Source organism: Styela clava, chromosome 14 (genome assembly GCF_964204865.1).
Source record: "Styela clava chromosome 14, kaStyClav1.hap1.2, whole genome shotgun sequence".
Classification (NCBI taxonomy): Eukaryota; Metazoa; Chordata; class Ascidiacea; order Stolidobranchia; family Styelidae; genus Styela; species Styela clava.
In genome coordinates this window covers 17,025,252-17,154,876 of record NC_135263.1, presented here as the reverse complement: position 1 = coordinate 17,154,876, position 129,625 = coordinate 17,025,252, and the positions used below count along the sequence as shown (strand labels likewise).

Here is a 129,625-nt window from a genome sequence, read left to right as displayed (position 1 = left end):
GAAAAGTTGGAAAATTTTATAAAAGTGACCAGTAGCTGAAAATATGAGAGTGATAACTACGTTTTCTCGCCAACAAACTGAAATGATATATTGAACGCTCGCTTTTATGCATACAATACGGCTTCATATCAAGGGTAAACCATTTTAATGACGTACGAACGAATGACGCACCAACATATACAATGCTTTGTGTAACTGATATTCTTCAATTCATTCATACGCATGCTATTTCGCGTATGTGAAAACTTAAATTATTTTCATTAATTTCAATGTTATTTCCCTCGAACTTTCAATCACCAAGTTCAATAAAACTACCTCTCAAACTAGCAATATAATACACAATCGCATTAACATTGCAATAAAAGCCTATACTCTTTCGGAATTGACTCTTCAATCTGAAAAACAACTTCTCAGTTGGTTTCACTAGACACTAAACTTATTTAAGTAAATGATAAAGTCTATTTTAATTGTGGCGGCACGATAATAATTCATGAAACAGACGATAACGAAGCTGTTTCAGTATTAGGTTAGCGACAGCTTTGCAATTAGCTGCGATGCCCTGAAATGGCTTTGTTTAAGTCATATAAAAGGCCATATGAAGGTCATTATGAGTCAGTGTGTTGCCGATCACTTAGTTAAAGTTGACAACAGAACAAAATGACTTAAAATGAACGAGTGTGCAACTGCAGGCATGATTTAAATTGTTATTTATAAAGTCTTTCACACGAACTCGAACCATTCCATCTGCAAGACATTTATTACATGTATGAATCATTTAAAGCTCCCTACATAACAAACTAACCTCAAATTACAGATTGTAGGTATGTTTTGCATTGTTAATTAAAGCTGTTGACATGAACCCAAACCGTTTCAGTGCTGGCTACGCATGATAATTTTCTAGCGTACATGGCAACTTTGCAAATCATTACTGTTGATCAGGCTCAATGCGGATTGTTGAAATACGGACCATATTCTTGGCTCTTTCGAGATTCTACCTAATATAAATTTCACTTTTTTTCTTGAGTCACGTTTGCTAAAGTACGTTATATTTAACTGATTGTTTCACCTCTTTCCTGACGCAATGTAAGATGAAGATGTTACAATTTGACACTTAATAACAATTTAAGAGCATTTCTCTCCTTCTTCCCAGAATGTTACTTATCAGCGTTACAATTTTCTAGCGTGCATAGAATCTTTGCAAATCATTGATGTCAGTCAGGATCAAGGCGGGTTGTTGACATATCGACCATATTCTTGGCTCTTTCTCGAGCTTTGACCTAATATAAATTTGATTTTTTTCCTTGAATCATGTTTGCTAAATTACGTTATATTTAAATGAGTGTGTCACCTCCTTCCTGACGCAATGTTAGATGAAGATATTACAATTTGACACTTCATAATAATATAAGCGCATTTCTCTTTTTCTTCCTAGAATGTTACTTTGTAAACATAGAGTGGTTACAGAAACATGTCGAGGTATGGTACATGTAATAGCAATAACATACTTTCTAGCATGACTTCATACATGTTACCATTTCTTCATAAATTTTATTTCAACGTCCTTGCCGTCGCCGGTTATTCAGTCCATTTCAGCAGTAGCCAAACACCTTTGCATTTTTAATAAAACGCAGCATTGTGAACTATTTATAATTCCCTGCAGCGAACACTAATACAAACGATATATCAAATACATTCGTGGTCTATGTCCTGCTGTTGCGTGGCTGCCAATAAACATCCATTCCCGACATGTCAATCTTAATTGGAAATTGCGGTCGCAGCAAATTACAAAATTAAGTTTCATATCTATGTGAGGTAAATATCAATGTGTGGCACTAAAAATGTTTATTACTTACCATATAGGCAACATACCAAACGAAATTAAACTATTGTGGGCTTCAGTGACAACTCTTTATATCAGTTCCACTAACTAAAAACGTTGCAGCGCAATAGCATTTTTTATGCCGAATCGACACTCGCAATCATAAACTTTTCACATTACGACTATAACAAGATGTTACATTTTCTTCGTGTTGGTTGTTAATTGTAAGTAATTCAAAGTGTTACTAAAGTTTATAAAAATTTCTCAAATACATTTCATTTGTAAATACACTGACCTTTCTTATATATTTCATTAGCCAGTGCAGTTGTGTTGAGAATAACGGGAGAGCGCTAAATATTCAATTTCAACTTATCCTAACTGAAATGTATTGGCCGATTTCTTGATTTATGTTTTAAAAAAGTTTATGTTTTACAACTGCTGGCCATTTAACTAATGACCCGCTCCTTCAGGTCAATTCAAATCAGATAGTTCACCAGTATAAATCACAATGTTGGATAATACTAACGACGATCTAATCTAAATCATTTTTATAAGTGACATCACACATTTAGTGCTCGCTTGTAAACATTATATAATAAACGTCAATATGACAGGAAAATTGTACATGTGAAATACGTAATGTATTATTTGAAATGTACGTTTGATCAAATTCATACTGCCCGAAGACTACCGGAAGTCGATTACAACTTATCCGTTAAAATTGTTAAACAATCAATCGTTACATGAACAATGTACATCCTCTAAATGACTACAGACGATTTAAATTATCACCAATATTCTGGGACTCTGTTGTCTACATTTAACCCATGTTGTTTATTTTGAAAAGGTCTTTGGTGGGAGCCAGTCAACTGCAATTTTCCCGCAAAAGTCGTCAAGCAATCAATAGTTTACTTGAACAATAGACATCCTCTACATAGTTACGGACCCTTTAAATTACTCCCCAGACACATGTGACGACTTCACCTAGATTTCACTATTTTCCATTGTTATTCCTCCCATTCTTCTAAATATCCTACTGTTTCATTGATTTAATAATTAACAAGCTATACCCTTATATAACTTTTTGAATTTCATTTTATTCAGACAACGAGGCCGCATACGTTCAGAGCGTAAACATAGGTATTGTTTAGAAAGCCTTCAATATCTGACAATCTAAGGGGATGTAAGTTTTTGCAATTTACTATTTAACCATGGTTATCATTACGTAGTGCCTTTTAACTACCTAATAATAATATGTATATGTTAAGCTTTAGCTGTTGGATAGCTACAGCTTAAATTGAAAGTTGACCAGCTTATTTATCATGTCATTTCGATTGTGCGCTATGTCTACTTTTACGTTGTTCTGGATGAGCAGTATTAAATATAGGTTCTTGAATCAGATCGTGGCAATATTTAAATGAGATTTTTCTTCCATATATATAACATTCTTTCGTAATAGCATATATTAAGTTGAAATCAATGAATACCTTATTCAGGTAACCTAAGGAAATGCTGGTATGTTCATATCTCTGTCATTTTTTTCGTCATACATTAGTTTCTTTTAACCGCCACATCATATTATTTATTTATTAAGCTTTCGATAACTTTAACATATTAAATTGAAACGGGTGCTTAGACCTCATTGAGGCTAGTGCATGGCATTTCGTATCGAATAGTAAATTATTCCGATCTGTCATTTTACTGCGCATGCATATTTTAAGGCTGAGCAGAGTCCAAACTAAATTGCAAAGTGCTTGAAATATTACAATATTACATTACAAGAATGCAAACAAATTACACATTCAATTCAATTAGCTTTTTGAAATGCGTCACCGGCCAGCGTTAGCGTTGTATAATCGGCTAAAAGTAGTCTGTTTATAATGATTCCAAAGGAATCTATGTACTTGGACTTAACAGACAGTGTTTGACACCAAAATGAACAGTGGCCAGCACATCACATGTGAAATATGCAACGGGCATTAAAGCTTGGCATTAGAAAATGTTCTTCGGAGCCACGCTATGAAAATGTAATGTCGCAAGTGCGCAAGATTGATATTTAACTGCGCGAATGGTTTGATGGCACTGCGCTATGACGCTCTTGTGCACCTTACATGGAACCTTGCTCCCGAGCATTCGAGATCAGATTCGATTGCAAAAAAATACTCGATTCCATTCTGCAGTCATTCAAAAATGACCAGCTCTAATTGTGGCAATCTGCCAATGAGAATCATCATTACTTACTATTATGACACTTTTCAATGTAATAGCTTGATAACAGTCGGTATTTCGAACTGTTCAATCCTTCATTTAAAAATAGATGATCTTTTTTATAACTATACGTGTAAAATAAGTCGAATAAATAATCAGCATTCCAAAACATTCATTAGGGCATCCTTCATAAGATTTAATACATTTTTAAATTATCGCCTATATTCCTGTGATGTCCCACATTACATTCCACGAACGTTGTTTCTTTTAAATATTTTCCTTTGCGCTATCGATATCTTATCAGCTTTTGACATGAATAAATTCGAAATTTAACATGAAACTCACGCTTGACATCAAACGATACGGGAAGTTGATTGCCATATTTTTAGCATGAGTTATCAAATAATCAATTCTTAACACGAACAATACATATACTTTATATCGTTGCAGACTTTTATTAGATTTATCTTTGATTGTTTTATTTTAAAACGATCTTTTGCGCGCACTCCATCTGTTATCGAGAATTCTATTATTTTCGCTATACACTATTTCATATATTTCCGCCTAACGTTTGAAACATTCCTTATATACGGAGAAGTTTTTAATCGGAATGTTTCGCGCCGATTGAATCGTTCATGCGGTACAAAACACATATTGAGCTGAGGCCATATATTATGACATTCAAATCAGGAACCACTGGAATGTGGTATTTGCAATTTACTATATTCCTCATCTTTTATATTTCGTTATATTTTTACAGTTGATCAGTATTTCGCACGCTTTCCCTGTTAGTTAGTCCTTGAAGATCATAATAAATTTAGCATACTATATAATTTAAAATTCGTTTTCATGTTATCTTAGACGTCCCTACCACTTGTATTGTTAAATAGATTCAGCTCATTTTTTTTAATATTTAAATGAAATTTTTAGCCAATAATTATATTCAATGGGGTTCTGCTGCTCGTGGTGCATTATGTGTTTACTCATATCTTTTAGGCTAAATTTGACTTTGTATTTTGCACGAGTGTTCTCTAACTTTACTTAAAACAAATAATATAACTTTCATACGTGGTTTATGGATGTGTGTATGAAGTGTTTTTACTGTAATATTTGAAATGTTTTGATTACTTGTATTGTTTGCTACGTACCACAATTATTTTACATTTGTTCTTCGATTTCATTTCAATTTATCATTTCAAATCGGCTTATTTTTTCAGATGGCATCGCGAACATTCATACATGTAAATATAGATAATAAATTGAAATTTCAAACTCCTGGCCACATTAACACATTCCACTTCTTACCAGCAATCCAAGACAGTTGGTTTACCATTATAATGTACAATCTTAGATACTGCGCACGATTGACTTTGAATTTTGAATTGTATTGTGTTATTGATATTTTAAAGATAGTTAATTTGTTTCAGATCGTCTTTTTCTGAGATGAAAACGCACCTAGAACCGCTGTAATTTGAAATTTAAGTTGTGGGACATGGCATTCAATTTCGCCGGTAATACTGAATAACTGAACTATAACAGGCATACTTTACATGGCAAATACGTAATAGTTCATTCAAATTTTAAGTTAAATTGAATGTATACTGGGTGACAAAGACTACCGGAAGTCGATTGCAACTTTTCCGCTAAAGTTGTCTAACAATCAGTTAATCCTGTACATGGTTACATATTACTTTACTTTTTCTTTTATATCCCCGTGGCGTCATTTCACCCATTTTGTTTATTTTAAATACTTCTTTTGTGCGCGCTCGATATGTTATCAAGTATTTCATTGTTTTATCTTTCTTCTTAACGCTATCCGAATGTCTTATATATTTCATAATTGACAAGACATAGCCATATATAACCTTCAAAATTTACGATTTTCATAATAGTTAGGCAATGAAGGTGTGAGCCATCAAAAATGATATCGAGATCAAAACCGATCAGGTTATAGGTATTTGCAATTTACTTGTTACCTTTTTGGTCACTCTACAGTATCTTTTTATCGCTGTTCAATATTATATATTCGTTAGGCCTTTGTTGTTACACAGCTATTGTATGATCAATTATGTATAATTGTATTTCTCTTCTAATTTTTCTTTTACGTATGTGCGATTGCGTTTGGCTGTTATATTGAAAACAGGTGCTTATATCAGGCCATAGCGATATTTAGATGAGATTCATGACAATTACCTTACTATATTACCTTATATTTAATGACTACTCAACTTTTTCTTAAAAATGTCAAAGCAATAGTGAGCGACGTCGCTACAAAATAATTTCACACAGTCATGTCCGGGTTTTTTTTAAACAGTGAACTAAGAGTATTGCACATTGAGCAAAATCAATGAATTGTTAGCATGTGGTGTGTATCTTTCTAAAAATACAAATTTAAATAAAAGAATCTGGCCTTGATAGATTTAGTTTCATCATTTTTAGAATCCGCAATCTTATACTTGTCCTTGCATTTAAAGCTGTATGATTTTGCAAAGCAGATTCTCATGACACAATTATTTTGATTGATTGATTTCGAGCTACCAATTGAATTTACTTATTCTTTGACAAATCGTAACTTCATGTAGTTGTACAGGTTAATTACAAGATTGCGGATTCTGAAAATGATGAAACTAAACCTATCAAGGCCATCTTCACTCATTTCACTTTGTATTTTGAGAAAGATACTCACAACATACTAACAATTCATTATATTTGCGCAATTCTTTAAATTTGAAAAATGCTTATATATATTGTTACTTACTATCTTAACATCATTTTACAGAATAATATCGTAATATCAGTAAATCTATTGAGCTGTTTAAGCAAATATTTAAACTTAAACATTACGTTTCACTACTTTACGTATTTATAACTGATAATCCAGAACCAAGTTCAAGTTAGTCCGCTTCCCAGTAAATTCATACTCGTGTTCCTACAATTCCAAGATCAGCTGCGATATAAGGTTGGTACAAACAATATCATCCGGATTAGACTTTGTTATGTTACGTCAATAACTATTAACATACAACATTTATCAGGTATCGTGCATAATGGTTGGACGAAAACGAGCTAGACGTTCATGTTCATACTGCAACGCTCGAAATCACAACGTGAGAACATGTGGCGTGAAAGCATTGGCTGAAGAGACTGGTGAAAGGAAATTGCTTCAATGGTTGGCAACTTCCAATGAAGGCCATTCTACTGAACCTACTTTCGAGAACGTAGAGGAAACTGGATTTTCTACGGAGTATAACTCAACACGACAAGAAGGGACTCGTTATCAGGTTTTTGGAGCAACAGTTCGGGATTTACTGCCGACAAACGCTGCTTCGCCTTGCACTGACGGACTTCGCGACGGGTCCTTTCAAAATTCAGGTGGTATGGTATGGCTTCAACAGGTCTGTATCTTAAACAATTTTTATTTGTTGAACAATACTGGAGGTGGCGACTGCGCTTACATTTCAATTCTAGATGGTATGGGGTCTTTGGGCTTATCTAATAAACCGGCTAATGTCGTGCAATTCAGGTCAATCGTAGCAGATGAACTAGGCAGTCGTCCTCATATCTATAGGGATTTATTGGAAACCGATTCTGATGATCGCGATTCGGAATTTATAAACTTTGTTTCTTTAACACGAAGTACTCGTGAATGGGCCCAGACATGTTGTTTTTATGCAATAGCGGCCTTATTTCCCATAACAATTCGTTTATGGGACGATAGGACAAAACATTTTGGTTCGTTTGGCACTTTTTCTCAAGTGGTTAATATTGGTTATTTATCTAATGACTTACATTACGTAGCTCTTCTCCCGTCTTTAAGATCGGCAGACAATGCACGCGCTAATGATATAACAAGTTGTTGTTTAGGAAAGGAACAGCCAGTCAAAAGAAGAAAAATCAGTTCAAGTCCAATCTCATTAGACCCAGACGGAAGCATTCAACATCACATTCAGAACTTGCTACAAGCCCCATTAAAAGCAGAGTCGAACACGCAAGCGGCCACTGATTTATTACGAACTTCAACTTTCCAAATGACTTCAACCAGTCGCATACCTCAGCGGACAGAAAGGCCACATAAACCGATTTATCCTTTGAGTCTTCAAGGAAATTTACATGAAACAAGGAAATGTGCCAATTGCTGCAGAAACAATACAGCTAAGTATAATATTAATTTACGTATCAGATCTCAAGTATCGGGTAAAAAATATGGGTCTATTAAACCTAAATCAACTGCGCTACACGTACTACTGTGCGATCTCTGCTATAAGTACTTGACTTCAACTTTTAATACTACTCGTAACTCCTGGTTTTGTTCTTGGCCGAGTGTTCTTTGGTCTATATTATCATTCACCGGCCACGATCGCTCCATCTCTCATAAAGTTTGGTCAGCCTTACCAAACACAATTAGGGACATGTGGCTTGGAATGGAGTTAGATAACACATCATGTCGGTTCCTTGATCGTACTCACGACATCCATACATTTAACTCTCTTATTGTAACTTATGACATAGGATACATTAAAGAGGCTTTCAATGCATTTCCTGTTGCTGACGTCATATGTCCTTTGGGTTGCTGGGAATTTCTAGAAGATTGCGACTACATTCCATTCTTGCATTATTTGTCAGGTATCACAGATCTCAAATTATCAGGAGCTGATCCAGACACATTCAGAGGAGCACGTCCTGATTGGCCGCCTTTGCCAACAAAATATTTAGAAACATATGTCTGCGCAGCTGGAATGTGTGTATCAGATGATCACGGAATATGCATTTTATGGTGCAAGAATAAGCACGATTCTCTCAAACGTCCAACACTTCATCCACCAACCAATCCCGTTCTTCGACCAAATGCTGAACAAGGATGCGACTTCCTAGCTCCCTGCACACTTATTCCACATTTCAAACGTTTAGGAAAGATTAAACAATGGAATTCTTCAGGACATGTAATAGACGTTCGCGGCGGGCATTTTGGCATGTCCTCGTGCTCACTAAACCCTATGCCATCTAAAATGACTATTTCTCGTGACCAGCACATAGTCAATTCTCTAATAGTGGGACAACGTAACGATATTAGAAAAAGACTTTTTAGAGATCATACTAGATGTCGCGATGCAGAATCTTATCTATTTGCATACGATGTACATCGCCGGGAAAAGTCAGGTGTTTATGACGAAGATATTATTGAGAAGCATCAATCTTCGGGAACGTTCGTATCGGAAGTTGATGCTTATTATATGTGGCGAGCTCAAAAAGCAAGGCAAGTACAGAATTCTAACCAGTCTGACGCTGGCTTGATTGAGCCACATAAACTGTTTATAGTCATAGTACATCCTGCTGACTCATTCGGTTCCAGACCATTCATATGCAAACTGAGTGCTAACTTTAGTAATGACACCAATCTTTACGTTTTTGATAGTAGCAAAGCCCCATGGTCGCCAGCAGGACTAATATGTTTCATACTTATACATTGCAGACAATTATACAATAATGCTTTAATGCAAGCTGTTGAACATTTAGACCAATACAGTGCTTCAATTTTATCCACAGTTGCTTTTATTGAACAATTTCAAAGTCGCACTAAACTAAGTATGACGAAGATTGTTTTTCAGAACACTTTGACTAATACAATTATCTCTCATCAACAACAAGTCGGAAATTCACAGGCACAACATTTAGCTTTTCTTTTGTCAATTATTGTTCGGAAATGCGTGACTCACGTTACAGACGATTTCAGTCATCCACCTTCTTTACTGCTAAACGATGAACAAATTCTGTTGCTTGTCAAGCCTCACTCTTCCCGAAACCGACATTCCTCACCTCCGCATCTCTTCATGGACAGGCATCTTCTCATGATATTGTCTTCCAAGCATGGGCATGCTTTCAGGTGGGATCAGTAGCTTTGTATTATTTTGTTTTAAATTCAAAACTTTACAATTACTTAAATACTGCAATACCATTTCAGATGGAATCACACAATGCGTTGGTGGTTGGTTGATGGAAAACTGGTTCGTAAGTATGATCTTCTTCCACATCTTCCCTCGTGGCAACTAGCTATATACGGCGCAACTTCTAACGCGGTTGATGAGGCACTCCTTTCGAGATCATTAGACGGACAAAGACATTTCAAGTGTGGAAATCCGTCACATGGAGACTTTCTACTTAAGGAGCATCGTTACACTAATAAGCAATGTTTTAAAAGAACATGCTCCAATAAAGCTGTTTGGGGATGTCACTGGAGCTTTTTGGGTAATCAATGCAATGTCGGAATATGTCGCAGTCATTTCATGTCTGAGATGACTAACGGTGAGATTGTTGAAATACAAGACGAGTGTGATTCCGATTTGGTAGCTGAAACCGTAAGTATGAATGAAGGTAATGAAATTGATTCTGATATTATTGATAATTCACCTGCAGATTCTGATAACTCGAGTAACGATGACGATAATGATGTTCAAATTTTATTACACCACTCCAATTTGGACTTTCTTGACGATGGCCCCATTACTGCTCCATTACATACTCTTTCAACGAATATTCCCACGTTCAATACAAACAACAGTTTTTTTCCTTTGCATTTTCTATTAAATGACACTTTTCAGGTTTTAAAGAGAAGCGTACGCCGGAGAAAAAATGCAAGATCTCAGAACTTACTTCAACACTTTGCCGGAAACAACGACTCCACCTCTGTGTCTTTACTTTTTCCTGAAGCACAGATTCTTCCAACAACTTTTTGGGCGATGAAAGATAATTCTCCTGTTGGCGCCATGCATCAATCTCTTTTCTGCCATTCGAAGATTTCTCGCACAAACAGATCCGTGCGATCCAAGCACGATATGATCCGCATTCGAATGCGGGATCATCACCTACCATCGAGTCAACAACATTCACATCTTCATTTTTATTTTGATTTAAAACTTAACGATAAATTAAACACTAATTCATCCGCACTTGTTTTCAGACGAGGACTTGAACATATCGCCGAGAACAAATCGTTGCATTGTTTAGCGCAAGACAGCCCTATTCCTTACGACGAATCCGACAGCAACGTTAAAATTCGTGAATTGACGGCGCTCACAACCAAATATCCATGGAAATACTGGATGACAATGACATGCAACGAAGTTAGAACTCCGGGTATCAGTATGATTATTAAGAGCTTTAAAAATATGTGCGAGCATTCATCCGATTATTCTAGAATTTATCATGCTAACTTAGGAATGATTAATAGAATGTGGCTTCGTTTTATTGACGTTTTTCTCAAGTATCTCGTTAACAGCCCTGATCAGCCTGCGGGTCCTATTAAGCACATGTTTGCTCGTTTGGAATTTCAATCTACAGGTTCACCTGGCAACAAAGCACACGTTCACATTGGTGCAGCTTTATTTGATGAAGATGAGGAAACAACTTTGAATCGAATATCTTGCAATCCTGAAACCGTGTTTAATGATGAAAGCTTTGGGGTCACACGTCATCAACTCCTCAAAAAAGGAATCGTTGAAAATTCTTCTGAATTCGATGACCTTAGAAAATTATATCTTAAAGTGTCAACGCATGACTGTGCGAGGGCCGGCGAGAGGTGTATGAAACGAATAAATGACAAAGGGGAGGTAGTATGTAGAGTTCCTAGACACCCAACAAGTTCTAAGTACTTTTTCCAGGAAAAACCTGACCTTTATTGTGCTGACATGACGGAACGAATGCGACGTATCGGATTTGCCGACAACACCGACTGCCGACAGCTTGATGGTTCTATTACCAGCAGACTGACAATGATTGATCCAAGGCTACGCGGCGGAAGATATCACTACCCAACGAAAGGCCCGCCAACTTATCTGCCGACCATACCTTTGTTGCAATGCGCTTTGGGATCGAGTTTCAACTGTACTGCTTGCGATCGTCGGTTCGCAACATCGTATTTGATAAAGTATCACGTAGGTAAAGAGAGCCACAGTGGAAGTAAGTATTTGAAAGGAGTCGAAAAAGGTAATATGAAAGTTTTTGATGGTAGTTTAGAACATGTTAAAATATCTGGTCAGCAATTACTTAACAAAACTGAAACTAGTAGAAATCGCTCAAAGGGTTTATCCGTAACTGAAATAGGATATTACGAGATGAATACCTTTATTAACGATGCTAGTTACACAACATCAACTGCTGATTTTATTCATGTCAATACAAATCCTCCAGAGTATCGCGTTTGGCGAGTCAAATCAAAGAATGCTACCGCACACCAGCGCAACTATGGAGTAACTTGTGGTCGGTCATCATTCATTGATTGTAGACTTGTCGAAACCGTTCCTCATTGGAGGCGTTTCACTGTTAACCAACAGCTTCATGCTCGAGAATATGCCGAATCTGAGTATACCTATTCCAATACGGAGAAGTTCAATATTCGACCTCCAGAACTTTTGTCAGTTAATAAATTACTACTATACCATGAAATATTTGTTTATACGGGTAATCGAGCTTCCTCTAAATTACAAATATCTTTAGATCCAATGAATGATGCACTTTATGATGCGCGCGGGTACGAGGTGAAGATAAGAAGATCCGGGCTCAACAAGTTACAATACTTCTTGCAGAATAATGATTTCACGTCCTCAAGTCAAACATATCACATTGCGTCCAGTATGAACTTTCTCGTTAAGCTGGTTGAACGCCTTTCATCGGAAATCGAATCTGATGCCCAACACTCTTCTAAAATCTTCATTGACGAGAAAGCTGTGAAAGAAACTGTTGCAGTGAGCTCTTACGTTTACCCCACTAAGAAGATAAATTTTCTTTATCATTTGGTTCTTACTCTCGGTTCCTACGAGACAGAGTTCGATTTATTCACTCGCACAACTTCCTTCCGTGACGTCTTCACACGAGCTGGGCTTCTTCCGAGAAAATCTGCGTACAACGAACAGGATGCAAACCAACTTTTCAAACTCTATATGGACGTAGAAGGTCTTCATCTCCCCATTACGAGAAGGAAATTGGAGAGGTATACCAAATTGGCTGACGAACTTATAACACAAATTATTTGTCTTTCCGGAGAAATAAGTTCAAATATCCCTCCTATTTCCGAATTATCTATAAGAACGACCGCTGAAGAACACATAGAAATTATAGAGAGATTCAGAAGACAAATCTTGGTGGAGTCACTACGAAACGCCTTAGTCAACGCCGGAGTAAGAAATCTACCAACGACTGAAGACGTTTTCAATGCCAACTTATCTAAACCGCTTCATCATTGGATTCCATTTTTTTCTGAATGTGAAATGTCAAAGCAATAGTGAGCGACGTCGCTACAAAATAATTTCACACAGTCATGTCCGGGTTTTTTTTAAACAGTGAACTAAGAGTATTGCACATTGAGCAAAATCAATGAATTGTTAGCATGTGGTGTGTATCTTTCTAAAAATACAAATTTAAATAAAAGAATCTGGCCTTGATAGATTTAGTTTCATCATTTTTAGAATCCGCAATCTTATACTTGTCCTTGCATTTAAAGCTGTATGATTTTGCAAAGCAGATTCTCATGACACAATTATTTTGATTGATTGATTTCGAGCTACCAATTGAATTTACTTATTCTTTGACAAATCGTAACTTCATGTAGTTGTACAGGTTAATTACAAGATTGCGGATTCTGAAAATGATGAAACTAAACCTATCAAGGCCATCTTCACTCATTTCACTTTGTATTTTGAGAAAGATACTCACAACATACTAACAATTCATTATATTTGCGCAATTCTTTAAATTTGAAAAATGCTTATATATATTGTTACTTACTATCTTAACATCATTTTACAGAATAATATCGTAATATCAGTAAATCTATTGAGCTGTTTAAGCAAATATTTAAACTTAAACATTACGTTTCACTACTTTACGTATTTATAACTGATAATCCAGAACCAAGTTCAAGTTAGTCCGCTTCCCAGTAAATTCATACTCGTGTTCCTACAATTCCAAGATCAGCTGCGATATAAGGTTGGTACAAACAATATCATCCGGATTAGACTTTGTTATGTTACGTCAATAACTATTAACATACAACATTTATCAGGTATCGTGCATAATGGTTGGACGAAAACGAGCTAGACGTTCATGTTCATACTGCAACGCTCGAAATCACAACGTGAGAACATGTGGCGTGAAAGCATTGGCTGAAGAGACTGGTGAAAGGAAATTGCTTCAATGGTTGGCAACTTCCAATGAAGGCCATTCTACTGAACCTACTTTCGAGAACGTAGAGGAAACTGGATTTTCTACGGAGTATAACTCAACACGACAAGAAGGGACTCGTTATCAGGTTTTTGGAGCAACAGTTCGGGATTTACTGCCGACAAACGCTGCTTCGCCTTGCACTGACGGACTTCGCGACGGGTCCTTTCAAAATTCAGGTGGTATGGTATGGCTTCAACAGGTCTGTATCTTAAACAATTTTTATTTGTTGAACAATACTGGAGGTGGCGACTGCGCTTACATTTCAATTCTAGATGGTATGGGGTCTTTGGGCTTATCTAATAAACCGGCTAATGTCGTGCAATTCAGGTCAATCGTAGCAGATGAACTAGGCAGTCGTCCTCATATCTATAGGGATTTATTGGAAACCGATTCTGATGATCGCGATTCGGAATTTATAAACTTTGTTTCTTTAACACGAAGTACTCGTGAATGGGCCCAGACATGTTGTTTTTATGCAATAGCGGCCTTATTTCCCATAACAATTCGTTTATGGGACGATAGGACAAAACATTTTGGTTCGTTTGGCACTTTTTCTCAAGTGGTTAATATTGGTTATTTATCTAATGACTTACATTACGTAGCTCTTCTCCCGTCTTTAAGATCGGCAGACAATGCACGCGCTAATGATATAACAAGTTGTTGTTTAGGAAAGGAACAGCCAGTCAAAAGAAGAAAAATCAGTTCAAGTCCAATCTCATTAGACCCAGACGGAAGCATTCAACATCACATTCAGAACTTGCTACAAGCCCCATTAAAAGCAGAGTCGAACACGCAAGCGGCCACTGATTTATTACGAACTTCAACTTTCCAAATGACTTCAACCAGTCGCATACCTCAGCGGACAGAAAGGCCACATAAACCGATTTATCCTTTGAGTCTTCAAGGAAATTTACATGAAACAAGGAAATGTGCCAATTGCTGCAGAAACAATACAGCTAAGTATAATATTAATTTACGTATCAGATCTCAAGTATCGGGTAAAAAATATGGGTCTATTAAACCTAAATCAACTGCGCTACACGTACTACTGTGCGATCTCTGCTATAAGTACTTGACTTCAACTTTTAATACTACTCGTAACTCCTGGTTTTGTTCTTGGCCGAGTGTTCTTTGGTCTATATTATCATTCACCGGCCACGATCGCTCCATCTCTCATAAAGTTTGGTCAGCCTTACCAAACACAATTAGGGACATGTGGCTTGGAATGGAGTTAGATAACACATCATGTCGGTTCCTTGATCGTACTCACGACATCCATACATTTAACTCTCTTATTGTAACTTATGACATAGGATACATTAAAGAGGCTTTCAATGCATTTCCTGTTGCTGACGTCATATGTCCTTTGGGTTGCTGGGAATTTCTAGAAGATTGCGACTACATTCCATTCTTGCATTATTTGTCAGGTATCACAGATCTCAAATTATCAGGAGCTGATCCAGACACATTCAGAGGAGCACGTCCTGATTGGCCGCCTTTGCCAACAAAATATTTAGAAACATATGTCTGCGCAGCTGGAATGTGTGTATCAGATGATCACGGAATATGCATTTTATGGTGCAAGAATAAGCACGATTCTCTCAAACGTCCAACACTTCATCCACCAACCAATCCCGTTCTTCGACCAAATGCTGAACAAGGATGCGACTTCCTAGCTCCCTGCACACTTATTCCACATTTCAAACGTTTAGGAAAGATTAAACAATGGAATTCTTCAGGACATGTAATAGACGTTCGCGGCGGGCATTTTGGCATGTCCTCGTGCTCACTAAACCCTATGCCATCTAAAATGACTATTTCTCGTGACCAGCACATAGTCAATTCTCTAATAGTGGGACAACGTAACGATATTAGAAAAAGACTTTTTAGAGATCATACTAGATGTCGCGATGCAGAATCTTATCTATTTGCATACGATGTACATCGCCGGGAAAAGTCAGGTGTTTATGACGAAGATATTATTGAGAAGCATCAATCTTCGGGAACGTTCGTATCGGAAGTTGATGCTTATTATATGTGGCGAGCTCAAAAAGCAAGGCAAGTACAGAATTCTAACCAGTCTGACGCTGGCTTGATTGAGCCACATAAACTGTTTATAGTCATAGTACATCCTGCTGACTCATTCGGTTCCAGACCATTCATATGCAAACTGAGTGCTAACTTTAGTAATGACACCAATCTTTACGTTTTTGATAGTAGCAAAGCCCCATGGTCGCCAGCAGGACTAATATGTTTCATACTTATACATTGCAGACAATTATACAATAATGCTTTAATGCAAGCTGTTGAACATTTAGACCAATACAGTGCTTCAATTTTATCCACAGTTGCTTTTATTGAACAATTTCAAAGTCGCACTAAACTAAGTATGACGAAGATTGTTTTTCAGAACACTTTGACTAATACAATTATCTCTCATCAACAACAAGTCGGAAATTCACAGGCACAACATTTAGCTTTTCTTTTGTCAATTATTGTTCGGAAATGCGTGACTCACGTTACAGACGATTTCAGTCATCCACCTTCTTTACTGCTAAACGATGAACAAATTCTGTTGCTTGTCAAGCCTCACTCTTCCCGAAACCGACATTCCTCACCTCCGCATCTCTTCATGGACAGGCATCTTCTCATGATATTGTCTTCCAAGCATGGGCATGCTTTCAGGTGGGATCAGTAGCTTTGTATTATTTTGTTTTAAATTCAAAACTTTACAATTACTTAAATACTGCAATACCATTTCAGATGGAATCACACAATGCGTTGGTGGTTGGTTGATGGAAAACTGGTTCGTAAGTATGATCTTCTTCCACATCTTCCCTCGTGGCAACTAGCTATATACGGCGCAACTTCTAACGCGGTTGATGAGGCACTCCTTTCGAGATCATTAGACGGACAAAGACATTTCAAGTGTGGAAATCCGTCACATGGAGACTTTCTACTTAAGGAGCATCGTTACACTAATAAGCAATGTTTTAAAAGAACATGCTCCAATAAAGCTGTTTGGGGATGTCACTGGAGCTTTTTGGGTAATCAATGCAATGTCGGAATATGTCGCAGTCATTTCATGTCTGAGATGACTAACGGTGAGATTGTTGAAATACAAGACGAGTGTGATTCCGATTTGGTAGCTGAAACCGTAAGTATGAATGAAGGTAATGAAATTGATTCTGATATTATTGATAATTCACCTGCAGATTCTGATAACTCGAGTAACGATGACGATAATGATGTTCAAATTTTATTACACCACTCCAATTTGGACTTTCTTGACGATGGCCCCATTACTGCTCCATTACATACTCTTTCAACGAATATTCCCACGTTCAATACAAACAACAGTTTTTTTCCTTTGCATTTTCTATTAAATGACACTTTTCAGGTTTTAAAGAGAAGCGTACGCCGGAGAAAAAATGCAAGATCTCAGAACTTACTTCAACACTTTGCCGGAAACAACGACTCCACCTCTGTGTCTTTACTTTTTCCTGAAGCACAGATTCTTCCAACAACTTTTTGGGCGATGAAAGATAATTCTCCTGTTGGCGCCATGCATCAATCTCTTTTCTGCCATTCGAAGATTTCTCGCACAAACAGATCCGTGCGATCCAAGCACGATATGATCCGCATTCGAATGCGGGATCATCACCTACCATCGAGTCAACAACATTCACATCTTCATTTTTATTTTGATTTAAAACTTAACGATAAATTAAACACTAATTCATCCGCACTTGTTTTCAGACGAGGACTTGAACATATCGCCGAGAACAAATCGTTGCATTGTTTAGCGCAAGACAGCCCTATTCCTTACGACGAATCCGACAGCAACGTTAAAATTCGTGAATTGACGGCGCTCACAACCAAATATCCATGGAAATACTGGATGACAATGACATGCAACGAAGTTAGAACTCCGGGTATCAGTATGATTATTAAGAGCTTTAAAAATATGTGCGAGCATTCATCCGATTATTCTAGAATTTATCATGCTAACTTAGGAATGATTAATAGAATGTGGCTTCGTTTTATTGACGTTTTTCTCAAGTATCTCGTTAACAGCCCTGATCAGCCTGCGGGTCCTATTAAGCACATGTTTGCTCGTTTGGAATTTCAATCTACAGGTTCACCTGGCAACAAAGCACACGTTCACATTGGTGCAGCTTTATTTGATGAAGATGAGGAAACAACTTTGAATCGAATATCTTGCAATCCTGAAACCGTGTTTAATGATGAAAGCTTTGGGGTCACACGTCATCAACTCCTCAAAAAAGGAATCGTTGAAAATTCTTCTGAATTCGATGACCTTAGAAAATTATATCTTAAAGTGTCAACGCATGACTGTGCGAGGGCCGGCGAGAGGTGTATGAAACGAATAAATGACAAAGGGGAGGTAGTATGTAGAGTTCCTAGACACCCAACAAGTTCTAAGTACTTTTTCCAGGAAAAACCTGACCTTTATTGTGCTGACATGACGGAACGAATGCGACGTATCGGATTTGCCGACAACACCGACTGCCGACAGCTTGATGGTTCTATTACCAGCAGACTGACAATGATTGATCCAAGGCTACGCGGCGGAAGATATCACTACCCAACGAAAGGCCCGCCAACTTATCTGCCGACCATACCTTTGTTGCAATGCGCTTTGGGATCGAGTTTCAACTGTACTGCTTGCGATCGTCGGTTCGCAACATCGTATTTGATAAAGTATCACGTAGGTAAAGAGAGCCACAGTGGAAGTAAGTATTTGAAAGGAGTCGAAAAAGGTAATATGAAAGTTTTTGATGGTAGTTTAGAACATGTTAAAATATCTGGTCAGCAATTACTTAACAAAACTGAAACTAGTAGAAATCGCTCAAAGGGTTTATCCGTAACTGAAATAGGATATTACGAGATGAATACCTTTATTAACGATGCTAGTTACACAACATCAACTGCTGATTTTATTCATGTCAATACAAATCCTCCAGAGTATCGCGTTTGGCGAGTCAAATCAAAGAATGCTACCGCACACCAGCGCAACTATGGAGTAACTTGTGGTCGGTCATCATTCATTGATTGTAGACTTGTCGAAACCGTTCCTCATTGGAGGCGTTTCACTGTTAACCAACAGCTTCATGCTCGAGAATATGCCGAATCTGAGTATACCTATTCCAATACGGAGAAGTTCAATATTCGACCTCCAGAACTTTTGTCAGTTAATAAATTACTACTATACCATGAAATATTTGTTTATACGGGTAATCGAGCTTCCTCTAAATTACAAATATCTTTAGATCCAATGAATGATGCACTTTATGATGCGCGCGGGTACGAGGTGAAGATAAGAAGATCCGGGCTCAACAAGTTACAATACTTCTTGCAGAATAATGATTTCACGTCCTCAAGTCAAACATATCACATTGCGTCCAGTATGAACTTTCTCGTTAAGCTGGTTGAACGCCTTTCATCGGAAATCGAATCTGATGCCCAACACTCTTCTAAAATCTTCATTGACGAGAAAGCTGTGAAAGAAACTGTTGCAGTGAGCTCTTACGTTTACCCCACTAAGAAGATAAATTTTCTTTATCATTTGGTTCTTACTCTCGGTTCCTACGAGACAGAGTTCGATTTATTCACTCGCACAACTTCCTTCCGTGACGTCTTCACACGAGCTGGGCTTCTTCCGAGAAAATCTGCGTACAACGAACAGGATGCAAACCAACTTTTCAAACTCTATATGGACGTAGAAGGTCTTCATCTCCCCATTACGAGAAGGAAATTGGAGAGGTATACCAAATTGGCTGACGAACTTATAACACAAATTATTTGTCTTTCCGGAGAAATAAGTTCAAATATCCCTCCTATTTCCGAATTATCTATAAGAACGACCGCTGAAGAACACATAGAAATTATAGAGAGATTCAGAAGACAAATCTTGGTGGAGTCACTACGAAACGCCTTAGTCAACGCCGGAGTAAGAAATCTACCAACGACTGAAGACGTTTTCAATGCCAACTTATCTAAACCGCTTCATCATTGGATTCCATTTTTTTCTGAATGTGAAACTACGTCTCTAATACCAAGATCCTATCATCAATCTGACGAAAGTTATTCGGAACAAGTTACGACTTTCAACATGGCATTAAATGCATTAAAAGATTACATGAACCCCGAACCGACTACATCATGCGGTAGATTTCCTTGCATTATTGGACCACCAGGATCGGGCAAAACATTTCTGATCCAACTTGTTACTTTCGTCGCCTTAAGCCTCGGATTTCGTGTATTGCTTCTTTCTCTGACTTCTGAAAGAGCAAGGTCATTGGGTGGCATACACATTCACCAAGCTTTCCCACTACCTGTTACTGATAACCACAACAAATTGCCAGACAGATCATACTCTTGTTTGATGCAAAGCTTAAGTAAGTCTGGAACGAAAATGGTATTACTGCAAAGAACTGACATTTTCATTTTTGAAGAAATTGGACTTATTTCATCTGAAACATACGCTATCTTGGACAGATGCATGAGAGATATCATGTCTTCTAATGAGTCTTTTGGTCACAAGTTTATCATTGCCAATGGAGATCCTTGGCAGCTTACACCTCCACGGGGCTCCCCTTTTTGGATATCGATGAACTTTATGGCTTACTTCAACGTATTACATCTAAAACATTTCGTTAGATCGGCTAGTGACCAAAACCTACAAAAAATAATAAGATTGATTCGACAGCCTTCATTGCAAGAAGATCAAATTAACGACATCGTTAATATTTTGGATAAATCGTGCAATTTTGTGGAATATTGGAGTACTGTTCCTGACGAAGCAATGAGAATTGTATCAACGCGGAAAGCCGAACAAATGGTGATTGATGAATTTTTGAAAGGTAAACTGGAAGATCCTGATGTTAAATTGCAAAGGTTCAGTGCAGTGGATGAGGTATACGACGGAATGACTTGGGGGAAAGCTTCTACAACTCAAACTCGCCAAATAACTCGACAAGTTTTAGAGCCCGAAGAAATTATGTTATTCAAAGGTTCTGTACTTAGACTAACATATAACAACAATTCCGGAAACACAAAGTTCTCGCAGGGACAACTCTGCGTTGTTCAGGACATTTTTGAAACGAATGTGTTGCAATCAGAACTTGCAATTCGAGTCAAACTAGTACCACCCGGGGAACGCTCTTTCGCTACAACAAACTCTGACTGGCCAGGTCTAATTTTAAGACCACGTTATACCGCTGATGTCCTTATAAACGGAATGACTCATGCAAGAAGGCTTCAGCTACCTGTGAGATTTTATAAAGCTAACACCATTCATAGAATCATGGGAGAAACGTGTCGGCTAGTCGCTACCGAAATAAATAATCAAGATCAAAGCAAACGCCATTTACGTCTTTGGGAAAAGTCACAACTTCTCGTCCTTCTCTCAAGAGTGCCATCCTTGTCCTGCTTGTTTTTTGTTGGAAAACGTTCAGTAACGACATGTACTATTGCAGAAATGTTACGTACCGATGACTTCTGGACGTCGCATATATCCGACAGATTACTGGCGAATTCCTTTCGTCAATGTCGTTACTTACCCAATTCCGAATATCCATATTCATTCAGTTCTAGAGAAATTCCCACTTTCAAATCAGGCGTTGTTTATCTACTCATTTCCCTTCCGTTCCCAAATGTTTCATATTTAGGACAAACAGGCCGCAACATTAAACGCAGAATTTCGGAACACAATTCCGGTAATGGTACTACCTTTACCAGCCAAGGACATTACATGCCTTGGGCTCCCCTAGCCATTATCTACGGCTTCTCTGACCATATTTCTGGAAATAAAGCGGAAAAACAACGAAGGCAAGTAGAACGGACAATTCATGATCACCTACAAACGAATTTCTCACCTGAAACAGTCTTATCTGTTATGGTTAACGTTATATCAGGAACTATTTCTTTTCCGGATAGAATGGATTATTATGATAATCTCATTGTTGAAAGATTGGGAAGACTTCGCGTCAACAACAATGACGGATTTATTGGAACTGAAAACACGGAACTATGATACTATTTTATATGTATATTTATATATTTTGTCTTTACAATACTGAAATTATTAATGTGAATAACTGATACTACGATATCAAAACATATTTTTCCTACCTACGGTACTGTTGCCTTGACGTGGCAGGTAGGCTTTAGCCTCTTGATGAACCTATGATCTTTCCTGGCTTGCGTCTCAACTCCTGTAAAGTTCACCCATGCCAGATAGTTCCTGGGGGAAAGAGCAAACTAAAACAGTCCACCAACCTACATTCATATTTTTAAAACCTAATACACTTGAAAATGTGTCTTCCATTACAATATTTAATATTATTCATCTTATTTTGTTGTTTTGTTCAATATTACGTGAACTTTAAATGGACAGAAGGGTTATAAAGTCATTCCAAAATAAAATAATACTTGAGAATGACTTCACCTTATTTCAGGGAAAACCCGAATATATCCTTTATTTTCGCAAGCAAGTTCTTTAAATATATAAGACGAATATGTTAATTAGTTTATATACATTACTTTAAATAATTCATTTTTATATAATACTATTTCCTCAAGTGAGTTCTATTACATTTTCATTGCTTCATAATATAAAAATATTATAAAAACTTACGTCTAACAATTTATCTTGATGGAAATTTCATACCAACCCATAACTGCTTGCAGTGTTTAAAAATAAATATATTTTTTCTCCTATGTAACGAGTAAATATAACAATTCTCCAGAGAATGATTTTAAAATAATTCTCAAGCATTCTTGTTTCCTTCATTTCCTAATAACTTCTTACTGAGGCATTAAACATGGAATAATCAGATTCTCCACAAATTATAAATTAAATGTATATTGCTTTACATCATAGACGACGAACTGCTGACCCATGACCATGAGACACGAATTTTCCCACAGAGTTTTGCCGCTGACCAATAGGTCTCGAATTATTGCTATAAACATACTGAAATGCAAATCATGTTTTGGGATATCCGTGACAGATAACAGATGTTGTCTCGACCAGTTGGCCATAGACACATTATGGTTATTGAAAAGTGTATTTTCATTTTTGTCATTATAGCCAATTTTTTATTGTAATTTCAATTAATAATAGTGCTGCTTTTCATTCCAATCAATAAAGTTCAAGTATTTATTTCTGCTAAAATAGTCTTGATTTTCTTATAGTTTTTTCCTTACGTGAGAAAGTTAGTGAGCCACAGAATTTCTATTCAAAGAAAGTTGCCCACGAAAGAAAACAGTTTGAAATCCACTGGTCTAAGCCCTATTTTGGACACTATAAATCACACGCATTGCTCTTATTTACCACCATCGTACGGACTCAAGATGAGAATGCTAACTCCCGGATTCCGTATCATTTCCAAATGGAATCTATTTATTATAATGAATGTTCAAACAGTCTCCTACTTTACCTCAATTACGGTAATTGCATTTCTTAGGATTGAAGTTGTAATAAAATGGTACAAATGTTTTCAATAGTATGGCATTGTAAAAGTTCTTTTCTGCTTCGGATCGTCTAGTTACCAGAGCAATAAAATTATCAGCAGCTGAAACCGTTAACTCCTTTACCGAGTATCGTTATAGCGTTGTTTGACTGTGAGGTTGGAGGAAAAATGTTTGACTTGCAAATGATTTAATTAATTTTTCTACTCATGACCATGCCTATAGAATCTTAATAACACCTCTCAATGGCCTGCGATACGCCAAAATCACTGTAGCGTGGCTGAAGGGTGGGAGAATAATAATTCCACCCTAAACTGAACCTAACAATTTTTCTAGTCATACCCATGCATTTAGATTCATTTTAAGACTTTCCGGAGGCCCGCAGTCAGCCAAAATCACTGAAACATGACTGGGGGATTGGTTTCAGGCCCCGTATTCGAAGTTAAGAGGCCTCTGCGTACCAAAATCACTCTAGCGTTGCTTGATTTAAAGCTCGATTTCTTGCAACCTTCCATGGTTCCACTAAAACCGCGTTTTGGCCCACTTCCAATGGATAACTCGTCCTAAACTGATCACTCTTAATGGATGTCGATTTCCACCAATTTTAGGGTCTGTGTTCACTCAACCGTGACGAAAATTTTTTGTCATGAACTTCACTTCAATTAACTTACTTAGACCAAATCTGACATCTCTATCTATTACCATTCTCGAGATATGACCTAAAACCACTGGAGCGTGACTGAGATGTGAGAGAAAAGATATTCCACCTAAAACTGATTCAAATAATTTTTCTAGTCATTCCCATGCCTTTAGATTCTTCATAAGACCTTTCAGAGGCCCACAATAGGCCAAAATCACTGGACCTTGACTGGGGGGTACTAGAAGAAAAATTCCGATCGGACGTGATTCGAATAATTTTTCTGATCATGCCCATGCCCTTGGATTCTTGACAGGACCTCTCAAAAGCCGGCAAAAGGCCAAAATCACTAGACCGTGACTGAGCGATGGGAGAAAAAAAATTTCTTCAAAAAAGCATTAAACTAAATTTTCCCAACATACCTATCTATTTTATTTCTCGATAGCTTCATTTTTATGTGCGCAAGATTCTTACGCAACTGGAGGGCGATTGGGAGGGGGAATTCCCTAAATTCAGGTGGTGAAATATTCTATATATTAGTCCCTTTGAGATTTAAGCATCACTTTGCCCAAAAACCAATTCCAAGTGCTCCTAATAGCCCAAAAACCATATTACCTAAGTGGGCGTGGCTTTCCACACGTTTCCTCACCACTGGGGGGGCGGTGGCAGTGCCCCCACCCCCAATTGCACTTGGAAAAAATCCCAATACTCGGCCAAACGCTTTTTGGCCCCGGAAACGCAGCTAAACGGCTTCTAAGCCCCAAAATCACTCTTGCGTTACTTGATTGACAGCCTGCAATAATTAATGTCACGCAACCTTAAATTTGGGCCACCAAAAGCCCGTTTTGGCCCACTTCCTTTGGCCCGATCGTTCTGAAAAATTTTCTTTGTTAGTTTGGTAACTGCCCCCTACTACATGCCAAGTTTCGTCCCGATCGGCCCGCCAGTTTCCTGGGAAATGGTAACTCGATGGGTCTCAGCCAAGAGACTTCGTCACATTATTTTTGCCCTACGTGCAAAGTTCCCTGACCATTACTGTGCATACGCACTTTCAGTGCTACAAGTTTGCCTGACCATCTAGTAGTTTACCTCAGGGCGGTTTAAAGTTGCTATATATAGGTTGGAGGATCGCAAAAACTTTTGAGGTCTCGCGGGCCGCATGTCGGAGAAAACCCAAAGTGATCGAAATAGGGCGAGTTTACTTACTTTCAATTTAGTAAACAACGAGAGTTTACCGTTCTAATCAGACTATTATTTTGTTGCATAGATGGCGTTCTTTTAAAAAAGATATATATAGCCCTCAGTTATTTTAAAATTAATTAATTCCCGAGAATTACCGTTGTATTTTCCGCATCTCGCGTTTAATGTCGCTACAAATTATATTCTTCCGTGACAGATTTTACTTGAAATCAAACCAGACACTGTGTGATGGGCAAGAAAATACGTTTCCGCCGTGTTTTCCTTATGTCACTCATTTTATTACGAATTGTTATATTTGAGTAATTTAAAAACTTGCAGCGTGAACAAGCTTAGTGCCATCGTCAAATAACAACCAAGTCCGTCTAAGTTGGTATTTCGGGACGTAGCTAAAAAAAACTGGATTGTGCGGCGTTAAGTCGATTCTGCGTTTTGTCACTCCTGTCACATGGCCCACGCTTGAGAACAGATAAGTGTTTTTACTAAAATAAAGGCACAAAGCGTTAGAAAAAAGGGTTTGAATCTAGGGATCCCAACCCCAGTTTCAATAGCTAAAAAAAGTCAAAAGCGTTCTGCTATTAGATACAAATATACGCTAAAATTGTTCTGTGAACAGCACGGAATGTGTCAGCATCACATGGTTTGGACCACCCTGGTCTGCCTTAACAAAAATTTCCGGACTTCGCTGACCACTAACTAAATCGTTGAAATGCGATCGTGAAACCGCCACATAGTGCAAATAGTTCTTTGGTCCAATTGTTGAAGAAAAAAGATTTTTTTTTTTAAACAAAAATGCAGCAATGCACAAATCAGACAGAGCGCCGGCAACACACAAGAAGGAAGTCGGATACCACAGGTAATTATAACCTTCAAGGACGGCATCCAGTCGGGGTTAGTGGCAGAAACCAGACAGAGGAGAGTCACCAGGGTATAAAAATAAATGAAATGAAGAAGTCAGGACATATAAAACTTAAATTGTATGTTTGCCTTGTGGCTGATTCTTCACCGATCCCCGGAACTAGTAAGAATGCAATTTTATTAATAAAAAGAAGTCAGGACATGTTAACAACTTAAATTGTAGTCAGGGTAAGCTGGTTGCTCTGTTGCTGTGCCCGTCAGATTAATAATTCTTCACAGATCCCCGAGATTAGTAAGAATGCAATTTTAATAATAAAAAGGCACCGATTGCAAACAATTTCTCCGCCTGGAATACAATATACATTTTGCATTTATATGTCGAAGACTGATATTTTTCTCTACCAACGTATGTAAGCTATTTTTCGTTTCACTTCTCACGTAGTTCAAAAGATCACACTTTAACGAGCTAGCAAAATATTCATGATCGTGCTTTCAAATCTTATGGAAACTCTCATTGGATCTTTATTACGAAGCCTCCGCCACTGATACACAAAATGTAAGATTTGATAGAAACAATCCTGCCATGTTTTAAATAAAAATTTATTAATTATCCAGTTGGTTCGGAATGAATAAAGATTGTCATGTTCGGCGCAATATGCAGCATTCTTAATTGAATAATTATTAATTTTCTCATTTTAAGCAATGGTGGAAGCTTTGTACAAAACATCCCTTTTATAGCATGTCTGTTGCTTATGCTTAGTTTCTACAATAAATAAAGGTTTGAACTTTTTCCATTTTTATTCTCAAATTTGAAATCCCAATCCTATACTTCCAAGTATCGATAAGAATTGATGTTTCCGTAATAATCGACTTCTTTATTTACATCTGTAAGGGCGTAGCCAGCGCAAAATTTGGCAACCCATTTTTTTTTTTTTGGTATGACGTATTACCGATTTCGCTACGAACAAGGCAAGATATAGGCAGCACTGATATCTAATGTTACGTTAAAATCCTCTTTATAGACTGACTTCACCGCCGAGTTCTCCAGGCTATACAATCGCGCATTTTGCCAAATCGGATTATTAACTTGGAGTATGAACTGATAGTAAGCCCTAAAACGGCCAATTATCAGTGAATCGCTCTTCAATAGAGCAAAATAGTGTTGAAAACGACGCCCTTACAACTTTGTATCTTACTTTAAATGCCATGAAATTGTTAGTTTTAAAATTTTGGATCTTGCCTAAAGCAAGGGCAATAAATAAATACCCTCGCCACCGCTCAAAATTAAAAAAGAAGATTGAAAAGAAAGAAAATATTCCAATTTTCAAATCATTCCTAACACTTACTAGATAAATATTAATTTTAAAACAATGCGGACCGTTTGCGCGTAATGCGAACGTGATGACTACTACACTATAGAGATGTACCGATGTATCGGTATCGGTATCGGCAATATTGGCTAATTTTTCGGTATCGGTATTGTATCGGTATCGGCTAAGTGAAGACCGATATTTCCGATATGTTTATCTTTTTGATATGATCCTGATTGTTTTAAAAATAAGTTGGAATACTGATGTTTGAATTATTTTTTGCTCGGAGGAATCGTGGACTATGAGCCATGCACGTCCACGAGGAGAAACGGGAATAGGATTCTGACCTGTTCTTAGTTATTTATCAGCCAAACGCTCAACTAATTTGGCTATTTTCACTGCCAAATTTTTATATTAACGTAATATTACATAGTTATTATGAAGAAATATATCAATCGAATATTATTAAATTTTCCAATATGTAAAATACAAAATATGTCGTTATTTTGGAATCAAATCTTGCGCACGTAACTCAATATGTCAATTTAATAGGATAACTGGGCAAAATATTCATTTATTTTACCACTGTTGTAGCCAAACCTTGTGAGCAGGGATGGCCATACCCATCGACTATTTCGAATACATTCTAAAAAATATTTTCGATACTGAAATTCCGAATCCCCCACATAAATACTATTCACTTTTCTAAAAATCCAGGGACATAGAAATTAGGCTTTGATAATGTTATCATTGGAAAGCAGTCATAAGGCATGTGTGATATAAATGAAATTGTGATTTTCTTGCTTCTAAGAAAAGAGACTTAATAAGCATTACAGTATTTATATATATAAATTGTGGTGTTAACTGAAAACCACAGAAATAAGAGCAACTAGACGCCCAGTTTTAAATCATAGAGTATAATTGAAGTCTAGCATACGACGTATGCCATACGTACGTTTTGGGACAGTTGTAAAATCTTACAGTTTATCGTCAAGCGCTAGTGTCATTTAGTCCATCAACATCTTTAAGCTAAATTCCGACTCATTTATCTCTCTACACATGTATTAAATATTGTGATTCCATTAATTTCAATTTTGTTTAACTCCACAATTTCCTCATAGATTTATTGCCGTGGCCGCCCAGACTATCTCGAAATATACGATAATATTTGTAATATATTATAAAATAATTAAATCAGAAACATCCTCCACGTGTTATAGGTATTTCTAGCCAGCGCTGATTGAAATTCTTCCATGTCGGCTGTAATTTATTGTTGCCATGCACAATTACGACAAAACACAAAACAAAATATATGTGAAATGTTTTTAATTGGAACGTGGACGGCGGCGCTACGAGCCTACGACGTGTGGGCGATATCCGATATTCTTATAAACACGAAAAACAATGTTCGAAGGTCGCGGTATTAATATTAAATCTGAATTGGACATACCTGCCTATAAGTTTTCTAATTGAACACCGAGATTACTAGCTTCAGTACACAATGCATCTAAACTAATTAACACAACGTATCCCAAACATCAATTTCTTATGATGAATTATATCCCTTTTTCAATCTGAAATATTATGCACCATGAATAATGCTCAAAGACTAGTGTTTTAAACCGTCAGTCCCTCACACTTGGGGTAATATTTACATAGTATCGGAATATCGGTATCGGAATATTGGCAATATCGGCCGTTTGTAATATCGGCGTATCGGTATCGGCATTTTCAGTTGGTATCGGTATCGGCGACAAAAGTGGTATCGATACATCTCTACTACACTATAGGAACGCATACGCCGGTGGGTCATATTATAATGAACAATACTCTTGGGAGACTTAACAATAATCTTTCGCGTGTTAGGCGAACGTGATGACTTCTACATGGGAAACGCATACATCCGTGGTTCGTCGAATCGGCTTGAAACCGACCCTGATGTCTTTCCGTAGTGTAGTGGTCATCGCGTTTGCAAACGGTCCCCATAAAGTGGTTCGGGCCCAGGCAGAAACATGTTTTCATGTCAACATTTCGCTCTAGCCTAAAATCTTTAACGGATCTCGTTCATCGCCGTAAAAAATAGTGCATATTATAGACTTAGGTATTCTTTCTGAGGTATGATTTAACCCTTCGTGGAAGATTTTTACTTTCTCTTAATATCTTAGAATAATTTTGAGATGAAATAAATTTTTGCTCAAACAATCGATAATACCCGAATGTATTTCTATCATAATTATCACACATTTCAGAAAAATGGGTTAAAATGCTGAAATGAATTAGTTGTTAACACATCTACAAATACAATGAGTAATTAAGGTGTAACTTTAGTTGAAAGTATGTCTGCGGTAAACTTAAAAAAAATCAAAATTGTTGTCCAATCACCGACTTTTTTTTAGCTTGATTCACGTTGAACCTTTATTCCCGTTGATGCTCGGGCCGTCAGTCAAATGTACACCGTTTAGAACTTGCGGACAGTAGCCTATTAGATTTCATGGTGATATTGCAGTATGGCAGTTTTAGATTTTTTTACAATCTATGTTTAGAACTTATCGCGTTTATTGAAGTTTTAAATCAACTTTGTTATTTGAAAGGTATACAAAGTTCTTGCAAATTTGTAAAAGGTATAACACGGTAAAAAAGGTTGAAGAACAATGATCTAGTCCGTTAGGGCTTGATATCAAACTTTTAGGTGTTTACTTTTTCTTGTCATTCATTTTGCCGTCGTATCCATTGTGCATAGCTGCATTCTGTATTATTGGACACGTTAGTGGACATAACGATCGTTTTGTTATTATGTTGTTGTTGTTCTTTGTAACAGAAAAAATCGCCTTTCTCTTTGATCACTGGACCAATCGCTTTGAAATTGTCAGTGCTCAAAGAATAAATTTTTCGCTAAAAAGCTATTACTTTTATTTATTTCAAATATTCCAGTGAGCTGTATGGGATTCGTTTCTTTGTGTGATATGACGTCATCACAATTTTGCCACTATTTGGCGCTACGTGCCCATATATTTGAACATAGATCTCTTGTTTATCTCCATTTGATTGTTCACAGAGTACCCACTGTCTGATGAACACAATTGCTACGACACCGTCACTCCCTCCACTTCAAGGCAAACCATATGCATATCCTGTCTCATATTCTTTTGAACGTTGTATAGGACTGAAACAAGTGCAGAAACGAAACATTTCGTAAATTTGCAAATAGCTGTGAAGATTATATCTCATATTCGGTAAACAAAGTTTTAGAATTCGAAGTTTTGTTAATATTTTCATATTCAGCAAACGAATAATTCGAATTTTACATTCGTGATAAATTTTGTATTCAACAAACAAACATTTCAAAATCTAAGTTTTGTGATGAAGTTTTTATTCGTGTTGCAGTCCTAACGAATAACAATTCTTATTTCTAGGCCATGATTATTTAAAGCAGCGTTTCCCAAACTTTTTCGGCCACGGAACACTTAGACTTCTTATCTCGCCTCACGGAACACCAAAAAATGGAAAGCTAAAATTGATAAAAAAAAACGGTGTAGGCTAATGTAGCGGTTCCCAATGGGTTCGCCGTGACGAGTTGCCAAATGCGCCGCGAAAACTAGCAGAATTGTGTTAAACCGTAAATATATGCTACTACGGTTAAACATACCTGAAATATGATTGAATATTTTACATATTGCATTTATTATAAATGTTTTATTGTTTCCTAATTTAAATGCTGTGTATATGAATCAATAAACTCACCAATTCACAATTTTTTACCTGTCTATGTCGTTTACTTTTCATCACGTAGTGTTTGCCTCCAATGTCACCTCTGATGGAGATAAAAGTAGCCTACTTGCTGCAATTTCGCGAGCTGCAGTTTATTTATCTGCTGAATTGAATTTAGCGAACATGAGTAATTTTTCAGCATTTCATAGTAAAACCAGGCAGAGGCGGAGGAAGAAGAGTTGACCTTTTGCCTTTATTTTTTAGACCTACTTGTTTGCTTATAACAAAACCAAAAGGATTGCTGTAAACTTGGGGTTACCATATTTTTGTGACCTCAAAGCGGGACGCCTCCAAAGACCATAGCTGTGTTTTTTTCAATATTAAATTTACCGATTTTACATTAGGCACACATTTAAAACCATCCCGGCTGTCTTCTCTTCAGTGACTATATTGTCATCGAGAGTGCATGTGGTGTCTGTCTGAAAATCGGTTTCAATTCAATAAATATAAAGGACTTTACGTTAAGCGCCCTTTTGGCGTATGGGGCTTACACGTAACAAATTGTAGCAATTAACCGCTAATAATGTCAGCGGAAAACGACGAAACAAACAAAACCACGCATCCACCTTCAGTAATAATGCTACCACCGGTACGCCACACAGCAACAACAGTATCGAGAACATGCTAATTGGTAATGTTCATGTATCATGCTGACTGGGTGAACGCCAAAGCGGGACTTTTGGCTGACCGGTCGGGACGCCTGGACAAAACGTTAAAAAGTGGGACTGTCCCGCCTAAAACGGGACGTATGGTAAGTCTATGTAAACTTAACAGTCAAAAAGCTACGCCGACGGTCACGAAAATGCCACAACTCTACCTCAGTTAGTCCGCTTTAGGCCGACGATAACGCGATATTGAACGGTCAGTTTGGCGACAACCTCACGATCCCTAGATCATAATGGCGATATTTTTGATTCCTTCTCCACGGAACACTCGGAAGACGCTCGCGGAACACTAGTGTTCCGCGGAACACAGTTTGGGAAACGCTGATTTAAAGGATCAGTAGTACTCTCAACTTCATTTGCCTTCTGTAACTTTGCTCAGATATTATTGTTCTATATTTTTGATTGATGCACGTAACCTTGCTTTCAGTAAATATGCTCATACAAACACTCACTCTTTGCTCTGACTGCATATAGAAGGAATGCACAAACTTCATGTGCGGCGAGCACCCTAATAATTTTATGGGCTTCCACGAGTAACAGACGTAACATAAACTCTTCGCTACATTTATCTCGGAAACTGAATGCCAAGCCCTGTATTATCCCAAAGATCACCAACTGAATAAAAAAAATATGTCTATGTGCTGGTCTATATTCTTCGAGTAAAGTTGTAAATTGATGATGTTTTAGATTTTCTTGATATAATTCGTACACTTTACCACAATTTTATATATACCACATTATATGAATTTGGAATACAATATATTGGAATGGTCATGATCACAAATGTACTGATTGACTCGACATGGTTCGCAATACGGTAATCATTGTTATTAGATTTCCTCTTTCCAGAGGTAAATAGTATCTTATGCTACTAATTTTGCGATCCTGAGAGAATCCATGTGCACTGCAATTAATACTTCAGCCTTTTCTTCTTATGAAATTAGTTTGAAACGAGCACGCCAAAACCGAATGGCAATGATAGTACGTGGTGGCTCAGTATTCTAAATTACCGAAATTATGTTAAAGCCAATGCACCCATTGAATATATTTATAACGGTCGGTTGTAAAATGGCAAATATGCAATTTATATATATATATATATATTATATTTTGTAAAAGGTATTTCAAACTATTTGCTAATTTCTTCGTTAGGATTTTTGTAATCAGTATTTATTAACGATATCGGGCCACATTCTTTCATTTTATCCAGTTCACCTTTTTATGGATCAAAGAGAGATTCCGTAACAAGAGAGCAAGGCTCAAATAAATTATATAAGAATATGGCTCAATTAAAATACACTACATTGCTGACTAACATAACAAAGAACATTACAAGTTCCTACATATCGTGCCCAGCAGCAAGCCGTTGACTACAAAACTATTGTTTTATAAGAATATACCCAACAAGTCGTTCACGCAGTTTATGATGTTTACACCAGTCAGCTAACAACACGGCACAATTGTCTTAATATGACACGACTACTCGGCTATGGAAAAGATTTTGCATGTGACTAGAGGGTTAGGTCAAAAAGATTATTATTTTCATTTATCCGAAGAATTAAATACATTTATACCGATTCGTTGACTAGTACTAGAGATTCGTTCAAATAGAATTGTTTTAAATCAAGTTTTTTTTTAATTTTTTTAATTAAATAAGTTAAAGAAAAATGGATTTTTAAAACTTGCCAGACACTTCGTATTTGCAATAAACCCTTCGAAATGCCACAAATATCGATGACTTGCCCATATACGACTTCTCAGGCTATAGTTGAATGCGTCCGCAAACGTGATTGGCGCAGGAAGACGCAACCGATAAGCCATTTGTAAACCACCTTGCGACGAAACCGCCCTGTGAACCACCTGGCGAAAATGTAAATACGGTAAATAAATGAGTTTGTATAACTTTGAAAAACTCTATCCCTTTAACCTTGAAAATAAAGTATGCTAATTTAAATTAACCGAACAGTATTAACAAAAATAATGACTTAAGTTGTATGGAAAAAGTGCTAATAAATAAACTCGAAATATCTATCATGACATTATAACAGATTAGTTGTGACGCCATTGTATCAAAGAGGTATTACAATAAACATAGCCTAGGTCAGTGTGTCTCATCGTCTAACTAAATTACAATAAGCATAGTCTAGGTCAGTGTGTCTCATCGTCTAACTAAATTCGCAGGATGCCGACTAAGAATATTCTTCATTATCGCAACACACTTGTTGTCGAAGGCTGCCTTTATCTAATTACTTTTGGATTGAAGTAAGCTTGTGAGATATGTTTCTTGATTTTTCTTGCACAAAACGTCCCTCTGATATCTCCGATAAACATTCCTGTTAAAATCTTATGACTTTGGTGTAGGTACAAACTTGGCGATAAATGTACGCGATAATAGTGAAAGTCAAAGCAAGAATTTTTACTTACATTACACAAGATGTTTTTTCAGAATTGAAAAAAAAAACTAATTAGTAGCTTGAAAAGAGTCAAAAATTTTATAAATTTTAATTTGAATACATTGTGATAAAAGAGGTTCAAAAATCGTCAAGAATTATTCCATCTATTTTATTGCCTTTGACAATTTCTCACTTGCGCTGCTAAATCAAATCATATCCACAGGACAGATTGATTTGAATCAATTTATCAGTGAATTCCACCATTGTGCGCATGTCGTGTCGATTTAGCGTCATTGGGATAGGTACGTCGTTTCAATCAAAATCACTAACATATTTTTGAAATTGTTCCGATTCGATTCCAATAGAATTTGATTCAAAATTCTGAAACTCACATCTCTACGTGTGACCCAAACTGGCTTTAACGTCTTGTAATAACATCTGCCTAACATACATTCCTTTACAAATTGAGGGCTATTAAATTGTCAAACTTTGACCTTGCGTCATCGTTGCTTGAAATAAGGATGTCCAACACAGCAGATTAAATATTTTACTGAAAGCAAATAAAGTAGACAGAGGATAATTTACTTCACTAAACATACTTTTACAAGCAAAATGAAATTTCAGATTTCCGTTTATTGTAAGACATTCATATTATATATAGCTGAATTCGGTGATACTCTTATAATTGTAGCTATATTATCACGGTGATACCAAGAAATAGGTATCTTGCATTTGACAATGGAGAAGATCCTATTACGAGTGACTTGGAATGCAAAACAGCTCTAAACATGAAGTTAACGAAAACTGGATTCAAGTTTACCGCAAAATATTTTTCGAACGGTTAAATATTTATATTTTATCATGTTCAAGTTTATTATTATTCGAGAAAAATGGAATACCAGGTGTATATGATATCACGTCAGTAGAAATAATGAATAATTTGCCTAATTGGGTCCTCGGATCGGGTTGTAATCGTAAATTTAGGTTTGTAACTAAAATCACAACTTTTGATGAATATAGAAATTTCTAGGTCATTTTTTAAAAACTAAACATATTTGACAGAAAAATATTGCCATATTTCATATTTTAGAAAAAAAGAGGACAAAGTGGAAGTAACCAAATATCTTCAACCCAATGGAAACTACAATAATCGTCTTCCAAAAGGTTTGCTTATCTCAATTATTTTTCTTTCTTCATATTTTAATCATATTTCATGCATGCCAAAGCGGTAATACTAATGCTATTTGAAGCAGTTTAACATTATTACTTCTTAGGCATATTTTGTATTTTATTTAGGAAAATATGTTTACAATCGTAATGGGAAATTGAACAATAAAGCTGTTATCGAAGGTTGGATTTTCATTGAAATCTTATATTTGAAACGAATATGAACGTAGTTTTAAAAGTCAAAACATAGCGTATCGTAAATGATATTATTTTGTGTTTATAATAATATAACGCTTGTGTGATTAATCTTAATCAGTTTGGTGCAACAAATAAAAGCCATATAAGTTATGTATTTTAGTTTGGTCACTTTTTCAAGAACAGGCAACACACTGAAGCTAGCTAAATGTACAAAACATATATAATAGTAGTAATATAGTTCAAGAAGTTCGGGTATGCCTAAGCTTAATCTTCCCATTCAAGAAATTAATTCATTTATTTCATTTGTTTATACACCGTATAGCAAATCAACTGAACAGTCGCGAAGGCGAGACATTTCACTTGACGGACAATGAGTCTTACTACTTTCACATTAGCTGTGATGAAAAAGGTAAGGCATTAGTTATTAGTAATTTGAAGAGTGCGTGCATGGGAATTTTTACATGTCTTATTTTTAGTTGGATACACGTAGCAAAATTAACTTACCACCAGGTTCAAAATTGTCGTATGCATGTAGTTAGTATCTTATGTTGCTCTTGATAATTTCTTAAGTCAGACATAATGGCTTTTGCAACATTGATTTATGTGGACTACTGTCTTGAATATGTTTTTACAGTATGAAGCGATTCGATAAAACATACAGCTGGGAAAATGCACCTCACCTCTTCACAATAGGTATTTCATCTTTGCTATTTAGAATAAACGATACAGTAACAAAAGCGGAAATGAAAAAAATATTTATTACTTGTAGCAAATTAATAACAAATTTGCTATTTTAGATGGTTACATCATATGGGCTTTCACTGTGACTCCTAATGCAGATGTTCTAACCATTATCAGAGCTATTAACGCTCTCAGCGATTTTGGAATTCGACCGAAATTCAAGCTTTCGGGATGTTCCGACAAGTCGATTGATTTTACAAAATAAGATAAAAATTGACATGACAAACTTTGAATAAATATGCAGACTTATTGCAACATCTCTATATATTATAAGGAATTGTTAGCATGTTCAGTGGGAGTACTTTGTACATTTGCAAGCATATTGCACGAACTAAAATACAAATGTATACACGACATTGCAAGTATGTTCCTCTGGTTACTGACCCAGAAAATGTTTGATATGTTACTTCTGTAGGTAGTTTAGACAAAATGTTGTCAAGCGGGATGTAACTGAAGTGAAGAATGAAGTGCACGTTTTCTAGGTAGAATTGGGGTTATAAAATGTAGTGTGGGACTATTAAGGTGTTCCGGAATGGTTTAACACAAAGTTGGCAACCCTACTTATAATGACATTGGGATTTTGCAAACGGTGATATCCTAAAAATAGCTTAAACCAAAATTCAGATTGTAGTATTTCAGAATAGTGAAATTTTCATTTATTGTAACTCGGCGCAACGGCGATTCACGTTAAAAATAATTGAATTAATATCGCGAGACAATTTTAATGCTCGTATCGGCCATGAACTGAATATTTTACGCAACAGAAAATCATCATCGGTGACAAAGTCGGCAATTTTAATGAATGTCGTAAGCGCGACGACTCGTTTCCCCTATAAATGTACTGAAAATATAGTAACCGCAAGTCATCTGGCATTTTTGACGAAGTAAAATTGTTGATTCTTTTATTTCTAACATCATATTTGATGGTAGAAAAGGGTCACATCAAATAATGATGATTTTATATTGTACCTGACTAAAATTCCTCCATCTTATTAACAACATCAGGTACCATGCTATTTCTTAATTGATTCGCAATAAATTTGTTTGTGACTTGATGTTTTGTTGTAGTTTTTGGGGGCGATGATAACGTTAAAAGTACAGTATGGGGCGAAAAAAATTTGAGAACCTTTGGTCTAGTACATGATTTACAGTACTTAATTATTCTGTCTGTACTCATGACATTTTCAATGTTCTTTCAACGCTAATATTTCAACGTTATTTACTATGTCCCCTGCTGCAAATACCTAATGCTTTACATCACTTAAACGCGATTAGTGAAACGGGAAGGCGATTGACTAATGACTGATAGACTTGCGAGTTGCGAATTTGCAAATAAACCGTTTTTGATCATATTGAGTTTTGATCATCCGGCCCAGTAATCCAGACTATTATACGCATCCGGCCCACTCAGAAAAGTAATTGCCCATCCCTGGGTTAGAGTTAGTATGGGTTCAAATATCCGTAAAAAAAAACCATAGGTGCAATAGTATGCAAGTGCAAATGTCGTGGGTTCAAATGTAATGGAACCATTTGAAAGCTAAGAAATATACAAAGATTCTGTTATTAATTGAAAGAAAGTAATTTGAGGGAGTGCAGTTCAATTGGTTTGACACGACTACTCGGGTATGAAAAAATCAGCTAACCCTAATGATAGCTGTATGTAAGCAGATGCGTTGAAATTAGTACGAATAGAGAGAACTCCGCATTTGAGATTTTGCAAGTGACAATAAGATCATAGTTAAAAGAATTATCATTTTAATTTATCCAAATAATTAGATTAACCACTGTAAATTTCAAAGCAATTGGTAGAGTAATCAGGGAGAAAGGCGATTTTTCATAACGATAGGAATAATAATAATAACATGACAAAGAACCACAACAACATAATTTAAACAAAACGATCCATAGATCCACTACGTGTTCAACAACAACATAGTAACAAAGCGATCCATAGCCCATGGATATATATAGGTCCACTACGGGTGTCTCCAAAATGTCGTGTACCACTCTAGTACCCCGCATCCCACTTGTACCACGCGTCCTACTTGTTCCACTTGACAAGTGGGACACGGGGTAAAAGTGAGACACGTGGGGCAAGTGTGATACGTGGGAGAAGTGGGACACGACATTTTGGAGACACCGGAGACCAGTCCACTACCGCGTTTCCCCGAAAATAAGACCTACCATTGAAATAATACCCAGCCTAAATTGTAAAAATGATTTTACTATAAGCCTTAGTCAATAAGCGAATTCATTTTTGTTGATTTATTGAGTTAAGTCTATAGCACGTTTTAAATGATCTACAATCTATGTCTTGCATTTATTTTGAATAAAAACGTGTTATTAATAAGTAAAGGGAATTCCGTTTGTCATATTTTCTATATCGGAAAATCTCGTAATTCTCTACTTTGTAATTTTTTTTTCGATAAATAAAAATATAAGACATCCCCTGAAAATAAGTTCTAGCGTTATTTTTCGTAGGAAAATTGACTCAGTCTTATTCCCGGGGAGCCAACGGAGTCCATCCGTCGCTTTGTGTCACGGCTCAGTGCATGTCGCCTTGGAGATAGCGTTTGTAAACATTGAAAGGTAATTGGTTGTCCAACGTGGGAGCTTCACGAAATAGATACAGAGATATGTTGAAAGTATGGTTTTATTCAGGTTTTCATGCGTGTTGTCTTGCTTTCTGCATACTTATGTTAGTGGTATAATGTATAAATAAACTCCATGCTTCTTACCAGAGATTGTGAAACCAACTCACCAATCTATTAGGTGTGCTTTCCAATATCTGAATAATCTCTGGAAGTTGGGTTCAACTTACAGACTCAGCCTATGGCTGCATGGAGAAGTGACACTTGAGACCGGTATCGACAGACATAACGATTAAATAAACTACTTATTCTAACTGAATATGCAGCTAGCAATTGCAATGCTAGCTTAACATTGATTGTGCGATTCATCACAAATAGGTTTAGGCTGTGGATTAATTATTAGCCTACATTATAGCAAAGACTACGGTACCGGTACAAATGCAATACCTCATTGAGATGCGCTATATGCTTCTACATATAGACATAAGGTATTTCATGCACACCTGTGACCCAATTGATATTTGGGGCAAGCAAATAATATCTAGTGTAGCCTATGTCACAATGAGATTTACTTTATTGGACAAAAATACCAGACACTTGCACGAAAAAACACCAGTGCAAGAAATGTAACAATAGGTGTCAATGGTCAAAGTTCTTGAATATATGTAGTCTATATCTTGCTTGATTCTAAAAGATTCACCACAATTAATGACAGTATTTTGTTGTTATTTTTCATATTATTTGGCAGTTTATGGACTTCAGTTAGTTTTCGCATTTGACTCTTTGCATAATCATCAACAAAAGCCAGTATGAGTATGACAACAGCACTACGGTTTGAATCTGGAAATTTAGGTCAAACTTTACAAAAGTCCTTGGAAAGGGAACATCAACGCATTCTGGTAAGTGTATAAGCCCACCATGTTGTAGATTGTTTTTTGAAATTTTTTCAGCAATGTTTGGTTACTAGACTAAATTGTGATTAGAGCGTGAAACCATGACCCATATTTAACAATGGGCAAGATGCTTCATAATGTATATTTATTTCAGAAAGATGAACAACAAGCACAACGTGTGAAAGATATTAATCTGTGAGTATGACAAATTAAGAATTCTCTGGAGAAATTTCAATATGTATACTTATCTGTAGTAAAATTTTATTGTTATTATTGTGCCCTGTGTATTTGATAGCAAACCTATTTGTTTGCATTTGTAAGAGCTACTTTTCTATAAATGTCTAAGCTGATGATTCAGAGAAAATTTAACCGCTCGATTATATATGACATTGTCCCATATTTGGTTTTGCACAAACAACAAAGATTACAGACTAATCAAAGATGTTCTTCCGCAACCAACGTTCATTTGATAATCCTTGCACACAAAATAGCCATGACATTATTCATCGAACCAAATGAAAGAGGTCATAAAATTAGTCTTCATTTTTAGTGATGTTGATTCTAATCTAAAAGCTGAATGGGCAGAAAATTTGGAGGAAGCCAGTATGAAAAAAATGTACAAAATTAATCTTGACAAAATCAAGCATGAATTAGACTATGGGAAAAAATCATTTGTTATGGTAAGTGAAAATTACTCCCATAAGAATTCTACGTACTTAAAGTTAATTGAAATATATTGAACGTTTTGAAAATTACTTTGCTTCATAGAGTAAATAAAGTAATAAATAGGATTATCAAGTTCAATAGGCCTGTCCGAAAGTTGGCACATTGGTGTTAGACATTAGGAACATCGCACCACTGATTACCCCATGTGGGTCCACAGGTTTGGATTCTGTGACACGTATAGATCATTTTTTGATATATATCTTACATGGCAGGTTAGACGAGCTGCCCTACAGGAACTCCTTGAGAAGGAACATAAGCAGTATGAAATGGAGTTACGTAACATGGAAAAAGCATTTTATGTGAAAAGAACATGATGCTGTGTCCAAATATATTTTAGTATAAAATTGGGAGAGGCTGATTATGAATTTATCATGTTTATTTTTCTATTCCTTTATTCTTTTTATCAATGCAATCTGTGTATCAAGAAAAATATGACATTTAAAACGAGAACATCCTTCTTTCTTCATCACAACTGAGAAGATTTGAGACGCCTATCTTAACAGCAAAAGTTACCTGAGTTGCTTTCTACTGTATGTCTCTACTGAGCAAGGAATAGGCCGCGAGCCGAGGCCATTTATCTTTCAGTTTCGTAGCGCACATCAGGTAACTACCTGAAAATGATTTTAAAATGTTCCTTAGAAATTTAGTAACAAATATTGCCTTGTTCCCACTTCCAAAAGTTGCACGTTTTACAGAAAAGACGCTTTTACTACAATAAATATGTGTTACCATCTGTCCTATTTTCTCTGCTTTTCCGGTATCATGGGCCAATGAACGCAGACTTCTGCACGACGTAACAGTCAAGTTAGTCAGCTGTAGGTGGATCCCCAGTGGTCGGATGAATATCAGATGTACTCAACTGCTCGCTTTTGCGTTGAGTAGCCTTTCCATAGTTTTTTTCAGTTACCGGTAATATTAGTCCAGTTATTCTAAGGAGGTGTTGAAAAGTATAGGTAAGATATTAAACACTTGTATATCCTTGCCATAAGTAGCAATTTTAGTTGAGCACTAGCTCATAAGACGTTGTTAAATAGGTACGGTGCGGTAACTCCAAGGAAGGCTAGACCTAGAATAATACCGTATGTCACAAACAACGATATTTTCTGGCTTGCATGAAATGTTTATGATTAATTTAATGACTCTTCTTGACTATTCAGCAGACTTATACTACTATATAGGCCACAGCATATTTGGAAATAGAAATGAATGGCTGTTTCTGTAATGCACGGTTGTGTGAAAAAGAAGAAATTAATCAATTTTACTAATGTCGGTTGGTCTAAATCTAAATTCATAGAGTCGACAAGAACCTGGGAAGCAATGATAAGTTATGCCGGAGTGGAAAGAAAGGTACGGTAGCATTGGAAATGATTGAGAGGTGAGAAATGAAGTTGTAGACAAACAGTTGATGTTTCAAAATATAGTCTATAGTCCATACTCATACTGCTGTACTGTCATAGGACATTTCAGACTGTGATATATCAAAATTTAGTGTAGATATAGTCTAGTAATGGTATGCAAACACTGCTGGACTGTAGAACATGCAATGAGCATATATACGCTCATTTAGTACATCAGATAAAATGCAACATGTATTCAAGGTATTAGTTAGTATTTAGGGGTATTTTTAAAATCATGCTGCTCCAAATATTATTTTCTTCCTTATTTTAGATACTGTACTACAAAAGAAAACGGCAATGTTCCACCAATCCGACCTAACGCAGGCTCTGATCCCTGCTGCTATCAGTGCTATAAAATGGATTAAACAAGAAGTCTTGAAGCTTAAAGGTATATGAGAATCATAATAGTTGCAAACAGCTTAGATGGGCTATTCATATTGAAATACTTTAGCACTTTTCTGCAATTGGAACTGCCCATCAAATTCATGTTGGAGACTTCATTGAGATTTTCAATTCATTTTTTTCCCTCGACTATGAAGATCTTTTGAGGTTAACGAGGTATTAATAAATAAAGCTGAGGAATTTGAAGAGGATATGAAGAATGTAAATGATACCAGGGCACGTCTATTTAACACTGTCAAACATAAGGATTATACTCTCCACCCAACAATGATTCACTGAAGAAGCATGTGGCCCTCAAATCAGTTCTTGAGTTGGCAAACTGCAAAGAAAAATAGTCAAAATAATTTATGAAAGTGTGCCAAAATCAACTTAAATTGCACAGATTTTTGTTTTTGTATTGACTGCAGAAATCACAGTACACCTATAGAGGAAAAGTCGATTTTTGAGATAGTGGATTTCGAAAACAATTCAGAAGAAAGTGAATTAGATATTACAGTTGATTTAATAAGTATCATACATTTGTTTTTTTTTTCGAACATTTGTTAGTGTCGTAGTCCTGTTTCTAGAAATATTATTGCCTTTGTTCAAATACATAACCCCATAAACTAAAAAAAGATTAATTGTAAATTGTAATATTTCTGTTCACTATGTTATGTACATATTGTACATTCATTTAATTTTCTTGACTTTTGCGGTAAATTTCTAAGTGAGAAATAACTGATTTATTTGTGTTTTCGTGCTCACGATGTTAATTTGTGACTTCATTGCTTAAAAATAAATACGTTTGATACTTGATAGCTTCTATAAAATGGATGTAGCTTTTTATGCTGTTCTTGTTGTAAACTGCTTGTGGTTATTACATAAAATTTATTCTCAAATGTGAATCAGCGTTGTTGGTGTCGCTGCTTTCGAGGTCACTCCCGACTCTTGTCACACAATTAAAGTATTTTTTGTTGTTGGTTACATGTATGCCATATTTTTCGTAATCTACCTAATAAATTATGATTGACTGAGGAAGTCCGATTTTGGTCAGGCAAAACATTACAGGAATACATTTGTGTTAGTGTGCTGTAGGGCTCTCGAATTGTATAGTTCTTATGTATGCGTTGTAAACTTATGGTTATTGAATTTCCGGGAACCTCTTATATTCGATTTCGCACCAGGATTGTGGAACAAGCTGTAATGCGTTCATTATGTTCGTTTTCACACAAAACTGAAGAATTTATTTAGTTACCAGATGTGCGCTACGAAACTCATTTTCTGGGCGTTTTCATGGTTTCGTCTCACGGCCCATATCCGTGGTAAGGATCTACAAGTGTTTAATAATTTACTTATACATTTTTCAACAACGTCTTAGCATAACTTAACTAATAATAACTAAACAGGGCTATGGAAAGCCTGCCCAACTCAGCGCAAGGTCGAGCAGAAATAACTAATATTCATCCGCTCGCTAACAGCTGGTTTAATTCAATTGTTACGTCATGCAGAAGTCATTGTTCAGTGCCGAAAATGTAGAGAATATAGGACAGATCGTAGCACATATTTCTTGTAGTAAAAGCGTCTTTTCCGTAAAACGTGCAACTTTTGGAAGTGGGAACAAGGCAATATTTGTTACTAAATTTTTAAGGAACATTTTAAAATCATTTTCAGGTAGTTACCTGATGTGCGCTACGAAACTCACTTTCTAGGCGTTTTTCAGGGCTTCGGCTCGCGGCCTAGAAGTGATATTACACTCTTCAGATATATTGATTTGTGGGTGACACTGTTATATTGCAAACATCAAATACAATTTAGCTGACAGTGAAATAGTACAGTAAATGAATGCATCTTTTTACCAATTTCCTAGTTTATGAAACCCAGTCGTGGAAAAATTTACATTTGGGATGAAACAATAGTTCATAACACTTGATAGGAGAACATAAACGTGCGACTGCTGCCTGTATTATGTGTTTAAACCTTGGACTGTAATTCCAGTTTTTCTTGTCCATGCTTGGAGTCTTGAATGTAACCTGACAGCTAAATTTAGCCCAGTCTATAGGGCATTTTGGAACTAATCTTTGTCACTGCAAATATACTAAAATTCCCCTGAAGGCGAAACAACAATTGAGTTAGATTTATTGGACACGTTTAGTGGCCATAACGATCGTTTCAATATTATGTTGTTGTTCTTTGACACGTTTTTAAAAAATCGCTTTTCTCTTCGAATACTGGACCAATTGCTTTGAAATTTTCAGTGGTTAAAGATCAATTTTTTCGCTAGAAGGCTATTACTTTTATTTATTTTAAAATTTTGCGTGAATTCTATGAAATTTGATATTTCGTCTAAAATTTTGCTGTATTTTTTTTTATCCATGGGAACACGGATTTTAGTCAGTGTCATGACTGGCTGTACGTTTTGATTCTGCAAAATTCTTGCTACTGGAAATTCAGATCTTTTTTGAGGGTACCGGTAGCGTCAAAGGTACCGGTAAAGACTGATTCGCTCTGGTCTAACGTGTCCATATATTTGTGCGTAGCTCTCTTGTTTTATATGATATCTAAATTCTGAAAGCCCAACAAAACCTTGGCCAGAAAGACCACGAAAATGAGCTAAAGTAGGGTGACCATACTTCCTCCTTTTGGAGGATTTGTCCTCCTTTTTCGTTAAAAGTTTTATGTCCTGCGAGGACGCTCTAAAACAGTGGTTCTTAAACTGGGGTCGGGGGCGCGAGATGCTCACAGGGGGGGGGGGGCTTGAGCGAGAGGTCACAAGATGGAATCGGAAATTTACATGTAACGACTCCTGAAACGGTCTCCGCGTTCGTTAAAAATGCCGGCTTTTTCGTGTTATAAATAATAAATTCTTCTGTCTCGTAATAACTACAATAATTCAAAATGTCTCTCCATTTCAATTCATTGGTGTTCAAGGTAACTCGCGGTTGCGGCGACTCACGACAAAATAAACTCATCACCTATCTAAAATACCACGCCAATCCGCGGACATAATAATGTGTGATCATCTACCCGATTATATTTAGTTTTTATATATATTGCACTCATGCGAATTCGTTGTCGTCATTAGAAAGATCTGGTATAATATCTCAGAAAGTATATTTAATGTAGTACGATTAAAATACATGTAAAGTATATTAGTAGATGAAAAATACATATTCATCGAAACGAAATCCCCGCGGTACGGCTTATGAGTCAGTCCTCGAGATTACGCCAGTCGTTAAAAGAGCCGACTTTTTCAACGGATATATATGTAATGGTTTTTCTGTTGAATAAAATATTCAATCCATGATTGATATACTTATTTAAAATGGTTGCTTTATTCATTTAATTGTGATAAATTAAATCTGCGATTGCGTCGATAAAATAAAAGCACCAGTATATACTCCAAAATAACACGGTAATCCGCAACCATAAAAATGTCGATTACATTTTGTTTGATTTGTATTCTTGCCAATTTCACCAATATGAGCTGTCCCTGCAACTCTTACTCCGCTCTATCGCAATGCCGCCACTCGATTAATTTCAAGATATCACTGTTACAGATATTTCTAAGTCTGCGATCCCACGGAGTAAAATTTATATCAAGTCTGTAGTTTTAGAACACTACTGGTGTGCCGCACGCACAAGGAATTTATGAGATTTTCAAAAAAGTGTTTTTAATCTGTCGCGGTCCACCCCAAAACAAAACTCATGGCGTTTTCCGTTTTATTTTTAGTATTTTAAAATGCCACTTTTACGATAAAGGAATTTTTAGTTACGGATTCACTTCTTTATTCTATCTTTAGCATCTCGTCGCTGATGATTATAATAAAAACTAACTCGTTTTTCTCAGAGGTGTCATGGTTCCAATCGAGAACAAAAAAGGTAATTATAATCGTCTTCGCGGCACAAGAATTTGTCGAGGAAAATTTCGGATTTAGGAAGAATAAACACCAAAATCAAGATTTTTAGGGCATAAATAACACGCCACGCTGACGTGAACAATGGAGATTTGAAACAAAATGCAATCGCAAACGCCTTAGCGACAACAATTGATTGAAATTTTACGTGTCTCGTGTAAACGTTTAAGCAGAAAATACATTGAAGCATAGGTTTATTGCTTGTTTAGTTTTACTCAATAATTAGTTTGACTTTGCCAAGTATTGCAAACTGAGCGGAAAAACGAGAATGTATGATGACCACTATTTGGCTTTATACAAACGACAGTGAATGGCGAAGTTGTACTCCGAAGCGTTTTATGCCTAAACAATCTGAGCAATGACGCTATGAGACCAACACTCAGTTATAGCGCCATCTTAATATATAACAACTTGTCCATCACAAAAGCATTTTTTCAAAGCAAAACGAGGGGGGGGGGGCGCGAAGTTTGTAAAATTTCTCAAAGGGGGGCGCGGCTCAAAAAGTTTAAGAACCACTGTTCTAAAAGGTCAAAATGTCCTCCTTTTCCGAGGGATTGAATATTTAAAATTCTTTTATGACATATTCAACATTGTTTGATGGGTTGAGAAAATTTAAAAGTAAGTAATGCATTGAGATACCATATATACATATATATATATTATATGTCGATAAATACCTTAATAAACCAAAATGCCAAACTTTGGGGTTTTAGGTTATTGCGTGCGCAACACCTCATTTCTAATGAAAAATTCAGAAATTGTAGCTCAGTTTTACGAACTGGTTGAATGTAGGAAATAAGTGTATATAAATTGATATAGGATCAAGGGGTTTTTAGTTCAAATAAGTTATACATTTGTGGCAACAAACATTTCATTAGAGCTTTGCTAATTTATCATCCGTTCTGGACGGCCTCAAAATAACGCTAAGCCATGAGGTAGACTATGTTAATTCCGGCAAAAATCTATGAAAAAACGCTTTAGTCCTCATTCGAATGCAGTTTGAAGTTTGAGAAATGACTGAGCTACCAACATTTTTGAGGTATCATAACATCTTCCCGATCTCAAAAGTGCAATTTATATACGACCAAAGTTTATTGCTGTCAGCATCATTGTGACACAAGTAGTGACTATTTCCACACTGCATATTGATATCTAAGGTTACACCACAATGATCATTTTCTATAACCATTCACAAAATTAAGTTCTCCATTGTGAAGTTCTAATTGCGCTCCTAATTCAGTATTTAAACCGTTGAATGGGGTTCAACTGGAGCTAGCACAATAGCGTTTGGGGTTTGGCGGACACGCAGAAGTTTAGAACCACTGCTCTAGGTTAAATGCATACTTGTTTATCACATAAAAACCGTGTTGTTCTGCAATTATCTTCGCGTCATTTCATCTTGTTTTCAGCAATTTCGATTTTAGCAGTAAATTATGTCAGTAGACCCAGTAAATTATGCCGGAAAGAAAAACCTTTTTTACTCAGGAACTAAAGCAAAAATATCCATGCTTTAGATCTAGAAAAGATATATTTGATAGTGAAGCGGAGTGCATTATATTTGTGGCTACAGTTGCTCGTTGACAAGACAAGAATGCATTATTGCATTGTCGTCACCTCGTCTAATGTTACTTCTATTTTTAATCCTAAAGAATCTAGCAGATATTTGATGTATATGTCAGGCACATGTGAAATATTGTTCTGTCAAACGATGTGTCCTCCTTTTCGGGTTTGAAAATATGGTTAACCTAGCTAAAGTTATTACACATCTCAAAAATCTGTCTGGTTGAAGAAGTGTTTACAGCTGTTAACATTTCAATTGTTACGCCGCTGTTGACCGTTTGTGATTAGCCAATGCACTGAAAGTAACAAGAAAATCGGAACTATAGAACTGGTCGGCAAACTGAGCCTGTATAATTTTTTGCGGTCCCCGAACTACTTCACTCGATGCATAACACAATAATTGTTTCTAATTTATTATCGTTTGCCCACGGATTTATTTCGTGGCAATGGCTGCTGTGCGGTGGTTGTTTTGTAATAAATAGTTTACTTGCCATTATATAATGGCCCTGATAAAATCACACGCATGGTCATTAGAAAAACGGTGAAAGTTTATTTTGACTTCACAGTGAGCATGAAAAATAAATGAGCATAATAAAATAGAATAAGGAGAGTGAACCAAATCTTAATAGCCTAGTTTAAGATTTTAGATTGAAAGGTGTTGCCAAAAAAGTGGTACGTGTTCGCTCACCCAAAATTAATAAAACATACACACATACATACAATCATACATACAAAAAAAAAAAGGAGAAGATATATTGCTTAGTGAAAAGAAAAAAATACGAATACATAAAAAATTTCGCCTCACCATATTAATTATTTTGTAATAGGGATTGCCTAATTAAATATCAAATTAGTTAACAAAAGTGAAATGTATAGTAAAATATTTCTAATAGGATATTGCCAAGCTGATTATAGCTCCCAATGCCAAATTTCCCAATCGGAATTGCCAAATTGGGTGCATGAAGAGGTGGGCTAGGCTAGATCACGCTTTGGGCTAGAGCAGGGGTTGTCAACTTTTTTGTTTTTTGGCCCATTTTCTTTGCACCAAAATTCTGCAGCACAATAAGTTACAAGTTGGGCAAAAAACGATGTTCGCAAAAATAGACACTTGGACTTCAATAATTAGAATGAAAATTATCCTTCAGTAACAAAAAACAGCATTATCATTCATTCATTCATTCACTACGGCTAATATTATACATAGTGGTCCAAACAAAACTGAATTTATTAATCTAGCAATTTTTAATAGGTTTGTGGCCAACCTGGAAGTGTTGCTGTGGCCCATTGCCCACTGGTTGAGAACCGATGAGCAAGAGTGACTAGACCCATACACTCATCAAAGACAGAACTAGCCAAATTAGAGTCCAGATTATATCAAATATAATCAATCAGTTTAAGCGTAAATATATACTACTACGTTTAAGTAAATATAATTTACCATAATTAAGACAGTATGGTACTGAGTGAGAGAGATTTATTATTTGTCAACCAGAAAAAACATAAATACAATGATAACAAGAGAGTTACGCACAAATATATGGACACGTTAGACCAGGGCGAATCAGTCCTTACCGGTACTTTTGACGCCACCGGTACCCTCAAAAAAGTTCTGAATTTCCAGTAGCAAGAATTTTGCAGAATCAAAACGTACAGCCAGTCATGACACTGACTAAAATCCGTGTTCCCATGGATAAAAAATAATACAGCAAAATTTTAGACGAAATATCAAATTTCATAGAATTCACGCAAAATTTTGAAATAATTAAAAGTAATAGCCTTCTAGCGAAAAAATTAATCTTTAACCACTGAAAATATCAAAGCAATTAGTCCAGTATTCGAAGAGAAAAGCGATTTTTTAAAAATGTAGACGAAGACAAATAACAATAACAACAAAATTTTGAAACAATCGTTATGGCCACTAAACGTGTCCAATAAAGCAATAGGAATAACGTTTCTTCGGTATGGACTGGAGGGAGCGATACGACCATGCGGTCATCAGAGTCAGCTCCCACCATGTTCACACCAATTGAAATAAGTTCACAGTTAAAATACTTATCATTATAAAGCGGTTATAAATTCTAGAATTTTGTGTCTTTGGGGAAAAAAAGGAAACTCGACCAAGGGTTTTGTCTGTTCTTAAACGACAAATAGTTATTTGGAGTTCGAGTAATATTTGCCCAAATTTTATAGATTTGGGTGTTAATTAATAAAAACATTTATATTCATACGGATAGGGAAGTGACAAGCCATGAATAGGAAATATTTGGCCCTATCAGGACATTACATTTAATCCTATTGACCATTTCCCATGTACTATAAGGTGAAAATATAAGATTTTATGGGCATCTCTCAATGCCACATTTGGACTATAGTTTGCATAGCCAAGTGACTATAAAATAGTGATTATGAGAATGACTGTTATGAATGATGATTTGAGTTGTATAGACAAAAATAAGAAATTCAATCCAATATGAACAATTGTGACACTTGAACGATTATCACAAATATGCAGATTTGGGAACATAGAGTCATAGACTGAAATATGAAAAGTGAGGCGGGAATAAAGTCATAATCTCCTCCAAGAAAATTTAGAAGCTTGGATGACTATTTTATAGTCCCCTTACAATTGAGCTTTAAATACACCTTAATACAACAACTCCTCGTTGAGTTGCCCAATATAACTAAATTTAGGAACTAGATTTGGGAACATAGAGTCATAGACTGAAATATGAAAAGTGAGGCGGGAATAAAGTCATAATCTCCTCCAAGAAAATTTAGGAGCTAGGATGACTATTTTATAGTCCCCTTACATAACTAATATATCATAAGTAATAAATTAAAAAAAACTATCAAGCTCATGAATTAGCTAAGCACAGGTTTGAAATACATATTTATTGGGAATGAATAGCCACTTATTAATTTAGTTGGAGACAGTCACATGTATTTTCTATAAGGTAGGAGAAAAATATTTTGGAGTACTGTATTTGGAGGTTGAGCTCAATTTCAGTTTTCAAATGTCAATTCAAAACAGCAGCGTATTACGACTTTCATGCGAAATAAAAAATTTTAATGCAGCTGCAGCTAACGCATCAGAGTATGGAAATGAAAAATTATTACGAATCACATTCAAAAATACGGCCTCGATAGCATCAAGCCGTGTCTCATTTTGCCCGTTTGACCTTTGCACAAAAAGTCGTTGAAACTCGTCTTCTCGTGCTTTGCTCTTGTTTGGTGGCTGCGTGATTTAGCGATGGCAATGGTTGTTTTTGGTGGTAGGCCTACAATATACTGATATACAGGCTGATATAACGTACCGGTACGGTATCAAAAGACATGCGTACAGTATTAACCTTTTAAAGATGAAAGTTTTCGATTTGATGAATAGAAATGAGCTATTCGGCAGAATGCATTGCATACTTTTTATAACTTGTTTCTGTGTTTACAGGCTCGGCGGTGTAGCTCAACGGGCTAAGCGTTAGGAATACGCTCGCCACCGCACCTCTAATTAGTCTGCGTGGGGTTCGCAGGTTCGAATCCCATGCGGGATGTATATGTGCGAGAGGATTGCTGGACTCCTCGACGCCGTAGGGTGGTTCACGTAACCGCTGGTCGATTACGGCTTCCTCCACCATCAAGTCCATGCTTCCGAAAAAATAAAACTAACTCATCCCATACCCGACATGGAATGGTAACCGGAAGAGAGGCCGTGGTTCGCCATATGGATAAGCCGTCTTATCGGCTTTCCTCTCCCCCGGGATAAATATGTAAATCCTATCGCGCGGCGGTGTGGCTCAACGGCTGAACGGGCTAAGCGTTAGGAATACGCTCGCCACCGCACCTCTAATTACTCTGCGTGGGTTCGCAGGTTCGAATCCCATGCAGGGTTGGTTATGTGCGAGAGGATTGCTGGACTCCTCGCCGTCGTTGGGTGGTTCACGTAACCGCTGGTCGGTTACGGCTTCCTCCACCACCAAGTCCATGCTTCCGAAAACAAACAATACAGTAAAAATCTAATCCCATACTTGACTTGGAACTGTGGAATGGTAACCGGACGAGAGGCCGTTGTTCGCCATATGGATAAGCCGTCTTATCGGCTTTCCTCTCCCCCGGGATAAATATGTAAATCCTATCCTATCCGATCCTACAAGCGGGTAACAAGTCGTCATTCTCAGCTCAGATGCCAGGAGACTGAGAAATGCAAATCTTACTTAAAAACTAGTAATTACAAAATTATGAATTCTATTTAGTTCGTTGGGGTCTTATTTTGAATCTTAATTTTATCTTAATTCTGTTTTTGCGGAGGTTCGGCAAAGCAGTACGGTAGCGGTACCGGTACCTGTACCGTAACACAGTACGGTACCGTAGCAGTCATGACAGCATGAAGGAATGCAATACAGTACATTCAGATATCAGTAGAGTGTCATTTCCGGATCTGGTATAGTTTAGTACCACAAGTACTTCCGGTGGGCGTAGCATAACGAATTTTGCATATGCTATTCCTAACCCCCACCTGACTATGCCATCCAAAAATTACATCACTACGACGTCACCACACGTCATACAGTCATAGGGATTGCCAAAGTATAATTACGATCGCCCGAAATGTCATCTGCGCCGCCGATAACGAACTTGCTAAAGCCGGCGATCTCTCTCCTATCGTGATCGTTGTGACGAGAAAACGAGAGAAATTGCTTGCTCGGTTTCGGGTGATCGTCTCGCGTTTTGGACGACTATCCGCATACTTCGGTGGGCCTTATGACGCCACTGTGACGTCGAAATGACGTAATTTTTCGGTGACGTAGTCAGGTGGGGGTTAGGATTGACATATGCAAAAATTGTTGAGCCAGGTCAACTAGAAGTACATGTGGTAGGCTACTAAACTATACCAGACCCTCATTTCCAACCCCCCAGACTGGAATTCCATAGCAGGTGCATGCTCGAGGATGCTAGCGCTCCGCAAAAATGCACGCGAGCGAATTCAATTTTGCACGCCGAAATGTAACACCAATGTAAATCGGTTTAAATGGTTTTTAAATCAATAATCCAGTAAAAGAAAGATGCCAAAGAACTATAACTCCACAATTGTCGACTAATACTAGCTTGCACGATTTGGCCTGATCGAAAAATGCAAAGCAAAAAAGACCATATCGTGGTGAATGATAGGAATCACATGAGAATAGTTATGGGCGAAAAGATCGCATCCTCACCGACGCTGGCCAGTTACGGCTCTGATTCAGCGTATTTTCATACAATAATTTTACACGGATGTACTGAACAGTACCAGTATTTAAAGTCGCACAAACACTCTCAAAATTAGTGACAAAGTATAAAAATAATGTTTGGGGTCAAAGGTCAAACGTCCATTTTTTCTCTGATTTGACGTATTTTTCATCCATTAATTCTATGTAAAAACACTCCCAAAATTAATGACAAAGTATGTCCATTTTGCTCTGTTTCAATGTATTTTTTATCCAATAATTTTACGCGGATGTACTGAACGATACCGGTATCCAAAGTCGCACAAACACTCTCAAAATTAGCGACAAACTGTAAAAATAAAGTTTGGGGGTCAAAGGTCAAACGTCCATTTTTGCTATGATTCAACCTATTTTTTATCCAATTCCGCTAAATTTACGCGGAAGTATTGAGAGATATCTAATATATTGCACACAGGAAATTCTTATTTGCACGCGGGAATTTCTGATTGCACGCAGGGATGGCCAATACCGAATAGTTCACTACTTCGAATACATTCGAAATTATTTTTTTCGAATATGAAATTTGGAATACTTCGAAAATAAAATCCACTAATTGGAGCTTATCTAAATGTACGTAGGAATTTCCATACAATAAGCAATGGAATAACTGTTATCTACAAGTTACAACCTAGCTATATTACCAGGCATTTCATATTTGCAGATTATCGCAGTATATATTTTATATACCATGAGTCATGTTAACAGAATTAAATTAATACGGCAATAGTGGTATCGATGATGGATTTGAATATTTGCGCAACACAAAATCATCCTAGTAAAACGCCCATACTTTCAAATACCAACCATTATCCAAATTATTTGCCAAAAAGCGGGATAAAGTATGAGTTATTTTTCCAACTTGTGACAATTTTTTCGTGAGTACAAAAATACGAATCAATAATTAATTATATTCGGGAACTTTACCACGCATTTTGGGTCCGCAGATTGCCATTGTATGCTTGAGTAATAATACTTTTATTATTTTGAAAATAGGAATCAAAAACTATTTATAATCGGGTAGTTTACCACACATTCCAAGTCCACATATCGCCGTTGTATTTTGTAGATACGAAAATAGGAATCAAAAATTAATATTAATCGCGAGTTTGCCATACAATTTATGTCCACAGATTGTCGTGCTATTGTGCCGATATATAATTAGTTTTTGATTCTTATTTTCGTACTCACGAAAAATATGTCACAAGTCGGAAAAATAATTTATACTTTATCCCGCTTTTTGGGAACTAATTTGGATAATGGTTGCCATTGGTTTGTATTTAAAAGTATGGACTTTTTACTAGGATGATTTTGTGCTGCGCAAAATATTCGAATCCATGACCGATATCACTATTTAAAATGCCTTAAATCGACTTGTTTTTCCGACTTTGCCAATTTATTGGATATTGTATCAATGACGGCTATAAATACCGTATTTCCCGGCTAATAAGTCCACATGGCAAATAGGACGATATCTATTTTTAGCTCTCAAAGGTTTTTTTTCCATATAGGCCTCCAATAAGACGGGTAGAAAAATTGTGTCCCTGTTGTTCAGTTATGCTGATATGCGCTAATAATTTTATATGTTTAGAACCAGATCATGTTAGTTTTGTAGAATCATACGCACAGAATTAACTATTTTTAACAATAAAGCGGTAAATTTAAGTTGTAAAGCGGCAATCATTTTGGACAACCTATTAACCCGAATGTTGAAATAATTTTGGAATTTGATAAGAACTACACTGTACGTGCACAGGTTATTTCGCAGCTGTGTTTTCCTGTCCCTGTCGTGTTCTGCTGAATCGGCAAAACGAAAGGGTCGCAAATCACTTTATCTCGGTGGCCGTGTTTCTCCGTAAAGTAACGATAACCGGCCTGCGATTAAATATCATGATTGATATAATAATAAGCAGGCCACATAGGAATAAAATTGACATACTTTCCTAAATGTGCAAATGTGTCGCAACTCGCAACACTATGCGACGTACGGTCGCACAGAATATAAACAATCAAAGTGCCGATTCTATTTCATCGTCATTACAATGCGTGAGACAGCGTAAAAAGTCGCTTGAAGATTCCCGTAAAACCAAACACCACGTTTACGGCGAAAAGTGGCTAGTGACGCCACTGTGACGTCGAAATGACGTAATTTTTCGGTGACGTAGTCAGGTGGGGGTTAGGATTGACATATGCAAAAATTGTTGAGCCAGGTCAACTAGAAGTACATGTGGTAGGCTACTAAACTATACCAGACCCTCATTTCCAACCCCCCAGACTGGAATTCCATAGCAGGTGCATGCTCGAGGATGCTAGCGCTCCGCAAAAATGCACGCGAGCGAATTCAATTTTGCACGCCGAAATGTAACACCAATGTAAATCGGTTTAAATGGTTTTTAAATCAATAATCCAGTAAAAGAAAGATGCCAAAGAACTATAACTCCACAATTGTCGACTAATACTAGCTTGCACGATTTGGCCTGATCGAAAAATGCAAAGCAAAAAAGACCATATCGTGGTGAATGATAGGAATCACATGAGAATAGTTATGGGCGAAAAGATCGCATCCTCACCGACGCTGGCCAGTTACGGCTCTTATTCAGCGTATTTTCATACAATAATTTTACACGGATGTACTGAACAGTACCAGTATTTAAAGTCGCACAAACACTCTCAAAATTAGTGACAAAGTATAGAAATAATGTTTGGGGTCAAAGGTCAAACGTCCATTTTTTCTCTGATTTGACGTATTTTTTATCCATTAATTCTATGTAAAAACACTCCCAAAATTAATGACAAAGTATGTCCATTTTGCTCTGTTTCAATGTATTTTTTATCCAATAATTTTACGCGGATGTACTGAACGATACCGGTATCCAAAGTCGCACAAACACTCTCAAAATTAGCGACAAACTGTAAAAATAAAGTTTGGGGGTCAAAGGTCAAACGTCCATTTTTGCTATGATTCAACCTATTTTTTATCCAATACCGCTAAATTTACGCGGATGTATTGAGAGATATCTAATATATTGCACACAGGAAATTCTTATTTGCACGCGGGAATTTCTGATTGCACGCAGGGATGGCCAATACCGAATAGTTCACTACTTCGAATACATTCGAAATTATTTTTTTCGAATATGAAATTTGGAATACTTCGAAAATAAAATCCACTAATTGGAGCTTATCTAAATGTACGTAGGAATTTCCATACAATAAGCAATGGAATAACTGTTATCTACAAGTTACAACCTAGCTATATTACCAGGCATTTCATATTTGCAGATTATCGCAGTATATATTTTATATACCATGAGTCATGTTAACAGAATTAAATTAATACGGCAATAGTGGTATCGATGATGGATTTGAATATTTGCGCAACACAAAATCATCCTAGTAAAACGCCCATACTTTCAAATACCAACCATTATCCAAATTATTTGCCAAAAAGCGGGATAAAGTATGAGTTATTTTTCCAACTTGTGACAATTTTTTCGTGAGTACAAAAATACGAATCAAAAATTAATTATATTCGGGAACTTTACCACGCATTTTGGGTCCGCAGATTGCCATTGTATGCTTGAGTAATAATACTTTTATTATTTTGAAAATAGGAATCAAAAACTATTTATAATCGGGTAGTTTACCACACATTCCAAGTCCACATATCGCCGTTGTATTTTGTAGATACGAAAAATAGGAATCAAAAATTATTATTAATCGCGAGTTTGCCATACAATTTATGTCCACAGATTGTCGTGCTATTGTGCCGATATATAATTAGTTTTTGATTCTTATTTTCGTACTCACGAAAAATATGTCACAAGTCGGAAAAATAATTTATACTTTATCCCGCTTTTTGGGAACTAATTTGGATAATGGTTGCCATTGGTTTGTATTTAAAAGTATGGACTTTTTACTAGGATGATTTTGTGCTGCGCAAAATATTCGAATCCATGACCGATATCACTATTTAAAATGCCTTAAATCGACTTGTTTTTCCGACTTTGCCAATTTATTGGATATCGTATCAATGACGACTATAAATACCGTATTTCCGGCTAATAAGTCCACATGGCAAATAGGACGATATCTATTTTTAGCTCTCAAAGGTTTTTTTTCCATATAGGCCTCCAACAAGACGGGTAGAAAAATTGTGTCCCTGTTGTTCAGTTATGCTGATATGCGCTAATAATTTTATATGTTTAGAACCAGATCATGTTAGTTTTGTAGAATCATACGCACAGAATTAACTATTTTTAACAATAAAGCGGTAAATTTAAGTTGTAAAGCGGCAATCATTTTGGACAACCTATTAACCCGAATGTTGAAATAATTTTGGAATTTGATAAGTACTACACTGTACGTGCACAGGTTATTTCGCAGCTGTGTTTTCCTGTCCCTGTCGTGTTCTGCTGAATCGGCAAAACGAAAGGGTCGCAAATCACTTTATCTCGGTGGCCGTGTTTCTCCGTAAAGTAACGATAACCGGCCTGCGATTAAATATCATGATTGATATAATAATAAGCAGGCCACATAGGAATAAAATTGACATACTTTCCTAAATGTGCAAATGTGTCGCAACTCGCAACACTATGCGACGTACGGTCGCACAGAATATAAACAATCAAAGTGCCGATTCTATTTCATCGTCATTACAATGCGTGAGACAGCGTAAAAAGTCGCTTGAAGATTCCCGTAAAACGAAACACCACGTTTACGGCGAAAAGTGGCTACTATTCGGAATTATTCGAAAATCAGACGAAAAGGTATTCGAATACTTTGATATTCGAATATTCGATTCGTTTTGGACAACCCTGAGCTGCAATGCCCAATTTCTCGTTCAAAAAGGCCATGAAATCCAGACTGGCCAACCCCCACCTCATTATGTCATCCATAAATTACATCACTACAATATCACAGTGACCAAATAAGGCCCGTCGAAGTATTTTTTACGGATCATCATTCAAAACGTGCAGACGAACACTCAGCAAGCTGTTTCTCTCGTTTTCTTGCCATAACGATCCCGATATAAGAAAGATTGCTGGCGTTAGCGAGTTCGTTATCGTTGGCGGAGATGCCATTCTGAGTGATGGTAGCTTTTCTTTGACAATCTCTATGATGTGATTGTGACGTCGTAGTGACGTCATTTTTGGATGAGTAGCCAGGTGGGGGTTATGGATAACATATCCAAAAATGTTTGTGCCACGCCAACTAGAAGTATCGTACTACGGCATTTAGTGAACATGCGCCTCGGTAGTCTACTGATATCAGGGGCACTATTGCACAAAATTATTATATTCACCTGTATAAATATTACTTCGTGAAAACTTTTTGCCCTCATAATATATAGACCATAACTTCAGAACTAAGCTGATACATTCTACGCAAATGCAATAGCCTACCAAGCTCGGCCCAGTCACACTGAGTGTGGGCTGGCATCCCATGAGTGTGGGCGAGCATCACACAAGCCTCAAGTCAAATTCAAGTTTCACTTTCCTTGTCGATACTGGCAGACATTTCATCAAGCATTTCACTAAAACTGTGCGAAATGCAGCAATACGATTTTTTTGATAGTATGACACTCTGTGTCACCATACTTTAATGGTTAGGCCCATTGCAAAAAACAGTTGCATGGTCCTGCACTATGCACCAATAATGTCGGGGCTATTCTTGGAATCGGAGAATTGTGCTGTACTGATGTTGCTGATGTTTATATAACCATTGGCCATCTATGCCTTTATTAATGAATCAAATCTATGCATTTGGAACACCATAATTTTTTAATAATTTTACTATGGTTTGTGAAACAGCTGCTTATTTAGAGTTTTCTACATCATACATATTCATGTACCTGACACATTCAATTGGTTAACCAATAGTTATTTCTAACTACCTAAACTATTGCTGGGAACGAAAAATATAAAAAAGCGTCACATTAAAGAATCATGATAAAAAACATACAGATGTTTTTTGTAGTGTGCTCTATGAAATCCTATCCTAATCATGAAAATGTTGTACTTTACAGCCTATCTATTTCTAATTAGCATAATTTGTATAAGCATGCACACCTATATCAGCAGCAAACCAGCAACTAAAATAAATTCGTTACGAAATCGTCCCATTGTTCATAGTCACCAGGAAAAAAGACCTGTTGCTCAGTCTCCAGTGGAATTCCGAGACAATTTGTGCCAGCAAGATACCTGTCCACCTAAGTTAATCTTCGGTCAAGGTCTGAACGTTTCACCAATGAATCGTAGTCATTCTCCAATAACCCCACAGCATGAAAATAACATTAAATTTGTTAAAGAAGAATGGGAGAAGGTGAAAGCAGATTTAAATAATACAGACACTCAGCAACAAAGAAAAGGATGTGTGCAATACGTTGAAAGACATGAATGTATTAATCCTGATTTTCAACCATTTGATCTTGAGGAATTTTGGGGTGAAAGACTGTTGCGTAAAGTTTTAGACAGTGATACACAATAACGTTAATTAATATCATTTTATAATGGGAAAATCTTGCATATGTTGGTAGAATATTTTGAAATGTTTTGGCTTAAGATAATCTAATAGGCAACGTTTTCTAAACTAATATTTCTGTTTGACTGATTGATAATGTAATATTGTTGACGGAAAATATCTTTCCATTGTTTAATTTTACCTTGCCGCTGCCAAATCAACTTTTATCGAGGACAAAGATTCTTGCTGTGATAAATTGTTACCGCCAGGCCATTCATTGCTCTTGATTTATTTGACGTTGAGCTTCATGGCTCATTTTTGTTCATGTAGTTGCTTGTAATAATGTCATCCCAAACTTAGTGTTTCTTTACTCTTTGACTCTAATTAGATCAATAACTTTTTCCATTTTCCTTCCAAAATCTATAATTATATATATATGGAACGCTGCCATAAATTTCCTGCTACCAGATCTCGAATACCATTGAATATTATCATTATTATTACAAGAATATTGATTATATGAATAGCTCATTGCACTCTAAGGTCTTTGTTCTTTCCTATCATGTGTGAATAAATTACTCATGTGCTTGTCCCTTGGAGAATAAACATGGCAATAGTTTGTTAATTACTGTTATATGACATGAGTTGTCATCGAAGGTTTTTCCATCCCCTCTCGCCTCTGCTTTCGAATCTTTCCTATAGAAGATGCTATTAACAAATTTGCATAATTCCATTCTACAGTAACCTCTTTTTAATATGACAGTGACACAGAATTTTTTGTAATGGTATTCATAGGGAATCACTCAAACATAATTATTTACAATCTTTGAAGAAATTGAAACAATATCTAGGGTTTATTTTCTCAAATGTTTGAATTCATTTCAATCCATGCAGCTATAAAAGGTAATTTCTGGAAACAAGTTTTTTTGACAAACATAAGTAATTTGTACCTTGCATAATAATTTATATTCACAAAATAGATAATTGTGTTGACTTAAAATGAATGCATTGTGCATTAATATATGCTGTTTTGTTCACTTTTCAATTTTCTGTCAGTTAAGACAACAATATACATCTAATTGAGTTATAGTTTTTCCCAAGTTTCGCAAAGTTCTAGTTTGATTTTTGGTACAAATTAGAGAATTATTTTAAATTGTTCAATCCTTTTTCGAATAAATTTTATTCATATTATCAATACATAATATGACTCTTATGAGGTTCTAATCAAATATAGATGGAAAATAGTTGCAGGAGAAATTAAGGAGTTTTTGTGATTCTCGTGCCATATTTTTCGATTATACTCTTCATCTCTATCTTGTATAATTCGGATTGTTTGGTGTGATGTTTTCATATTCAATTGTTTTTTTTCAATATTGCATTGAGTTTTATGAGACGCACCAATTTGTTTTGTCACATTGACACAATTAGGGAAATATAATGATTTAAACATGAGTCCCCTGTACTGAATGAACTCAAAACTTCAATTATACAGAATCTGGTTGGAATGGTTATACATGCCAGCTTGCAACCAATTTATCTCATCCTCACATTTATATATAATTTTGAAATATTGCTTCTCTTTTTTGCACGCAGGCTTTGTAAATATATCAGGCTTGTATTAGGAGAAAGAATCATTTTTTTTTTCTAAAATGGAATCCGCAATGTTTATAACATTATGGTATTTCCACCGAGAAACCTATTTTCACTTTTGGGTTCACTTTATTTTTGTGAAGCTAAAAGTCGGGAAAATTTTTTTTTTACAAATTTGGTTGAATTTCAGGTTTTGCAATTTTTGAATGTTAATCATTTTTTTGAGTGCACCATTCTTAATTGTGAGGTTGTCATTGTATAATACAAACTATTTTTATTAATATAGTAAAACAGTTGCACAAAGTATCGACTAAAAATATTTCAATTTGTAATCAAAATAGCTTTCTATATACACTCCTACCTTCATACATGCATTATTTTCATCATTCTGGACTGGTTGGAAATTTATAGTTACTCTTTATACTAATATGTTTATAGAGATTGTCAGACTAAAATAATTTGAAAAAATCTCACTACATCGTAGTTCATTGGTAAAAAGTGTTAAATTTCACACAAAAACAGTATTTTCAGTCACAGAAAAGTCTGATTTTAGAATTTGCATTGACCTTCTGTACAGTTTTTTGGCATATATATATTGAATTGTTGCCTAAGAAGATGTATGTCAAGTATTCCTTTTCATATATGGTGGTATTTGGTATTTTATCTTTTTATTTTCATTTTGTGGTGTGATTTGGATTTCCGCTTTCATCTGTGTTATTTATTAAAAGTTTATTTATCTAATATATAATGGATGCTCGAGAAGTAAGAATGGATTCAGAGTTCGACCAACATATCATTGATATGAAACCTTACGTCCTGAGATTGCAGCATAAAACTGGTAAGACAATTGTAACTAGAATTTAATGCCAACAAAAGGGGCTACTGCTAGAAGTTCCATTCTTGTTGTTGTAGAGCAGCAGTTCCCTACGATGCTAGACGCAAAACTGCCTCCTCTACAAGAAAATTCAGTTCTTCTTCGTTTCAATTGCTTGATAAGGTTATTTTTACAGGGTGTTTTCACTTTGTTTTGCGTGAATTATGTGAACATGATAGGATTTGGAATTTACCAATCAAAATACCCCTATAAATATCGCTGGAATGATACGCATGGCCGCCACAACGGTTGGGAATCACTGTTGTAGAGACTGTCATGGATTGCAGTTTTTTCGGATTCTAATAATATTATTTATATATTTTTTCACACAGAGAGACAAAGATGTGCATTGTGGATTAAAAAACTATGCGAGCCACCATTGTCAACAGCTGATAGGTAAGATGTGCAAGCAAATGTAAGCTACAAACCTCAACAATAACATATCCAGAGTATCGATTCGATTAATTGTTCGAGATTGGGTCATTTTCAAAGTGGTCCATGTTCAAGTCTGCCAAGTATGGTTTCTAGATCAGCTATGCTTCTAACCCTTAACATCATCAATTCTATGGGTCTAATATACTTTATTAATTTTGTTAAAATACTATGTAAAGTTACTGTATTTCATGACTTCTTGCTCGGAAATGTTATTTTTTTCATTCTAGATGCTCAAATCACAATTTTGATTATCTTTTTTTGTTTGCAGAAACAATCGCAATCTCCATGCAAAACTTCTACTTCATATGTTGAAAAGAGGACTTCTTGATGGTCCGTTTGCTGTAAGGCCAGAAGACGGTCAACTGAAAACTCTTCCTTCATATATGGTAAACGCGTATTACGAATTTTGGGCGTAATGTTGTGAAATCCGATGAGCAAATTCTTTACAGATCACCAACTCGAGTGACTTTGTATAAATCTAATGTTCACAAATGAAGCATAACACATTAAAATAATGACAGCCAAATACTTGATACAACCAAATACTCAAATCAGTTCAATAGAAAATAACATAAACATGTTTGAGACGGGATAGGAGAAATGGCATAACTCAATACATAATTTAGTTTCATGGTATAATCAAATTATCATTAATTATAATTTTTAGTCAATATTTTTCAATGAACCATCATCGACATCTGACCATATGCATCTAACCGAAGAAATGTATCAAGAAAATTCAAAATTTGCTGCAACTGAAACCCCTGATTGGGTACGTTTGGAACTCGATGGGTCATTACCAGTACTGTCAGGTAAATTATAATCTAGTGATTTTTCAATTAATAAAAACAAACTGCAATTTTAATGAAATTGAATTCATTTTTGTTTGGTATCTTCTCAGCACAATTGAGCCCCGACTGCATATGGATAATAACTCAGGACATTAAATACTGAATTATGTATTATTCGATTGCAGTAAAGTTACGTCGCAGATCAACATTTAATAAACATACTTTGATTTTCAAACATCTGTAGAATCATGAAATAATTCAAATCATCTGTCATGTTCATATTCGCTACAATTATTGAAATCAGTTGGTGTGAATTATTTCTATGAATTGCTGTGTTTTCATTGTTAACTCTATTGTTCAGTTTTTACTACTTGTTGTAATAATGTCCCATTTCAAGGTTCAACAATTGCGTCATCATTTTAGGTTCAAAAGAAAATATAGATCCTCAAAGTGATTACAGGACGTCATCACCTCGCCAACATTCATTGAGATTATCAAGGGTAAGGCCAGTCATTTTCAAATATTCATTGTTGATCGTGAAATCTGCTTTGATAACCAGTATCCATATCCAAATAATTGGGTAGCCTTCTGTAGATTTTTGGGATTTTGTCATAATATTTTGAAATTTGACATTGTGTAGGAATAGCAATGTCACGATATACGCTGTGTTTTACTTACTATTTTCATGATTCTCCCACAAAGGTAAATTTCACGAGTCAGTTATTTTCTTGAAAACTCCTAACAAAGTTTTCCAATAAATACTATTTTTAACTTTTGATCTTCATTCATTGTTAATCATTATGTGCTGTGTGAGGTATGACATAACATATTTTTTGTTGGTTGCTGATGAACCACATTTTCCTCAAAACTGACTGCTGGTACTAAGTTTAAACTGCCAAAGTATTTAAATATCTACCCTTCCTCTTGATTTTAGATAGTGTTGTTTAATAAAATTATGAATTAAAATCGATTGTGCTAAACGCACTACAATAAAAGCAATCAACAGGAGCTCTCTTGTTAGATTACTTTGAACTTGACTGAAATTACCTTGAACTGAAATTTATCTTTATTTAGTCTGATGTTCCTTCATTCAATGGCAGAGGAAGAGTATCACCTGTAAGTATGAGAATAATATCTTGTTTGAAGTTTTTATTATCAAATTTTCTTATGATAGGGTGTCATATTCAATGAAATATTCTTGCTATACATGAGCTGTCTCACTTGGATAATCAATAATCAGATTTGGAATTTCCGAACCTCAAAATCAAAATATCCATGATCTTTTTCCCAATTTTTAATTTGATATACCTACTATAGGTATCTATTTTTTAAATTGTTTGAATTTGGCAAAGTAACATTATTATTATTCAGGAGATATTTATTTGGTGTATTGGAAACATTGGTACCGTACCGTTTAAATTTCAGACGGCTTTATTGTGTGAAAGTCCATAAAGATTTCGTAGTTTAGATTTCCCCATAACTCTCACTTGACAGGGCTGGTATTCATGTATAAAATATACTGATAAAATACAGTCAAATCGAAAATTTTTTGCATCAGCAATCACAAGAGCGTTTTAAAATAGTAATATAGCCTATATATTATTGTTGTTTCAAATATCTTGTTTACAGATAAATAGGCCATGGGAGCAACCAACCAATGAAGCTTTCAAAGGTTTGTACATATATCCTATATCCTTGCATTTGAGCCGATCCCCTGAAAACGACCCTAAAACGATTAATTTAATAAATTTTGCAGAGCCCTATAAGTCGACCCTACAAATCGTACCCTCTTTATTGTGAGAAATTAGCATGGTTCAGGTCATAGCTGTTAGCTGTTGGAATTAGGTTAGCATAAAGTCGTTTCGTTTGAGTGCGATCAGAGTTATGTGCGTAGGAGTCGGATTTTCAGTTTGGAAACTTTTTTTTGAGTTTTAAACTTGTTTTATATGCGAAGATATGCAGTAATTGTTTTTTAACTATTTTGATTAGTTCTATGTTGATCCACTGTACCAGCAGTACTTTTCAATGTTTACCATTACCTTGTTATTTGTTTTCAACTTTGGATAATATTCAACCAATATTACTAACGAATATTCTTCTCATGATACATTGCCAGTCGTCTATTTGTTGTTTGCTCAATTTAAATTGACAGTTATTTGGATCTCAAATAGTATGAAGAGTTTGAAAGAGCCATTTTAGTATGTAGATTTCATCAGTCGTTTATAAATAGGGATGAGGTGGAATTTTAGCAATACGTTATAGTCATAGTCAAGTTTATTTTTTCCATCCAGTAAAAAATAACATACGAAATTGACAAAAAATAAAATAAATCACATTTTTACTGGGGAAGGGAAGCCACGGGGAACCAAGATTGGTTATTTCTCTCTTCAGGTCCAGGACTTAGATGAATATTTGATTATTTTATCACCTCTGCATATCGCTTTCAGTTTGGGATAATCTCTCTCCCATGTTTGACTTAAGATTGATTTTCACTAATCATTGATTAAGTTAATTGTAAAGATCGAAATAATGAAAGGATTTCTAAAATAAAAATAAAGCTCTTTGTTTGACTTTGTCTAGTTGTTTTGTGAGTTCTTTCTCTTTGTATTATTTTGTTTTCATAGAAACAAAGGTTGTGTACGTTTGTTACTGATTTGTTATTATTGTCGTTAAGCACTGTTAAAACTTATGTCGCGAATCTGTCTTCGACTTTTGACGAAGCTTTTGTTTTATTTAGTTCACTAGGTAAAAGCACCCGAGCAGTTCGCTTCTTAGCAATATTTGTTATTTGGTTAGCCATAGCTATCAATGCATTTTTAATAGAAGCTAATAGATTGATAGACAATAAAATTTAATGACTGGTTTAGATAACCTATATGATATGGATGTATTAGGTAAGTGAAATTGTTAGTAATTCCAGTTACTTGAGTTGTCAGAGTAATTTGGATTGGGAGTTTTGTGGTTTAGTATCAATTATAATAATAATGAAAAATTAGTAAACTCTTTAAACTTTGGGTATGAGAGTTCTCACCTGATTTAGCGGGAATATGCTTGATTTGAAAAAACATAAGTTGTCTACGGGGAAATCATTGTGCAAATGTGAGACGTGCTGAAGTGTGTGGTATTAGTATCAGATTGCAAACTATTTTTTTTGTAATTCTGTATGTCTCGAGATTGTACCACAAAAATATATTGATGTGGAGCCTTCCTAAAAAATGGTATAATTTGTTCTTCTCAACTTGGAGGTTATGAAATGTACGGGTGTTATTAGTTAGTGTTGTTGAACTCTAACATTACTAGAGGGATCTCTACAGTATGTTATGAATAAAGATTTTCTAAGAGTCCATTTCAATTAACAGAGTTACATAATTATTGCTATTTCAAAAAAGTGGGTCCCAAGGGATTCAGATAATCGAAATTAAAATTCTAAAATACTGAATCATTTAGATATAGATATTGTATGGAAAATCTTGGTGAATATTGAATCAAAAATGAAGATATTCAATTTATATTTCAGGTCCATCAACATTCAGAGACGAACAAAGTCTAATAAGAATGCATGAAAAAGAGGTCAGTGTTCTCTCCCACAGTGGAAATGATAATAAATAGCTGTCTGCTCTTATTACTCTTATTTTTTCAACCATATAAGATATATTTCAGAAATTCAGAAAGTTTATTGACTTTTGTTTGATACTGCTTGTATGAAAAGCAGAAGAAGGTCGCCAGACATACAGTTTTCAAAACTTTAAAGTTTGTTTTATTTTTCAGTTGGAAATGAAAAGCAAAGTATTACAAGCGCAGTTTCATGAAGACAAATTAAAATTACAACATAAACATGATATTGCAGTACAAAAGGTAAGAAATTATTTTTAAGTAGTTTTCAATCAATAAAGCACTACTATTAGTAAAACTTCTATTAAATTACTATTTAAATTATTCCATTCTATGTTATGTTGAGCAGTTTTATACAGTTAGAAATTGCAAATGCTTTCAATTTAAACTCACTTTGCTTTAAAGCACTCATGCTTTGAAATTACCTTCCAATTTCCTGAATTGATTATTTAAAGATTTATAAAATATACAAATTTGGAACTGGAAATTTTACTGGAAAGGATAACGTAGCTAACTGTATGATACATATTAAAATATATTTGAATATCTTTGCTTTAAGATACTAGATCGAAAAAACAGTGAAATAGAAGAATTGAAGCAACACTATAGAAATAAAGATAAAGATCATGAAGAATCTACAATCAAAGCTGATAGGCGAGGTTCGAAATTAAATTTGAAAAAATCGTACTAAGATACTATATAGCTATAAACAAGAAAACTCAGAAGTTCACTGACTGAGGAATGGGAAACTATGCATTGGCTTGAGTTTTTTGATCGATGTTTTGTAATTATCCCAGAGAGAGAAAAGCTGTGAATCGGCTCAATGATATGGTGAACTGTGCGATTTTACCAGTTGGTTGAGTCTGGTTACCAGTTCATGTCGGGTATGAGATTAATTAACTGGTTATTTATGCCAAATGCATGGGCTTGATCGTTGGCGAAGCAAGCTGTAACGAGGCTATCCAACAGTTACGTGATCCATCTTATTGTGAGACGTCCAGTAATCCTCTTGCATATAGGAATGTGCAAACTTGCACAGGGCTATTAGAGGTGTTATTGCTAGGTTGTTGCTAATGCGCCACGCCGGGATCTTTACAATCTTGAAGAGTTATTCTTTATTTATCTAATGCTGCAAACTCTACCCACAGAACTCAAATCATTTTTAAAAGCCAATGAGTTTTGTTTTTAATATCTTTCATGTTTAACAATTCTAGCACAATCATTAGTGAAAGAATTACAAATGCTCCGAGAAACAAAAGACAAACAAATTGATGAATTAAAATTAATGTTGGATGAAACAACGGAAGCAGCTAAGGCAGAATATGAAGCTAAAGTAAGTTTGATATTTTCTGGACTGATGATCAACCTTTCCAATTCCATTCAATTGATCATTTCATATACAGTGAACATATTTCGTTCTGAATTGACTTCTTTTGTCATCTGTAAGTTTGAGCAAATTTCTGTGGGCCTATGAAGTTTGTTTTTGTGTGCAATGATGTCCTCAAAAATTTCGCACCTTGTTGCAGTTCTGCTTTCGCGTTGGTTGTGAAGACTGCTATACCGTTAGTCTACTGTGACATATTGCATACCCGTACTACTTCAGAAGGGAGCCGAGATGCGCAGTTCGGGTGGCGTCACCTCACTCCTCGGCTCGGTCTCGTGTTCTGAAGTAGTACTGAATTTTTGTTCAGTTTCCGCGGCACTTTTGACTAGAAATTTTGTTTGACTACCCAATTGTTCGAGTATCGAGTGTTCAAATAAAAATGATTGAGGTGTGGTCGTGGGTATAAATAACATGTCTTTCATTATCAGGTGCAAGAAGCACTGGGTGGTTTTGAAAGAGACAAATATGAACTTCAGAAAACACACACAAAAAATATCCAACAATTACTTGATGACACAAACCAACGACTCATGAAAATGGAAGATGAATACAATGCTCAGACTACTGCTACGGTAAGTGCATCCAAGATGGCCATTTAAAACAGACATTTCAATTATTTGAATTTTTAGAAGAGATCTTTTTTGTTCAGCTTTAATTTAAGAATTCGGTTAATCTTGTAAATTGTTAAAAGACTTTTGACAAGCTTAATTTCGTTATTGGATAGTGTTTATTTTAGAATCCCATGATCAGTTTAGTACTGTTAGATCAGTTCAGCTCTCTACTTTTACTTTATATCAGCAGTGGACTGAATATGCACATTGACGGTAGCGTACAGGCCGCATTTATTTCCTCCTATGAGCAATGCCACATTAAACTTCAAATTATGATGCACTTGCAATTTCTGTTTCCGTGTTAGATACAACTACCACTAGGGATGTTTGGCAAGTAAATGGTCACCACTAATATTTGCTTCGCTAATCACTACAAAACAAACACCTCACAACAGCTTTTATTACGACATACATTCGTGCGCAGATAATAATAATTTTTGAGCAATTTTTGTTTTTAAGCATTAAAAGGGAAGTTGTTCGAGGGCCACAAAATATTTACTCAGGACTCCAGGAGCCACTGTTATATTCATTTTAAAATTTTATTTGGAAGCTTTGTCTATTGCCAATTGTTTCATCATAAAGGCATTGACATGGATAATGAATTTATCCTGTAAATTTCGTTCTGATGAGTAATTTCATTTTTTTCTTTAAAATTTTTCATAGAAAATGGTTACAAGTGAGTTGGAATGTAGAGTATCTCAATTAACACAAGAAACTGAATCATTATCAATGGCAAAACAATCGTTGATGAATGATAAAGAACATGCTGAAAGGTTACTTGAAAATGCTGAAAAGAAAATTAGGCAGCTCGAAGAAAAGTAAGTTGTACCGAAATATTTCTATGTAAGGGCTTGTTGAAGATTTTATCATTAGTGGGAGGTTGGGATAGGGATTTTCATTGTTATCTCCTAGGAGAGGAAAGGCGATAAGATGACTTAATTATATGGTGAACTATGGCCTTTCATCTGGTTACTAGTCCATGTCTGATATGGAAATAGTCTACCAGTTATTCATTTAAATGCATGGCTTCGATGGTAAGTGAAACCGTAACCGACCAGAGCTTACATGAACCACCCTATGATGACAAGGAATCCAGCAATCTTCTTACACCTACCAGTAATTATCCACACTGGATTAGAACCTGTCAACATATGCAGGGTAACAAGATGTGCGATGTCTAGCGTTCTATTCCTAATGCTTAGCATGATGCGACGACTGTTTAACAATCAAAATATTCGTCATGTTAACAGATACAGCAATTTAGAAAAAGAATTCAAACTTGAAAATGAAAATCATGATCTGCAAATGAAATCTCTAATGAATAAATTTGATGCAAATTCTGAGTTTTTGAAACAGGAAAGTAATTTGTCGCTGAATAAGGTGAATATTGTACAAGTTTTGTATTTATTATTTTTCTGGCCTGACCATTTTACCTGTTTTCTCATTAATTTCGTCACATGGAAGGACTAATGAAATCTGATCCTTTTCTTCACCAAATTTTCTCAGGCACAAGAGACAGCTCGAGAGTTGGAAGATCAGATACAAAGTTTAAAGCATGGATTACAAGACAGCGAACAACAAAGAATGAGAGAGCTTCGTGTAAGATTTGGAAGTTATATGATTTAGTGTAAACCTGGAACACTGGTTGGCAATTATCATACCACACTTGACATCATACCCAAATGAGAGTTGGTTAAAATATTACCAGTGGTTTTCAAACTTTTTAAGCCGCGTCTTGTTTTTTGAATTTGTCAAGTCTCGCACTCCATCTCAAAAATAACTAGCCTAACCATAGCTACAAATAACAGATAGTAAGGCAAAAGTATGTTTTATTCTAAAAACACATTGAAAATATGTGGATAGAACGTGAATATCCAAAATAAAGAAATGTAAATTGAGGCGGGCAAGATCAAATCTAACGAATATTTTTATTTTTAATTAGCCTCTTGCCCCCTCAAAAAATTTTCTAGGTCTTCCTTGTGGGATGCGCCTCAGCCTTTGAGAACCACTGCATTAGACTATCATGGCATTATTTTTGAGTTGTTATTGTTTTCTAATGATTAGGATCGAGAATCTCTCCATCAACAAGACATGATGAGTGTTCAACATCTTCATGAAAAGCAACTTCATCAATTACGCACCGAGTGGGATCAAGAAAAGTCGCATCATGCCAGAGAAATAAGAAACATGGAAGACATTGTCAGGTTTGTTCATTTTTGTTATTTTTTTTAACCTATTCAACCTTTTTATACTGCTTTCTGAAAAATTTATATTGTTTTATGTTTTAGGGAGCGAGATGAGCAGATTGCACGTTTAACAGTCCAACAAAAGCAGAATTCACATCACGCTGAACAAGCTATTGAACAATATAAGAAACAGGTCTGGATTTTTCTTCCATTTGTAAGGTTTTACCAGAGAGAACTCTGTATTAATTTGGTATCGGATTTCTACACAATACCAATATTTTGACTGATAACACGTGACCCAAAGCAAACAGAACTCCTGAATTTCTTAATTACTTCTACGAAAATGATGAAAGTTTATTTAAAACTTAAAACACTTGAACTTCTGTTAGTGTGATTAAATTTCAAAGTTCACTAATCTAGGGTGCTTCGCACATGAGTTATGTTCTCTTCGGAACGTATTCCACTTCCAAATGACCTGTACGCTTATTTTTGGGGGTCACCTTGTACTTGCATAAATCATAGATTTATGAGACATTGTTTCTAAATTTTCCAGATGTCCGATGCACAAAAGAAAGTTTATAGTGACATGCAGGCTCAACTTGATAAAATTAGTGACGAACTTGATAATAATAAAAAATATCAAGAAAGAATGAAAGACGATCATAAAATTCAAATGGAAGAATTGAAAGCAAAATATCAGGATGAGGTCAGTTCAAATAACTGTGTTTGTTAATTAAATGTTTGTCAATGATGTTATACTGTATAAAATTACATCTGTTTGTTGTGTGAGGTTTCCAAATAAATTGAATTTCTCGCAACATCTAGATGTTGTGAATGTTAGTGGTTCTTGCTTCATTTTATTTTTATATGGAATCTCAAACCTTATACTGCAAATGGTATTTTTATCACCATAGTTTGTGAGAAATATATCAATATGTTTTAGAATTCTCGAATGCATGGTGGCATATGAATATAATATGAGATACAATATGGGATATCTTGCCTGTAAAATCAGTGCCATACAATATCATTATCTTTCTTGATCATTTCCTTATTTTTCAAAAATGTGGTAGACTTCCCTATGTTATACTGTTAGACGAGATCAGACACTCATACGCCATTCTCATATTTTGCAATAATTTATTTTTCAAAACTAGTTGTTCTCACTGTTTTCCTTTTCGCCTGCCAACTGTTCGGTAGTGCTTACCCAATTCATTATACATGGGTGAGATGGGTGGCATGGGGTTTGAACCTGAGATTTTAACTTGTGAACCTATCATAGTTAAGTCTTTATGCTTTAACCACTTGGCCACCACCACCATTAATATTCTTGAGTTGTTTCATAAAATTGATATTTAATCTTGCAGCTGACTGATATGAAAATGAAATGTGAACAAGATAAAGTTAAGGTGACACAACATGCTATTTCTGATCGTGATCAGTTGAGCAAAACTTATGATAAACAACTTGAAGATGCAGAACGTAGATTGAGAGATGCATTGGAGGAGCATGAGAGGGTTGCAGAAGAAAGAAAACTGCAACATCATGAGGTTTGCTATTTCTTCAGCTGAAAATAGTATATTTCATGGTGGAATCATATATGATAAGTGTGAAGAGTTTAAAGCAGTGATTCTCAAACTAGGCTCTCAACAACCTTTCCTGCGGCTCTCGTTAATGCTTTAAAAATTAATTATTTTCAGAGAAAATTTTTCATTGAAAACTAATCATTGACTCGAAATTAAAATGCTGAAGTCTATTAGTTAGTCGAATGAATTTCCCCGTGTTTATTTGCGTAGCATTGACTAACCTACAAGATGCAATAGTGACGCAACAGTAAGCTTTTCTCGGACACTCGTACACTTTTCACTTGGCAAGATTTTAGACATGGCTGTATTCATTGGCTTGCTTCCGTGGATTTTCAGTGTTTGTCGCATTCCCGGATATTATTTATAAATCAAATAACTCAATGATTATTTTAATCCTAGAGCATTTTAATTTTGTTCCAGTAATCGAAAATAGTCTCGAAATATCTGGCGATCATCTCAAGCAGTTACTGCACTTTGCATCCTCCGCGATTACGACCCGCTTTGACAAACTTATTAGAAATCAAAGCCAAATTAAATGGCTGTTAGTCTAGGGTGGACAAAATCTAATCTTTTTTGAAATCGAATAATTTGAATATTTTTTTATACATAACAGGGATCCAGAACGTCGGAGTTCGATACACCATTTAGAAATTGATAGAAACATTGAAAAGTCGGCACTTTATTATATCGCTGATTGTCTTTGTCACCGCGATCGTTTTGGCGGCGATATCTTAAAGTTTGTATTCTATATTCCCGCCCTTTCTCGTTTTTTGCAAGAATAAGCGGTCGCCGAATATCGAAGTTTCATATTTTTAGTATACCCTTGCGTTCACATCAGCGACAGCTGTTGAATACATTAATGGCTGATTTTCTAAACCAAATTAATTTTATTCTGAGTTTTATTCCCTGTCTTGGATTTGATCTTTCTTATCAACGCTTGTAAATTAACCGTCCCTGTTTAAAGTGAACTGTAACCGAGATGCAGATATTTATTAAAACGATACTTGAGTTTCTCGTGCTTTCCTATGGTGTTCGTGTTATTTTAGTATTAGATAGATAAACCTAGCAAATTTACGATTGCGTGAATCCTGAATGTTGATTTAAAAAAAGCGAATAAAAAAATTGGCAATAAAGGCATTCCTAGGCCTTTGTGCCTAATCGAGGGTCAAACGCTAATTATACCTAATTCTCTAAAGTTTTAAGGCTTTTTTTTTTCAACAAAACAACACCCCGATGGTTATTATAGCTAAAATACTTACTGAGTAATGCTCAATTTTCTTTACGGAATTTGCAAATTCAGCACTTCACTTAATGATTTTGATTATGTCATGCTATAAGACTTTAATTAGTACTGCCCAATTACTTCAAAATTTACCAATTGTAATCATTTTCGATGATAATAGACGCAACAATTCGTGAACGAGTCAGTGTGCATTGTCACAACGAAATTCACGATTAATTTTACGTTTTACTCTTGGCTCAGCGGCCATGTATGGTCGAGTACAATGTTACATATTCGAAACATCACTTGGCCAAGGATGGAAGGGATCACTAAAGAGCTAATACAAAGTGCTTTAAAGGGAGTAGGCCATGACATTTCTTATCTGGTTACAATTTAATGAGTGTTTTTCATACAAGTAACTCATACCAGCTTTTGGAAAAACTTCTGATCATTATTAAATCCATGCTATTTATATAACTAGAGTTTTCTAACGAACTAAAATCGCCTTTTTCACAATGAAACACCGAAAAGTCATTTTAACATTTATTTTCAATCAACTTTATGTTCGGTAATGCAAGAAATGGCTAATGATATGTCACCAAGCATGCGGAGTTTAAAATCTTGGAAATTTATTCTAAATACCTAATCTGATTTGACGTTTCTAAATTTACGGAAAAGTCGATACGTTTTTTTGCAAAATAATGTATTGAAACGATACGTTAAGGGCAAAGATAAGCATATAACACCATAATGCAAAAACAACGACTTTTCAAATTTGTCTTTTTATTCTGATAGCGAGCGGCGTAGGGAAATCTCGCACAATTCACGATTGAGTTGGAGACGCGCGAGTTCGGTGTCCAAGCAGAGCGGCGCAGGTCACGTGGTACCTGATATTCGAATAGTAAAATGGCATTCAAATATTTTATTATTCGAATATTTTGCCCAGCTCTAGTTGTTAGGTTTGTTGTTGTTACGAGGACTTGGTATTTTAAATACGCGCTTAAGGTTTGTTGTTATTTTACCTTGCGTTGCTTGTGTGCGGCTCTTCACAGCTTTGAGGTTTGAAATGCGGCTCTGAGACTAAAAAAGTTTGAGAACCACTGGTTTAAAGTATTGCATGATATATTCTAGCATTTGCATGCATTATCATGATCAAATCATACATCTGTATGTTCTCAACAGTCTTACATGAGGGACAGCGCCCTTGATTTTGACCCGTTAATTGTCTTTGTTATTAGGTCATAACTGGTATGGAGGCTCAAATTCGTGAACTTCGCGAAGAGCTTGTTTCCGCAACTGCATTGAGAAGACAACAATTAGTTGAGCTAGGTTTATTGAGAGAAGAGGAACGACAGAAAGCAGCCAGAGAACATGACGCCATTGTTAATAGACTGGAATCTGAAATGGATAGGCAAAGAATGGAAATGCATAGACAGAATGCATCTGAACTTGACAGACAAGCTCAAAAAGTGAGAAGTTTGATCTATTTTTCATGGAATTATATTAAATCCAAATAGTTTTTGATTGGATACTCCGGTAGTATGTGTATCAGGTTAGGGTTAGGCCATATTTTTATTTCGATTTTCCTTATTTTAGATCTATTACGAGTTCGGGGACTGTCTGTGTTAGCCTATTGAATATCCCTCTGCCCATAGGCTTCCGTCCCTTTACACAACTTGATGTGATGTGAAGTAGGCGAAAAAAATTAGTTACTTCCATATTGGCACACATACTTCTGGAGCGTCTTTGATTGTGTGAATTTTTGCAATAGTATTCGTTTTCCATTTTTTATCAAGAACGCTCTGTTACCTGAAGTTGGTTAGTACTGTCACCTTAATCATACACAATATGTGTGGTGGTATCATTGTCTCCATACCATATCCAATTTGGAGATTTTCAAAAATATGAAGGTAATTGCTATGTACTCTGTTTTGAGCTACTAAAGATTTGGTCAAGCTTATAATGTGTGTATGTTAACGTTGAAGATCTAATTACTCTGTTCATCTAAACTAAAGTTAAGAAAAAATGTACTGTTGGGCTCTTTAATTATATTTTGTCATTGTATTTCCTAGACGAAAAACAGGCTTGAGGGATTAGAAAAAGATTACAAACAACGTTTAGAAAGGGCGTATGATCGGATCAGTGAATTGCAAGAGAAGGAAAACAGTTTACGAGATGAATTGTCTCGTGTACAAGTAGAAAGTGAACAACATATTGCAGATGATGCTGCTAAACGAGAAGAAGAAGCAAAAAGGTTACGACTTCAACTCGAAAGTGCTAATATTGTGAGTATTTTTCATTCATTTCTTGCATTGTGATCCTACAGCTGACATTTCAAAGCTTTGTGTCGTGATAAAGCCAAAGTGTGTGCACACCTTTTGTTCTTATATTACATATGCCTTAATTTTATATAGACAATTCTTACTGTTGTCGATGTATTTTTACTTATTCCTTGTGTCGTTTAGGAGGTACAACATTATCGTGAGATTGCAAAACAGTCATTTTAACATCCTAGTTGTTGGAAATGTTTTTGATTCAATCAAAATGTATAAATATCAGGCGACAGAAGTGCGCAGGAAAAACTAAGAGTCTCAGCCAACTTTATAATAAAACAATGTGTGCATTCGTGTGTACTCTCAATAATAATAGCTGTCGTTAAGTATGAATGTCAAATGCTTGTGCATGTGTCAATTTTATAGTGTATACATGTCGTAGAAAAATTCAAGACCTCACCGAAGTGTGCAACACAAAAAAGTTTGAAAATCACTGTTCTATGGTAGCAGTTGATTTCATCACATATATTTCTAAACATTGTTATCAGCTATACTGCTTCGTCATTTCTAACTCTGTTGTTCATTGTTTTCAGGCACTACTGGCGGAACTGGAAGCAGAACGAGAAAAATTTCATTCTATACAACGGCAGTCACAAAATTCTGAATTTGACCTAAAAGATAAGGTAGATAACAAGCATTTCTTTTGACAAAGTGCGATTTAAATGATGATGATGATTTCAAATAGGCATTCTTTTTCCAATTTACAATATTCAATACCAAAAGTATCAGTTATTTATATGCTGAATTATGTTATCATCATTCAATTTTTCAGCATTATTTTCCTCAAATCTACCATACCCATTTAGGACATTTTAGGAATCAGACCAAGTCTGTTTTTATTTTACATTTTGATTAATCAAATCAACTTGCTTCTGATCTGATATTACAAAATAAATTTTAGTTGTATCTTAGATGCAATCCTTCTTGTTACAGCTTACCCGAGTAAAGATGGATTATGAAGAACGCATGAAAGGATTATTACCGGCTTCATTGAGAAAAGATATGGAAGATACAATCACTTGCTTGAGATCACAAGTAAACAATTTGGATATATTTCTCTTCAAATCGTCATATTCTTCAATTATTTATAATGGAAAAACTCCATTTTTATTGGTTGTCATGATTCATCTATACCAGGGGTCGGGAACCTATGGCTCGCGAGCCATATATGGCTCTTTTGGTGACCGCATATGGCTCCCAGTGAAAATCATATATTCTAGGGTTAATCTTAGTATTGTTACCAGATTTCAGACTATTTTATGGCCAGGTATGGCAGAAAATTCGCCAACGCGCTTGATAAACGCGCTTAGCGCATGTCTATGTTTTGTGAGAGAATTGACAGACAAGCATTGTGACAAAACAGAGGATTCTGGAACTTTGAGACATCACGAAGTGATAGAATCGCGGAGCAACGAAGCCTTCCGTCCTATTGTACACTCCTCATTTGTAACTTTAATATTGAGACTGGATTAGCAAAACTAATTTTTAAAGCACTACAGATATGGCCAACAGAAAGAAAGATGATGAGTATCGGGGATTTCAGCTTGAATGGACAGAGAAATTTGCCTTTGTGGAGAGAAAAGATCATTTAGTTTGTCTAATATGCAATGCTCAAATCGCGTCGATGAAACGGTCGAATGTAAAGAGACATTTTCACACATGCCACACATCCTTCGCATCTAAATATCCAGAGGGAGACATCAGGAAGAGGGCATGCTTAGAACTACTACGCCAAGTGAAAGCGAGTCAGCAGCAACTTCGAGCATGGTCTCAGAAAGGTAACTGTAATTCGGCTAGCTTTGCTGCCTCTTTAGCAATAGTGAAGAACGGAAAGCCGTTTACAGATGGCGAGTATGCCAAAATATTTATGCTTGATGTGGCCAATGAACTTTTTGAAGACTTGTCAAATAAAGATACAATAATAAAAAGAATTAAAGACGTGCCTCTGTCAGCACGTACTGTTCACGATCGCGCTATCATGATGGCAAATGAAGTGGAGGAAATACAATTAAAGGATATAAATACAGCGGAATTATTTTCTCTTGCTTTTGATGAGTCTACGGACGTAAGCCATTTATCACAGTTCAGTGTAATTGCAAGGTATGTTGTGGGTGACACACTGCGTGAAGAAAGTCTTGCTGTTTTGCCACTGAAGGGAACAACACGAGGAGAAGATTTATTTTGGTCTTTCATGGAGTTCGCAACGGAAAAAAAGCTGCCGATTGATAATCTTGTTTCAGTGTGCACTGACGGAGCTCCTTGTATGATGGGGAAAAACAAAGGGTTTGTAGCGCTTCTTCGTGAACATGAAAAAAGACCCATCCTAAGTTTCCACTGCATTCTACATCAGGAAGCGCTTTGTGCTCAATTGTGTGGCAAGCAGTTTAGCGACGTAATGGATGTGGTCACTTCGGTGGTTAATTTTATTGTTGCCCGAGCTTTAAATGATCGCCAGTTTAAATCACTGATGGCTGAAGTTGGAAACAATTATCCCGGTTTGCTTTTGCACAGCAATGTGCGTTGGTTGTCAAGAGGGAAGGTGCTCAACCGTTTTGCAGAATGCTTAAATGAAATCCGGACTTTTCTTGAGATGAAAAACGTTACGCATCCTGAGTTAACCAATCCTGACTGGCTCCGGAAGTTTTATTATCTCGTGGACATGACTGAACATCTTAATCAGCTCAATGTGAAAATGCAAGGAATTGGAAATACAATCCTATCCCTTCAGCAAACTTTGTTTGCATTTGAAAAAAGGCTGGAGTTATTTATTGAGGATCTTGGAACGGGTCGTCTGTTACATTTCGAAAGGCTGAAAAACTTCAAAGATGTAATCACTGCAAATAATCCCACTCATGATTTCGATCTCCAGCAGCTAGTTGGCTTCACATGTAATCTCCTGCAGTCATTCAAAGCGCGATTTGCAGAATTTCGTGAGCGCATTAGTCTTTTTAAGTTCATCACTCATCCATATGAGTGTGCTGTAAACGACGTCGACTTGAGTTACATTCCTGGTGTCTGCATCAAAAATTTTGAGTTAGAAGTTGCTGACCTAACGGTTTCAGACGTATGGGTCAACAAGTTCAAATCACTAAATGAAAATTTGGAAACACTTGAACGACAACAAGCGGAGCTCGCGATCAACCATAAATGGACAGAAATGAAAAAACTTCAACCCGCAGACCAGTTGATTGTCAAAACTTGGAACGCGCTTCCTGCCACTTACCGCACACTGAAAAGAGTGTGTATTGCTGTATTGACCATGTTTGGATCCACATATGCATGTGAGCAGTCGTTCTCACACTTGAAAAACATTAAGACAAACCAGCGATCTCGTTTAACAGATGAAAGCCTCAACGCCTGTATGAAACTTAACCTCACCAACTATCAACCAGACTTCAAGACCCTCAGTGACAACATGCAACATCAGAAGTCACATTAAATGTATATTGGGACATTGTATGTTTTGACTTTTGAGTACATATTCGTTTTATGGCTCGCACAGAAATAAAATTGAAAATATATATGTTTTATGGCTCTCTTGACAATAAAGGTTCCCGACCCCTGATCTATACCTTGATGTTTTATACTTAAATTGATTAATTGGATCATGTTTCCCAACTTTTAAATTGTTGCCAATATTCGGATAGTTTTTGCTTTAGTCTCCATTCATATATACATTCCATATTCGGCGCTCCAGAAGTGTGTGTACCAATATGGAGCTAACTAGTTTTGTTTGCCTTCATCAAGTTGTGAAAAGGGACTGAAACCTACGGGCAGGGGGTAGATTCACTTGGCTAACACAAACAGTCCCCAAACTCGTAATAGAACTAAAATAAGAAAAAATAGGAATGAAATTATGCCCTAATCCTAACCTGGTACACACGCTACGGGAGTACCCAATATTCTATTTATAATGTTGCCTGATGTATGATGATTCAACCACATATTTTCGTGTTTAGGTTTCATCGCTTCAGCAGAGAGTGTCAATACTACAAGACGAAGTCGATGAAGGAAACCGATTGATTCCATTCTCCTTGAAAACACCTTCCACTATCTCTCCTCGTCATTTGTCATGACCAAGAAAAGAATATTGAAGATCAACCATATGTCAACTTATATAAACATTTTTTGTAAAGTTATATATATAAGTTAATTGCACATAGTTTAATTACACAACCAAATTGTATGTGAAAAATTGTCATAGCATATTGTCATTGTCTAATATTTAATGTGGTATAATCTAGGTTGCTACAGTTCGGCAGCCCAAGGAAAACGACCATTCAAAGTGAAACACTATATTTATCGCTATCTACATTACATGTGTGGCATCATGATGTTTTAACTTAGGGGAATACTTGATTACAAACTATTGTTGAGAATTAGCAAACTTAGCAACATTGTTTTGCAGCAATATATATGATATTCATTTGTCGTTTTGTATTTATTTTCACTTGTATTGTCATTCATACTGTATAACTTATACATTTCTTTCAGTATAAAGACACATTGTGATTTGTGGTGAATTTATTGGTAACTGAAACGTTGTGCCAAAGTTAATTAAACTGGTTTTGCTGTTTGGTGTTTGCCCTGGTGCAGTATAGGTGATTTTCAGTTTTATTTCAGTTTTTTCTATTTTGCTGCTATTGTAGTGAACATCAGGTATGCATAGAATCCATATTTTCTTAATTAGAGTATATTTATATTCTTTTATATAAAAATAAACTATTAAAAAGTAAAGCATTGTGTTGAGAACAGTCATAATGGGCATATTATTGAAAAGTTGGGAATAGATTGTTATTGCTTGGTCAGGGTGGCGTTCATTCAGGGTGGTCGATGAGAAATTGCGCCAACATGTTTTGGGCTCAGGAATTGTGAGAAAGTCAAAAAAATTCAAAAGTACGTTATCTGCTCTAGTCTAGTGCACTCAACAGTTTATCTCTAAAGGCATGAAATGGGTCTGATGCCTAATATTTGGTGTACCGTCGCTTGAACCATTTATAAGTTAAACAAGTTCTGTCAAAAAATTCGTTGCGCATACTCCATTGATTTGATGAAGAAATTAACACGCAGTACAAGGCTAACAACGTGCTGGCACACTAGAGGTTATATGGGGATTCTCGTGAAATGATTTTGTTCGCACATTTTTCCTATCAGGTTGAGAACCAGTAGTGGATTAAGCTGGAAAAAGACTGTGACGAGCAGGGTTTATTGTAATGATTTAGATTTGTAGAACTGAATGATAAGACCGGTTAGTTAATTTGAAAGACTTTGCAAACAGTAAGCCTGTTTTGTAGCAATCGTAATCTTTTTAACATATATTAAGAATTATGCAACAAACGGTACCGGTACCGAATGTAATTGCTGTACGTTCGCGTTCATGTATCAGTGCTACTGACGTTGTTCAGTCATCCGAAACCTGATGGCGCGAATTTGTTTTGTTAGTTTGTTTTGATTCACAAACTTGAGTCTGTGAGTTGTACAAAATGAGAGAAACCGTTTGCGTTGACGGGCAAAAGTTTGCATAAATCTAAAACTGGGACCGAAATAGTAACGACTAAATGAATTAACATTACATGATGGCTGATTGCGGAACTTTTACGAAACTGCGTCAGATCTGTGATTTGGCGAAAAATGTAGATTTTCTGGACCAAAGGACGGATAGTGCCATTCAGAGAAACAACATCCCATCGGAAAGGAATATATTGCAATGTCCCCGAGAATCTCTTGCAGCAATGCAGAATATGAAAAGTGAAGTTAAGACCATGTCGGTTTGTGGATTTTTCAATTTATGTTACAGTATTCTGTATTCAGAACCAGATTTTTTTTGTTTTAAAATACTGAAATTCGTATTTTAATACACATTTTAACATTTAGGGACCTTTTTTAGTTATTTCTTCCCCATCAATATCATTAATTCTCCTACTTTTATTTGTTGCTTAATAATGTTCGAAAATTCCAAAAAAAAACAAATAACAGAGAATGCATTGATAAAGATGAATGGACCCCATAAACAAAATACTTTTATTAGTGAGTGTGTAATACAGTAATATATACCGTATTTCCCGGCAAATAAGTCGTTTTTCTAGGCCCAAATTATTGGCATGATTTTGGTGGGTCGTCTTATTACTGTATTAGGGGAGTATTATAATCTTTTTGGTGTCGCCTTATCACTGTATTATTCAATTCTTACCATAAAATACCAAATACCTCCGGCGATAGCATCCCCACATTTTCATCATGGCCGTGTTGTTTTATATCGGTAATGTTCTTATATATGGTGCACGCAATCGCGAGTTAGGTTGTACACAATTAGATTGGAATTTGAAGACAGTTTGAATTCTCAGAGTTGTTATGGATTGAATATTACTTTACAAGAAAAAGTCATTATAGGCTATTTTAACCAATGCGCAAAGGCGGCGACCGCACAAAAGTCTCTGCATGGTAATTTGAGATTCCGATGTTGATGCGATTTTACTACTCTTCTTATTGGCAGGTTATATGCGAAAAGCCATTTTTTTAGGCCTAAAAACAGGCCTTGTCTTAACCGGGTAGACTTATTCGCCGGGAAATACGTTATTTATTATTGGCTAAACGCTGTCAGTTGTGCAGTAAAAGAGCTGAAAATTCCCTTTTAACTTTAGTACGATTTGACATTGGCATAACACAGAAAAAAAATATATAAATGACAGCACAGTACCAGCCAATACAGTACTTATCTGCTATTATTCCGACAAGTCATGCCTCATTGATTTTCTGTAGTGAAGTTTTCCAAACCAATTTATATACTGAAAGGCCACAAACTAACAAAAATGTACCTACTATTTCAGAATGATTCTTTGAAAATTCATTCAAATCTCCAACGTGTTGCTCATCGGAATCAGAAATTACTATCAGCTGGAGAAAAAATTTTGGAATATTTAGAATCGGAAACAAGTAAAGCTGAAGAATACTTGAAACAGATGTATGGTTATATTCCTGCTGGTGGTGACAGTATGATGGGTGAGAAGAACTGTGTATTAAGTATATGTATTCCAAACAATATGTTTATGTCAGGACTTCTAGTAGCCTATTAATGTACTGTTAATCATATGCCGACCCAATTAATTGCACCATGGATAAGGTGGAATGTTAAACCAAAGGCCTTTAGGCTGTAATGCAGGCCTGCACAACATACGGCCCGCTGGATACTTCTGTGCGGCCCGCGGGTGATTTGGAAACACGCCACTTCTCTGGTCTAACAATCAAAGCCGGCGTTGTTATGCAAGCGCACCGCTACCCCGATCATATTCGAAATTGTGAGATTTATGTTTTGCCCTAGTTTCAATAAATATCGAACTTTGTGTGAAACTGGTGTGCCCTTCGCGACCCCTAAAATTTGTCCCCTCGCCCCCCAGTTTGGGAAACCCTGATTTAGATATCTCAGTATTCAAGGTAGACGAACCACTAAATACATATTTGCCATCTCATATGCAAAAATACTGTACCTTGTTTTTACTCAAGTAAATAAGATTCTTCATATTTTTAAGCTCCAAAGTAATGAAAGTATTTAATTTAATTTAACTGTTTCACAATATTATTTTGATGTGTAGTTCATCTTGTGAAATATGTATGTGGCAAAGTTTGCGGCCCAGCGGGCCTTCAGATGTATGCTTGGGGCCATCGTGGTAATTTGAGTTGTGCAGGCCTGCTGTAATGCCTTTAGGCTGTAATGCCTTGATTAATGCTAAATTTTTTATCAATTTTTATATTTGGCAGAAATTTCAAAATGTGCAGAATCTAAAAGACTTCTGAAATCAAGTGAAAATGAAGATAAGGTTTTGCCAGTTATTGAACAAGGGATTAGTCGGGATGAAAATCCTAGTGTTAAAGGTTAGTACAACTGGTAGATCTTTGATTCATGGTATATTAGGTACTATTATTCTTAATATATATGGGCCAATTTACTTATATTCTTCTGCATCTTCTCAGAAAATGATTCTCTAGCTCTCTTGAAGAGTCCAGAAGCTCCAGTTCCTGGTTCTCGTCAATTTAAGAAAGATTCTATTGCTTCTCCTGAAGCTCCAACTTTACATTCAAAATTTCAGGTTCGTTCTATCGATGAGAACTATTTGTATTTCAAAATTTTGTTTTTTTGTTTTGAATTTTTATTTTTATACTATGGATACATTGATATATAATAAAAAGGACAACAATACATGAAAATTTGATCAATATGAATTCAGAAATTTGAAATTATATGTTTTTTGGTGTAATTTGGTGAATTGACTGTATATTTCAAAATGTTTTATAAATTATAATTTATTGACAAATTGGTGCAGTCTCACTCAAAAAATCATTAGTAAGAGTTTAGATCTAAACTCATCTAGAATTGTTATTAGTTTTTTTAAATTATATGCTGTTTGAAAACCGTCAGTATATTTCAAGAATTATACTTTTCTGGCATACTTAGCCAATTTTTCATATTTTGAATCAAATTTATTAAAAAAATTAATATAGACTACATAAAAACGAATATTTGTATGCTAAGTTAACTGCTGGTACATCTTTTTCAGTACTACATAGTTGACTTCGGTCAAGACTTGTACCAAATCCTAAAAGCCGCCAATCCCATTTTAAATTCAATTAAAAACCGTTCATTCTAAAATCTGCTTTGTTGAGTCAACTTGACTGTATATGACTATTTCACCCAGAATGATGAGGAATTCAGGCTTCCTGCTATTTCTGCTGGAAATTTTCATCCAGTCCGTTTTGATAAAGATGGATGCAAAGGTAATAAGAATCAATAATCATTAGATAATGATGCTAAATTATATTTCAATATTTTTAGTTTTTTTTTTGATTTCACAAAGATGTTCGTTTTTTTGCAGGAAATGCGGATCGATTTGACGCCGAATATTTTCCGCAACTTCCAAGATCTCCAAATTCACCTGGAATCGATCAAATTCAGCCAAATAAGGTGAAATAGAATGAAAAAAATCAGTACTTAGTACTATTTTAGTATCTATTATATCCAGTTCTTGTCTACTGTGAGATATGAAACAAATTTACTGTTACAACTAATAAAATATCATAGCAGGAATTCCAAAGCAGAGAGATACAAAAGTAAAATTGAAGATTACCATTGGGATTCATCCTAACTCTCATCAAAATATAACCTATCATTTTGAACTGAATGAAATGCCATTCCGAAATTCTTTTTGATAAAATTGATATCATATTTGGAAGTTTGAAGATCGTATACTAATTGTTTCAGATTGAAGAAAAAATAGAACTTCCCATTCCTGCAATGCATGTCGTATGCTCTCTTTCTTTTGAACTATATGTTATGTTAATTTGTTTAATAAATTGAACGAAAGTTTAAGATAAAATTTGTAGATGTCTCCAAACCCCCCTTTTATATATTAACATGATTTTTCTTTATTATTTTACGTCTTTATATTGTTACTATTATTTGGTTATAGTACAAGAACCACCTATATCAAGATGCAGGAAATAAGATATAATTTATTCATTTAAAAATGTAGTTTCAGGATACAGTTGTTGCATCTTCGCAAGCACAATACAACAATCATGTTCCAAACATAGAAACTGCATCAATGAAAAAATTCTTTGAAACTCCTGTAATAAGTGGTAAATATATATGACTTCTCTGTTGCTAAACAAGAAAAAAAGGTACTCCTGGGGACTAGAGTATATGAACCAAGATGGCGGACACCGGAACGTAGCATTGAAGATTGGAAAATTCTTATGTTCCACAACCCCAGTATGCATTATAGTCAGTAGCACCAATAGTGCAACTCAAGTGGTTAAATCTTTAGACTTGACTATGATGGCAAAGTAGCCTTATTTGTAGGTTAAAATCTCGAGTTCAAATCACTTGCTCAACAGCAACACACTTTTAATGATCATGATTATGAAGAAATTACATTATTATACCACTTCCCTATGATTTCCATGATGAAAGTACCAAAGCGAAGCTGAAATTCGACAAGTGGGTGTAACCCACTTTTAAGGATCATGATTATGAAGGAATTACATTGTTTCTACTTTACAGGTGTAAACAAGGGATCATACTTCAAAGGCTCTACAGCAAATGTTCCATATGCTCCATATTTTGCAGGACTTGATCAGTCACCAGATTCACCAGCAACCACAATGACAAGTATGTAGAAAACGAATTTCATATCCATCTTGGGGGAAAAGAAGGCCGATAAGCTTCTATTGTCTGTTTGCCAGTTCTTATCTGGTATGGGAACAAACAGTTGATCAGTTTTTCGCTTTAGATGCATAAATTTGATGGCTATGGGGAGAAAGCCATAGCTAACAAGTGGTTACATGAACTATCCTATAACAGCAAGGTGTTCAATAATTTTTGCACACATAATTATTCTCCGCAGGATTTGGACTCATGCAGCGTACTCAGAGTTGCGATGGCAAACGTACGGTAATCCTGACGCTTAAAGAGTCTTATCATACGTTATTATATTTGACCATACATTAATCACTTACAGACAGCACAATCATATTGAATATTAATTTTTATGATTAGATCTGGATACACTTCGGAATATAAAAACAGTTGGAAATCCAACTAATGAAGCCGTTTCACCTGAAGTTGATTTCAAGCTTCATTCAAGAAGGAGTGTGCTCAATGATGCACCTGTGGTTAGTGGTATTTATAGCAAATGTATAGCAATTATGTACAAAAAATCATTTTAGTGATACACCTTGGTGGGTGAACTATTGTTATGATAATTTCAGCAGAAATTTAAAATTTGAGTGTAATTGAGTTAGAATTACTGTGTTAGGGTGGTCAGGGTTTTTGTGGTTTTTAATGGTCATAGATTTACATAATTTTGAATTCAGTAGTCATATTCAGTTCTAACTCATTTCAAAAATTTGGAATATCTCAATATCAATGTGCTTTTTATGCATCTTCAAATTACCCTTCGGCCTCCTACTGTTGTCTCTTTGTTACCAACTAAATTACTTTTGACTAGTATATTATATCATCTGTGTAATGACTTTTCAGCATTGTAGTTCAATGGATGATGACACCGTTTTACTGCTGAGAGGTGGAAAAGTTCCTATGTCTACTATGGTATGCTGAATTTTAAATTTCTTTTAAACAAGAAAATACTGTACATTCATTTTATTTCAATTATTATTTTCTTCAGAGAACTCCCGATAGTCCAGATTTAACAGAATATAGACATTTTCCAAAAGTGAACATTAATTTTGGTAAGATTGTTTCTAAATAGTGAAAGTGGACAACGAAGATTGTATTTTTGAGATTTTTATTTTCTTTAGATGATGAACTACCAGCGACACCGCCAAGTCCTGAGTTAACATCTCATTTTAAACAAGATAGAAATCAACAAAACATTGATATCAAGGAAAACATGTACGTCACATTCTTGTAATTTTCTTTATTTTTTTGTTCCTATATTTTAGTTATTTGTTCCAAACCGCAAGGTTGAAGTATTTGAATATAAACTTGCCCTATTTGGAGAAATGCTTTGTCTAAGTCAAAAACTGTGTGTAAGATCAATCTTACGAGCATAGAGAATTTCAGAATATGAACTATTAAAGCATAGATTCCTTTTGAAATTTGCCCCAGGCAAGACTGTGCAAGAATTTACCCTGAGTGAATGAAACTTAAATATTAAATATTTTCAACATTAAATATTTGTATAGTTTATGAGGATTTGATAAATAAAGGCGTATAAGATTGAAATAAGTTTGATTACGGGATTTATTTTCAGGGATCCTTCGCATAATGATGGATTTTCCAAATATGAAGTGAAACAGTCACAATATAATGAACTACCTGATTATTTGAAAAGGGTGATTCCTTATGAACTGAGTTGTGATTTAGTTGAAAAAGTTCTACAAAATACTTTTGCCTTATATGGAGATAAGTAAGCTGTGTTTTTATTTAAATTATCATTTTACCAGTGTTATTTTCCATTGCTGGGTCCTGATCCTGACAGTGCCTTGAAAGTTAAAACATGTACAGCCTCCAAATTTAATCATTTTGATATGCTTATTTTGATTTTTAAGTGTCTCTCTCAAAAATGAAAAATTGGGAGCATTAAATGAAACATTAAACGCTAACACGATCAAAAATATCATGTGAACCTAAAAAAATATTTTATCAAGTAGTTGTTAGGATTGTTATTCATAGAAGTGGATGTCTACGCTTTATTACAAACTACCCAGAGGAAATGTTACAATGTCCAAGTCATCTAATATTCAACATTTTTAAATATAATCTTAACATGTTTGTTTCCTGTAGCCTTTTAAACATGATTTCCAGAGGATTGAAAAAACATCCAAACCTATTAAGTTGAATTTATTTGTGCACCATATTGCTCATATACTTAAAAAGGAGAATATAGAATTTATACTTTCTAGGCTTATTATAACACCATAATATTAACTTTCCTTAGCTGCCTTCATAAAATACAGAACTGACATCTCATTGTTATTTTGACTTCTTCATGAAATATTGCTCCATTTTCCAGATACCCTCGTGTGACGACGCAGCAGAAAATCGAAGAAATAACATCCTTGGGATTAAAAACTAAATCATTCATATTTTTATTGACGGCTTTGAAAATTGTAAAGAAAATTAGTGGAACTGAATATTTTGAAGTATTAGCTTGAAAGTATGTCTGTTAATGCTTTCATTGCATATTCAAATGTCACCCCTGTTGTGATTGCGAGGAGAACACAGTCTGGAATAATGGCCATTGATAAACATGCTGTACATATGGATACTCACTTTAACAATTGAACATACATTTCACAACTCGGTTCATTTAAATCAGAGGTTTGCGTGAACTCCTGGGTGTTTGTGATCGGCTTTGCAAGATGAAATATATCCAAGATAGCTCAAGAAGCCCGAACTGTCATGAATTGAATTCCTACTAAATGTTAAGTACAGGTAGCATGCTTAATGGTTAAACAAGGCCAATGCAGACTTGTGAATTTGAAAATATGATTCAAATTTTGATCTCAACGTGGTTAGTTTCACATTTTAGAGATTTCTTATGTAATATATCAAGCAATATAAAGCCTGCTGCAAAAAGGTTTTGAGATACACACACTCGAGGGTGGGTTGTGCTGCAGTTGGGCTTGTTCAATGAAGGAACATGTTATACCACACGAGTGGCTGCTCTGATCATTGGTTACTATTCGTTATTTGGACATTGTTTTTGGTCAATACTTCTGATATTCAGATTAAATGATTTTTTTTTGCTTTATTATTAAATATATTAATGTTTTCATGTGTATTGCTGTTTATTTATTGCTCATCATTTTTATACAATGGACTGCTGCTGTTTGCTTGGAGAGAAACATTACAGTAATGCACAAATATATACACATGCTAAGGAGAATCGCATGGGTTATCTGTAGAAAACTAAAGTAGTGATGGAGTTTGTCTAATACGAGCAAACTTTGGGGGAAGCAACAGGCTCTCAGGGGAATCCAATCAAAATTTAATATTAAAGATATTTTCACTTTAGAAGTACGAATTTGGGAGCAATAGATGAGTTTCAGCTGTTTTCTCCTTGTGGAAGTGTTTTAGTCTGGTTGCAGCAACTGAAAAAGCTTTAGAAATAAGCTGTGAGGACTTTATTGTGGAAGCTACTTCATTATTTTGGGACAAAATGGAGGAGAATTTGGAGATGTAAACCAGTCTGCAGCGCCAACTTTCGAAATAAACATTAAAAATTTTGCATTGGTGAAGTATGGGAAGAATATTTGTGGGATCGGGGAAACAATTATTCGTCCAGTAGTCAGAAATTCATTATTGCCAACATCATTTTGGCTAGAAGAACCTTCTCTAAAAAACCCTTATCATGCCAAAGACACTTGCAACTGAACAGTTATGTATCGTAGGTAACAATTTAATAATCTCATGCATGTTATTTCACTTTACGAGCTACACAGGTAGAAAGAACAAGTTGGCACGATAGGTAAATTATTCAAGAATTGCAGTCATAATTACATTAAAAACAAGAAAGGAATACACAAATATATATAACGAGACAGTGAATAATAGTTTGGTATGAATCGTAGCAGTGTGTATCAATATTATATGTGACATTTAGTGTAGAGACACATATTTGAATAGATTATACCAGTGATTTCCCGCCTCATTTGAACCCTAGAACACTTAGGTAATATCATAAATATTTGCGGAAAACCAATTGCAAATATCCATGATTATGACACTTCAGAGTTTGCATTGTTGATGAATGTTTACCAGAGCATGGGCTTCTTTGTTCATTATGATGACAATGGCCGATGAGCAAAGGCTTACATATCAATTGGAATTTATGTAAAACACATACCGGTATAAAGTTGTATGTGCCATTAGTCAATTTTCATTCATTTTTTAAACCTATATGTATGGAAACGTCTATTATCATGTAACACACTAATCTCAGAATCGAATGTGCTCCACTTGGGAAACAACAATTTGACGTGGAAAGCCTGAAGTTCTTTCAAGGGTTGAAAATCACTGGATTTTAAAATGAATGAATAGAAAAAAAATTTTTTTTACAATTAAATTTCACGAATGCTTTGAAAACAATAATTTACATGATAAAGCGGGCATATATCATAATTTTTTACAAGATAGAAATCCTGACTATGGTGATGTTGAACTAGCTCCATTATCAAGCTCAGTTCATTTATAAAATAAAATATCATTTTAAAATTCAATCATAATGAAAAAGTTTTTACAAACAAATTTCTCATTTAATAGTTGTGGAAGCAATAAAATGTTGATAGCTGTGATAACAGTGAAATACTTTCGAGCTGGCTTTTCATGCCAACATATGTGTGTTAACTAAAAGGTACTACTTTGTACAAGAGGTGGTAAAGTTAAATTCTTGGTTATTTTTACATGAATTAACGAACGAGGTGTCGGAGTCCGAACGCTTGTTGTTGCAGACCCTATAAGAAAAAAGTAAATGTATTTAATACCTGATCAATTAAAAATCAATGAATTAAGAAATTACCTGATGCATTCGGTACAACTCGACCAGGAAAACTTCTTGATAAAAATCTTGGTCGTATCATAACGTCGGTTGTAGCAGGTCTGCTTGATGGTGGATCAGGAGTCTCAAGCTTGAGACGTTTACGAAAATGGTCGAGAATACTGTCTGATATTAAATTTGGATTCTAAAACATACAGAATATTTTTCAGCGTGCTGGCGTGTCCCACAAGGGAGGCGTAGACAGTTTTTTGAGGGGCATGGAGCTAATTAAAGATAATAATATTTGATCTTACCTGCCTTATTTTGGATATTTACAATGTGCATTATCCACCACAAAATCTTAAATTAAACATCTTGTCAGCATAAAAAATAACTAATAAAAATAATAACAATAAAAATAACAACAAATTTTGCTTGTCTTTTAAACTTTTCATTATTTACGTTCCACCCACGTATTTTAAACATGTTTTTTGAATAAAATATACTTTCGCCTTACTATCTGTTATCTGTAGCTGTTTTATTGTTCACTAGTTATTTTGGAGATTGGGCGCCGCTTAAAAAGTTTGCGAACCACTGCTCTACTGTTCATTCATAAAATAATGCAGTTGTATCTTGTATGTACAAATTTTTATTCAATTTCACACACCTGAATCAATCTGGCACCCAATACATTGTCCTTCTGTTTCTCTAAAGCCCTTTCAAGTTGTGATTCTGATTTTATTTTCTTGCTGATCACTCGAACCAACTCTCGTTCATGTTTATATCTATATGCTAAATTAATACAAAAATACTGAATCAAAACTGAATGGATTGTTTAACTAAGATAGGAATTTCATATTTATTTCGGGAAGACGAGCGATGATAAGACAGCTCGATCAGATAGATATTCTTGATATGGGATTGATTAGCCAATTATTTGTTCCAGATGCATGGACTCGATGGTGGAGGAAGCCGTAAATGGCCAGCAGTTATGTGAACCTCCCTACGACAGTGAGGAGTCAATAAATTCACTCGCACATAATTATACCCCACATTATTCAAATCCATGCAAGGTAATCAAAGATATAATGACAAGGGCATTTCTAACACCACACACTTAGCTAAAATTATAGTATCATCACACTAAGTTTTGAACCAAATAATTCAGAATCATTCGCTATAACTATTATTTTTATTCGCTCTGATAAATTCCTGACTTACGAATACTCTAATACAATTTAATTATTTGTAGCTGTAAATAATCATTACGAACCTTTCAATCTTGCCACAACTTTATCAGAAAAATATTTACAAGAAATCCATTCTTCAAAATCATGAACGTAATCAAGTGCAGTTAACCCCGAGTTGTTTTTTGCATGGACACTAGCTCCTGCATAAAAAGAATTATGAAAACTTTAATAGGTTGATGAAATTTGTGAGTGGAATCAATACAGTTCGATATCAACATATATGCTTGCCTAATGCATTGTACAAAGCAAACAGTTTTAAAGCAATTGTAATAGTGAGTTCTATAATCAGTAACACAATTGGCTGTAACACTGGTTTTTATTTGTGTAACTTTTACTAAACATTTTACTAACAGAAGAAAATATGGGTATTAGATTTCCAAAGCATGTAATTATATTATCAAACTCATCAAGTCAAATCAAACAGCGCAAAATTATTGACTAAAACAAGTTAAATTTTCTGACTTACGGTAATTTTGGATTGCAGACCTCAAGATTCAAGTAGGAAAGACAATTCTTACATCTCTACAATAAGCTATAATATAGACAAAGTTATTGATTTACATACCTTCCTGAAGTAAAAGGCTTGCTCCATAAAATTTATTAAGTTGCATTGCATAGAATAATGGAGTTGCTTTATTATCATTATTTGCATTAACTTTAGCACCATGTTTCAATAAAATCTCCAATATATCAGTAGGACCGGACATTTGGAGAGCAAGATGTAAACATCTAAAAATAATTGGCATGAAAAAGATGATTGATTGCGGTCCAGAAGTGTATGTACAAATAAGAAGGTAACTAATTTTGTTCGCCTACTTTACAACAAGTTGTGTAAAGGGACTGAAGCCTATGGGCAGGGGGATATCCACTCGGCTAACACAGACAGCCCCCGAAATCGTAATAAAACTAAAATATTCTCGGTTCAACTGGAAAGCTTAAGGTAAATCAGAATAAAATCATGACCTTACCTGGTACATATACTACAGGAGTACCGATATGATAGCTTAGTGATCAGTATGTAGGCCAAAAAAAATTTCAACATGAATTTTTATATAAATTTGTTGGAGCAGAAAATTTGTGAATCATTTATTCCTAATCCAGATTACACAAAATAAAAATTAATACAGCATATGTTATCTAGTTTAGAATTCTCATATGTTACTTACGTATCTCCACCTTCATATTTCAATTTGACAGAAGCGTCATTCTCTAAAAGAAATTCAGACATGGAAGCTCGATCATCTACGATCAATTGTTCTGTCAATATTTTATAAAACACACGATCAGTCTCTCCAGGTTTGAAAAAGAAGCCTCTTTCCACAAGCCTAAGAGAAAAACAAACAGAGTTAGGTATGTTTTTTCTGAGTTTGGTGGCTCATCTGTCAAATATTAATACAAACTGAGTGAGTACTTTTCGTTAATTGGCAAAAAATTTCTGACCCGTAGTAGGTGAACCAAGATGGCCGACACCGGAATGTAGTATGTGTACCAGGTTAGGGTTAGGCCATAATTTCAGGTACAAATACTACGAGAGTCACTTGGCTAGTCCCCGAACTCGTAATAGAACTAAAATAAGGTAAATTGGAATAAAATTATGGCCCAACCCTAACCTGGTACACATACTATGTTCCGCTGTCCGCCATCTTGGTTCACATACTACGGGTGCGCCAAAAGTTTACCCATGTTTTAGCACTTCCCAGGGAAGTAATTACAGTAGGGTTTGGCAACTAAGTATACAAAACATTACAATCAAAAATCAATTTGCATGCAATTTTTCTGGTTCTGCATTGTCTGCTCAATTTATCACACCAACACAATCAAGTCTAAACGGTTTAACTTCTAGGCCACATAAATGTATCCAAACATACCATTGAGAACATTCTAAATGATCACCAGCGACAGCAAGGTAAGGAAGACTTGGTGGATTTTTCTTTGTTTCTTTTTCAATTTCATTTCTTATTGATCCTTCATCTGTATCTAGGAGTAATTCAATGGTATCCTTGCGACCCTGAGTAAAATATATTTTCCATGATGAAAAAAAATTCAGGTTTTTTGTATTCAGACAGAAATTGCAAATGATGATTCAAATCGTTGTAGATTTTGTCAACATTAAATAATATCATAGATCGTAAAATTTTTGTTTTCGAGTTCATTTAAAACGTTTTATCAGCATTTTTTAAAGTTTTAATTTTTTAAAGACATTTGCTTTCAGTTTCTGCCATCTACCCCTTAAAAACAGAACCCATATTTCTAGGAAAAAAAAAAATTCAACTCTTTAACATTCGAACTTTTGTTCGCGTATGATTGTACTGTACACAAAAGTTTCAGTAATATAGAACGCTTTGCACAAAAATTAGGATCTTTCATTATGTTCCAAATGATCTAAGTTTCGATTTTTTTTGGACCACCCTCTATTCAATATTAGCTGCAATGCAAAACATGTCATTTCTGTGATTGCCTGTCAATTTGACAATTCAATATCAGGCCATTGAACAACAACAAATGAAGCAATCCATGAAATACAATATAAACAAATACCTGCATAGCAGCACAATGAATTGGCATCAACTCTCTGGAATTGCGGCAAAATAAATCTGCTCCTCGGCTTATCTGAAATGTTTTATAAACAAATATCATACAAGGGACTAAGAACAAAAAATATGTAAAAAAATTTATATCTCACCATGTAAGAAATTCCATCAAGAAAACTTTCTTGGTTTTCATCACCATAACATAAAACATGTAAAGCTGTATTTCCTTCACAATCTGCAGCAGTTATGTCTGCGTTGCTTTCTAGCAAAAGCTGAAATAATAAAAATTGTATTGTAGTGTTTTTTCTGTGAATAACCCAGAATAACGTACGCAATAACACAAATTTGGCATCTTTAGACAACAAAACTGTATTTTCATAAGTTTCAAATAATTTAAATTTAATCAAAATAGAACAAAAAAATAACACAACACTTTGAAATCTATTTGATTTATAGTTTTAATATAAATAATATTTGAACTGATATTAAAATTATGCTTGCTAGTATCACTAATTAATGCAAACTCACCTTCAGTACATCCAGTTTTTTAACTCTATGCAAAGGAACAGCTCCTTGATAATCTTGCAAATTAACATTTACACGTAATTTCAGAAGATTCTGATAAATGAAGATGAAATATTATGATGAAATATTTACTGATCAAAAAGATCAATACCAAAACATTTAAACAACATAGTTCTTAGTTCTTAGCATACTTCAGGAGCACGCAAATTCCTACCATGGTACTCCAGTCCAAAAACCTGGAACCAGCTGTGTTCGAAATGAATCAATATTCAAACGAGAATATCGGTCGGAGACCGAAGACTTATCGATCGAAATTGCGTTTTCGATTCATGACTCTATAGTGATACCGCGTGTCCCATCACTAATTAATTAATAACTCGCTAATTATACGACATAATTAATCCAACATCAATAGGCTTCTGGTCCGAGATATGATGAATGCACATGCAAAATTTGGAGCAGATTCAACCACGCCTTCGTGAGATATCGCATGCATCTAACAGACAGACAAATATCTATCAACATACTTACCGATCTAAAGATCGATAAGTAATTAATTTGAGATTGTTTATATTCAATATGATTTTAAGAATAATTTAAGATGATGACATTTGAAAAATTATCTTAAACAAGTGACAGGGGAAGTTTCACATGCTCAAAAAAGCTTCGTTTAATTTCTAAATCTCTAAAAATATAGAGAATTAATCAAATCACTGTTTATTTTAACATTCTCCCATTTTCAAATTGAAATCCAATAAATACACATTTGTTCATATGTGTTCTTTGTTGAATAAACCTAATTTAGAATATACCGGTATTTAATCTTCCAAACTTGAAAAAATATTTTTCAATAATGTATTCAGAATAGCAGATTATCCAGTTTTTGCTATCAGTGTCAGGAAAACTTACTGGCTAGCAGGTTACCTGGCCTGGTAACCAGATGAGAGACAATTAAGCTGGCTCATCACAGTATTTCTACCCAGGGATAAAATAAAAAAAAATATTATCAATACTGGACTTTTCAACAAAGATAACTGTAATCCATGAGATATAATTTCGAAAAATTACCTCGATGGTTTCAACTTGTGAAAAATGCACGGCAGTATGAAGCAGTGTACTTCCTCTTATACATCTTGCTTCTGCATCAACCATTTCGTGTATGCCTAACATATGATCTTTCACAACTCTCTGGAGTGTGGATACATTCCCAATCACAATTTCTGGGACAGCAGATAACCAATACCTTCCAGAAGCTAAATAGACATTTATCAGACGAATTGAAATTGTTTTTATTTCTCTATTTTTGTATGATACTTCAAATCGCATTCTGTTTTCAAGAAACTACATATTACAAATACGAAATTTCCCAAAAGTATTTCGAATAAATTTAGTAAAAAGTCGAAAGATATGACTATTACTTTACTCAATTTATATACGTAATGATTAAAAATTATATCAAAACTGTATTACAATTAACTGCCCATTTAGGTCACAGTTGCAGAAATCTATAAGTATAGCTTCCAGCACATGTGTGGTGCTTGTAACCATTTCATCAGTGATCTCTCAGAAAGACAAAAAATTTGAAAATAAAAATTGATTAGAAAAAGAATTTCTTTAATGCAAATAATTTATATGAACAATAGCTGTCTATTTACACATAACTCTAGTCATTCATTAATAGTACAATGGCTTCAAAGACAATAACTTACATTGTAATAACTCTTTCATTTCTTCATTTCTCATAATATCAAATGCATTTTGGCATCTTGAATTTTTTGCTCTCACATTACATCCCCATTCAATCAGGAGCTAGAGTAAAACCGAATAGAGGTATGAATGCATTGTATGAGTGCAGTTTGAAGCATGAATTTATAAGTACTACAGTCAGTGGATAACTGATAAACTAGGACGTAAATCACTTAAAATAATCATGGTCATGAAAAACGGCTTTTCTTTCTCTTGAACATGAACATTTCCAAACGTTTTTCCATGCAAGTTTGGAGCAAAATGGAAAAGAGCATTGGTAGAAGAGCAACAACAAGTCACCAACATGCCAAGTTACATATGTGAGAAAATCAATGTTCAGAACAGAACAGCTCAAACAAAATTGGATATGCATATTGACATAAAATGTTTCATACAATCATTCACCTTGGACACTTGTTTATGAAGACCTTCGGTTGCAAGAAATAATGGCGTACAACCTGACACATTTTTTGTATTTACTGCACATCCTTTTCGCAATAAGAACTGACAAATATCCTGAAATAAAATGTGATCTGGATAATAATGAATACAAAGAGGAATGGTAAGCCAAACAGTCACCATCAGCAATCATATCACTGGCAAAAAAAATCTGCAATAGGTATTTAAATTTAAAACGTTCAAAAAAGTAAAAAAGAAAAAAAATTCATACTCTATATAAAACTCACTTACAAAATGACCGAATCGTGCAGCAGTATGAAGAACAGTGTTCCCATAGTTTGACTCTTTGGATTTGATAAAATCCGGATGGGATTTATCAAAAAAATCAACCATTTTTTCAACAATAGCTTTGTCACCTTCCTTTACAGCTTTAAAAAACATTCGTTGCCACTGAGCAGTGTTGCCAGGAAATATTTGGTACAGAAACCTGTCAGAAATAAAGTTGAACTGTGTCATCTGTTGCTGCCAAATAGAAAAACATACTGAATAATTTTGATGAATAAATGAGCATTAGACTTGAAAAATGCAAAAAAAAAAAATCTGTGACGCATGTTTTATATGACTAAATAGCAAGAGGGGACACTTGTAGCTACAATGGCAGCAATATGGACTTTATTTAAACTACCGTATATCCTTGCATATAGGCTGAGTTGTCAAAGTAAGGGGTCAGCTTATACGTGCATAACTCTAATCGCACTAAAAATTTGGCTTACACATACATAACTGTGGTCGCACTAACAGATTTTGACACTTCCTACCGTTATTAATAAAAGTAAAACATAACAATAATGGTTATCATTTTATTAAATTCTCTTCTGCAATCATTTGCTGTGATAGACGTGTTACGATTTGTAGAGTCGGCTTATATGCAAGTTTTTATAAATAATATAATTTCACCAATTTGGGGGGTTGGCATAGATGCAAGGATATACGTACTTAATAAGTATATTTCCCAAGACAAAGCTGGTTTGAACTTCATTAACTTACGTGGATCCAGCGTGAAGTGTCTTGTTTCTTGAATTGCTTTCAATATATATCTGAATAATATTCAACAAAGGATTATTCGAAAATTTTGGTTTGCGTGTATTTACAACTATATTCACATAAATAAATTACCTCATAATCTTTGTATTTCTCAGGTTCCAATACAGCCATCTCATGTCTTGGCATTCCCAACAAATCGCGAACATTTTTTGAATTTTCAACACCTTATAAACAAAAAATGGTACTCTTGAAGTATGAGCACCAAGATGTCGCATAACCTGAACCCTAACCTGGTACACAACCTGAGTTCAGGTTATCCGCCATCTTGGTGTGTATACTTCAGGAGGTCCCCAAAAATAATGAAATATGCAAATAAATATGAAAATAAGGTAATCGTTTATTTCATAAAAAATAGCACAGAACGATCTCATTATTTTTCAGGATTGAGAATATACATAATGGTTAAACATAGTGCTAACATTACCAACAAACTCAAAATTGTGTGAATGGCAACCTAATAGCCGGTTACAAAAAGGGCCATTCAAGTGAAGATTGGGACTATATCTATCAATATTCTATACACAAAGTAAACATTCTATGCAACTGCAGTGGCTCATTGCTAGACACAAACATTTCTAGTTTATTACCTTGGGAATTCAATAATTTAGTATCATATTATTCACCTGTAAAATCATCTAAAAATTCCTTAGTGCTCTTTTTCCTCAAAACAATTCTACGATCAGGTGCACAACCTTCATGTTCATATGCTCTGTAGAATCCTGATCCTTGTGTTAATTGCAAATTTATAACAAGTGCCAGACATAATTCATTGATTGTCATATGCCTGCAATTCAAAGTATGGACGCTCAAACAATTCATGCCCAACAAGGTGATAACACCCTGCGAAATAACCTCATCAAGCAATGAAACTAGGGAGAACAGGGAGTTTTCTTGTCAAGGGAAAAGTAAAATCAGTTTCGCGCATGGCCACGAGCCCCCTGTTGGGGAACCGCTGACATATAGGTTCGTAGGTTAAGAAAAGTAAGAATATGGTGAAAGGAGTGAACCTTTGGTTCTTTCAATTTCAAGATCTGGAGCCGACATAATGGAGGAAAATACTGCTATCAATGAGTCATCTAAAAAATAATGACATAATTGAGAAGTCAAATCCTGATCAATTACCGTGGAATATGAATAAGATCAAATCTTGTTCTCATTTTTTCCGAAATTATATTTCTTGTTTCATCCTGTATCTGTTGTACATAATTCAACCATTCCATGATGTATTCAATATCGTAACTATCATTCAAAATTTCTTGTTCTAAAAAATCATGTATGTGTATTAGTAAGAATTAGAATCCAATATATTTTTATAAATTTTGAAATCTCTTTTTATTTCTGAATTCTCAGAAAAACAACATCGAATAACTAAATGACAAAAAAGTTATACACAACCCAGCTTTTTACTGACATAACGTACTATACGTACTATCTTACTGAAAATAGAGTGGGTATTACTGGGTGTACCAAGAGGCTTTGGGCTCATGCCCTCTTCACGGCTAGAAACATGTTTTAAGACATAACTTTCCTTTGGTGCCATGACATTTTAACACAACTTCGAGGTTTTTAGCTTGTTTTCAAGTTTAAGATATTACCAAATATACTCACCTATAACTACACAATATGTAAATTTTTAGTTTACATAGATATTTGAAATGTCCATTAATTATGCCAGAATATATTTTATGGAAATGTAGAAAATTTTTCCTGGGGTCATAATGCTTTTAACAGAAATTCAATACGATGTCACAGTGAATATTCATATTATGTAAAATACAAAAAAATATTATGGTACATCATAATATGACGTCAAAAATTGTCAACTTTTGAATACCCCCGCTTTTATATGTATCACAATTTCATTCCGTATTTAGATAAATTCTTCTCCAACACAAATCCTTTCCTGTTTTTCTATAATTAATGATATATTTAATAAATATGAGAAATAATATGCCATGCAAGCTATATTTGATATTAATTGTATCATTGTACAAGAAACCTCTCTGATTATCTTCCAATAAACTTTCTAATTGTTGTTTATTCCGGAGATCTTGTACTAATTTGATTGTTTCAGGAAATTTTGCTATTTCAGATTCTTCTTCTCTGACCAGTAACTTCAATTCTTTCTGTGAAAATAAAAACCCCCTCAAATGTTGTTGGAATTTATTTCGGCAAATTCAGTTATTTATCAACAATCAAGATTGGGCTGTTAATATCGTAACTGTAACCATGATTTATCTTTCATTCATTTTAACTGGTGAGAATCATATGGGGTAGATAGAAATAAAACTCTTATATCCATGTGATTTCTATTGAAAAGTTTGCATTGTACGATTCATTTAGTAACATGATTTATATAGTGGAAAAAACTCTTTTTTGAATTGCTAAGTTTTATTCAAATGATTCTTAACAATAATGTTGCAAACCATGATTTGATGTCAGCTTAAAGAGGAGCACCTATTTATTTTTAAATAATTTCTTTTTCAAAATTTCGACATATGACATTTTATTTCAAAACACTCAAGTTAGAATACCATTTTAGAGACAGAAATATTCAAATAATCTGGCACTCAAAGTTGACACATATTATCATTTTTAAGATAAAATTTTCTAATCAATCCTATAGAAGTGCTAAATTAAAAAATTGTCCAATTATGTAAAAATATTTATTATGAATATAATATCTGAATAGCTAGAATACTTGAACATCTCAATTCCCAAGTATTGTATATAGACAGGTTTTTCCGCAAAATTTCAGATATTAGTGATAAAAATGAAATTAAGAATTGAGAGTTTAGAAGTTGAGTGAAAATGTATATTTAGCCTAGAATAATAATATATCTGAGTTGAATGAAATATTTCATGACAATACAAAGAACAGTAACATACCTCACACATAAGGTATCACACAATTGTTCTTGAGTGAACAAAGAGAAACATAACAATACAATAGATTTAAAGGTCGACTTAAATCGTCTTAAACACCCAACACAATAGATTTCCAATGACAAAGCCATATCAGGTTTTAACGTTTACAAATGTTTTAAAAGGCTTTGCAGATAAAGTTTCTCGGATAACAAGATAATGTTTTATTTACAACCACCTATTAGTTATGTATCTGTGGTGTTATGATGATTTTCATAATAGAGAATAGTAATATTGCCTGAGTGAGAGTATAAACTCTTTCTCGGACTCTAATTTCCTCCGCTCCGATTGGTGGAGGTGGTTTATTTGAGAAGTTTGTAGTATTTAATTTAAATGTAATAATTCTTTAGTACTCCAAAAAAAATTTCCAACCACCCATAAACAAAATTTATAAATGTCAAAAAATTCTGAAAAATCAATATTAGATATCAAAACTACTAAACAAATCTGATAGAGATATATCTGTTTGTTAGCAACGTTAATCTTTTTCAAACAATAGCGATCAGATCAATTTGAAGTACTTCAGTCGAGTGGACTCTCACGTTCGTTTGTTTAATACTTCAAACAGTAAACAGATACTTACCAAACGTTCAATAACTGCTTTCGATTGTTTGTATTTGTAGCTGCACATAAAAAAGAAACAAAGAAAAGAACAAATTGACTTTGGATCAGCTTCTGATATATCTTCCGATCCCATTGGGTTTGTGGCTCTCAACATTTTCCCGATTGTTTCTAATGCAAGATTAATTGTCCACCTATAGCAAAATAATAAATTCGTCATAAATTTATGTATACGTAAGCTGAACTAACGTGGCAAGCTTCACAGAAATCTAATACATAACTTTCTACGCCCTAACTAATACGCCCATTTTCTGCAGCCGTCTATTATCTAAAACAAAAATGGGTTCGCTGAATATCATGTCATTCCGAGAAAAAAAAAATCCCATCACTGATCGTGGCATAGTCTGCAATATATGCATTAAGTCGTCAGTTAAATATGTTTGATTACCTGTCATTTAACATAATTTCTGTCGTGAAAGTACCAGGAACAAATGAATTAATAAGTCCACATAATGCTCTACTATCAACAAGATCATCAAGACTATAAACAGTCAGTTTCCGTCCTTCTGAAACTCGCTAAAATAGAAAAATTTAATATATTACTATAAAAAAACATTTTGGATACAAATTGCATAATTGGGAAAGTGAAGAATATGGGATATCCAAACGAAATTAATGTGAACGTAAATAAATATAAAGACTAATACTACCATGAGTTGTGAATTGATCATATCTAAAATACAATCATCTGGTGATGGATAACTGTACCATCCTCCTTTTGGTCTTGGTGATTTAAAACTTTTCATTTTGTCGCTACCAGGAAAAGCATCATAACCTGAAAATCATGACCATAAATTAATATTTTTTAAAACATGAATTGCTTTAAAATGATGCATATTTAATTTTAAAAACATAGTATTCATGCAATAAGAAATCATATAAAATTATTTAGAAAATTTGACTTCCATTTTCAATCATATATCACATTATGAGAAATAAAAACTGGATGGTAGGTAAAGCAACAAAAGTTGAAAATTTAATATTTAACAACTGGTTGGGATAGAGCTGCTCACAAATTTTATTTCAGTGGAATAAAAACCTCTTCATAGTCATTTATAATCTCTTTGTCTGAACTATATATGGTTTTAGTGAAATTAGATAATCAAATAAAAAAATAACCTTCAAGATTTTCTGGAGATGGGCTGTCAGGCTCAACAACAGATGCGGATCCACCAAATCCCATCAACATGGAATCATTAGTCCGAGTTACTCTTCTTTTCTTTTTCTTTGGTGGGGGTTCTGGGGTCCACTTTACAAAAAAAATTACAAATGACCTTCTTAAAAAAGTAAGGCCTTGACAAATGAAGAATTAAAAAATATACAGCAACAGTACATCATCTTACAATTGAACTAAAAATCAGTAGCTAAGTAGGCTATGTGTATTCTACACAATAATAATTTTTATTGGATTTGGTCTGAAGAAAACAAAATCAATAGAACACATTCATTTAATATGAAAGATAAATCAAGTTACCTGAAATGCAATTTCTGATAATAAATGAGCATCATCACTTTGCAAGAATTCCATTCTTTCCCATGTGAACCAAATATCATGTGACACAAGTCTCCATAATAGATCAAATACCTTTCAATTTAATAAACATTGAATGTATCAAAATAAATCATTATTTGAATCACATTATGGCTTTTCGTATTTTAACTTTTTGTTTGAAATACCATTGAGATTGCCTAACGATACTTGGAATATGAAAACACTATTAAAAATAAATTTTGCCACATTATGGTAACTTACATGATCTGCAACCCTTTGTGCGACCAGTCTTGCGTCAATCTTAACATTATCTGGTAAAACTTCAGACTTTTTCAATTCTTCAACAAACCACTCAACTCTTGTTACTTTCTGCTGTTGCGTCAAACCGTCCAGTGACTGTATTTTTTTGAGTGTTTTTCCGGTCAAGCCTGTAGCACATAAGTATGTATGATCATTCAGTCATTAAAGGATAATAACCTGGCCAGTGGCATCACCTGACATATCAAATTTCTTGGAAAAATAGGGCGAACGCTTGAATTTTCTGCTTGAATATTACCACATTTTGCATATTTCTTGCCCAATAATAATATTTAAATATAAAAAGCGAGATTGGCATGTTAACTTTCAGAATGATTGATTTATCAAATCTGTAAATGGCGCAGTCACCTAAATACAATAATGAATATGGTAACACCAATTGTAAAAAGAAAATAAACATACTATGGAGTAGCTGCTGCAAATGACTTCCTTTCATTAAATCTGTAAGAACGTTTGTGAGAAGAGATCCATATGGTACCAAACGTAAGTTGATCCAAGCGGTAAATCCATTTATTTGCGTTTTCAGAGACATTGTGAAAAACGAAGAGCGCAGCAGATCGGCCTATCATTGCCAAAAGCCGCATACCAATTGTCGACAATATCAGAATATCGGCGCCGATTTTAAAACAAAGTAAACAAAATCACCAAGAACCCCAAGCCGTCACCGTGCGCTTTGGCGCCATAAAGCGTTCACAAAAAGTAGATTTGTAGTTGACATGCGAAATCAAACTTTTCGGAATGGAATGTTCAACTTAAATGTATAAATGACAAAAACAATGACGCTCAGAGATATAAGGTTTTGCTCCCGCGACAATGTTCCCGTTTGCCAGATTTCTATGCTATAAATTTTTATTTTATCGAGAATGCTCGTTTAGTGTCAGTCGCTCCCACGCAATATTATCTTGTCTTTATACTGCGTCAGCCGTTATCTACTGACACAAAAATAACGCTATATAGTTTTTATAGCATACATGATTATTTACTTACCAATGCCACGATGTCATGTACAGTAACGCTTCAATTAGTACTCTTCCCATTTTTGTTAAAGAAATTTTTGTAGTTGTCTATTTTAAGCTGGACCACTAAGATCTATATATAAGTTGATCTCTGATACGTTTATATCAAAAGATAGCGATTGGCAAGAGGATATGGTATAGATAGGCTTTTCAGAATTCGAATGCGTAGTGCAACGAAATTTTTCACAGGGTGATATTTTACTTTATATCTGCTGTAATATTTATTACTAATACTCTTCACATACCCATGCGCACATTATAAACTTTTCGAATTTTGAAAGACCGAAGAGCGAGTTGAGCTCATCACTAGCCAATGATCCAATAAAGATAATAATCCATTAGAGCGGGGGTCCCAAGCTCAGGATGATCCCGAATACAACTTTTATGTGCCTAGTTCACTGGTTCTCAACTAGTGGGCCATGGCCCAGTTCTGGGCCACAGAAACATGTTCAGGTGGGCCACAAACAAATTGAAAATTGCTGGAGTTATTGATAAATTAGTTAAAATTTGATTGTAGTAACAATGAATGATGATGCTGTTTTTTAATTCTCATTATTAAAGTGGAAATGTCTATCTTTTCGTAAATAATTTTTTGTTTTTTTGTAGTTTTCCCTTGCATAAGAAAGTTCATGGGTCACAGAATTTTTTGTGCAATCAAAGTGGGCCACGAAAGAAAAGAAGGTTGTGAACCGCTGGTCTAGTGCGATTACAGATCAATATATTTTTTTCACGAAACTTTATTTTTTTTCCACTGAACTTTAGTTTGGTGTTGTTGTTAATACCCTTCGTCCGTCTTAGAGTTCGGTCATGTGGTGGTATTTAGTAAAGTAAAATAAGCAAAAACATTCAATCTAGGTTTCAGTGATTTCTTAGCAAGTTCTTATTAAAACACACTACCTAATTTCTTTCTCGCCGGCGTGGCGCATCGTGCTAAGGGTGGCGAGCGCCCGAGATCGCTTCCCATTGTTTCGAATGACGCCGTTTACACACAAAGCGTCGATACGATCGCCACCGCACTTCTGATTACCCTGCGTATTGTGTAGTTTTAGCTTTACACAAGCTGCACTTGTTTTACAAAATTCATGTGCAAAAGCACAGATTCGCATGTACATGATATACCAATCTTTTGAATCTAAAATCTTTTCATGGTTTCAAAACTTAGAGAAAATATTATATATTTTCAAATTCATTGTCCCATCAGATTTTTGTAGTCGTCAATTCGAGTCCATAAAATAATGTTTTCCAATCGGCAGTGCGGGAAAAAATAAGCAGCGAAGAGTATTAAAATAGTGAAGTAGCATCAGGTTCGCGTATGCCTACCAAAACATTCTGCTACCCCCTTCAACACATGAAATTCCCAAAGTAGCCGCATTCACAAGACAATTTAAAACAAATTTAATTGTATTGTTATGCCATAAACGTTGTTACAGCCCTATTGCCAATGGTCGCACAAGGGTATATTATAGTCGTTCACTTACTGTTAGATTGAATTAAGTCTGATTTATCATCAATTTTCATCACTGAAATGCTGGTATGTATTTGCACTTTTATCTTCCTGTCTTAGCAAGTCACCGAAAAAACGTGGCGAATCACGCTGTGACCCGTCGGTCAGTGATTCGCCATCCCTGTCCTGGATGATAGCCATGAACTTAAAATACGCCGGGAACTCCTACAGATTTCGAATAGTTTTGAGAGAATTGGCCAATGCTCTTCCAAAATTCATTGGTCCTGAAAATTGTCAACTTTTTATATCGAAAAAACTTCCGCCGCAGTTACAGCCATGTCCTCCTCTACCTCCGCGTTATCGTGATGGTAAACGCTTTGGGTCATCCACGAAGGCATCGCCCTGTCACCCAGCTCTGCACGGTGCCGAAACAGTGTGATATATTCATCCTCTAAAATCGAGAGTGGAATAGAGCACCGCGGACCATAAGCGGAATTCTATATAATTGACCTAACTGTGCTTTTCTGATTTCTTCAGAAAGCGCCCTCAATTGAGGACCAGACCCGGACGATATCCACGTTCGCCACTCAGTTTGTTTGATTTGCCAGTTTATGAGATGATTGTGAATAACGGCTTGCTGGCGGTATTCAGCATTCCGGAAAACAGAAGCACGGATAGACCAGAGACCGACCTGCGAAAGCCCCACCAAAGAGGTCGAACATCTCGCCCGGCGAGGACATTGAGACCGATTCATCCACTAAGCTGGAAAATTTTATGATTCCGCTCCTCCAGGTTTAGTAGCCTACATTTAAAAAAAACCGCGGGGAGTTGAACTCTGGCGATCATTCGATGCGGAAATTGAGTTCTGGTGCGTCATGGTTAGCGCGGGGCGCTATGGTTAACGGCGAGGTGGTATAGCCCAGTGATTCCCAAAGTGGGCGATATCGCCCCCCAGTGGGCGAAAACGATACAGAGGGGGGCGAAAAAGTCTAAGGGGGCGATAGGGGGGCGATTTTGCGAAACCTGTTTTATGTTCGGCGCACTTAATTCTGTACTCTGTGTGCATTCGCAGGCTTGAATCACGTGGGCGATTATCACACGCGAAAGGATTTCTGGTCTCGTCTTCGCAGTAAGGCAAGGTAGTTTGCGTATCCCAGTGGTCGGCAAAATACGGCCGGAATATAATAATCTGGCCTGGGACGATTCACTAAATGGACCTTTCCCCGACCTTTGACCGCGGAAAATTCTTCCCAAACTTTACCATTTTAAAATTTTCGGTACTTATTTTAAGAGTGGTTTCGCGAGTTGTTGCCTGTAACATGGGGTATTTGTTTCAAACTATCATTCTAATACACACCATTTAACAATCCGATAAAGAATTTTAGCCTAGTCTATCACAGCTATATCTACACTAATTTTTTATTGCTGTATTTAAACTGAAACTCATAGAAAGACAAAGTAATCATTGACTTATTTGATTTATATTCAAATTTCCGAAAAACAACTAAAAACTAACGAATATAATTCAAAAACGCGAAAATGAGGTAATGTTCACGACCACGCCTAAAAATCTGTCTGAGTGAGAGTGTCTGAGCGGATGCGAAAGGGGGCATTGTTACGTTTTTTGCATCTTGCTGATTGGCCAATGTCACGAAGTAAACAAGTAAGTCTATGCCCGGGGAAATATCCAAACGGCGGTTTTGATCATGAAATTTTTTTTATTTATAATCTACGCTCGAGGAGTAAATTACATTTTTTTACGTAACAGAATTTATGGTGAGGCACGTTTATACTGAATTATACTATATCCTAACAATTTAGTGAACAGCCACTCGTTTAACGAGCCTACAATTTAATTATAATTAGACAAATGGAAACACGCAGATGATGCTGAGTGCAGGGGTTCAATAGCGCAGTAAATATTCGAATATATTGCAAAGCAATAAGGAAATAAAATTCATATCCTATTCGAGAGATTGATCACTGCTTGATTTTTGTAAGAATGTATCTTCTTAAAGAAAATATTTATCAAAATTTCACAGATCATGCGGAAATATTCACTTCGATGTTTGAAAGTACGTATTTGTGCAAACCGTTATTTTCGAAAATGAACATTACAAAGAACAAGCAAAGAAGTGGGTTTGGTGATGCCCATTTAGAAAATGTTAAATCTTGGCGTCGTAAAGCTATCCAGCGTGATGCAGCAACAAGACAGTGTCACATTAAATGTCCTTGTAATATTTTTTTAATAAGACGACTGAGTTGAGTTCACGAATTGTCGCAGTTTTTGCGCGCTGTTCCGTTTTTAACTTTCGAAAAATATATGCGACCCGCAAAATACTAGCAACCCTGAATTTTGTCCTGCGAGCGACATAAAATTTGCCGACCCCTGGGCCGTAGCCGATAGTCAGTCACGGCTTCTTCCACATCCGAGTCTCTGAATCCAAAAACAAATGGCTGGTTAATTATGGACTGGTGATCGGACTGGAGGTTGTGATAGGATAAGGAATCGGGGATGAATTTTTCCGAAGTTTTTTGGTGCAGGTCATCAGGCAGTACGAATGAATGAGATGTACGAAAATCATTATTATAAGTTTGGGAAAATTAACTTTGGTTTTATTATTTTAATGTGAAATGGGGTGAATTTAGGAAGTGAAATGCTATAAGGCAAGAGTACACGGCGGTTTTTGAGGAGGTAGAACCCTGGATTCTTTCATTTCCGACCTATTATATGGTAAAAAGGGGGTTTTCAGCCGTGCTACTATTGCTATTAAAACAACGAAATCACCTTTCCATCAGTAAACGGGGTAATTTAGATATAATAAAAAACTCGCTGAAGAACACCAAGCTCATCTATCTCATTAAAAAACACTATAAACTATGATTTGTCTTCTTATTTGGTCTGTAATATATTCGTTTCTGACTTTATATTTTTTTGTAGTACAGGGGGGCGATGAAGTTGTATAAACTACTTTAGGGGGCGATGGTCAAAAAAGTTTGGGAACCACTGGTATAGCCTATTTATAATGTGAGAAATAAAAATTATTGATTTAGGTTAAGATGACGAAACAGAAGAAGGACGACGCTTGAAGATCGAAGCACGTGAAGTTTTCGCTCAACGACAGTGGTTGGAAGTCGGAGATGGTGTTGTTATTTTCTCGACGACGTCAGCAAGTCGGAGTTATGGTTGTTGTTTCTTCAACAACGACTGATTCTTTGTTAGTGAATCTTTGTATTAAATTTGTGGGTTCCAATCTTTTCGGATAGCGTAGAGATATTTTTGCCATAAATTTGGTTGCCACCGTGCCACTACCATGTAGGCTCGTTCAACCAAAATGGTTAACCTAACAAGTCCCAGCATCGTTTTTGCTAAATCTCTAAATCTGGAAATATTCGATTTCCCGCAACTCACTAAAAAATGAAAAAATGACAAGTCTCTCCGAAACAGGAGGGCTTTATTCATCAATTGTAGGCTATAAAACATAGTTTATTTTGAGAAGTCTGGAATATACACAAATATAAAATGAAAGATTTTGGAGAGTGATCAAAACTGTAGTCCTATTAAAAATGTTGTGTCCGCCGAACGATACGCACAAAAATCAAGTGGAAACTTGATAAATGAGGCTCAGGAACGACAAACTATAAAAATATACTCTTCATCAGGATTCCAATTCATTACTATATTCTGAGACATTTCCATCGATATATTTACGGTCACATACACGGATGAAAATAAAAAAATGTATGCTGGAGAAATTCTCAGCACGTTTTGGGGTCTTGCCACTAAACCAGCAAATATTTCAGAAAATAGCTCTATTATATTCCTTATAGTACTTACAATATGAAACACTACCAATAGTGTTACTTAGAATTATTTGATTGAGAAAACAGATAATCACGCTATTGTAATGTATATAAAAGTAATAAAATATCCAGAGAATGTACTCGAAACCCCCCTTTTTTTTTTTTTAATCAAGTCAAGGGTCAAAGGTGATAATTCGTCAGCTGACTGACCCATATTATCTTGTTCCTGAAAGTTGATGGTCCTCTTCGTTTGTTTGCCTGGCCTGTCTGTCTTTCTGAAAATAGCTCTATTATATTCCTGACAGTGCTTACAATATGAAACACTACCAAGTGTGTTACTTAGAATTATTTGATTGAGAAAACAGATAATCACGCTATTGTAATGTATATAAAAGTAATAAAATATTCAGAAAATGTACTCGGAACTGATTTTTTTAAATTTTTTTTTAATCAAGTCAGGGTCAAAGGTGATAACTTCGTCAGCTGACTGACCCATATTCTCTTGTTCCTGAAAGTTGATGGACCTGATTGTTTTGCCTGGCCTTTCTGTCGTGATGTGGATATGTGACCTAGCCCTACGCCTGTTGATTTATGCAGGATATTTAGTTAACAATATGATAAATCGCTCCAGACGGTACCGCTACTGACAGACTGAACGACAGCACTGGTACGGTATCGTATGTTCAGACAAGAGAAAGCTTTTTCATATTTGAATAATATTTTTCACTAAGTCTTGCTTAGTTCGCACTATTCTTTCATATGGTGCCTATTACTTCCAGTTATATTTCAGTACTTCAATCCTATTTCTGTATTCACAAGTTGGTGGCAAATTTTAGGGGATTCATAGTGGAGTTTATTTTTTCCTATTCTATTCTATTTTTATACTTATTTAAATAGTGGGAATTTCCCACAAAGCTGAATTTAGAGATTTAAATAGCAAAATTGTAAATGTATTGCCTATTTGAGAATGTCCTGGAAATTGGATTTTATTTGATGCCAAACAAGCGATTTCCAGGACAATGAAATTTAAGAATAGTACAATATTTTTTGCCTCCAATTCTTCAAAATGTATGTACCAGTAATCACTAAATAATGCTAAATAAATAATATTAAATATGCTAAATTAAGGCTTGCTTTATGCACTTTAATAGTAAATGCTTAATTACAAATATAGATATGAAAGGATATTAAATTATTATCAATGTTAGATTGCTGAGTGTACTAAAACATACCCACTGAGAATTAATTACATGCAGGACCAGCGGGCGGTCACTGCAACCTATGTGGTGTAAAATTTTAAATTTAATCACTATCAATTAAAATCAACTATGGGTCTGCATATTTCTGTGCGAGCAAGACTTGAAAAACAAAGTCCCAGTAATCGTGATTTCTTACTTAGTTAATAGGTAATAGCATCTAAGGCGAATTCATTTCCTGATATTATCGTTATATCTGTATGTCTGCCCCATCTTATGCATCTTATTTTAAATTTATCGTCTACTAAAATACCACAGACACTCGATCAAACTGTGTTGGATGTTTACCGATTTTACGGGTTCTTTGTGAGCAAGTGCAAGTATAATTAAAGGAGAGAGATTTCCATGTGAGAGAAAACGCTAGTCTCTAATTAATAAATTAGAAACATGAAATACAAATTTTGACGCATAACGCCGAAAAGACGAAAATCGAATCCTGTTATCGGATCCTGTTGGATTCGAATACTTTGGGATTCGAATCATCCGGATTTGGTATTCTATATTGCCCTTTCCTAACGGTACCACAATCATCTACCTGTTAACAGTTATCACAGTATCAGAAATTTAAGACCGAGACTACTTTTCGTCTGACTAGCACAGTGGTTCTCAACCTTTTACTGACTGCGTACCGCTTTGCTGTTTTTTACTAAGGCTGCCTACCACCGACAAAGCTCCTTTATTTGGCATGGGGAAGAAGACACAAGAAACATTGACCCCGGAAAAATTCCCCCTATACTTTACTATTGCAAACTTTATGCTTATTCTGAGAGTGTTTTGATGTGTTGGCGCATATAAACTGGTTTACGTGTTTGAAACCATCAATTTTATTAGAATTAATCAACCATGTGCGGTTTGCAGGTACTGATATAGCTAAGTTTAGCCTTGTCCATCGCAGCATTTGCGTGTTTCAATTTTGAATACTGCGACTATTAAGTGAAGCTCCGCGGAAGACATAATGACTATTAACTTAATTAATTCACAATTCCTTTTTTTGAAACACAACTGAAAACTGACAAATATCACTCAAAACTACAAAAACGTGGCAATGTTTGCAACCATGCTTAAATATCTGTTTGAGCGACAGAAGTGTCTGATCGGCTGGGTGCAGAAATTACAATTGTTACCTGTCGCGTCATTATTGACTTATTGCTGATTGGTTATAGGTACCGAAATAAACAAGGAAACTAATGCTTGGGGAAACATCCATAAACGCTGTTTAGCGAATACATACAGTAAAAATAAAGAAATAAAGCGTTGCCGGCATATTTCAGTCAACTGAAAGGTTAATTGTTGCAATAATTCAATTCTGCTCGCGTACCACTTGAAAATCCCCCGCGTACCGGTACCACAGGTTGAGAACCACTGGACTAGCAGATATATTGTTGTTGATTCTTTGTTTTGTGAAGTGACAAATATCACTCCGACTCTAAAATGACCCAGAGATAGTACGGTAATAGTCTAATTCCAATGAAACTTAGAATCTATTTTTGAAATCAAGAAGTTACCATTTCAAATATTCAATCCGTTTTGGATATTCTTGTTTCAGTCTCACTGGTGGTGGTAATGCGGAAGTCTGGTTAACTGTGATTCAATTTCCGTGGCTGTTTTTAATTTGCTAGTCATGTTTCCCTCACATAGAAATCTTGATGAGAATCTTTTCTTTGGGCTCGGCGGTGTGCCGCATCATGCTAGGCATTGGAAATACACTCGCCACCGCATCTCTGATTACACTGCGTGGGTTCGAATCCCATGTGGGATTAATTGTGTGTAAGAGTATTGCTGGACTTGTCGCCGCCATAGGGTGGTTCACGTAACCACTGGTCGATTACGGCTTCTTCCACCATCAAGTCCATGCATCTGAAAACAAATAACTGGCTAACTAATCTTACATTGACTGGTAGCAGGACAAGAGGCCGTGGTTCACCATATGATTAACCTGTCTTGTCGGGTTTCCTCTCCACCGAGATAAATATGTAAATCCTATCCTATCTCAACTTTTTTGTATATATGCCAATTACCAGGTCTATGTGCATTTTGATGCATATGTACCGGTACTTCTCATTTTAAAGTTTCTAGTATATGTTTATTTTCTCAGCAATTGATTTGTTTTTCGATGTGTTGATTTTTCAGAATGTTCAAATAAGTAATATTATATTTCATAGCCTACTAACAACACATGGGTAAGATTGAGAAAAATATTGATAAACAGCTTCTAAAACCTTTTTTAAATTTTGCAGTGTATTGTTATTGCTAGAGATGCCTTGCACATATTGCAATGTTAGTTTTTCTATCATAAAATGGAAAAATAAGTGTCAAACGTGCATGTGCATGTTTTGCACTAATTGTATTATCGAGAAACGTTGTGTGGCTTGCCATAATGTACTCGACTCTCGTTTGCAGTTTGAAGGTTTGATGAAAGTCAGAGTTAAGGATTTGAAGATATATTCATCAGTGCGAGGTCTGCCTGTCAATACATGCAAAGAAAAAAATGAACTTGTGTATATGATATTGCAAAACTGTAATGCACCCAATCCACCACAAATGCCTCGCAAACCCAGCAATTCTACACCAAATTATCCACGCATGGCACAGAATCCGCAACCAAATGAGCAACGAAATAGACATGATAATAACCCACCATATCCACCTAATGGAAGTTACAGGATGCCGCAGCCAGAGCAATTTCAAGCTAATTCATTTCCGCAACCTCCTGAGTACAATCGAACGCAGCGAGCTTTTCCAACTGCAGATGAGATTTTGAGCCAGTTGTCGGGTTCATCTCATTTTAATATATCTGCAGGAAGCGACATTCCTGGTACAAATGTGGATCCACCTGAAACCCCTGTCAATGTTGAATCAGAAACTGATTCCAAACCTCCAATTAGTTCAACTCCACCCCCTAAACCAACACCCACTGGTAATGGAAACAAATTATTGATAGTGGATATCACAATTGAGGCTCAAATAGACTATTTATCAATAAGGGAAATGAAGCAAATTCTTGCAGATAATTTTGTTGATTACAAAGGCTGTGTTGAAAAGTCAGAACTGAAGATAAGAGTAAAAAATTTATATCAGGACCGATCAAAAAATGAAGAAATAGTTTCACAAGAAGAAGCTGGAACTGCAGAAATGTCAGATAATACTTGTAAAATATGTTGGGATCAACCTATTGATTGCGTCTTGCTTGAATGTGGACATATGGCAACATGCACTTCTTGTGGCAAAAAAATGAATGAATGTCCTATCTGTAGGCAGTATGTTGTGAGATGTGTCCATGTATTTAGGACATGAGCCATGAGCAGCTTCACTTTCGAATTGTATAATTTTTTGCGCTGACTATTATTAGCAATTATTTTATAAACTTAACCCCTTTCTAGATTAAATGAATTTTTCTCTCTTTTGTTGCCTTCATCAAACATTTATGGTATAAAAAGATATACATCGAGTCCTTCTGAGTCATCGTATCATTCTCTTATTGCCTTACGCATTTAAAGGATTTCAAAAAGAATAATTTTTTTTAAAAATTGAAACATCTATCAGATATGCAAAAAGCTATTCATCTCATTTGAAAAATCTGATTTTGGTATAAAATTACAGTAACATTCATTTTCATACATTAATATCCTAAAATGTTTTCTGTACTCACTGACTACATTTTCACTGTATTTTGGCTTAATATATTCTTTATAATGTTGATTGAAATTCGTAATAATGGTTTACTCAACATGTTTGTTTGTTTGTTCCTTATTTTCATACATATAAACTTTGCTTTCAGTTGCGCTGTTCAAACATAATCTTGGATTTATCCATCAATTATATATTTACAGATTTATTGACAATTTGGTGTGTTTGGTAGAGGTATATTTGCATAACTTTAGCTTTATACTATAAATCCTCATTTGCCAAATTTTGATTATGGCTATAATGATTGTGATTTCCCTGTAGTCACAAGATGTAAAGCAATGAATAAAGTAATGGCAAATAATGGTCGCATATCCTACGCATTGTTCATAGGCTAATTTTTACAATTCTTATTTAAAACTACTTCTAAATACTGTATTCATTTTAGTTAGTAATGCAATGTAAAGTTCAAACTCTTTAAACTATAGCATTTCATGCGTTGTGGTACCCAATTATGGATATAGTACACCAATGCCGTAATTACCAGAAAATTATAATAAAATGCAGTGTTCTGAAATTGAACTGTTCCGAGAACAGGGTTTTTCAAATCAAAGTGTTGTTTTGTAGTCTATTCCACAATATGACTTCGAAAATATGACATTTTAAAAACGATGATTATTTTGTAAAAATTCTTTTTAAATTTGTAACAAGTCTCCCCACAATATGACTTCAAAAATATGACATTTTAAAAACGATAGTTATTCTGTAAAAATTCGATTCAATTTGTAACAAGTCTCCCAAATGGGTAGCAAATCTTTCATTTCTTTGAATAGAGATTAAAATTAGCAATTTATTACCAAATTAATATACTGTACTACTAAAGTTCCCATTCATGTTAGAATTATTTGAACGGACAGTACAACTTGTGTAAAATGTATTTTGCATGTCCAGTCAATAGAGAACTTATTCCATTGGTTAGTCTTGAAGTCACTGTCAAGTTGGATATTTTTATAACAGATATGTAATGAATCTAATATTTTCTTCCAGCAAACATTGTTAATCTGTGATATGGTAATTTGCTTAAATCATTTGTCCACTCCTACTTCATAACCATCACTGGTGATCATTGAGTAACTTCTCATGGCTGAAAACTAATAATGAGTGTGACTAAACCAAACTGTGTCTCATAGATCTGATTGGTTGGATTTTCAGTATTGTAGGGATCTTTTCATTAGATTCAAGGATATAGTGTAAATCTTATTAGAGGTATCCACAACATCATATCTTGCATTTAAGATACTTTTACGTGTTCACGATCCCAGAATTATAATATTAATAAACCCAATAGTCATACCCAGATGAAGTTATTGTTTATGTATCACAGTACTAATATTTTGTTTCAATGCTTATTCCCTTTTATCATTATTAGTTTTGCAGATAGAAATACCATTTTTGTGTGCACTTTATGTTGATTGAAAATTTTTCATGCAATTTAAATAAAATACATTATAGTAATGCTTTTTGTTTCTGAATTGAAATAAACCCCAATTATGACATTTATTGTTTTAGATTATTTTAGAATAAAAGGGCTTAATGTATGAAAGTGTACATAATAGTATGTAAAATGAAAAACAGTGGCTTTCTAAGTTTTTTTGTGTGACCTCAGGCAGCTTTAAGCCAATGTCATATATATAAATATTTCAAGGAGGATATTGACTTACAATTCAGAAAATAAGAGAAATATTCATCATTCATATTTTGTATTAGAGTGGCAAGACTGATAAATGCCTTGTGATAAGTTTTGGGGTATGGGACTATGACGCATTGTGATTGGAAACGATAAGAAATATTACATTAACATTTTTGGTACATTCAGCCACTGAGCATGATGGGTAAATCGAGACTCAAGTTACCGAATGTCAAGCTTTTTTGCAGAATAAATGCACAAGGCTCAAGAAATGTGTTATTAATTTCTGGGAGGCATTGTACATGAAGAGGTTGAGAACTTGCTGTCATAAATTCTAGATTGGCACATATGTGAAGGCTCTTTATGCCTAAGATCATAAATGAATTCAAATTGAGAATATTGCTTCTGATTTTTTTGAAGTTAACATATATTGACTACATTATGAATATATCATCAGAAATTGAAAGTTTCAAGAGAGGCCGACTAAAGAAAACTGAAAGCAAAGTACGAACTTGTGATGGCAGAGTGTTCATAGAGCAACTCAATCCTGGAACTGGTCACTACTCAGCTTCAAAAGTTGAACAATTGGAATATGGTTGGGTGGGTGATGTAAAACGGGATTTACAGTTGGCAGAGGTGACTGAAAACCTGCTATTGGGATCTCAAGATGTTGCTAGCGACCTGGAACTTTTGAAGCAAAATAGAATAACTCATATTTTAAACTTGGCTCCTGCGGTTGACAATGTGTTCAGTGACGATTTTATATATCTCAAAATACCTATATTGGATATACCAGAAACTGATATTATCCCATATTTTGTAAATACTAATGAATTCATTTCCTCTGCACTGACTTCAAATGGTAGAGTTTATGTCCACTGCAATGCAGGGGTTTCTAGAGCACCGACGGTTGTTGCAGCATATCTAATTAAAACTAGAAGAATTTCTGCCAAAGATGCTTTGCTGAGAATAAAAAATGTCCGGCCTTCAATATCACCAAACAAAGGATTTCTTCAACATTTAAGTGACTATGAGAAACAGTTTGTAAAATCAGAGTAGGTTTACTAGTCAATCCACCCTGATACTACGCTATAGAAATTTTTTCACATTTCAATCATTGTTTTTTTAGTTTTTCAACCATACTCTATGTATTACCAGAATTATTGCTCCTGAGCTGATTATCCTTTGCACTTTCACAAACAATCAGTCATGATAATGAATACATGGAAAATTTAGCATCGCCTACTTTCATATTTATTTCACCCTGGTGGTTTAGATACTAACTCTAACCTGTGATGCAAGCATTATTAGGGAACTGCACTCACATTTAATCAGTGGGATAGCTCATCTATCACTTCTCAAAGCTGTAACAGATCTAAGACTTAGAAAACATACCAAAAGTTTCTCAGAAAAGACTATGAACATTGGATTATTATTACGAAAAACTAACAGAATCATATCTTTGTGCCCATCAGGGTGCTTAACCAAGTGTGATGGAATAAAGCTAACACTTGTTTAGGTATCTGAAACCAATCTTAAATACAAGCAAATTTTATAGAAAAAGAACTAATGAAAGTTCAAAAGTAAGTAATTTCACAAAAAAAAGTTTTACAAAATATACATTTTATCAAATGGTTTGAAACAGTGTTAAGATGTGCTAATACTGCACAAACATAAACCATAATATAACAATATAAAAAAGTATATGAAGTATTATTGTTCTCCATCTGTTGTCGTCTCCTCTTTTTCAGTTGGTTCATCTGTTGCTTTTTCCTACATAAACAATGTTATAATATTAAGAAACTAGTATAAATAGAATTTGTTATTTAGAAGAACATACAAAAACATAAGAGAGATGATGTACCTAATATTATCAGGCCTTTTTTCAAAGATAATGCAACATTGATATTTTAGCTATGTTCAAACTTCTTTGACAAGCATAAATACACTTGTACGGTTTCCTCTTGAGTTCTGTCCATCTAATAATTGCATATGGTTTTCGCAGAGATTTGATAACTGTTTTAATGATTATGTTCATATTTCTCAGTGACACAGGTGAATAAGCTCCATATCCCTATATCATTTGTATTACCGGTACTTACTTTAATATCACCAATTTCTTCAACATCTTTTTCAGTCATTGCTTTTTTCTCTGTCTCAATTGCTTTGAAAAATTCCTTTTCGGCTTTATCAATTAATTCTTGCTCTTCTTCATCATCTCCCCCAGCGGCAACTAAAGATCATTTTTATTATTAGCCGTTAATCATGGCCAAAAACACATATGTGAGATCATGCAGTTGGCACAAGCAAAAATGGAATATTTAAAATAGAGCATCTATGGACAATAACTGCAAAACCTCATTGACTGCATCAAAGTTGATCAAATTGTACCATGATTAAAAAATTTGCAGTAATGAACGAATGACAAAGTCTGGCCGAATTAATACAGAGTGATGACTGCACAAGCCCACTCATTACTATTAAGGCCAATAATGAAATGACCTCCCACTTCAATCATAAAATGAAATGGAAACATTCGTTTAATATTAAACATCATGATTGGAACAAAATTGCATTGGCATCTTACTGTTATATTTTCCCTAGTTTATTAACTTAGGTATCTGAAAACAAACGTTAGATACCTCTCTCCTCTTCTCCACCACCTTGCTGTGATTGAGTTCTTTCCTTAAGTCTTAATTCCCTTTGTCTTGTTTCAAGAATCTTCTCTCGTTTTGTTTCCCTTTCAAACATCTGGCAAATTAAATTAAAAAAATGAAATAGATTTCCCCATTCCATAAATAGTCCAAAAATCACATTTGGAAATACACCTTACTCCATTTATCAAGTTCTTTTCATTCTTCTGCATGTTCCATAAACCTTCAGATAATTCAAGCAGAGTCGTAGTACCAGTGTGTGAACCACATGCAATTATTTTTCCATTGTCTTGCACTCTCAAACTGTGCAGAGCCTCATCACAAACCTGGAAAAAAATAATTGTTTGCGATAGATTTATTTTTACTGCTCAAAATCTCATTTGTCACACTAACTCAGCGCAAAAGTGAATCATTCTGTATATAAGTTCGGTTCTAACTGAAAAACATTGGTATATATTTTTTTAATTTTCACTTGTTAACAGAAAAGTCTGCAAGAAAGCGAAGAAATAGTTACTCAGATGGTGAACCATCTTATTCGTAAATTAAATGACACAATTATTTTCATATTAGAGAACTCTAGTAATGCAAGATGAAAATTAACTTAATTAATTTGACTCAGCAGTTAGCTTGCCAACAGTGAATGCTTGCCAAACACCACTGACTGCTGCGCATGGGATTTGATGCTTCTCAATTATTAACAAGAGAGCAATGATCAAATTTATGTTTCAAAGGTTTAGAACAGTGGTTTTTAAACTTTTTGAGCCGAAAAATTTTACAAACTTCGCGCCCCCCTATTTTTGCTTTGAAAAAATGCTTTTGTGATGGGCAAGTTGCTATATATTAAGATGGCGCTATAAGAGTGTTGGTCTCATAGCGTCATTGCTATGTATAAAGCCAAATAATGGTTGGTCATCATACATTCTCGTTTTTCCCCTCAGTTTGCAATACCTGGTAAAGTCAAACTAAATTTTAGGTAAAACTAAACACGCAATAAACCTATGCTTTAATGTATTTTCTGCTTAAACGTTTACAGACGACACGTAAAATTTCAATCAATTGTTTACTTCATCACTATTGAGCGATGCCAAAATTATATACTGTTTGTTAAAAATAAGCAACAATTACAGACTTCTGCGCTTGCCTAACATTTCAAACAAAATGGAGAAGTACAAATTAATTTATGTAAAATTAAAAGCAGTTCATTTTTTAATAGTTATTATGCATGTGGACGTTTCCTCGGCCCTTGACCGCTGAAAAATAAAGTCGCTGAGGCGTTTGCGATTGCATTTTGTTTAAATCTCGATTGTTTTCGTAAGCGTGGCCTGCTATGCCGTAAAGATCTTGATTTTGGTGTTTATTCTCCCTAAATCAGAAATTTCCCTCGACATATTCTTGTGTCGCGAAGACGATTACAATTACTTTTTTTGTTTTCGAATAGAACCATGACACCTCTGAAGAAAACGAGTTAGTTTTTATTATATAATCATCAGCGACGAGATGCTAAAGATAGAATAAAGTAGTGAATCTGCAACCAAATATTTCTTTATTGTAAAAGCGAGATTATAAAATACTAAAATTAAAACGGAAAACATCATGAGTTTTGTTTTGGGGTGGACCGCGACAGATTAAAAACACTTTCTTAGACATTGCAAATCTTATAAATTCCTTGTACCTGCGGCACATCAGTAGTGTTCTAAAACTACCGAATTGAAATAAATTTTACTCCGTGGGTGTTAAAATTAATCGAGCATTGCAATAGAGCGGAGTAAGAGTTGCAGGGACAGCTCATAATGGTGAAATTGGCAAGAATACAAATCAAAACAAAATGTAATCGGGCACTTTGCCACACATTTTTATGGTTGCGGATTACCGTGGTATTTTGGAGTAGTGGTGCTTTTATTTTATCGACGCAATCGCAGATTTAATTTATCACAAATCAAATGAATAAAGCAACCATTTTAAATGAATAATTTATTCAACACGAAAACCATTACATATCTGTTGACAAAGTCGGCTCTTATAACGACTGGTGTAATCTCGAGGACTGACTCAGGGATTCGTACCGCGGGGATTTCGAGTCGATGAATATGTATTTTAATTGTACTAAATTAAGTATACTTTCTGGGATATTATACCAGATCTTTCTAATAGAAAAAAACGAATTCGCATGAGTGCAATATATATCAAAACTAAATATAATCGGGCAGTTGATCACACTTCAATATGTCCGCGGATTGGCGTGATATTTTAGATCGGTAATGAGTTTATTTTGACATGAGTCGCCGCAACTGCGAGTTACCTTGAACACAAATGAATTAAAACAGAGAGACATTTTGAATTCTCGTAGTTATTACAAGACAGAAAAATTTATTATACCACGAAAAAGCCGGTATTTTTACGGACGCGGAGACCGTTTCAGGAGCCGTTACATGTAAATTTCCGATTCCATCTTGTGACCTCTCGCGCCCCCCAGTTTAAGAACCCCTGGTTTAGAAGGAAACCTAAAAAAAATAATCAAGCAACCTGGGAGTACTGAAAATTTAGAATAGTTAGATACATTGGCTATGGAGAAAGATAATTTGTTCACAACAACAAGATGAACAACAACAATTTAGCAAAAAATCCATAGATCTGCTTTGTGTCCAGAAATTGATTTATTCACCTGTATGCTGAGTGTTGGATCATTTTGTTTAAACAAATAATCCCAAACATCAAGTGTTCCGTCCATCTTTGTTGTATAAAACACAGCAGGTCGTACTGGACTCCACATTCCATCAGTCAGATATGACATGTGGTATCTGAAAGTTTTTCATGATTCAAATTAAGGGTTAAAAAAAAATGTCATTGACAAGCTGTTTTGATTATTGCATCTCACACAGCCTTATCAATATAAACTGCCAAAATTGCAGGTCACAAACATACTTGGTCCACATGATGCATGATTCTCTGATATCTTCAGACCAGACTCTTGCTGTCCAATCACCAACTGTCAAGAAATTCTTTGGGAAGAATGGATTTCTTTGGAGAGAATAAACTGGTCCATGATGGCCAGGATACAACGAGACAATTTTTTCTCCAGGCGTTTTTGCTTTTCTGTTGCAGGAAACGATTTGCCCTTGCTCTGTTCCAACCATGAATTTTGTTGGCTGAAGATTAGAACAATAATTTTTATGAGAATGAAAAATTCACTTGCAAGAATGAAAATAATCCTAAACTGAAAACTTAAAGTAAATTTGTAAGGTCAACTATTAAATTAGATATAGACCCAGAGGATTCGATTATAAACTTCAATATAGTAATGGAGTCGATTTGGGTAATATACTATATAGTTCTTTATTACCATTGTTGGTTCATATTCCAGTGCAATTCCTCCAAGTGCATTCTCTATGTTAAGCTTTCGTGTTGGATCAAGAACAAGTTTTTCAGTTGGTTCTCCAAGTTTTCTGATATCCCACCACAATACCTGCGAAAAATTTACAGTTTGATACACATTGAAATCTTTCATTGCTTTAGAATTTAGCACTGATTTTGTTCAGAATGCAAATCCTACAATTTATAGGAAGTTTATAAAAATGAGGTATAGAGACTATCATTTGACAATGAAAAAGTATGTTACAAGAAGTCTATCACACTCACACACACATCACAAATATGATGTGAGGCATATTAGGATTGGATGGGAGAATTAATCAGGTATTTGTTTCAGATGCATAGACTTGATGGTGTAGCAAGCCGTAACTGTGTTCAAGATAGAATTCGTTATTAAACATTATTATTAAGTTATGCAATACTTCTGTTTACCTGGCCATCTGTTGATGAAGAGAAACATTCAGTTCCTGTCTTCGATTGAAGCCAGATTGTTTTATAAACTGGATCGCGATGACTTTGTTCTATAGGAGATAATTCAACAGGATGGCTTCCTTTTCTTGTGTCCCAATATGCTGCGTAAAAAATATATAAAATACTTCTAAAATGGCAAACTGTAGTTGGAAGCCTGAGTTTAAAGAAGCAGTTAAATTCAATGCTGGCCTACAGATATCATTGGTTTTAAAGCAGTCAGATAAGATTCATATCTGGAGTAAATAAATACTCAATAAATGCAATATATAGAATGAAATGAAGTGATTTGACAATCATACCAACAGATACAAACAGAAACATAGTTTTCACACAATGTTAATAAAATTTTAGTAAGGATTATAATTTTGTACAGGCATACTTACCAATCTGTCCATTGTAGCAGCCACCAACCAAAACATGAGAATCTTTAGGATTGTACTCCAGACAAACTAATGGTGATACTGGTTTTAATGTCAATTCTGGTTTATTTGGATTTTCTAAAATAAATACAGGATTAATCATAAGTTACTAGATAAAGGTATGCTACACACAAGGATGTGCATATTCTATTAGTCTGGCTCTGGCATTCTCTCAGTTTGTCTTCAAATCAAATATGAATCGGATATAGTACATTTTGCTTAAAAGTCATGATTTTGTATTGTAACAACTAAATAAATTACAAAATTAAAAAAAAAAAAATTTCTCAAAAGCACTTTGTCAATATCGTCAATTTTGAGTTTTGTTGATGTTAAAATTTTCAGAGAATAATTGAAAGCTATATACATATTTAATGCACTCCACACAATTCACTAATGTGAAAATCATTATGTGATAGTTAAACATACCAACATCCCAAATATAGGAATCAAATGAAGTATTGGGTGATGATCTCTGAAATTCAAGATTAGAATACGCAACAGCCAGTTTTTTGCTTCCGTCCGGATACCAGGATAAATGGGTTGCTGTCCGCTTGATCTCATTAGGGTCTCTGGAAAGTTTAAAATATTGGGAATAAAGGAGTATCGTATATATTACAGCCCTAAATAACTCAAGTTTAGCTCACCTGAAAACATTGATAGTTTTAGCTGATGGTGGTTCTTCTGTACTTTCAATTTCAAGATTATCAAAATACTCTTCATAAATGTCAATAGCATTATTTTGCTTTATACAGTGTTCCATTATCTAAAAATCAAATAAATATATAACAATAAACGATGTCCAAAAAATTTCAATTATATTTTTTAAATACCAAATTGATGAGAAATATTTTCCTCTTAGTAAAACTGGCGTTGTGCAGCTTAGTTCTCGCTTCGATTATCAAGAAAATTATGTTAGTTTAGGAGAATCAGAAATGCTGGAGGGCTGCTTAAATTATCTAGTTTCAACTTGAAATTTCAGAATTATTGATGAAGTTTCCCAGAATCCCAATAGATTAATAATTTCAAATCTGATAGTAATGAATCTAATCTCTAATATAAGGAAAGCACGAATTATTACATAAAAAAATGCAATCTTACACTTCCGAGCTGTTGAATTGCATTAACATAATGATCTTCTTTTTCAACTTTCTTTCTGAATCGAATTGTCTGTTCAACTTCCTGTGGGTTGATATCTTTCGGCCACCCACCTTCGACATGGTTAATCCCTCGACTTTCCGTTTCAAATCTTTCAGTATTCACCTGAATATATGTTATTTTAGTTTAGCCTGTGTAATATTAATATGAAGTCTGTGAAATATAAAACCAAACCTCATGTTCTGACATTTCTTGTGCACATTGTATGACATTATCACATGGGTTTCTTTCGATAAAATTTGATGTGAGAGATGGATCAGGTACAACATCAACATGAAGTTCGGCTGGTCTGTCAGAAAAATTACACTGCCGACCAAAGTCCGCCCTTTTCTTTGTATACACATAGACTATTTCCATCTTGTTTGCTTTTATTCAACCATTCACTGCAAAATTGAATTACAAAATAAGATAATATTGTTTGCTACAGGTGGAGGGAGTCATAAATAGTGGCTTCATAAGTCAATCTACTTTCCTGCAAACCTCAGTATTTAATATATTTAATATGTTGAGCTACATTTCGGCTATTATACATTGTCAGATTATTGGATAATGTTTTTTTCTCAAAAACACAGCCAAGTGAGTAAGCATATTTTGACTTCATAATTGGTATGAAGGTGGTATACAAAAATTATAAAATAAGGTTAAATTTAATATCTATATATAACATTATTTTTTCAAGTGGGTTTTCAAGGACCATACATAGCGGTACTAATATATGCAAGTGTGACGACAGCGAGTATTGCAGTGGCAGTACCATACCATACCCTAAAGCATATAACTTATCTTTACAGTCTTTATGCTTGTGTCACGCACGAGCACGAGCAATGCATATACAAACAATATTACCTAGCTTATATTAAGGACCTACTATATTGCTATTCCGCAAATAGTGGGCAAAAATATAGCAAAACACTAACTTAATTAGTATAACCGAAGCAAAAACTCACCGAAACAGCATTCAATATAGCGTCAAGCCCAAATATCCGATGGAAATGCAGAGTCAGAAGGACAACCGTTCATTGAGCTCGAGCTTTCATCGTCACCATGGCTACTATACGAAGTCGTGCCGCGTGACGAACTCAGAAATGTTTAGTGTGTTTTGCGAGAAAACCTCATTTGCGAATCACCAGTGTTGCCATAATTCGGACACTTATTTTAATAATTGATGATATAATGACAAAGCTTTTACCTACCCTTACTCAAAACGTGTCATCACCCACCTACAGATTGATTGAGCATACGTTTTTCGCGCAAAAGTACTGCTTTCATTTGAAATCACCATATTGTCAAACAAGAGAGCAATGCTCAAATATATGGACACGCAGAACAATTCCCCAAAAATCATATGTGGTGACCAACGACTAACATACCGGCGGTGACTTACCAGTACCTGTATCGGGGTACCGTGACGATACAGGGACTGTCATAGATATTTTAGGTCCTGTGACAATTGAAACATCAGTTGAAATATCTCGTGATATGAGTCAATTATGTACCGTATTATCGGATCAGGTACCGAACCACAGTCAAACATTTCACATAAAAACGTTACTAAATAACATGCGTCAACTTAACACCAGCCGAATCGGGGTACAATTTTTGGTACAGTGACTGTCATAGCCGTTTAGGGCTGTTGGACAATTCGACTACACGGACAACTCACCAGGCCTAGGGTGGTGTAGCCAGTCTGCGGACAATTTCATTCAAACCGCTATAAAACAAAAACCAATATATCTAACCCGTTAATTTTTTCACCGTGGGTGCATTGACGGCATTCATTCTACACGCTAAACCTCGTATTAACTTTCTACGTCAAAGGGTTAAAGCTATACAAATCCCCAAAGTACTCGAAAGACCGAACGACCAGTGTGCGACCACGGATTTCAAGCCTTGATCATCGTTTCTGCTGCGTCAAGACTATCGCATACGCAGCCATACAGCAATCAAACAGACAAAACACGGTGGTCGCAAATTGGTTGACAAAGATATTATCGACGTATTAGGATAGGATTTACATATTTATCCCGGGGGAGAGAAGTAACTATCAAAGATGGTTAACACAACTCTACCCACCTGCCAAGTTTCATCTTTTTATCTCTTATATTTGTATGGATTTTCAAGCTTTTGACAGCTACGAGTTAGTTCAGTGTCACCGCGCTGTGTTACGGTACCAGAACTACTCTATCTTTAGAAGTTCCTGTCTTGTGACAGCGTGCAAACATTGGGCTTCTAATTGCATTTCTGACCGTCATATATTTCAAGAACACGGTTATTTCGAACAAAACTCGTTAAATTATAAACAAAGCAAAACATCACAGCAATCAAACAGACGAAAACACGGTGGTCGCAAATTGGTTGACAAAGATATTATCGACGTATCGGAAATGCACACCCCCTATTCCCCCTCCTTCAAATGTAGAAACGCGAAACCTTCAAATATGGTTAAAAGAAACACAACTCTACCCACCTGCCAAGTTTCATATTTTTATTTCTCATATTTGTATGGATTTTCAAGCTTTTGACAGCTACGAGTTAGTTCAGTGTCACCGCGCTGTGTTACGGTACCAGAACTTCTCTATCTTTAGAAGGTCCTGTCTTGTGACAGCGTGAATTAAAATTGCAAGATGGTCCGTTGGACACAAAATGGCGTCCGATATACTCAGAACGTTTAGTGACGTCATAGCAAACAAAAACAAATCTTACAGAGCTAACAGAAATATTTGAAATAAATAAAAGTAATAGCCTTCTGGAGAAAAATTTCATCTTCAACCACTGAAAATTTCAAAGCAATTAGTCCAGTAATCAAAGAGAAAAGCGACTTTTTAAAAACGTGTCAAAGAATAAGAACAACAACAACAACATAATATTGAAACGATCGTTATGTCCACTACGTGTCCAATAAGGCTCCATCAGCAATGATGCATATTCGGGGTCTGATTAAGATTGGAATTTTGGAACAAATTTCGGGATCGGGATTTTTCGTAAAGTTTGTTTTATATTTCGGTACTGGGTATCCGTCTTCGGCTTCCAAAATTACAAAAAGCATACGCCATTGTGAACCTTTTTTTTTCCAAGAAAAATTATACTGATATTGCCATGGGGAAATATACCGACCCGTTAGATACATTTGTATTACGAAAATAATGGTCATGAAACCTCGAAGTCCAGCTTTTGGAACTCTGCTAGTAGTAAACTAACACATCTCCATCAAGATCACTCATTATCAGTTTATTTATGTAGCTCAGGGGTTCCCAAACCGCGGCCCGCGGGCTAATTACGGCCCGCGTAACGATTTAAAATGGCCCGCCAAACTTGAGTGAAATAGTTTAAATTTAACGGTTAAATTATAACCGTAAATAAATACTAATACGTATGTTTGCCTTTTTGCGTGCTAGATGCCGCCAATTGTCACATCATTATTACAGTTTAAGCACGTGTATATTCGTAACAATTCAATTATGCCGGTATCTTAAGTATACCAACGGGTATTACGATTACCTACGGCAGTATTTTAGTTGTCTGGCCTATATTAAAAAGAATTAAATATGTCAAGAAAACGAAAACTAGACACTGAAAACAGACGTCTTTTGGATGAATGGCAGCGTTCTTATTTTTTTATCGAAAATAATTAAACTCCAGCGATTTGTCTTCCTTGCCAACAAACTATTCCAGTTATGAAGAAATACAACAGTAAACGCCATTATGAGACCAAGCATTCTTCTAATTATGATCAGTTTATGCGTGAGCGGCGTATTTTAAAAATTAATTTAGTGTCAAATTCATACAAAAGTCAAACAAACATGTTCAAAAAAATGTCAAATGAAAGTGATACCACGTTATTGGCCAGTTATATTGTAGTCCACAACCTCGCTAAAAATAATCGTTCGTTTGTTGAAGGGGAACTTTTCAGCGAATGTATGCTGCAAGTGTTGGATTACATTTTCCCAGATATAAAAAGTAAAGCGATGTTAGGTGTATCTAAAATCAAGCTTGCAGTCTATTTTAGTGCTTATTTTGCAAAATTATCTCAGGGCGCTCGAGCGCGCTCTTCTTGCCGCTCCCCTATTCTGGCCCGCGAATTGAGAGAGAGAGAGAGGATTTATTATTTCGTCAACCAGAAAACAAGCAATGGTACAATAAAATATATATATACAAAATATAGTATACCGATAACGTTTATTCGTATAGACTGGAGGGAGCGATACGAATATCTTATGCTTCGAATTTTGGCCTGCGGTCAATCAACTGTTGGAACCACTGATTTAGATGGTGACAGATGAGATCGTATTGACATTCTTATTATATGCTGCGTTCTAAATAAAGTTTGGAAAATCAGAAAATCAAA

General features: G+C 35.2%; 10 protein-coding genes across 12 annotated transcripts; 8 read left to right on the top strand and 2 right to left on the bottom strand.

The window, feature by feature from the left end:
- The first annotated feature begins 4,048 nt into the window (after positions 1–4,048).
- LOC144431999 (uncharacterized) lies at positions 4,049–13,830 on the top strand. Its single transcript, XM_078119979.1, has 3 exons — positions 4,049–6,986; positions 7,063–9,908; positions 9,987–13,830. The coding sequence occupies exons 2-3, from the start codon at positions 7,075–7,077 to the stop codon at positions 13,300–13,302; spliced, it is 6,150 nt and encodes a 2,049-aa protein (XP_077976105.1). The 5' UTR covers positions 4,049–6,986; positions 7,063–7,074; the 3' UTR covers positions 13,303–13,830.
- A 20-nt stretch (positions 13,831–13,850) lies between these two features.
- LOC120335208 (uncharacterized) lies at positions 13,851–22,343 on the top strand. The gene is made up of 3 exons (XM_078119978.1): positions 13,851–14,005; positions 14,082–16,927; positions 17,006–22,343. Exons 2-3 carry the CDS (start codon positions 14,094–14,096, stop codon positions 22,299–22,301), a joined length of 8,130 nt encoding a protein of 2,709 aa, XP_077976104.1. The 5' UTR covers positions 13,851–14,005; positions 14,082–14,093; the 3' UTR covers positions 22,302–22,343.
- A 17,674-nt stretch (positions 22,344–40,017) lies between these two features.
- LOC120341387 (uncharacterized) lies at positions 40,018–43,567 on the top strand. Of its 2 annotated transcripts, XM_078120277.1 has the most exons (6): positions 40,018–40,164; positions 40,313–40,353; positions 40,709–40,838; positions 41,097–41,837; positions 42,553–42,669; positions 43,091–43,567. In XM_078120277.1, the coding sequence occupies exons 1-4, from the start codon at positions 40,075–40,077 to the stop codon at positions 41,196–41,198; spliced, it is 363 nt and encodes a 120-aa protein (XP_077976403.1). In that variant the 5' UTR covers positions 40,018–40,074; the 3' UTR covers positions 41,199–41,837; positions 42,553–42,669; positions 43,091–43,567. The 2 variants fall into 2 exon arrangements, with proteins under 2 accessions (XP_077976403.1, XP_077976402.1); XM_078120276.1 differs by having other exon boundaries at positions 42,553–43,567.
- A 15,856-nt stretch (positions 43,568–59,423) lies between these two features.
- Positions 59,424–62,171, top strand: LOC144431944 (MAPK regulated corepressor interacting protein 2-like). Its single transcript, XM_078119776.1, has one exon. The coding sequence runs from the start codon at positions 59,455–59,457 to the stop codon at positions 59,878–59,880; it is 426 nt and encodes a 141-aa protein (XP_077975902.1). The 5' UTR covers positions 59,424–59,454; the 3' UTR covers positions 59,881–62,171.
- Positions 62,143–81,214, top strand: LOC120340575 (centrosomal protein of 112 kDa-like). Of its 2 annotated transcripts, XM_039408869.2 has the most exons (24): positions 62,143–62,281; positions 62,650–62,713; positions 63,021–63,138; positions 63,420–63,564; positions 63,967–64,043; positions 64,618–64,659; positions 65,173–65,215; positions 67,061–67,113; positions 67,312–67,398; positions 67,715–67,814; positions 68,370–68,488; positions 68,968–69,111; positions 69,814–69,968; positions 70,401–70,530; positions 70,657–70,749; positions 71,215–71,354; positions 71,439–71,529; positions 71,890–72,042; positions 72,704–72,886; positions 75,383–75,613; positions 76,217–76,429; positions 77,011–77,100; positions 77,411–77,512; positions 80,437–81,214. In XM_039408869.2, exons 1-24 carry the CDS (start codon positions 62,191–62,193, stop codon positions 80,551–80,553), a joined length of 2,781 nt encoding a protein of 926 aa, XP_039264803.2. In that variant the 5' UTR covers positions 62,143–62,190; the 3' UTR covers positions 80,554–81,214. The 2 variants fall into 2 exon arrangements, with proteins under 2 accessions (XP_039264803.2, XP_077975901.1); XM_078119775.1 differs by lacking the exons at positions 62,143–62,281; positions 62,650–62,713; positions 63,021–63,138; ... (2 more) ...; positions 64,618–64,659; positions 65,173–65,215 and adding an exon at positions 65,616–66,437.
- Positions 81,215–81,852: 638 nt separating this feature from the next.
- LOC120340937 (uncharacterized) lies at positions 81,853–89,880 on the top strand. The gene is made up of 15 exons (XM_078119862.1): positions 81,853–82,245; positions 83,305–83,476; positions 84,233–84,346; positions 84,446–84,561; positions 85,168–85,246; positions 85,345–85,433; positions 86,002–86,107; positions 86,532–86,639; positions 87,027–87,142; positions 87,510–87,578; positions 87,655–87,718; positions 87,788–87,881; positions 88,243–88,398; positions 89,005–89,157; positions 89,330–89,880. Exons 1-14 carry the CDS (start codon positions 82,051–82,053, stop codon positions 89,144–89,146), a joined length of 1,620 nt encoding a protein of 539 aa, XP_077975988.1. The 5' UTR covers positions 81,853–82,050; the 3' UTR covers positions 89,147–89,157; positions 89,330–89,880.
- Positions 89,881–90,372: 492 nt separating this feature from the next.
- LOC120340936 (uncharacterized) lies at positions 90,373–105,188 on the bottom strand. Its single transcript, XM_039409337.2, has 26 exons — positions 104,784–105,188; positions 104,325–104,491; positions 104,046–104,156; positions 103,691–103,820; positions 103,222–103,346; positions 102,960–103,087; positions 102,534–102,705; positions 101,025–101,151; positions 100,148–100,286; positions 99,649–99,809; positions 99,098–99,189; positions 98,969–99,018; positions 98,213–98,408; positions 97,928–98,038; positions 97,486–97,585; positions 96,845–97,029; positions 95,780–95,869; positions 95,404–95,523; positions 95,259–95,330; positions 94,589–94,728; positions 93,887–94,045; positions 93,286–93,449; positions 92,744–92,860; positions 92,138–92,262; positions 91,513–91,675; positions 90,373–91,447 (listed from the first exon to the last, which is right to left on the bottom strand). Exons 1-26 carry the CDS (start codon positions 104,911–104,913, stop codon positions 91,341–91,343), a joined length of 3,381 nt encoding a protein of 1,126 aa, XP_039265271.2. The 5' UTR covers positions 104,914–105,188; the 3' UTR covers positions 90,373–91,340.
- An 8,101-nt stretch (positions 105,189–113,289) lies between these two features.
- On the top strand, positions 113,290–116,197 carry LOC120340758 (E3 ubiquitin-protein ligase RNF34-like). Its single transcript, XM_039409115.2, has one exon. It carries the CDS (start codon positions 114,158–114,160, stop codon positions 115,193–115,195), a length of 1,038 nt encoding a protein of 345 aa, XP_039265049.1. The 5' UTR covers positions 113,290–114,157; the 3' UTR covers positions 115,196–116,197.
- Positions 116,198–116,345: 148 nt separating this feature from the next.
- On the top strand, positions 116,346–118,455 carry LOC120340759 (dual specificity protein phosphatase 19-like). The gene has a single exon (XM_039409116.2). It carries the CDS (start codon positions 117,576–117,578, stop codon positions 118,269–118,271), a length of 696 nt encoding a protein of 231 aa, XP_039265050.2. The 5' UTR covers positions 116,346–117,575; the 3' UTR covers positions 118,272–118,455.
- A 170-nt stretch (positions 118,456–118,625) lies between these two features.
- Positions 118,626–126,368, bottom strand: LOC120340757 (dynein intermediate chain 3, ciliary-like). Its single transcript, XM_039409113.2, has 14 exons — positions 126,228–126,368; positions 125,455–125,663; positions 125,224–125,385; positions 124,770–124,888; positions 124,552–124,694; positions 124,090–124,203; positions 123,668–123,807; positions 123,207–123,329; positions 122,789–123,012; positions 122,529–122,664; positions 120,046–120,192; positions 119,855–119,963; positions 119,315–119,445; positions 118,626–118,985 (listed from the first exon to the last, which is right to left on the bottom strand). Exons 2-14 carry the CDS (start codon positions 125,635–125,637, stop codon positions 118,926–118,928), a joined length of 1,791 nt encoding a protein of 596 aa, XP_039265047.1. The 5' UTR covers positions 125,638–125,663; positions 126,228–126,368; the 3' UTR covers positions 118,626–118,925.
- Positions 126,369–129,625: the final 3,257 nt, after the last annotated feature.

Coding starts and splice junctions, on each gene's coding strand:
- LOC144431999 (XM_078119979.1), top strand. CDS start 7,075: ATGGTTGGACGAAAACGAGCTAGACGTTCATGTTCATACTGCAACGCT. Junction 9,909..9,986: donor AAGCATGGGCATGCTTTCAG/GTGGGATCAGTA, acceptor ATACCATTTCAG/ATGGAATCACACAATGCGTT.
- LOC120335208 (XM_078119978.1), top strand. CDS start 14,094: ATGGTTGGACGAAAACGAGCTAGACGTTCATGTTCATACTGCAACGCT. Junction 16,928..17,005: donor AAGCATGGGCATGCTTTCAG/GTGGGATCAGTA, acceptor ATACCATTTCAG/ATGGAATCACACAATGCGTT.
- LOC120341387 (XM_078120277.1), top strand. CDS start 40,075: ATGAGTATGACAACAGCACTACGGTTTGAATCTGGAAATTTAGGTCAA. Junction 40,354..40,708: donor CGTGTGAAAGATATTAATCT/GTGAGTATGACA, acceptor CTTCATTTTTAG/TGATGTTGATTCTAATCTAA. Junction 40,839..41,096: donor GGAAAAAATCATTTGTTATG/GTAAGTGAAAAT, acceptor CTTACATGGCAG/GTTAGACGAGCTGCCCTACA.
- LOC144431944 (XM_078119776.1), top strand. CDS start 59,455: ATGCACACCTATATCAGCAGCAAACCAGCAACTAAAATAAATTCGTTA.
- LOC120340575 (XM_039408869.2), top strand. CDS start 62,191: ATGGATGCTCGAGAAGTAAGAATGGATTCAGAGTTCGACCAACATATC. Junction 62,282..62,649: donor GAGATTGCAGCATAAAACTG/GTAAGACAATTG, acceptor TTTTTCACACAG/AGAGACAAAGATGTGCATTG. Junction 77,101..77,410: donor AATTTGACCTAAAAGATAAG/GTAGATAACAAG, acceptor TTCTTGTTACAG/CTTACCCGAGTAAAGATGGA.
- LOC120340937 (XM_078119862.1), top strand. CDS start 82,051: ATGATGGCTGATTGCGGAACTTTTACGAAACTGCGTCAGATCTGTGAT. Junction 83,477..84,232: donor TGGTGGTGACAGTATGATGG/GTGAGAAGAACT, acceptor TATATTTGGCAG/AAATTTCAAAATGTGCAGAA. Junction 87,143..87,509: donor TGCTCAATGATGCACCTGTG/GTTAGTGGTATT, acceptor ATGACTTTTCAG/CATTGTAGTTCAATGGATGA.
- LOC120340936 (XM_039409337.2), bottom strand. CDS start 104,913: ATGTCTCTGAAAACGCAAATAAATGGATTTACCGCTTGGATCAACTTA. Junction 103,347..103,690: donor ATCTCCAGAAAATCTTGAAG/GTTATTTTTTTA, acceptor CATGATTTTCAG/GTTATGATGCTTTTCCTGGT. Junction 99,019..99,097: donor AGAAATACAAAGATTATGAG/GTAATTTATTTA, acceptor AATATTATTCAG/ATATATATTGAAAGCAATTC.
- LOC120340758 (XM_039409115.2), top strand. CDS start 114,158: ATGCCTTGCACATATTGCAATGTTAGTTTTTCTATCATAAAATGGAAA.
- LOC120340759 (XM_039409116.2), top strand. CDS start 117,576: ATGCCTAAGATCATAAATGAATTCAAATTGAGAATATTGCTTCTGATT.
- LOC120340757 (XM_039409113.2), bottom strand. CDS start 125,637: ATGGAAATAGTCTATGTGTATACAAAGAAAAGGGCGGACTTTGGTCGG. Junction 122,665..122,788: donor TCATGCATCATGTGGACCAA/GTATGTTTGTGA, acceptor AAAAACTTTCAG/ATACCACATGTCATATCTGA. Junction 119,964..120,045: donor AAAAGAACTTGATAAATGGA/GTAAGGTGTATT, acceptor TTAATTTGCCAG/ATGTTTGAAAGGGAAACAAA.